The sequence below is a fragment of the Phocoena phocoena genome, chromosome 10, assembly GCF_963924675.1.
Source record: "Phocoena phocoena chromosome 10, mPhoPho1.1, whole genome shotgun sequence".
In the NCBI taxonomy this organism is placed as follows: domain Eukaryota; kingdom Metazoa; phylum Chordata; class Mammalia; order Artiodactyla; family Phocoenidae; genus Phocoena; species Phocoena phocoena.
Window position 1 is genome coordinate 92,843,039 of NC_089228.1, and position 144,179 is coordinate 92,987,217.

The window sequence follows — 144,179 nt, forward strand, 5'->3', positions numbered from 1 at the left end:
AAGCCAGTCTTCGGGATGTGTCTGGCTGTGGTCATTTATGGTCACTAAAGATCTCCCACCATCCTGAACATTCACCACGAAGTGGTCCTGGCAGTCAGTGTGGGCAAGCTTGTAAATCCATGCATTTACTTAAACATCTTCCACACTGTCCTTGAGGAAAATTTCAAATCAGCTGTGAAACAGAAAACAAAACCCATCCGACTAAAGTGTTAACTCCTACCTGACTGCGGCTTGGGGAAGCCTCCCAGGCTGCTCCCTTTCTGATTGCCTGTTGAGAGCTTTCTGTGAAGTTCTCAGGAGCTGACACTTTGTATATTTTACTAACTAGGCTTATGACGGACGGGTTCATCGTATCATTTACCTTGGAAACATTATTAATCGACTCAGTGGCTGCTTTCCTGCTGGCTTTCACCAGGCTTCCCACCACCCCATGAGGTAACCAGAGCAAAAGGGAAGCAAACTATAGATTTTTCAAACCTACAGAGCAGAGAAAGATCCCAATTTTTGAGACATGTTCTTATGAAAAAATGAGTGTATCAGACAGGGAGGTCATATGTCTGAAAATCAAAGGGGTGCATTTTTTCTACTTAACGCTAAGACATTTCTAATGGGAGCCTCTTTTATTTATATTTTTACTTATTTTAGGAAAAGCCTAACTTATTTTAAGAAATTATCTCAGAGTAAAATAAAAGCCTTTTTTTTTTTTTCCCATTTCCCAATCTAAAGTACACTCCATGAGAGACCAGGAAGGTAGTGGGGTCCTCAGCACGCATCTGGGACTGTCTGTAGCCCACATCGTGAAATCAGGGGGTGCTGATGGATAGGAGCTGAAAACACTGAAATGAGGCCTAGTTTCCCTTCACTCTGTTGGAATTACATTGTAAGGAAAGTGTATTGATCCTACATACTTCAGTCTGAAGCAGAACTATAAAAAAAAATCAATCGGGAAAAGTAATAGATTTCCTAGAAAAAGAACACCAGCGAAACTCAAAATGAAAATGCTTTGTGGCAAATAAGGCAAATACTGAATATGTTGACAGAATTCTCAGAGTATTCTGACCATTTCCATCATCTCATAATTCTAAAGGAAGAGTTACTATGGATATAGTTCCTACTGAATACGAGGAACATTTCTTAGCTAACTGTATTGCGTGCATACCCTGTGCTTGGGCATTGCACTAAGTGCCTAGTATACGTAATCTCATTTACTAGTCACCGTAACCCTGCAGGGTAGATACTGTTGTTATTATTATCATTTTAAAATGAGGATGCAGAGCCCTGGGTTAAGTAACTTGCTGTGACTCAGGGCCCCCCCACCCTATACTCTCCTATTAGGTATGGCATAGATTATCTCCCAGAAGCCAAAGGCAAAGTCTAGTCCTTTTTGGGCGTCGGGAACAAAGGCCAAATTCCTTACTCTGGGGTGGGATGGGAAAAAAAAAAAGGGACAGGTGTGAGGCTTTTTTCCCTAATGGTTGAGACATTTTGAAGAAAGATCGATACCTCTAGGGGAGTGGTAAGTGGTTAAGTGGTAAGGAGTCATCAGAATCAATGCTGCTTTAGACCTGGGAAGATGGTGCAAAACAATGGCCCCAGTGTGGAAGCAGAGTGTAGATGCTGGTTTGAGATGGGTGATAAGGGGAAGTTTGAAGATTCCTGACAGGCAGTTGGAGCTGACGTTCAGGAAAAAGAACGTATTCGGATTTTTTGTGATAGACGTTGCACTTTCTCCACATACATCGTCTTCTTTCATCGCACAGCAATCTTTTGAAAACATGATCATCGTCGTTCACGTGTTATAGATGAGGAGACAAGGAGACGGAGGCTCAGCGAGGTGAACTGTCTTTCGAGGCCACGGTGCTAGTGAAGAAAATGAGCTTTGTGGTCAACAGGGCACCGACTTACTTCTTTGCATTTCTGTCTGTCCATTAAACATTTTATTGCCTGTTATAGATTATAGTCACTCGATGCCTGCAGCCTCCAGCAGCATTATTTGTTGCCTTTCATTTGCTATTAGGGTCTTAAATAAAATAACTGGCCATTTTTTGTGCGTTTGTAATGTTGCAGAGATTCTCATTAGGGCATGGGTATTCCAGAGCGGTTAAATAGAAAAAGGACTGATTTAATTTGTGATAAGTAGTTGTGTCTAAAATGGGTACCGTGCTCCACGTTCAAATAAGCCAGAAGGCTTCTGTTGATACTGCAGGAAGACAACAGATAATACGAACACCTCCACATTTAAAACGTGAGTGCATCTGAATTTTATTTTGGAATGTAGATGTGATTGATCATTTGTTCTGCAGGCAAGGCTTTAGTCCAGTTAGGGGGAAAAAATATCAATGCACTAGTATGGATTATTTTCTAGAAGAAGTTCTAGAGACTTAGTAAACTTTCTGAGCTGCCGAGACTTGAAATTCCTTGTTAGCGGAGGTGAAGCAAGGAACCTTTTAGAGACTGTTGTACCCAGCGTCTTCACTGCAGTTGAGTGGCACGTGTGTTGCATGAAGTAACCCAGGAAAGAACTCAGGGGAGGCAAGTGCGTGGTTTTTTGTTTTTTTTTTTAACCTCAGAGGCAGTTATTATATTTATTACACTGGGCAGCAAACAAACCTGCCCCTTAGCTCTGGAGGAAGAGATCTTCTAAGGCTAGAACCTATACAAACATCCTTAAAAAAATAATCCAGGAAGGGGGGGTGGATAAATTAGGAGTATGGAATTAACAGATACAAACCACTATACATAAAATAGATAAACAACAAGGATTTACTGTATAGCACAGGGAATTATACCCAATCTCTTACAATAACCTATAATGGAATATTATCTGCAAAAAAAGCAGAATCACTATGCTGTACACCTGAAACGAACACAAATACTGTAACTTAGCTATACTTCAATTAAAAGAAAAAAGCCTAGAACAAAGAGAGTCAGTGCCTGTACTTACAGGATGTGCAGCGACAAGGAAGACCCACAGGGAGTTGCGTCCCTGAAGATGCCATATACACATTCATTGCTGACTACACAGGTACTAATATCCACTAAGGCGCTGCTTGTTTTGTGATGGGTCAGGGAGTCGCTTGGAGTCGCAGGGTCTTCCAAGTGTGTGTTCTCAATACAGGTGAAAATATGACCCAAGTGAAGGAAGCGGGGAGGGGGAGGGCCCTTCTCAGGAGGGAATTGTAACGTCAGCGGCCAATATTTATAGGTCGTGCGGTGGGCCAGGCCCTGGTCTATGTTCTTTGAAGGTGTGAACTCCCAACAAGCCTACGTGGGCTGAGTACTGGTATTATTCTCACTATAGAGATAGGGAAACGGAGGCACGGCCGGTGGGCGAAGGAGCCAGGATTCCAACTCTGGCAACTAGAATCCCAGTCCTGTGCCCTCAGCCACCTTAAGGGGAGGTCACTTGATGCCTGGAAGCGGTTCATTGCTGGGGCAACTTCCTATGAGGTTCTCCAGCCTGCGTGCTGGGCAATGCATTGTCGCGTGCTGTTCCCTAAGAATCCCATGAAATAGAGCTTATGATTATCTCTATTTTCTTAAAGAGGAAACTGAAGATTAGAAAGTTGAATACCTCCCCTGAAGTCACCAATCACCAAATGCCAAAAGCCACCAGTCTCTCCCAGGTCTCTGTGACATCAAAGTCAACCGTCTGTTGATTGCCCAGCAGTGAGAGCTATGGCGTAAAGCGTGGGCTGTCTCTAAGTGTACAGAATAAGCAAAGCCTGTCTTCTCCTTAGTCTTTGACAAGCTCTTCATCATAGCCTCCCTTCATGGCGTAGGCAAGAAGTCCTGCCTGGAGCGGGGGATTCCCTTCTTCCCAGACCCGAAATTAAATCAAAGAAGCTAAAACCGTCCCTGACATTTCCTGCTGAGTGCTGTCTGCTTGACAGTGTGCCACATTCGGAGGGCAGCGGCAGCCTTCCAGGGAGAGTGTAAAATGTTCTTATTGAATGAATACCTGATTAAGTTAATGGTGCCGAGCCAAGGTGAGGAGGGGTAATTTGGCAGCCAAATTTCTGGCAGCTCATTCAGCGTCCTTAATGTTCCACCAGCTTCGTGCTGGGCTGCCTGTGAGCCCCGGGAGGGGCCGTGGTAATTAACTCAGCGTTTTGATTGAAAACAGCTGCAGGGAGCAAGCCATCCCATTGTCCGTTTTGCCGGTGATTGGAAACGACTCGGGGCATCTTGGGCTCCACTGCGCAGCCTCCCTCTGGAGAAAACAATAGAGGTAGAGTGTAGGTTTCCCACTTGCTCTGCTTTTCAAAATGAACCATTCATCTTTTGAGGGTCAGAACTCAGCCACCCATTCAGCGAGTATGAGTCACACCCCTGGTTTTAAAACAAACATTTATTTCAGAGAGAATTCTTATCGTGGCTGATCTTTATAAGGTCATCTCTGTTTCTATGCTTGATCTAGGCTGGTTTCAGTAAAATTGCTGTCTTTGTAAATCCATATTCCTTCCAGTAAATCCAAAGACGGTCAGCAGCCTTTCCTTGGGATTAATGCAAGGACAGTCCGGACAGAGTTTTGGAGAATGGGATGCGGATTTTTAGAGGTTAAAGATGTGTAGCCCACATCTTTCAAAACATCTCATAGGGTGTGCTTTAACTTCTTGCTGCGGGAATTATCTGGGGTTCATAATCTCACGTGAGAATCTGTGCTAGAAATGGAATCTCTAAGTGCAGATGTTTTTCAGATACACAGTATTTTATGTCTCTCTGTCATGAGTTCCACTTTTGATCCAACACTGTACGATCACATCCAAAAATTTAGAAGAAGATCCAGAAACACTTTGCCTTTTAGTAGCCAACTTCTAAGGGAGACAGAACAGCAACAGACATGGGATGAGAACCGTCAACCGACAAAGAAAGGACAGCAGCCCTAGAGTCCCACAGGGTTATGAAATTCAGTCTGTATCCAGCACAGGGAGTTTACAGTCTAACGAGAAAGAGGCATGAAAATAAGTATAGAATACAATGAACACATTATATAAGTGCTGGTGAGCCTGAGAGAAGGAAGGGCCGTGCAACATTGCAGTGGTCTTGAGTGGCTTTGTCAAGATGTTAGGAATGATTACAAAAGAAAGTCGCAGTCAGGGGGGCTGTTATGGGCAAAGGCACGGAGCCAGCGGCAGTGTTAGCCTAGGTGGGGATTGCAGACAGTTAGAGGATGGTGTGTATGTGATAAGATAAAGCATGGTCTTAAGCAGTGCAGAGGAGAGGGCATGGGGTTCGGGTGGGGAGAACCTAAAATAAGTGACCTGGGGGGCTTCCCTGGCGGTCCACTAGTTAAGACTACATCTTCCAACGCAGAGGGTGTGGGTTTTGTCCCTGGTCAGGGAGCTAAGATCCCACATGCCTTGTGGCCAAAAACATAAAAACAAACAAACAAACAAACCAGAAGCAATATTGTAACAAATTCAATAAAGACTTAAAAAAAAAAAAATGATCCACAGCAAAAAAAAAGAAAAGGAAAAAAAAAAAAGACCTCGAAGATAGGTTAGAGCCATGGTTCTCAAAGTATGGTCCCCAGACAGGCAGCCTCCATGTCATCTGGGAAATCTGGGTAGGAGAACCTCTGGGTTAGAAAACAAGCAGCAAGGGGCATTGTGCAGGGGTGGTGGCTGGAGTGGAGAGTGTTCAGATAGAGCTGAGGGAATCCACATACCCAAAGGCCTTGAGCCAAGTGCGTTTGAGCTGGAACGGGACACAGCTGCACCCATCTGTTTATGGATGATCTAGGGCGCCTTTCATGCTGCGCCGGCAGAGTGGAGGCCTTCCGATAGACTGTACTGCCTGCAGAGCTGAAAATATCTACGGGGCAGCCCTTCACTGAAGTTTACTGACCCCTGATTTAGCAGGTGGGACTGACATTACCTGATGATGGAGCCAAGGGGAGAACACAAGGGCAGCGATATTGGCCAGCCTTCTGTGTTGAGTGGGCAGGGATGGGATAGTTTGAGGGTGGGGTGCTGCCTTCTGTGGATGTTTCTTAACTTTTTTTCAAGTATAGTTGATTTACAATGTTATGTTACTTTGATTCAGCTGTACATATATATACATTCTTTTTCAGATTCTTTTCCCTTATGGTTTATCATAGGATATTGAATATAATTCCGTGTGCTATACAGTAGGACCTTGTTGTTTATCCATTCTATATATAATAGTTTGCATCTGCTCATCCCAAACTCCCAAGCCATCCCTCCCCCACCCCACCCACCTTGGCAACCACAAGTCTGTTCTCCATGTCTGAGTCTGTTTCTGTTTTGTAGATAAGTTCATCTGTGTCACATCTTAGATTCCACAGATAAGTGATATCATATGGTATTTGTCTTTGTTTTTCTGACTGACTTCACTTAGTATGATAATCTGTAGGTCTATCCATGTTGCTGCAAATGGCATTATTTCGTTTTTTTTTAATGGCTAAGTAATATTCCATTGTATATATGTACCAGATCTTGTTTATCCATGCATCTGTTAATGGACGTTTAGGTTGTTTCCATGTTTTGGCTGTTGTAAATAGTACTGCAACGAACATTGGGGTGCATGTATCTTTTCAAGTTCCAGTGTTTCCGGATACATGCCCAGGAGTGGGATTGCTGGCTCATATGGTAGTTCTATTTTTAGTTTTTTGAGGAACCTCCATACTGTTCTCCCTAGTGGCTGCACCAAGTTACATTGCCACCAACAGTGCCGGAGGGTTCCCTTTTCTCCACACCCTCGCCAGATGCTTCTTAACTTCTTATGGTTCCCAGTTCTCATTGTGAAAATGCACACAAGTTTAAGAGCTTAGAGGCACCCCAAAGTCCAGCCATGGAAAGCGGGCTAACTCTAGCAGGTATTTGGGGGGATCCACGCAGCTCCAAGCAGAACTTTGGGGGGAGGGGGCACTGTGAAGTTTAAAAACAAAACTGCAGTTGGTTTGCAAACTTTTAAAATCATGATATGTAATTTAAGTTTTTTTAATTGAGATAAAATATATATAACATAAAATTTACCATTTTAACCATTTTTAAGTCTATATTTCCGTGGCATTAGGTACATTCACATTTTTGTGCAATCATCACCACTATCCAGCTCCAGAACTGTTTCATCGTCCCAGACTAACTGTACACTCTCAACAGTAACTCCCCATTACCCCTGCCCCCAGCCCCTGGTGACCTCTGTTTACTTTCTGTCTCTGTGAATTTGCCTGCTCTAGGTGGACCACACACAAGTGGAATCATATAATATTTGTCGTTTTGTGTCTGGCTTCTTCTACGTAGCATAATGTTTTGTAAAGATTTATCCAGCTTATAGCCCGTATCAGAATTTCATTCCGTGGTAAGGCTGAATTATAGTCTGTTGTATGGATATACCCCATTTTCTTTGTCCCTTTCTCTGTTGAGGAACACAGCTAAACCAGCTTGGACTGTCCCAGGCATGCACACAGTATCCTCTGTGATCTGGAGGAAGTACTTCCTCAAAACTCTGGAGAGGGACTTCCCTGGTGGCGCAGCGGTTAAGAATCTGCCTGCCGGGGCTTCCCTGGTGGCGCAGTGGTTGAGAGTCCGTTTGCTGATGCAGGGGACACGGGTTCAAGCCCTGGTCCAGGAAGATCTCACATGCCGCGGAGCAAGTAAGCACATGCGCCACAGCTGCTGAGCCTGCGCTCTAGAGCCCAAGAGCCAGAACTACTGAGCCCACATGCCGCCATTACTGAAGCCCACGTGCCTAGAGCCCGTGCTCCGGAACAAGAGAAGCCCGCGCACCACAACGACGAGTAGCCCCTGCTCGCCGCAGCTAGAGAAAGCACTGGCAGCAATGAAGACGCAACGCAGCCAAAAATAAATAAATAAAAAATAAATTTGTTTAAAAAAAAAAACCAAACAACTCTGGAGAGCCAGATGATGGAGCCCAGCCCTGTATTTGGTCTGTTGGGATGTTCAGCACCCATGGGGCCTTGGGAGACTTCTAGTAAGTCAGTTCCACACAGCAGACCGAGAATATTGAGACACCAGCAAGTAGCTGATGGGTTGCCCCCATTGCTCCAACACCTAGAACTCTGTATGCAGAAAGGTGACACACTCAGTGCTGCTTACATGTGTGTGCCACTGGGTAATTGCCACAGGGAGACTTTCCCTATGGGGCCCTAAACCAGATCAGATTGTACCAGGCAGTGTTTTCCTCCCTCATTCTGTTCCATTCATCTGCCTGGCCACAGGCCACTGTTTTGGGATGTAGAGATTTGGATTTATCTGGTCCTTGGTGCATGTTACATTCTTTTCCCTGAACCCCGACGAACTTCATTTATTATGCTTATTTTATTACTTGATCTATTTTTTAAGTGTATAATCATCACGTACTATAAGAAGGAGTTTATGAGCCAATTACAAAGTTAGAGAACAGTTCCCACAAGAACTGCCCTCACTTCTCCCACCACTTATAGGTTCTGGGGTGGGGGGAGTCCCCCATACCACCCTCAGATTCATCCATTGACTAGAAAGAAGCACAGAGCTCCCTGAAAGCTGCTGTATTCACGTTCACAGTTTCCTACAGAGAAAGGATACAGATTAAAATCAACCAAGGAAGAGGCATATAGGGCAGAGGTCTGGAGGGGTCCAAACACGGGGCTTCCAGGTGTCCTCTCCTCGTGGGGTCATGGAGGGCGTTACCTTCTCCCAGTCCTGCAGTGTGACAGTACACAGTACTGCCACCCATTGAGGCTCATCCGAGCCCCGGTGTCTAGAGATTTTCTTGGAGCTCAGTCTCATACCACCCACGTGGTTGATCTTTTATCCTCAGCTCCTCCCGGAGGTTGGGTGCGTAACTTTAGTCTTTAATTCCTCCAGAGGTTGGCACTGATATCGCATGGGGCCCAAAGCCCCCCTCATAAATTATATTTTAGACTGGTGGTCAAAGCCCCCAGGCAAACAGACATACTTCTATAGGCAGGACCTCCCAGTAGCCAAAGACAAAGGCCAGACGTCTGTTTGGGTAAGGTTAATCCTGCACTATATACCAGCAGATCTACTGCATAATTCGAGAACTGGAACCCAGGTGTTTGTATCAGATGAATCAAGATTTTCATCTTATTTCTGCCATTTATGAGTCACGTAACCTTAGGGGAGTCCCTGAACACGCTAAGCCTCCGTGTGCTGGTCTTTACAATGGGATGATAACACACTGGCTGTTGCTTGTATGAAAAGCATTGCTATCTATAGTCTACACAAAGAAAGCCCCAGTGGCTTCTGTCCTGCCTGTTTTGCTGGGTCCCAGGAGGTCTCAGGGCCTTTGTAGCCAAGATGGTGGTAGAGTTGTATAGTGTCCCAGAGACTGGAAGACAACCACAGAAGGGACCCCGACATGGAACTCCCAGGAGGCATGACTTGTTAGTTCAAGATTATACAGAACCTTCCACTTTCCTTCCACTCGCCCACATCAAGGGCAACAAATGCTTCAGACTCTCTCAGACTGCCTCAGTTCCAGAAAGGCATTTTTCTGACTTGTTGGAGATTTTCGTGTTCTCTGTTTGTAAACTTGGGCCATCTAATCTCCTGGAACCCCAGCACCCTGGTAGTTGAGAGAATCTGACTAAGCTCCCCCTCCAGCTACCACGGGCCCCTTGCTGTGTGGTGTGTAGCAGAGCTTATGAGAGTGTGTGTGAGAAGACAGCTGGCAGCCTTCCCTGTGGGATGTGGAAAGAAGATTCTGCATTTCCCCACCATGCCTTTGGGGAATTACTCATCTGAGGAAGAGCAGACAGAGTGGAACCAGGAACCATCACACTTAACCCTTACAGAGACACGCCAGGCTCGAGTTTAGCATCTCACCTTTCTGTTGATTCTACTTGTACCTGTGGAGTGGCTTTCATGCTTTTGGGTGTGAATGGGGGCCTGTGCATTGGGAGCCATTATAACTATAATCCCTTCTACCAGCTGAAGAAAGAAAATAAATTCTGAAACATCCATGGCTTTTTCTTTTGTGTAAATCACAGGTGTGAGGAAAAACCCAGATGCTGGAAAGGATTGAGAGTTTGAAGGTATTGTGTTGATTTGATCACAGAACCAGGAGAGATTAGTGATACATCAGTGTGGGTGAAAACAAGGGATTCAGGAAGAAGCATTTGCCGAGTTACAGTTAGGATGGTGAGCGTTTATTGAGTGTGTGCCCGATGCCAGGCACTGTGCCTACTAATTCCTCCCCATTTTATAGGCAGAGATATTACCTATAAGATTACACACTGTGGAGATACTTACTCTCTAAACTGGACACGTGTATAATTTGGAGTAAAATAAAAATTACAAGAAAGAGAAAGATTCCATAGGCAGTAGGAGTGAGGCCAGGGTTGTTGGGTTTTTTTTCTTTTTTAATTTTTATACAATTTGTAAAGGTTACTTTCTATTTACGGTTACCACAAAATATTGGCTCTATTTCCCGTGTTGTACAAGACATCCTTGAGCCTATCTTACACCCAAAAGTTTGTACCTCCCCCTCCTCCACCCCTATATTGCCTCTGTCTCCTTTGCACTGGTAGCCACCAGTTTGTTCTCTATATCTGTGAGCCTGCTTCTTTTATGTTGTATTCACTAGTTTGTTGTATTTTTAGATTCCACGTATAAGCAGTATCATTTTGTATTTCTTTCTCTGTCTTACCTCACTTAGCATAATGCCCCCCCCCCCAGTCTGTCCATGTTGCTGCAAATGGCAAAGTTTCATTCTTTTTCAGGGCCAAGTAGTATTCCATTGTATAAATATACCACATCTTCTTATCCGTTCATCTGTTGATGGACAGTTAGGTTGTTTCCATATCTTGGCTATTGTAAATAACGCTGCTATGAACATTGGGGTGCGTATATCTTTCCAAATGAGCGTTTTGGGGTTTTTTTCAGATATATGCCCAGGAATGGGATTGTTGGATCATACGGTAGTTCTGTTTTTTGAGAAACCTGCATACTGTTTCCCACAATGGCTGCACCAATTTGCATTCCCACCAGCAGTGCAGGAGAGTCCCCTTTTCTCCATGTCCCCGCTGTCCTCGACAACACTTGTTATTTGCAGATGAAGCCAGGCTTTGAACTTGTCCTTTACCTACACCCCAGCCTGTTCTTTCTACCACTCTCTGTGTCCTCCCCCTACTGGTACTAGTAAGAATATTAATTTGTTGCCTTCCTATCAGTAATAACGTTTTATCCTGATATTCCAACGATGCCCACAGCAGTGAGTGCTGAGCAACTTCTGAAGTGAGATTCCTCACTGTTGTGCTAAGAACATTCGATCAAGAGTCACAAATTGACAGATCCTCGTCTCCTAACCCCAATTCTAACCATGTGACTGTGGCCAGTTCTTTGCACCTCGTCACAGCAGTCCCTCTGTCCTTAAAACAATTCGCTCAGGAGCAGGGTGAGAACTGCTGTGGGGTCGTGGAAAGCACCTATGGTTCCCAGCCTCCAGCCAGAGTGGTGGGTAAACAGAGATTCCCGTGTCCCGGGGTAGCTAATCTGGCACACACAGCCCTTGAGAGCAGAAAGGCATTTGCTTACGTACTGAACCAGGGAAGGTCTTGACAGAAAAGCATTTCCGGCTTTTCTTAAAAACTCAAACTCGACGTCGCTTGGACAATTCATTTGGGACCGGTTTCGGTCCAGATGGATATCCCTTCAAGCGATTCTTTTTCCTTGAGCCTTTCCAGGAGTTCCAGCACGGGCAGGCTGCCAGGGGACACTGGCTGCTCAGATGCTGCGGCGACATCCCACGTGAGCCAGGGACAGCCCAGCCCAGCTGTGGGCCTTGCCCCTCTGCCCTCCTCTCTCAGGCCTGACGTCCTGCGGACACAGCAGTGGGCCACATCCCCATGCGGTGGACCCACCCAGAGGACAGATCTCCCTGTTTTTCCAGAGGTGGCAAAACCCACTAGAAACACCCCCCGGTGTCACAATCGTCACGTGGATGAGATACGATAATGGCAGAAGCCAGGAAGCAAGGAAGAGCTTCGCCCAGGCTTGAGGAAGCCTGTCGCTCTAGTATGCTGACATTAGAAGCAGATGAGGGAGCCCGACTTAGGGAGGAGGGAGTTGGGGGGGGGGCTGTGCGTCTTGAAGAGTCCCCTCCAGCATCTTTCCATCGAGGATATGGAGATGTGATCAGAACAGTGACTCCGAGTCAGTTTGTTGCCCTCAGAGCTTCCCTGAGCCAGGGAACACCCAAATGCAACTGTATTCTTACAGGTGGATTTAATTTTTTAAATTATTACATTACATTTAGTCGCTGTATTCATTGCCCCCAAATCTATAGATGAACAGGGCCCCCCAAAACTGTTATTCTTGGTGCTAATAATATAAAGAGAGGGACTCTTTTCTCCTGCCTGTCCTCATTCCACTAATATCTCAGCTGTAGATGGTCATGGCAGATCCCTGCCTTCCCAGCCCTGTGTGGCATGTGTCACTTCACTGACTGAAGGGTCCTGCACCCTGGTGCAGACTTGAACTTGCTTTTGGTGACCCTAGAGGGAGAGAGAGCTTGTTTACACAGCGTGATAGCATCCACCGTTCTCCACCTCTGACTCTGTAGGATTTTCCCTCTGGGGTTTCAGCGCTGCTGTGCCCTGGATCACCACTAGGTGGGCTTATTGAGCCTGGTGCTGTGTGATGTGCTGGGGGGGGTCCCTGCTGGCAAGCCTGTGAAGTATGAAGATCTCTCTCTCACTTCCTTAATCAACTCCGCCTCTAACACGGTATGCCACGCCCCCTGCAGTCCCTGATTAGTGCTAGGTGGAGTGCAGCGGTGCCCTGTACGTTTTCTCCCCCTCTCATCCCTATGATTCTGTCTCTCTTACACATGGGACCATCAGTTTGTGTCTCCAAACTCTGCCTCAACACTTGGGATGACACGGGGATCCCTACCTCATGAGGCAGCCCAGCTCATTTTAACAGTTCTGATGACTTTCTCATTTCTACTGTATACAGTCGTCGCTCAGTATTTGCGAGGGATTGGTTCCAGGAGCCCCCGATGCTCGAGCTCCCTGGTCGACGTTCCATGTAGGTGGTTCTGCCTCCTCAGATTCAGCCAGCTGCAGATGATGTAGTACTGCAGGTATTCATTGAAACAAAAATCCCCGTATAAGTGGACCTGCGCAGTTCAAACCCGTGTTGTTCAAGGGTCAACTGTGTATCAATGTAATTTGGAGGTCAGTTCTGCTCTCCTGCCTTCCACGGAGGGCCCTTTATAGATCTGAGCATTGCACCTCTGCTCCGGCTTTTTTCTGTCCCCCAGGCCACACATCTTCAGCTGCCTCAGCTGTTACTTACCTGTCTTGGGTCCAGACCTCCCACTAACCCCATCGCTCCACCCTGGGCATGCCTGCCGGTGTCCCCTTGCCTCAGGACTTTGTGGCTTTACCGGTGCTGTATGCTCCTGCAGTATTCATTACGTTATTGGGAATACTGTGCTTTTTAAAATGAAGCTTATAGTTATGCCAGCTTTTAGGCACCATACCCAACTGTTGGTTCATATTGAATGGATGGTCAAACAGAAAATTCCTTGGCTCTTTGATGTGAACTATTCTTAAGTCAGATTGCTCCAACCCTGCTATTAGACTAATTGAGCTATTGAAACCAAGGGCAGGGCATGTATATTTATTCTCGTTCATCTTTATTTTTTTGGTTTTGTGCCATCACTTCCAGCTTCTCAGGATATGTTTGAATATTAATTGCAGTAATATATTAGGCATCCCTTTTAGCCTTCTGTTACCTCTAAATATGATAACCAAAACACTAATAAAATGGTGAACAGAATAGAACTGAAAATAGAGTTCTGGCATACCATTTGCCCCATGCTGACACTGAATAATTAAGGTCCACTGTACATACTAGAAACAAGGTAAGTGTTTGATGAATGAATATGTGATCCACTTCCTTTGGGGCATTCTTGTTCAGTCAACCATGAAGGTATCTAATTACGCTATCATCCAACCCACGCTTCTCCATCCCAGAAACCTCAAGGATATCAGAGTTGGGCCTATTTTTAATATTTAACCTAAATGAAGTGCCTTCTACCCTTGCACTACACAGATCTTCCTGTGTAATAATTTAGTAAAGCAAGAGGTTTGCATGTCAAGACTTCAAGAATCCTTGCCATGTCCTAGTGACCTCTCCCATCAGGTCCAGGTGTTCTGTCTTTTAAATGGTCATATGGTTTTTCCAGAACTGACACAAGCTCACCAGGCTGCATTTCCTCCTCTTTAAAACCGAAACCACGTCTCTGCTGTGCATGGACATACATGCCAGACAGTCATGGGTTTCACTCAAACTGAGAAACTCGCAGGATGGAGGGTGCTGGGCAGAGCAACCTAGTTTATTGCCCTGACCTTGGAATGCATTTTTAGGACTGTATGTATCAGATTCTAGGAGTGTCTTCCATTCAGAGCAGTTGGTTGTTATTTACAGGACTCGAAATCAGTGGGGATCATCTCATTTTCCTAACACTTCTGAAGCAATCTGAATCCATGTTAATGGGGGTGGGGCGGGGGGCTCTGGGGATTTTTGAATGATATCAAAGATATAAATATCTTCCTTTATTAAAGTCTGTCTTTTCTCCTGGAGATGATTGAATTATCCATAAAATGTACAATAACAGCCTTTTTGAGGTGTATTTCCTTATAGTTCTTAAGATGGAAAGAGCCAGAAGAAAAGGAGCATCTGTTACTTAGAACTGTATTGGGTCTAGGTGACCCCAAAGTAAACAGCTGAGTTCTCCCTAAATATTAGCTGCTTATCTCCAAGGCTCCATCGATTCTGTTTGCTCACAGCACCTAGTTTGGTTTCCCAGCACCTACTCCATAGAAGAGGCTCCAGACGTTTACTTTACTTAGAAGCTTATGCAGACAAGCTGAGTTTCTCACACCTTGCTGTGTATGTGAATCATCTGGAGGTGTTAAAATGCAGACTCTGAAATCAGGAGGTTTGGGTGGGGCCTGAGGTTCTGCTTTTCTAAAGCTGCCGGGGGAGCTAGTCTGAGGACCACACTTGGAACAGCAAGGTCTTATTGCCACTGAGCTAAATTTTAAGATACTGATGAGAGAGATACAAATGTAGATATAAAGATGCTTAAGATGGATGTATTCGGAACAGCGATTAGCAGGCAAATTGTATGTAGTAAACCCTAAATAAATTTGTCTCGATCCATCTATTAATTCCCTGTTCACTTCCCCTTTCCTAATAATAATGTTGAAACCTATGATCTGCATGTGTGGCTCTTCGGTAACTTCGCAGTTATACAGTGGTGTGTGGCCCCGTGTCTCTTGTTGTGACAGATACATCCGGAGGTGAACTCCGGGACCCAGGTGAACCACTGGTGCGTTTCAGCACTGAAAAGGCAATGAGGGACATGGAGACCGTGTGTCTGCAGCTAGAAAGAGACCCTAAAAGCAGACATCCACTCTCCTTTTTTCTTCTCTTCTTCCTAGTCTCTTTCTTTCTCCCTTCCTTTTCCCTGCTGTACTTTGCACCTTCGCAATTTACCTCTCTGTTCTTTTAATTTATGAACTATCATCCAATGTACCAGGGACATGGTGGCGTCCTGTGGCGCCCTCTCGTGGTTCACTGAAAATACAGCAAGATACAGTCCCTATCCTCACGATGATTTCCCCTGATGAGAGAGACAGACAGTATAGAGAGCTAATGAAACACAGAGAAAGGGACACATGCCCCAGAATTAGAGAGACTCGACTCCTCCAAGCTGCGCTGGTAAATAGGAGACAAGGTCCTCCTAAAGGTAGGAGGAGGGAGTGTTGAAATTTGTGTCAGTTTGGCCCCAGGTCGCTCCAGTTAATCTTTGTATCCTTGATTTATCATTTGTATTATCTGGAAAAGATGTTTATCAATGGACAGCTTTTCAGAAGAGTATATTTGAATTTGTGTGGTAAGGCCGATATGGTCCTAGTTGGTCCATTAGCAGAAGACCAGCTATGGACTCTATACTGAGATCTTTAGGGCCAACTGAGTCAGCCAGTGTCTTTCAAAAAACAACACAGTGTAAATAAACCAAGGCACTGCCGAGAACCAAGTCAGCATTCGTATTCAAATTCACTAAAGCTGAGTTCTTTTTTCAAAAGTACCTTCAGAGGGGTTTTCTAGGTTTGTGTATGGTGCATTCAGTTGTACAGCAGTTTTACATTTGCATTGCTAATGGACCTCTTTCTGAATGCATTTGACATTTTACTTGGCTTTGAAAGGACTTTTATGCCGCTATTTTTTCTTCCCTAGAGCTGCCTTGGGCTAATTAACCTATTGCCTTACTGGCTGGGCTACTATATTCTCATTCCGGATTCTGACATACTACTCTTGCATGAACTTCCCTAATGAAATCCTGTGGGGTTTTATTGGATCGGTGCTGCTGTGGAGCCAGCAGGGGGCGCATGGAACAGTTCACTTTGAGTCCATCTCCTAAATGGCTTTCCTTTGCTAGTCTGTGTGGGAACAGAGTTTATGCAGTTCTTCCTTAGCGTGACTTAAAACCTAGAGATAAAAGATCAGTATCAGTACTTTTTAAGTAGTCAAAAGGGGCAGCTGTTTTCAGTTTTTTTAGTTTAATTTTATTCTATCATTGTTTTGAAAATAGCATTGTCATCTTAATCTATTTGCACATATTGGGTGTAAATTACGTGCCATGCATTTCATAAGAGAAGACTGTACAGAATGGAGTTATCTGGGACTTACAAAGCCCTAGGTCGGGGAGGGTAGTGCTGAAAACTGCTTCCTTAACTGTGTCTGTTTTAACATCAGACTATAGAAAAGCAGGTCTGCGTAGGAGAAATGCTAAAACCCCAGGGCCTGGAATTCCCAGAGCCTGATCCAGGGCTTCCCAGGGTCACAGCGCGTGACATGGCTCACGGCTGCAGCTGCCGCCTGTAAGCCTGGTCCCTGTTGGTTCCATTGATGATCTGCCTCTTGCCAGGTGGGCATCTGTCTGCCGACACAGTCATGGTAACAGAGTTCTGTGGTTCCTGAAAGACTGAGATTAGGTGTCCGTGAAAACTGGCTCCAGGCTCACTACTTGTATGTCCAGGTTGAAACACTCAGGCCTGATTGGTCCAGCAGAGGTTTCCTCTCTAGGGTTGAGGGTGGATTGGCCCTTTATGGAGCGTGTGGAGAGAAAATTCAAAGACCACTTGGAAAGGAAGTAAGAGGCAGAGGTAGAACGAGCATAAAGCCACCCTCGTTAAGGACACCCTCGATGCATCAGCCTGGTTATTGCATTTTTTTAAAACCATAACCATGTTCCTGTTCTAACTGTCAAACAGATTCCTTTTGGCTTTCTGTTACCATGTGAGTAGCTGTACTGGGAGTTGTTTGGAAACTTGTAGAGAACACGATTATTTGGGGCTCCCTCTGCTGAGTTGGCCTGTGCATAGTGTGTGTGCACGTGCGTGCATGCGTGTGTCAGGGAAGAGAGAATTGTAGATCCAGTATGGACCCAGAGTCAGTGGAATCTCTGAGTAGTGCCTTTGGCAGATGAGGACTCAGAGACAAGGTATGAAGTCCGCTGAGGATTTCCGTTCCTAACCTTGTCCTCCCGGTGCCTGGCTCAGAGGGTAGGTCTGGCTGACCTTCACCGGTGTCACCCACCTTGTGGGCATCGTTTGATTGCCCAGCGAGGTAAAGGAGAGCTAAGGCGTAAGAGTGGCATTTCTGGAAGCGAAACTAAGAAACGCATTGTCTACCTTCTGGAAAGAGAAAAAGAGAAGAGGGTATTGAGAGAGGTGTCTTAGGAGACTTGCTAAATCTATAAAAAAGAGGTTTGACTTGCATGTTGTAATGATCTTGCTGATGTCCTAAACAGCGCGGCCGGCCAGCGTTTTACCTGCTCTAATGTGGGGGCGGGCAGGGGCGGGGGTGTGTTTGGAATTCACGTTGACACCAGAAGCTTAGTCTCAATCTCGAGGAGGACGTTCTTTTCCGGTGCTGATGTTCTGATCGCCTCTCTCCTCCCTCTCCTCTTCCCCTTGTCCCGACCCTCTTCCTTTTCCCAGATTCCAGGGCGGCTGCTGGCGGATCGCACCCACAGGGAGATGATTCCTCATGAAGAGCCTGGATCCCCTACAGAAATCAAATGTGACTTTCCGTTTATCAGACTGAAAGCAGAGCCAGCCAGAGAGTGAAACGGTCACCGTGGAGGGGGGACGGCGAAAAATGAAATCCAACCAAGAGCGCAGTAACGAATGCCTGCCTCCCAAGAAGCGCGAGATCCCCGCCACCAGCCGGCCCTCGGAGGACAAGGCCACGGCTGTGCCCAGCGACAACCACCGCGCAGAGGGCGTGGCATGGCTCCCGGGCCACGCGAGCGGCCGGGGCCACGCGGGCGGGCGGCTAGGGCCGGCGGGACCCCCGGCAGAGCTCGGTTTACAGCAGGGAATAGGTTTACACAAAGCGCTGTCCGCGGGGCTGGACTACTCCCCGCCCAGCGCGCCCCGGTCCGTCCCGGCGACCACGACGATGCCCGCGTACCCGCCCCCGCAGTCCGGGGCCCCGGTGTCGCCCGTGCAGTACGCCCACCTGCCGCATACCTTACAGTTCATCGGCTCTTCCCAGTACGGCGGGCCCTACGCCGGCTTCATCCCTTCTCAGCTGATCTCCCCCACGGCCAGCCCCGTCACCAGCGCGGTGGCCTCGGCCGCGGGGGCCGCCACTCCATCCCAGCGCTCCCAGCTGGAGGCCTATTCTACCCTGCTGGCCAACATGGGCGGCCTGAGCCAAGCCTCGGGACACAAGGCTGAGCAGCAGCACTTGGGCAGGACCGCGGGGCTCCTGCCCCCCGGGTCCCCACCACCCACCCAGCAGAACCAGTACATGCACATCTCCAGCTCTCCGCAGAGCGCCGCGCGCCCGGCCTCCCCGCCGGCCATCCCCGTCCACCTGCACCCGCACCAGGCGATGATCCCACACACGCTCACCCTGGGGCCCTCCCCGCAGGTCGTCGTGCAGTACAGCGACTCCGGCAGCCACTTTGTCGCCCGCGAGGCCACCAAGAAAGCCGAGAGCAGCCGGCTGCAGCAGGGCGCGCAGGCCAAGGAGATCCTGAACGGGGAGATGGAGAAGGGCCGCAGGTACGGGGCGCCCACCGCGGCCGACCTGGGCCTGGTGAAGGCGGGCGGCAAGGCCGTTCCCCACCCGTACGAGTCCAGGCACGTGGTGGTCCACCCCAGCCCTGCCGACTACGGCAGCCGCGACTCCTCCGGGGTGCGGGCCTCTGTGATGGTCCTGCCCAACAGTAGCACCCCTGCCGCCGACCTGGAGGTGCAGCAGGTCACCCACCGAGAGGCCTCCCCCTCCGCCCTCAACGACAAAAGCAGCCTGCACCTAGGGAAGCCCGGGCACCGATCCTACGCGCTGTCTCCCCAGCAGGCCCTGGGCCCCGAAGGCGTGAAGGCCGCTGCCGTCGCCACGCTGTCCCCCCACACGGTCATTCAGACCACACACAGTGCTTCGGAGCCCCTCCCGGTTGGACTGCCGGCCACAGCCTTCTACGCAGGGACTCAGCCGCCCGTCATCGGCTACCTGAGCAGCCAGCAGCAAGCGATCACCTACGCCGGCGGCCTGCCCCCGCACCTGGTCCTCCCCGGCACCCAGCCCCTGCTCATCCCTGTGGGCAGTGCTGACATGGAGGGGTCGGGTGCGGCCTCGGCCATCGTCACGTCGTCGCCCCAGTTTGCTGCAGTGCCTCACACGTTCGTCACCACCGCCCTTCCCAAGAGCGAGAACTTCAGCCCCGAGGCCCTGGTCACCCAGGCCGCCTACCCAGCCATGGTGCAGGCGCAGATCCACCTGCCCGTGGTGCAGTCGGTGGCATCCCCTGCAGCCGCGCCCCCTACGCTGCCTCCCTACTTCATGAAAGGCTCCATCATCCAGCTGGCCAACGGGGAGCTGAAGAAGGTGGAGGACTTAAAAACGGAAGACTTCATCCAGAGTGCAGAGATCAGCAACGACCTGAAGATCGACTCCAGCACTGTGGAGAGGATCGAGGACAGCCACAGCCCGGGCGTCGCCGTGATACAGTTTGCTGTCGGGGATCACCGAGCACAGGTAACGTTCATCCGGATCACACAGGTAGGGGGACACCCCGCCGCACCACCTTCATCGCTTCCCAGCACAGTGAATTTCTTCCGAGAGGCAGACCTGTCAGTGGCTGTGGGGATGATGGAGGGTTTTCATTGACACCTGGAAGTTAGACTCGTCACATTTCCCAAGCACGTTCTCTAAGAGAATTAAGCCCTCGTACACCAAAGCACCTGCTGTTTGTAATGAATTAACTTTTCTGTGTCTAGAGTGAGGCTGGTCAGGTACCATTCTTGGGACAATTAAGAAGATCGCCACTCAAGTTATTTTTTTGTTTTGTGGTTTAGATGAGGAACCCTGATTAAGAAAAGTCATCTCCCCCCACTCTTCTTTTGGTCAGGAAAAGACAGTGCTGGTTAAGGTGAGAACGTTAAATGCCCAGAGTGGCCACGCCCCATTACACATCTGTGTTGTAACACGTAGCTTTTGTTATTATTTAGGTATGGTGAGGCCGACAGATGAGAATACAACTGCCATTGAAAAGACAGTTTGTTCTACTCAGATGCCAAGAGGAGGGTTTGTGCTGTGCCATGCAGGGCCACGTGGGGAAGCACCAGGGTCAGGAGGCACTGGGAGTGAGAAAACATGGGCAAGAGCCTTGATTGTGGTTTCAGGGGGAAGGAGTGGGTGAGGCAGGGTAGGCAGACTTAGGATTGGCTAGTTGGAATCACTTCAGCAGGCCCTGGGCACAGGAGCTGTCCCTGGGTGTCTGGTACCTGGCCCTGGGATGATTAGGGCTGGTGGATAGTGGCCCAGAGAGTGAAAGCTCCATAGAGGAGGTGGCTGGGTTGTGGGTGTTTGCTTTGCATATGAAGGACATTCTCCCAGGCAGGTGAGCTGTCAGCTGTCTCTAGTAATGAGCTAACCCAGGGAGGCACAGTCCCTCCAGAGTCAACAAGGCCCCAAGATGGCAAAGCATCAGATATAGAGAATAAAAGGCATGGTTAATATAGTCTGCAAAGTCAGGGCTGTCCCAGGTGGGCTCCTGGACTTCTGATATATAGGAACCCCAAGGACCAGATGTAGCCACGGTGAGTCACGTTAAAACTGGAACTATGATTAGCTCTCTTAATTTCCATGGGTTCCTTCAGTCCACTCTTTTCCAGTTTCTTAAATCACTTGAATGCATTTATTCTGCCCATTTGTATGAAACAGCAGTTTCACTGCCTAGCTTGCTTGGAGTCAATCAGGTTTGGCCCCGAGGCCAGGAACTGCCCTGGTGGATGGTAGAGACTCACTCCCTCTAGGAATGGTTTCACTGAGGCCTTTTTTTTTTTTTTTTTTTTTGGTGGTACGCGGGCCTCTCACTGCTGTGGCCTCTCCTGTTGCGGAGCACAGGCTCCGGACGCGCAGGCTCAGCGGCCATGGCTCACGGGCCCAGCCGCTCTGCGGCATGTGGGATCCTCCCGGACCGGGGCACGAACCCGTGTCCCCTGCATCGGCAGGCAGACTCTCAACCACTGCGCCACCAGGGAAGCCCCTCACTGAGGACTTTGAAACACTCAGATGTGACAGCACCTCCTTCAGGTTGAAATGAGTTGAAAAATGGTCATGGCATAGCTGGTATTTGGGACATTCAAAGAAAATAAACAAACTAGTTAATGGTTTGAATTGTTGTTAGTATATTTAAAAGAAAAAGATCAAGTGAGGTAGGGGAGCCCGATTTTCCAAAGCATCTTCCAGAACTGCTGGTGAATGTCCGGATGTGGGATCATGCACGATATCAGGGGACCTGTGTTGCCAGGAGCTTTTAGCCCCGAAGACTTTTCTTTTTTTATGGTGAGATGTTGCTGTAGCCTTTCGTAAGGCCCAAGAAAGATTTCTCAGAGTTCTAATTTAAAAAAAAATTATATATATAGCAAAAATGAGAATATTTGGAAAAGGGCATCATTATTTAGAACTCACTACCCGTCCGTAGTTTCTGCTCACTCCCACTGTCCTATATGGATTAGGGGTGGATGGATACTAGCTGAAAGAACAAGCTGTCTTTAGCAAAGTTGTCTTTTAACAGACCCCAGGTGAAGCCTGGAAAATAAGAAGGAGAAGTAAACGTGTTTTTTCATGGTCCTTTTAATCCTTAAAGCACTACTGTGAAGAGAGGTAGGCATGGAAATCGGGGTGATTTTGAAAATGCTGCTGTCTCCGGCCTAGCGTCTCTTTCGGTAAAGAGCAGCTCTGAGCTGCGGGCGCATCTCCAAGGCCCCGGCAGCCTCCACAGTCATCAGGAGCTTCACAGACCTCTAGGTTTCACATCGACCCGACCCGGCAGTTCTTAGAGAGGAAGCATCTCTCTGTGTTTGCCTCGCTCGATCCTTTGCAGAGCGAACGCTTAAACGATGGTGAAGTCGGCTTCCACGTGGGAAGTCTCATTTCCTTCCCATCGCCAGACCACCAGTCTTCTCGCTGACAGCCAAGGTGCAAATTAGAAGGCAGCGTGTTTGTCAGGGCCTGCTCACAGGTCTGCGGCTTCGGCTCCAAAGGGTGGCTGGAGTTTCACGCTGTAGAAATACAAGTGCGGGGCCCTGACACCACCAGTGATTTGTCACTTTACCCCGAAGCCTATCAGAAACAGGCTGACGTCATCACAGCTAAAATACTCCACCAGCTGTGTTTACCACAAGTGACAGGAGCAGAGTCAGGAGGGAAGCAGAGGAAGCGAGAAGGGGAGAGGGAAGGGAGACAGAAAACGAAGGCCTGGATTTAATTTACACTCTGAGGGCTGAGGACTTCCCTCCATCCCCAGCGGCACTCGGTGGGGTTTTCTCCCCTGGTCTGTCTGCTCAGTGGATTCGAAATCACTAACACTTGCACCCACAGGGAGATTTAGAAACATGCAAAGTGTTGCACTTAATTAGCAAACTCACAAATTGGATTGGGGAAGTTGTGGAAGGAAGGGGTGGTTTGCTAGAGGACAGATGGCTTTATGACCCCTGGCATAAATCCTGCACGGAAGCAAGACCACAGGGATGCTTGAGTTCGTAACCAACCACGGGCATCCCCGGTGAATGTCGTGTGGCTGGTGGGGAGAAGCCACGAGCTGGAGTCTGGTTGGCTGCAAGGCAAGTGGTCTCACCTCTCAGAGCTGGGGGTTTTCTCATCGCTAAAATGGGCAAATGATTCCTTATACAAGATCATATCTTGGGCCTCTTCTCGTTTTTGTGATCCCTTGCTTTCCTGCCGTGAAGAACAGCTCTTATAAAATTTACTAGCATCCAGTAAGCAAAAACCAAAGGGGGGACATAAAGGGAAACTTCCCTGACTTCATGCTTATAATCAGCACATAGACGTCTTTGGAAGGAAAGCCATCCTGATAGAGCCAAGGGAGTTTTCACTGAGGGCATTGTTTTCAGGAGCCAAATTCCTAATTATTATTGTGTGAAAGACACCTCCAGGGTGGTCTCCAGCTAAAGCTCCAGATGAGGCAGCGTAGGAGAAAAATGCTTTTGCGTGTTCGTCACCATCCATGAGGTTTTGTCCTACCCAGTGCAGTATTTCTTGGCCCAGGCAAAGCGTCCTTGCATCCAAGTTCCCCCACCCCGGTGCCGTGGGAGCAAAAAGGGCATCCCAGCATTGTCTGTTAGCCTGTGCGCACCACATGAAGCCTCTTCGTAGCCACCCGTGGTCTCCTTAGTCCGTGGCGAGTCCCAGAAGGGATCCCTAGGTGATATCATCAACGTGGGAGCCAGTGTGATGCGGCTGGAGGATGGAGCGTGGTCTGCTTGGGTGGGAAGCAGGTTAGCTGGTCAGAAAATGCAGGACCTGGATCCACCACTCTGGAGCTTGTGCAAACCATGTACAGATCAGCGCACACACGCTTCACGGTACAAATTACGTATGAGCCTTCCATTCGGTTTACGCCGTAGTGCAAAGAAAAAAGGTTGTCAGACGAATGAAAGGAAATACGTTCGAAGGAACCAGCACAGTAGGTAGCGTGTAGTAGGCCCTCGCCAATGTTAGTTTCCTTTCCCTGCTTCCACTTGGGTGACTTTGGCCCTGAGAAGAGAAAGGTTAGCTTCTGAAAAATGAATAAAAGGCTTCATTCTCTCCAAAGAGTTTATGGAAGGAGAGACAGTTTAGAAAAGTCTAGAAAGAAGGCTGACCATTTCCAGTGAGCCATTTTACGCTGCCTCTGTCCCTGTGGCATGTTCCCCTGGTGGCCCAGGAGTACCCATCCTGCTGCTTCTCTGAGGAAGGCTCCGTGACCTCATGCTAGCCCGTGTGCCTGTAACACAGTCTGCGTTTTCCTCAGCGTGAGCTGGACTGGAGGGGTCGTTGGGTGGTCCACTCTGCACATCAGTAAGAGGACCGGTGCAGAAACGGGCTCGTGCCCCTTTCTTTTGCAGAGAGGATCTAAGCATCGTGCCCACTGGGGGACCTCCTGCCCGGGATGGCGCCCCCTGGGGGGCCCTGGGCTTCCATCTGGCAAACAGCGTTCTGTCTGAACAGCCACCCAATCCCTCCATCTCATTCTTCCCAGGCTCAACTTTTCTGAAGAGTACACAACATTTTGTCAGAATTGTAGTACATTTTATCTGTGAGCTGCTCTGGGGTGACACTTGTCGTTGACTGCGTTTTACCTAAGTGCCGGCCTCCGTCTGTTATTAGGGCTGTCTGTCGCGTCCCAGATTCAGGAAGGTGACTACTTCCTTTTACCTCCTTGGTGGCGGCTTAGTATTCCGTGCCATTTTCTTCTCCCGACTGTCGTGTGTGTGTGTGTGTGTGTGTGTGTGTGTGCGTGTGTGTGTGCGCGCGCACACCTTTACAGCGTGTTATAATGACGTGATCACTGCATGTCTACTGATGGCCTATTTCTTTCATTCCACTATTTTTTATTTTGACTACCGCGTTCTGTGAGCCATCAGTGGCAGCATTATGCATTTAATGGATTAGTTGGTGCCTAAAAATAGCCAGAGCCCTCATGCAAGCCACGCAGAAGCCTGTGTGGTCCCTTAGCAGCCAAGGCAAACCAACTTGCCAAACATTTTACATGTAGGGCTTGGTGGATATGAACCCTAATGAATTAGAAAATAGGTAGTGGCTTCCCTCAAAGCAAAGCTCATTACCGGGCCTGGGGTCCAGTGATTGGTGAGAATCCATTCAGTTCTAATGCCAGAAAGGCTCCAGCAGAGAAATGGTATCGAACACATTTTTGTTTGTGTGTGTGTGTGTTCCCTCCCCCTCCCCACAAAAGAAGAAAAATGCTCTCCTTTAGCCTGTGTGTGATGTAAGTGCCCCCGGCTTGGGGATCGTACATGTGTTATTTTACTTATTTATTTATTTATTTAAAGGCAAAGAGGAATTTTTTTTTTTTTTTCTTTTTTTGGCTATGTTGGGCCTTCGTTGCTGCGTGCGGGCTTTCTCTAGTTGCGGTGAGCGGGGGCTACTCTTCATTGCAGTGGCTTCTCGTTGCAGAGCACAGGCTCTAGGCGCGTGGGCTCAGCAGTTGTGGCTCACGGGCTCTAGAGCGCAGGTTCAGTAGTTGTGGTGCACGGGCTTAGTTGCTCCGCGGCATGTGGGATCTTCCCGGACCAGGGCTCGAACCCGTGTCCCCTGCATTGGCAGCCAGGTTCTTAACCACTGCGCCACCAGGGAAGCCATTACGTGTTTTACTGAAGCAGATTCTCTAGGACCATTGTTGTTTATAGCTTTTTAAAAAATAGACTTTATTGTTGGAAGTAGTTTCAGGTTTACAAAAAATTGAGCAGGAAGTACAGAGAGTTCCCAGATGCCTGAAGTTTCCCCTGTTATTAAAATCTTGCATTTTTGTGATTTACTTGTGACAATTGATAAGCTAAATTGATACATGGTTATTAACTAAAGTCCATGCTTCACATTAGGGTTTACTCTGTGCTGTACATTCTGTAGGTTTTCATAAATGTGTAATATCACGCATCCAGCCTCCCAGTGTCCTAGAAACTGGTTTCCCCACCCTAAAAATCCTTCCTGCTTCACCTGTCGGTACTCCACCCCACACCCCTGGCAACCACTGATCTGTTTCCATCTCTGTAGTTCTGCCTTTTCCGGAATGTCATGCAGTTGGACTCCTATAGTATGTAGCCTTTTCAGACTGGCTTCTTTCACTTGGCAACATGCGTTTAAGGTGCTGCCGTGTCTTTTTGTGGCTTTGAGAGCTCATTTCTTTTTAGCCCTAAATAACATGCCGTAGTTCTTTCAGGCACACATATTAAGACCCCAGGGGAGGAGGGCAAGTGGGATAGACCCGTGTGCCCCAGACCTGCCCTGGTCACCTGCTGCTTGGGTCCCGTGGAGGCCCTGGGAGCCAAGCGACAATGCGAGAAGAACCTAGCTCATCCGTCACTTGGGGTTTGTGTTTGGAGGCGTCTCTGCGTGGGGATGTGGGTTCAATGAAACAGCTTCCACCAAAGACTGAATCAGGCTTAGTGTGAATGTGATGAAATGTTTTAAATAGAACACTCACCGACGCTCTTACACTCGATTGAAGAGGTGTGACTTTTTATTAATGATCTTTCAACGTCGAAGTAAATGGGGCTCTCCGTCAGCCCCTCCGTCTTTGTTCCAGGGTTCTCTGATTTTCTTGATGTGTGGAATGTGGGTGTGCAAACTGGCCTTCGAGGAAAGCAGACTGGCTTTTCTCTGCAGGTGAAACAGACCAAGAACTTCCCTTGCAGACAAAGTTAGGGATTCCCAGTGTAATCATTTCACCAAGAGCAAGACGTCATCACTGAAACCCAGCTTCTGAGCGATGTCCTTGCTCCCAGATGCGGGCAGAATTTGTACATTTGTGATAGGCTTAAGCAAAAACGTTTTGTAAAACAGATGCCCTTCGCATATGTGAAAACAGGGATTCTCGTGAAGGAAAATGGAGACAAAGTTAAGCAACAGACCTTTTGTTTTCTTTATATCTTGCTTTTGGTGATACGTACATATGTGTGTATATAGACATAGCACCAATCTACCATTGAAAAGTACAACCAAACAGCATAAGTATGCGTACATGCATGCGTTGTTTAGATACAGTAGTCTTTAACTAAGTAGCTAAAGGACTTTTGCTGAATACAGGAAGGTGACATGGAAAAAATAATTATCAGCTCAGAAGTGAGGATGTGTTGCCTCCCTGTCTTGGTTTCTTCATCCTGAATGGAAGCTGGAGGTGATCGTTTTAGAGGAGTTGGTTTAGCGGGGCTGGAGGGAGGGAGGGGAGGGCAGGTTTCTCTCTGGAGCAGTGGTGAGCGACGGGCGTGCCTGCAGCAGCCGGAGGAGGGCGGAAAGAGGGTACAGGAGGATGGGAGGTGATCACCCCTAAAAAAGAGAGGTGCTGGATACAAGACATTCAGAGATGAAAGGCAGAGGGGCCTCAAGCTGACACCAGGACAAAGGCTCTTCATGCTCCCATTTCATCTTCCAGACTGCTTAAAGTGTTTGGAAAAGGATATATTTATGGGATGAAAAAAAATGGACTGTGTCGAGCTGCCAGGAGTTATGTAACATGCTTTGACTTTATATGGTACTGCCCCCATGAGTTTATTTTCATTGGAGTTTAATCTGTCTGAACCCCCACAAGATCATAAAGTGAATTAATGGTTATTAGCCTGGCTGAAAGAGCAAAAAGGACCCTCAAGATTGGAGAGGAAGTAACTGAAGTGTGGTTCAGTGAAATCAGGGCGAGCTCAGCGTCTGACTGACAGGGGAACGTGGAGTGAGGCAGTGGTACCTCAGCCAGGAAAGCTGTCTGTTGGGGGCCGAGCAGCAAGACCCAGGGAAGGCGCAGCCCCTCTCCCTGGGGAGGATTGTAAGCCCAGTTTAGTCCTGGCTGGTGGAAGCAAGGCCAGGCAGAGCCTCTCCAGCGTCTAAACATTGACCTCTGTTGGCCGGTAGTGCCATTGCGGAGTTTTTGACACGTGGAAGGCATAGTCTTTCCGATTTGTACTGAGCACCTATTACATGCCAGGAAGTATTCTGTACCCTGGGGATGGAACAACGAGCAAAGCAGGCAATATCTCAGCCCCCATGGAACATATAGTCTTAAGGGAGTTTATGGGAAGAGGTGAAACAGACAAATATGGAAGTAAACAAAATAATGCATTGAAAGATAATAAGTGCTATGGGAAAAAAGTAAAGCAGCCTATTGGGGGTGGGGAAGATAAGGATGGAGGGTAGGTTTTTTTTTTTTATTTTTTTTTATTTTTTTTTTGGCGGTACGCGAGCCTCTCACTGTTGTGGCCTCTCTCGTTGCGGAGCACAGGCTCCGGTCGTGCAGGCTCAGCGGCCATGGCTCACAGGCCCAGCCGCTCCGCGGCACGTGGGATCTTCCCGGACCGGGGCACGAACCCGTGTCCCCTGCATCGGCAGGCGGACTCTCAACCACTGCGCCACCAGGGAAGCCCGGAGGGTAGTTATTTTAAATAGGTGGTCGGTGACGCTGTCTCTGAGAAGGGGAACGGGAGGACACAGGGCAGAACGGACTCCACGTGGAGGGAATAGCAGATGCACAGACCCAGAGGCACGAGTGTTTTGGAGTGAAAGGACCAACAGGGAGACCAGTGTCACTACAGTGCAGGGAGGAGGGGGTGGGATGCAGACCACGCCAGGCTTATTCACGGAGGCTTTTTCTCCCCGTGAGAGAAGCTGGCTTGGCCAGGACTGTGGAGGTGGAAGCAGTGAGAAATGGTCTCATTCTAGCTGTAGGTGGAAGAGAGAACCAATGGGATTTGCTTATGATTTGGATGTGTGTGGTCTGGGAGAAGGAGTCGAGTAAAGTATGATGCCCCGGCCGTTGACCTGAACCCTGGAACAATGGGGACGCTGCCCCCGGAGGTGGGGAGGAACCCAGGAGGCGCCAGTGGGCAGGGGAATATGAAGAGGTCTGTTTGGAACACGTTAAGTTTGAGTTGCCCGTAGATAGCCAAGTGGACATCACCAGGTAACATGGTTGCCAGTATCCACGTATGCCCTGGTGAAGTCACTTGTTTTGCATACATGTTCTGGCTCCTCACTGAAGGCAAGTACTAGGTCTTGAACAGTAAGTCCCTAACACTTCGCAGGTGCTCGGTGTTAGATTTTGAACTTTATTAAAACCGCAAAACCTCAAGTGTGAATACAATAATATTTCTCAGCACCCAGAGGGAGACCCACGTGGACCTCAAATTCAACTAATTCAGACTCATTTCTGGTTTAAAGTGACATCATGTCACAAAATCCTACCATCAAAATAGTACCCCATTGGCACTGACAGCATGTTTGGAAGCAGATAATGTTCCCCTCCAAGGGAGTTTCAAGAGGACAGACCCACCCATTTTTCTCACTGAAAAATCTGTCGGTATGATTTGTTCATTAACTGTTAATGATCAGTTAATCTTTAAGAATGTTTATGTCCTTCTGACAAACCTAAATACGAAATTGAAATAGATTTATTATGACTTACTTTCGTGTGCTTATTTGAGATATGTGCAACAAGAGTTTAACTTTTACTAATGAAAGGGCAAAAGCTTACTTTAGTTCACATATATGCAGACCAAAAAAAAAAAATGCATTATCTAGATAATTCAGGCTACATAATTAGGGTGGGAAGAATATTCGTGAGGATAAATATTAGCGAGGGTAAATAATTAGGAGAAAAATAACATGTGGCCTGAGCCATCCAGCCCACTGCTTACAATGATCAGATTTATCTGAATCTTTTGCTCCTGATCTGTGTGGACCCAGCTGAGGGGGTGGCATTCTTTTCCCAGGAGGGCAAATCACTTCTGGGAGAAGACAAAGCCAGAATTTAGGAGGAAGGGACCAAAGGCAAGCCTTTGAAGTGACAGAGAAAATTGGCCCGAAGTTCCCTAGGTTAAAATAAATCCCATCATTGGGATTCCCTGGTGGCTCAGTGGTTGAGAGTCCGCCTGCCGATGCAGGGGACGCGGGTTCACGCCCCGGTCCGGGAAGATCCCATGTGCTGCGGAGCGGCTGGGCCCGTGAGCCATGGCCACTGAGCCTGCGCGTCTGGAGCCTGTGCTCCGCAACGGGAGAGGCCACGACAGTGAGGGGCCCGCGTACCCCCCAAAATAAATAAATCCCACTATCATTGGCTCTTTTCAGCACCTCTCATGTGTTCTCTCTCATCACTTTTCTTTCATGAAGTTTTAAGTAGGCTGTTCAAGCTATCGACCATCTCACAGCATTTAATTCTAAGACCTGCCTTCATAGTTCGGGGAATAACGAAGGGCTTTCAAAATGCCCCAAAATATGGTGTATGTAATGGGGAGGATGTGCATCTATTATCACAGCTTACAGAATCATCAGTAAGGTTACTTGTCACAAAGGCTTTGAAGCCATTTCTTCTCAGTGAGTCTGCAGATACTTGGCAACATGTGAAAGTCTTCGAATAGATTTGTATACAGTAGGAGTTATTTTCAGAACATGAATATTGGCTGCTCTGAGGAATGTGTATAATATGGCTCACACAGCGAGAACTTGTTCGTTAGTGGGTGTTGGGCTGTCTGTCAGTGAGACTCTGCCCAAGAGCAGGGGATCATCTAGGAAACGCAGACAAACAGTCGCCACTTGAAGTGGGATTTGTTCCCTCTGCTCAGTGTATGATGATAATGGCTTTAAGAGGTTTGGGACAGGATTTATGGAGCCAGCTCCAGGTTGGTCCTCCCACTTGGAACTTAGTTGGCATCCCCATCCGATACTATTACTTGTAAGTATATTTGTACGTATGTACATGCAAATATATATGTGTGATGTGAATGTAGTTGTGTATCAGCCTCATGACACTTATATAGAGAGACTTCATTTGCATAGTAGATGTAATAAGGCTGATGCTATTTCACAACTTTTTGTATCAGGAAAAAATCCATGACCTCTGGTCATCGGATCCTATTTATTTCAAGTAACATTCTTCACTTTTGGAGCAGTGGAAACGTTAAGGTCATGTCTTCTGATGGTATTACAATACCTTTGTTCACAGGGGCAGAGATCAGGAACATAGGAAAAAAAATGGGTTTGGGGGCCAAAGAGACAGGGATTAAATTCCAACTCCATCAGTATATAGTCATGACGTTAGGCAAGTGATTTAATCTCTCTGAAACTATAGTTCCTTATTTGTAAAATTAGAACAACGGTATTTTTCTCACTTAGTATATTGTATCAAACAAAATGCTTTTTGTAAAGTGGGTACCTGAATGTTTGACATAGTAGAAACTCAAAATTTTTTCATTCTCTTTACGTTATTAAGATAACCCAGAACAATGAAACTTCCCCCTGATAACATGCACATTTATATGGACTCATGCTCACATACACACTATAGTAATAGGCTTCCATATAAATTCATTCTAGTTGTTTTTTCTGAAAACACTTAGGTCTTCTATGGAGCAAATAAAGTATACCATTCAAAAAGTGTATCTAAAACTGGATTAATCATAATTATCCAAAAAAGATAAAGCGGTTAAGTAGAAAAGCCACAATCCGTGTAAATTACATGGAAATTCACTACATTTAAAGTGGGATATTTTAATTATTTATGTTTCTGTATGTGTGCCTGTGTATGAAATTCAACAGAACATTTTCAGTATTCTTGTATTTAGTCAATACAGTCAGCTCTGCATATCTGTGGATTCCACATCTGCGGATTCAACCAACCACAGATTGAAAATATTTATGGGCAAAAAATTCTAGAAAGTTCCAAAAAGCAAAACTTGAATTTCCTCAAACTTGAATAGTTCCCAGGCAACTATTCACATAGCATTTACATTGTCTTGTAAGTAATGTAGATGATTTAATGTATACAGAGGATGTGCGTAGGTTATACGCCAATACTGTGCCATTTTATATAATGGACTTGAGCATCCTTGGATTATGGTATACTTGGGGAGTCCTAGAACAAATCTCCTGTGGATACTGAGGGACAACCATATTATTTTAATTTGCTCACACATCTACCATTTTCATTGTTCTTCATTCCTCCCTACATCTGCAAACTTCCATCTAGATTCATTTTTCCTCTACCTGAAGAACTCTTTAGTATTTTCCTTAATGCAGATCTGTTGATGGTGAATTCTCTCAATTATTATTTATCTGAAAAAATGTCTTTATTTTGCCTTCATTCTTGAAGGATCTTTTTGCTCAGTGTAGAAGTCTTGGTTGGCAGTTCTTCTTCAGTACTTTAAAGATATTCCATTGTCTTCTAGCTTCTATTATTTTTATTGAGAAGTCAACTATAAATTTAACTCTTGCTTATTTGGAGGTAATGTATATTTTGTTCTGGGGGCTTTTAAGATTTTCTTCTCCTGACTTTGATTTACAGCAGTTAAACTATGACCTGCTGAGGTGAGAATTTCCTTTTATTTTTCCTGCTTGGGGTTTCGACCTTCTTGAATCTGTGGTTTATTGTCTCTTATCAGTATCAGAAAATTCTTAGCCATTATCTTCTCTCTCTCCTCCTTGTAGGATTCAAATTATGTGTCTGTTAGGTCTTCTCAATGAGTCTTCTATGTCTCATACCCTTTCCTCTGTATTAGCCATCCTTTTGTCTTTGTGTTTTATTCTGTATAGCTTCTTCTAAATCTCTATAATTAAAAAATCCAGTTCACTAACGCTCTCTTAAACCATGTTTATTCTGTGGTAAAATCCATTCATTGCATTCTTGATTTTAGTGGCTGTATTTTTTTTTTCATTCTAGAATTTCCATGGATCTTTTAAAAAAATAGATTCTAGTTCTCTATCAGAATCCTCAACTTTGTCTTTGATCTCCTTAAATATTGTAAACATAGTCATTTTAAAGTCTACATCTGGTGACTATATTAGAAGCCCCTGTGGGTCTGTTTATAGTATCTGTTGTTTCTGCTGGTTTTTATTCATCTCATCTGCTCATGGACCTCCTCCCCCTTTTTTAATTGAATGTCTTTTATTTGAAAAATTGTGGAAATAATTCAAGACCTTAATTTAATTTTAGGGATGAATGAGATGATTAAAATCTGAGCTTCAGACATTGAGAGGAACTGTCTGCTTCTGCTTCACCTTATTTCTAGAATTCAGTTCTTTGAGGGAGCACCCTCCTGTGACTTACCCTGAATTCCATTCCCTGCCTGCTGAAACCCACCTCCCATGCTCTTGAGATTACCCAAAGCTCACTTTAACTGCCCCACTTTGGAATGTACAGATATCCTTAGGGGGAAATAGCATCAAACACCGGGTTCAAATGTCTGGCCAACACCCTTTCCTGATCCTGACCCAATGACTTTTTTACTGGCATATTTTGTGTCTACTGCCATAAGAAAAACATATTTCTTTTACATTTTGTCCAGAGTTTTTTTTTGTTTAGAGTATTTAGTGGTCCTCATCAGGAAGGTTGGTCCAAATTAACTGGTCTACTACATCTACAAAAGCCATTGAAAACTGACTGTTTAAAACTACTTCATTCTTCTCTTTTTCTTTTTTATATAGCATAAAGTTGAAGATATTAAATTTCTATGAAAATTAAACTGTTCAAACCTCAAGTGCATTTCAACTTGATTTGACGGCAGTAGTAATACTAGCACTGGAAGTTTGCAGATCCCTACACAGACCACCTCCTTGCCTTTGTTCACATAACCCTACTTCCAGGACTGTCTTTTCCTTGCCATCACTCCTCTCTCCTCCAGTCCCATTGTTTTTTAAAACTCAGCACAGTGTGTCCTCATCCCAAAAGACTTCCTTACTCACCTCTTCCATGCCTTTCCTCTGCCCTCCAACCGCTTACTCCCGTACCGAGCAGTAGAGCCCCACTCTGTGGCCACACTCGCCACATTGATCGGCAGTTACTGTGTATGTGCCTCTTTTGCCCATTGGATTGTGAACTCCTTTGTGACCAAGACTGTTGTTTTCAATTTATTGAAATTCATCACAGTGAGTGGCACATAGTAGCCTAGAGAAAACGGCAGGTATTGAAAGGATACTGGGCTTCCCCTGCTTTTGATATTTGTTTTTCAAACAAAAGGGAGACTGATTTGAGTACCTGGGGCTTGCCCATGTGGATGGGCCAAGCCCTTGAGCTGTCTGTATTCGTTTCACCCTCAGATCCTTCCAAATCCTGCCCATCCTTGGGGTCCTGGGAAAGCCCTCCCTGCTTTCTCCAGCCCTCCCTGATTCTGCTCCCCCTAAATTCCGAGAGTACGCATTCATTTATCCAGTAAATATTAAGTTTCAACCATGTGCCAGGTACTCTTTTAGGGGCCAGGGACACAGTGATGAGCACATAAATGCCTGCCTTATGGGGCTTCAATACAATCTAACTCTGATCCGTATTCAGCCCTGTTATACACGAGAATAGCATCTGTCCAGTGAGCTAATAAGACACAAGAATATACCTTGGGCTTGAGTCACGTGCAGCGCCTAGCCCAGCGCCGAACACTAAGTAGGTGTTCCGTCATCCTTGGGGCTCCACTGACTTGTTTTAATGGAGACCAGCTGTAGAGCTCATACACAGTAAAACGATATTTTGAATACTGAATGGACTTCTACCGGCTTCTACCCAACATCTATATATGGTAAGTACAGGTACAGCAGAAAGTTAAGAACCTCATTTGCATCTGTTGGTGGAGGAGGTTTGGGGAACTGAGTCTTATTTTTTTCCATTCACCTATGCGTATGTATGTCTGTGTACGTGTAATGTATGCAATAAAACAAGAATGAAATGTCTTCATTTCTTCCTTCCCTTCCCTCTCCCTGTCTCTCACTGTTCCCACAGGTCAGCGTGGAAGTTTTGGTAGAGTATCCTTTTTTTGTGTTTGGACAGGGCTGGTCATCCTGTTGCCCGGAGAGAACCAGCCAGCTCTTTGATTTGCCGTGTTCTAAACTCTCCGTTGGGGATGTCTGTATCTCGCTCACCCTCAAGAACCTGAAGAATGGCTCTGTTAAAAAGGGCCAGGCCGTGGATCCCGCCAGTGTCCTGCGGAAGCACTCAAAGACCGACGGCCTCGCGGGCAGTAGACACAGGTACGCCGAGCAGGAAAACGGGATCAATCAGGGAAGTGCCCAGATGCTCTCTGAGAATGGCGAACTGAAGTTTCCAGAAAAAATTGGATTGCCTGCCGTGCCCTTGCTCACCAAAATAGAACCCAGCAAGCCCGCGGCCACGAGGAAGAGGAGGTGGTCGGCGCCGGAGAGCCGCAAACTGGAGAAGTCGGAAGACGAGCCACCTTTGACTCTTCCTAAGCCTTCTCTCATTTCTCAGGAGGTTAAGATTTGCATTGAAGGCCGCTCTAACGTAGGCAAGTAGAGGCCGTGTGGGGAAAGGAAATCTGGCCCTCCTTTATCATTTGTATCCAGATTACTGTACTGTAGGCTAAATAACACAGTATTTACATGTTATCCTCTTACTTTAGGGTTCTGTTATAACCTTGTCCTTAGAGTTACAGCGGGGGTTGGGCAGGAGATGGTGCATATGCTTTTTCCACGCGTGTCTCTCAGTGGGGTGGGCAGGCAGGGGCTGGGGCAGGTCCAGCCCGGGCTCTGGGCGGGCGTCCTGGTGGAAATGAACGTGGCCCCACGGTGCCTGCCTTTTCTAGCAGCGAAGATGCACCCACGGGGTGCCGACTTCTCCCGGTTTCGGGACAACGGGCTGCAGGGGGTGCGTGCGTGCGTGCAAGTGAGGGTGCCCGGGTGCCACGGCAGGTGAGGCTCTCTTTCTCTCTGCCTCCCTCTCTCTTGCTCTCAGCACGGGATTGGAGGTCCAGGGGCACGTCCTCATGAGGTTCTCACGTGCAAAATCAGCATCAGGACCCCAGGTTCAGGGCATCCCAGAGAGGCCGTCAAGACAGCAGATGGAAAACTAACCGTGTAAAAGAACATTTTTTTTCCTCCAACATATTTTACAATAAAAGCGACTTTTAATCATAGAGATATATATTCCCCCCATGGGGCCTGACTGCACTGATATTTTTTTAAAGAGCAACTGCCACCCGTGGGATTTCGTTTCTGCTTTACTAGTGCAGTGATGTCTCCAGGGCATCGTGGTGGGCAGGGCAGCCCCCGCTGCCATCGCTCCGCACCCGGGGGGTGGGCAGCGGGGGTGGCGGAGAGTGAAACCCACCCTGGTCTCTGTGCAGTGTTAGGAAAACCAATCAGGTTAATCGCATTGACTTCACTCCCAAGAGGTAGACACAAGAGAGCCGCGGAAGCTCTTCGCATTGGGTTTGCAAATCTTCTGTCTTTTAACTCTAGTACTGTTTGTAGTTCATGACTATGGACAACTCGGGTGCCACTTTTTTCAGATTCCAGTGTGACGTGAGGAATTAGATTTTGAAGATGAGCATATATATTACTATCTCTAAGCACTTAAAATACTGTTCACACTTTATTACCAAGCATCTTGGTCTCTCATTCAACAAGTACTGTATCTCACTTTAAACTCTTTGGGAAGAAAAACTAAGTTGCTTTCTTTTTTTTTTTTTCAACACTGTAACTACATTTCAGCTCTGCAGAGTTTCTCACGGAGCAAGATGTTGAAAGTTTCAATGTGGTTTAATGGGATGAATGTGAATTTTGAACTAGTATGTGACAATGAATGACCACCAAGTACAGCCTGACAGGAGGCACTCTTCACTTTGATGTTTGAGAAGGAATTAAAAGCATATGCAGAGCTGGCAGAGGAACTGAGAGGAAAGGGATGGAAAAAAGAATACTCACTTTTGTCCAGTGTTTTTCTTTTTAAGACGAACTTTTAAAGAACCTTGCGATTTGCACATCTTGAGTTTATAATTTGTGTGATATTCCTGCAGTTTTTATCCAATAACATTGTGGGAAAGGTTTGGGGGACTGAACGAGCATAAATAAATGTAGCAAAATTACTTTCTAACCTGCCTAAACTCTAGGCCATTTTATAAGGTTATGTTCCTTTCAGAATTCATTTTGGTCTTCTTACCGCATCTGTCACATAAAACCAGGTCTTAGCAGGACAACTCTGAGAATTTTCTTCAGATTCATTGAGAGAGTTTTCCATAAAGACGTTTATGTATGTGAGCAAGTTTTTTTTTTTTTTAAAAGAAAACAATTACTTTGTTGTTGTTACTGATGTTATTTTCAGAATGACTTTTATTTTTCCATCTGAAATCAAATCAAGATTTAATGTTTGGTACAAACCCAGAAAGGGTATTTCACAGTTGAAACCTTTTATTCCCAGAGATCTGAAATATTGTTTGTGGGTTTTGAGTGTGCATTTTAAAGTGCTTTAAAAAAAAAAATGTTTTATAAGGAGGGAGAAATTTTTAAATATTCTTACTTGGAATGGCTGCAACTTATCTGAACAAATGCCTGAGTTTTCTTTTACCATTGAGAATAGTACTTTTTCCATTTCACCAATTAAAAAAAAATTCTAATGTCAACCCACATTTTGGCTATCTAGTATTCACATTTAGCTCTCAGCAGGACTAATGATTTTTACAAACCATTTTCTGGGGTGTACCAAAAACATTGGAATAGGTTTAGAATAGCTAGATCCAGTCCTTGACTTTCTTTGATTTTCATTACCCTCTCAGCATGCTAGCAGAGAGCTGGGTGAGTCCGTTCTTGCAGTCATATTGCTTATTTAGTGCTGTATTTTTTTAAATGTCTCTGTTCAGAGAACTTGCTTAATCTTCCATATATTCTGCTCAGGGCACTTGCAATTATTAGGCTTTGTTTTTCTTTTTGTTTTGACGGTAAGAGGAATATGGGGCTGCCATTATAGACTTTGTCCTCATCAGTACCACTAATTACAGCAACTCATGTGGACTCAGAGAAGCAGCCACCACCTTCTGGCTTCTTTCGAGTATCGAGCTAACTGGATCCACACCTCCAACACTAAAATGGGAAAACATGACATGGTTTGGAGCAATAGGAATATCATCGTTTTTGTGCTTCTGTTTCAGGTATAGGAATTATCAAATAATTGGTTCTTTCTAAACATTGTCCCATTTCACTTTCTTGCTTCTTTAGCACGTGCAATACTTTCCGTGCCAATAGAGTCTGATCAGTGTGCTCTAGAGGAAGCTCAGACCCTTTTGGCTTTTTCCTTACTCGGTCCCTCTTTCCTGTTCTGGCCAGAGAAGGGCTGGAAGGAAGGAGCCAGGAAGGGGAGGGCCTCCTGCTGCGCGTTTGCCCCGCTGCGGATGCCGAATCCTGGGGCAGGGAGCTTGCTTTCGGGAGCCCTGTCTGCCACCTTGTTGCAGAAACAGCAAGCCAAGGAGGCGGAAGGGGAGAACGGCACTTCCCCCGTCACCACGAGGAGTAGCGAATGTGCATTGCAGACGGGAGGGAGACAGAGTCCTTTCTGAGGCGCACTCTGGAGCAATAGTGCCAGGATCAACCCATGTTCCACGATCTTTTCCGCGAGTGGGCAGGTCTGTGTCCTTGAGACTTCGAGCCGAGCCTCTGGGCGCGGGCAGGAAGCGTGGCCCGCCGTGTGCGCGCCTTCCAAGCGTCCGGCCGGTGGCTACGGAAGGGGCCACCTGCGAACAATGGTCACCACTCCTTTGTGGCAGCTCTCTCTCCAAATAGAACATCCAGAGGACAGGGGCCTCCTCTTGTTTGCAGACGCTGGCGAGCCCCAAGGCTCCCAGAGCAGCCTTTGTCACTGCGCCTGCGTAGCCGACCTAACAATGACAGGCATAGAAACCCTTCCGTGCCATGCAGCTTACGAGGATCAGCCATGTGCCTCTGTACTGTGTCCACTTTGCAATATTTACTGAACCCGTCTTTCGTTCTTCTTTCTTTCCTGTTTTCCATTTTGAAACTAATAACAGCAGGCCTTTTGCGTTTACAGTGGAACACAATCACCAAGAAATTAGTCAGGGCGAAAAGAAAAAAAAAAATAACAACCAACCAACAAACGTGAACCTCTCTTTGTAGGGATTTCTAAATATATAAAATGACTGTTCCTTCCTTAGAATGTTTTAACGTTAAGAATTATTTCAGTTTGTCTGGGCCACACTGGGGGTGAGGTGGGGATACAGAGATGGATGCCACTTACCTCAAACCTTTTAAAGTGGAAATCCAAAATTGCTTTTTCATTTGGACGTTCAGGATAATTTTCTATGTTGGTCAATTTTTTGTCTTTTCCAACTCACCCAGTTTGTTTTGGGATGATTTTTTTTTTTCATTGCTGTCGTCAATCCCATTTCTCACTCTGAATCGTGACCCTTTGTGTTTTCTGTTAGGTGAGTGTGTTGGGTTTTGTCCCCCACCGGGAAGTGGCAGCACCCCTCCTTCTCCCCTCTAAGGAACTCTGCGGAACCTTTCACACCTCTAACTCAGGGACGGGGCTGGCGTGTGTGTGGTACACTGATGTGTCCAGAAGCAGCACTTTGACTCTTCTGGAGTAGGGATGTACAACTTCAAGGAATGTTTGGATTTCCTGCATCTTGTGGATTTCTCCTTAGATACTGCATAGATTGCCATATAATGCTGCATGTTCAAGATGAACAGTAGCTCCTAGTAATCATAAAATCCACTCTTTGCACATAGTTTGATCTTTACTGAAATACGTTGCCAAAATTTATTTTTGTTGTGTAGCTTTGGAATTTTTGTTTTTTTTTTTTTTAAGGAAACAATTGATAATACCCTTTAACATCTGTGACTACTAAGGAAACCTATTTCATAGAGAGAGAAAAAGAATCTCAAATGCTTTTGAAGACACTAATGCCATGCTATTTCAGATCTGGGTGAAGCAGCAGAGCTCTGTGGACTGAAGGCCAGGCTTTTTGAGCTGTGCTGGTTGTCATGGCCACTGTTTCATGAACTGCAGGCAGCTCAACAAACCATGGTCTGTTTTCTCCTAAAACCCTTTGCACTTCCTATCTCCTAGTCACCCGAGATGATCCCAGGTGAAAAAAGGGCCAGCGGTCTCTGTGGCCCAACAATCCAGCTTCTTCGGGGTGATGTGAAAGCAAAGGGAATTACGCTTTTTGGTTTTTAAAGTGACGTGGAGGCCTTTGCTTCCACCTTGTTTTCAACCCAGAATTTCTGAAATAGAGAATTTTAAGAACACATCCAGTAATAACTATACAGAGAATATACTTTTTTATAAAGCACATGCATATGCCATTGTGTTGGGTTGGTTTCCTCTTTTTTTCCACGGACAGTGTTGTGTTTCTGTTGATAGGGAAACTCCAAACTGTTTGCACACCTCTACTCCGGAGCTGAGATTTCTTTTACATAGATGACCTCGCTTCAAATATGTTACCTTACTGATAGGATCTTTTCTTGTAGCACTATACCTTGTGGGATTTTTTTTTTTTTTTAATGTACACCTAATTTGAGAAGCTGAAGAAAAAAAACTTTGAAGCACTCACTTTGAGGAGTACAGGTAATGTTTTTAAAAATTGCACAAAAGAAAAATGAATGTCGAAATGATTCATTCAGTGTTTGAAAGATATGGATCTGTTGAAACAATGAGTTTCATACTTGTTTGTAAAAAAAAAAAAACATAAAGGTTGAAAGTTACATGTTTTTTTTGTATATAGAAATGTGTCATGTCTAAATGATCAGATTTGTATGGTTATGGCCTGGAAGAATTACTACGTAAAAGGCTCTTCAACTATACCTATGCTTCCTCTATGTTTCTGTTACATAGAACCCTCTTCTGAGGGAGAGTAACTCTGTATTCTGCAATTTGAGAATACTGTTCATTCCTATGCCGAAAGTACTTCTCTGAGCTCCCTTTCTTAAACTCTTAAGCCATTGCAACTCCTTTTTCTTCAGAGATGATGATTGACATTTTCAGCACTTCCTGTTCCAATAAACCCAAAGAATATAATTCTGAACAAGAAGTGTTTGTAACAAGGGATCCTAGCTACCAAGAAAACAGGACTCATTACGAGGACACACACACAGAAACGTTCAGCCTTCTTCCCCCCCGACACCTCAGTTCAATGGGGGGGTGGGGTAAAACAAGGATTTCAGTTGAAATGCCTTGTTTTACTTTGGTTTTGATTTTTTCTTTACTATTAAGAGGCCAAAATAAATGCGGAGCAACTTCTCAGAAGTCGTATTCTGTCCAGAAATCAAGTTAGCCAGCAGAAACTGGACAGCTGGGGGGATACTGAGCAAATCTCCCTCTAATTCTTAAATTCAGAATCTCAGCCCTTCCCTTACCGTTACATGCGACGTTTCTGGTAGCTGACGTTTACCTGTACGATGGCGGGAGGGAACAGCAGCTTCAGTTTTTCATATCCTCATGACTCGCATACAAATGGTTCAGCTGTATTAAAATTAAGTGCTTTTTGGCCAATAGGTAGTATCTATACAGTAACGGTCTCTTAAGAATTCCCGTCACTTTTCTTATCTGAAAGGACTCCAGTCTTCCACTGCAGATAATTGGAGATTTCACCCAAGTTTTCTTTCCCTTTAGTTTGTTCGTTTGCTGTTGGGATGGCCGATGAGCCAGTCTCCTTTTCCATGGCCAGTCTGAAGGCCCCCTTTGGAAGCGCTGTTTACAGTCATCCTTGCCGAGGTAACATTCTGTCCTCCGGAATAGCAAATCTGAGCGGTTACCGAGCTGGGTGTGTAGGTTTCCTCTGCTTCTTACATGAACCACCTACTCGTAAATCATCCGGTCCAGGAGTGGGGTGAATTCTTTAGTCAGTGAACATTAAACTTGATACCTGTGCATTCAGTTCTGTGAATAACTGCCCTTTTGGCCTTTCGGGGAGGTTTCTTCCTCCTCGGCCTTCACTGCTCCCTGTAAACCCAAATCATTGTCAGCTGAAAGGCTCCAGTGGAGCCCAGCCAGTATTCGTGGTGGCCTTCGGTTAAGATGAGAGTCCTAATTTCTAGCCAGTGGGGTCCTGGTCCCAGAGCCATCTCTGAGAGTCACACTGTTGTATTTTTTAGTATCAGCTCACCACCCACCAACCTCCCCATCATACGCCTCCCACCGGCCAAGGGAAAAGAGACACTAGACCTCTGAGGGCACTATCAGACTGACATGGCCAGTACAGAGGAGAACTAGGGAAGGAATGATGTTTTGCACCTTATTGAAAAGAAAATTTTAAGTGCATACATAGTTAAGAGCTTCTATTGTGACAGGAGAACTTTTTTCCATATGCGTGCATACTCTCTGTAATTCCAGTGTAAAATATTGTACTTGCACTAGCTTTTTTAAAACAAATATTAAAAAAAAATGGAAGAATTCATATTCTATTTTCTAATCGTGGTGTGTCTATTTGTAGGATACACTCGAGTCTGTTTATTGAATTTTATGGTCCCTTTCTTTGATGGTGCTTGCAGGTTTTCTAGGTAGAAATTATTTCATTATTATAATAAAACAATGTTTGATTCAAAATTTGAACAAAATTGTTTTAAATAAATTGTCTGTATACCAGTACAAGTTTATTGTTTCAGTATACTCGTACTAATAAAATAACAGTGCCAATTGCAAATGTGTCTTTGCCTTGTGTTAGGTCCTCGGAGAAAGACGAGGCTGAGGATATGGTCGTAATTCCTCCCTCTTACTTAAGCTGCTGTCATCACTGGGTAGGTTTGTGGTGGAGAGGGTGACGTAAGGCATTGCCTTTCCTACTAATTTTGGGGGTGGGGGAGAGGGTTGGTCTTGCTTGAGATGAGATTCTGAGATAAAAGGCATGTTTCAACGTCTGATGTCTTGGCTGGTTCCGTTCACGTTTACTCCTATCTGAGCGTTGCTGTTTGTAAGAGATGAGATAACTTTTGTTTTTCAACAGTATTTGGCATCTTTGTTGGCTCACAGAGCATTATCCATCCATTTCCGTACAGTTTTGCCGTACACTGGTTAGTTGTCTGAAGGTGGACAGTTCATTCGTGTTTCCTGTAGTTCATGCCTGTTAGAAACTCAGAGGTTTGCACGGTGCCCAGTCTCAGACAGATGAGGCTCAGCAGTTGCCCCAGAAACTAGTTCCTCCAGGGCCCAAGCAGGTGAAGCCCTCTGCCCGCATCTGCACGCGTGACTATCCAATCCTTCCAGCCCTAAGGGTCTGCAGAGCTGGAAGAGAGCTCTCGGCATTAAATCCAGAGTTGTCGCTTAGCCCAGGCAGGGACGGGTAACTCCTTAACTGTTGCTGCCTTCTTGCTTCACAGATGGGGACATCTCACCAGGACTCTCCTTTAGGACTTAAGAGTTGAGGTTCCGACGCACTGTGAATGCTAGTGTGTGAGAGAGAGAACGTTGGTGTGTAAACTAGCAGTGATGAGCTGAGCCTTGTAACCCAGACGAGAAGGCTGCCCAAGTCCTCATCCTCCAGAGCATTCTTGGCAGACGCGGGCAAGTCTGGTGAAGCGGTCTGAACCACTGCCTTCCCTGCTCTTTGTTTTAATATTAGATGCTAAAGGTCCTGACAAGTCTGGGGTCCAGTAGCTGTGAGACTTCCTGAAGCAGTCATACTGATTAGAGAAAAGCCTGGCTTCACATGTTGCAACGAGGCGGACCTGGAAACCACCAGAAGCCCACAGGTGGAGCCGCCTAAGATGAATGGCATCTAGTCACTGGCACCCACCCCTGCACAGGAAGCCCTGCAGTCAGCAGGGTCCGAGGGCTGCCCCAGGGCGGGATTCCCCATGCCCATGGCTACTAGAGGCAAGAGACGCACGTGCAGAGGGTAAGGGCCCCTTAGAAGTGAAACCTCTGCTTCAAAATGATCCTGATGAGGTTTTCGGCTTCTGCAGCCAGTCACGTTTTCACTCCCCTAAAAACCAGGTGAGCGAGGGACCTGCCTTCCTGGAAACAAAGAGCAGGTAGGTAGTCTGCAAAGTCTTCCCGCAAGATGGATCAGGCAGGTGGCACATCACCGTGGAGAGGACTGCCCAAAGGGGTGCCGTCGTGTGCTCCACCCTGATGGGAGAAGGTGACCCCCAAAAGCCAAGACCAGGAGCGTGGAGAACGATGCCATTCTGGAAGTTTCCTTATTACTGCTCGTCCATTTTAATGGATTTAAGACTCCTCCACTTCTCTCCCTTATTTTGCAAATAAAGAATCTCTTACAGCTAACACACTAGAGGGCTCAAGCGTCAAACACGTCTTCCACAGGAACGGCATGGGGCTTACACCTCAGACAAGCAGACAGAAGAGGTGGGGTGCCTCCAGCAATGACCCACATCTTGCTTTATGTTCCACATCCTTTAGCCCCTCATCTCAAATGTGTAGCCGTTCGTGTTTCTACAAGTATAAGAAGTATTCTGAATGGACTGAGGAGCAAAAAGCATTACAACGGAGTTCAAGTTGCTGGATCTTTAAAGGTATTCTTCTAAGACTAAACTCCGACCTGTAAGTTCCTGGAGTGCCATGGTTTGGTTGGATTCCTCATACGGTGTCAGTCACCATGGACATCAGACAATTAATTCGCTCTTACACAGTAGGTGTGTGTGGCTCCTTTCTGCTCCAGGGCTGTCGCTTGTCTTTTCAGAGAAAATTTAACTCCCGTATTTGCTGCTTCAGCCTCGTTTAAAAGGAGATAAAGGGGCCGCATACACCTCCCAGTCCTGATATTCAAATAATGCTTCAAAAGAAGTGGCCGGTCATCATTAATTCATCCGTGTTCACCGTTTAGACAAGTGTCACGGTGGACTGCTGTGGGATCCCTGCCAAGGCCACGGGTCCTTTCTCCAAGGAAGTACCACTGTCACCAATGAACAGACCCTTATACAGTAGTGCCCGGTGGTCCTTCCTGGAAACTGTGACAAGGGAACGGTTCTATCTCAGATTTTAAACCAATGCCTTTTAGGAAGGCACTGCTCAAGGTTTTGGTTGCTTTCCAGTGGGACTCTACCTGCCAGCTTTTCAGTGGATAACCTTTCAATAAAAGATCTCATGGAACTTCAAAATAATATTCTTTGAGAGGCCAACCCAATGAGCCAGAACGGAGGAGGAGAGGGAAGAGACGGGGGAGAACAAAGCAAATTTAAACCAGGACGGGGACAGCTTCCTAGAAGCAGCAGCAATAGAGGACCTGCTCCCAAAAGGCACGTGCAAGAAAGGTGGTGGAAACACGTCACCGCACCTTGGGGGCACCTGCCGGAATCAAATTCTTCAGGTTCACCTGTCAACTGCTTTTGTTCTTTGCCAGCAACCGAAAGCTGGAGGGAGGGGATGCCGGTTCCTCTAGCTGTGGTTCCCCCCCGAATCTTCCCCTCCTGCCCTCCCCTCCCCTCCCCAGGTACCTTGACCGCTAAAAGCCAAGCGTGGGAAGAAGGCAGAAAACCCCCCAGCTCCCCCGACCCACTTGGTCCTGCAAATGCAGACTCCAGCACGCAGGCAAGTCTTCATAGCATTATATTAAAGTGAAACCATTTTCTTAAAAAAAAAAAAAAAAAAAGGAAAGAAAAGAAAAAGGCGTGAGTGTTAGTTTTAACAAGGAGGTTACACGTTCTGGGCAGCTAAGCTCCAACCGCTGACCCAGGAAGTGCCTTGCTTCTGGGATCAGCCGGACCCTCTGCCGTCACAGGAGGAGGGGGGTGGGAAAGCAGGCCTGTGCAGACGCTTCCGGCGGCTGGAGGTCGTCTCGTCCTTGATCTCGAGGTTAGCTGAACACGGTGTTGTGCTGCTGGGTCACCCGGATGAACGTCGCCCTTCTGCTGAGCTCTTTGAGTTTGGCAGCCCCTACATAGGTGCAGGTAGACCTCAGTCCTCCGAGTATGTCCAGAATAGTGTTCTTGACATCCCCTTTGTAAGGCACTTCCACGGTCTTGCCCTCAGAGGCTCTGGAAGAAAAAGGGAGGTTTTTTCTTTTAATCTGGTTCTTTTCCCTTAAGAAGCCGGCCAAGAGGATTACCCAGCCGTAGCCCAAGGCACTTGGGCAGCTACACGCCACCCTCCAACGCCACGCCCGCATCGGCCTTGCTGCACGCGCCACGCAGGTCAGGCCAGCATCTCAGAGGAAGGCACTCCTCCTACCCAAGATGCGTGACCTCGCTGCTGGCTGCCCAGAGCCCTTCAGCAACCCTGGAAGAGTCACAGACCCAGACCGTCACCCCGGAGGGCGACGTCCTCCCCAGCAGTGTGTACTACTCCGTCCCCATCGAAAACCAGCCCCGCCTTTCCAGTCTCTGTTCATGTTGTACACACACCTCCAACTGACCCAGAGCCCCAGAATACCTACGGGACAGCGGAACAGACCTCCTGACCACTGCCCACCAGCGTCTCTGCTGCGTGCTCTCCCTGATCAACAACGGAACAAGCCCAGAGCGTCCCTCCCCCACCCCTGCCAGCTCTCCAGTCAGGGTCAGACAGAGCACCTTCATAGGGGACAAGCCGGGGGGGAGGAGGGAAAGGATGGAGAAAAGGGACAAGTCAAGCACCGCGAGGTGACGTGGAAACCTCCACTAGTAAGGTTAGTGGCTCCACTCACACGGCCTGTCTTCCCAGGGCCCTTGTCGGGTGCCCCTGCCCCCAGCTCACCACCCTGCGTCTGCACAAATCACTATGCCTGTTGTCCTGGGCGTGGCGCGGGGCTCCTGAAAGGTGGAACCAGAGCAGAACTAAGGACTTTCTCAGCACCGGAGGCTGCAGGGCTTTGGTTAGCGTCTTCTGAGTTTTCAGGGGGACACTGAGAAATTCAGAAGAGCTGGCACATGGCGCCAACACTAGAACACATCTGTCCTTGCTGAGTCTTAACACTGCTGATTCCACGTCACGTCCCCTTACTGCAAGATGGAGATACAATCCAGACTTACTTTAGGAGGGACATTACAAGAAGGAACTCTCCAATCCATGCAAAACTCCAGCCTCCATCTAAGGGTCAGGCCATCTGGAAATTTTAACGATTAACTAAATACTGAAAAAGTAGCATCTCTTGATCAAAAAGTTATTACCTAGAATTTCAAAAGGGTAGTAATTCTTGAGCATGGCAATCTACACCTGCAAGACTACCCTCGGGTGAAATCTAGCAACTTAAACCATCCACCAGACCAAGGGCTGGCCTAGTTAGTGGCTGGTTTACAGCACCAAGTTCACGAAGCCGGCCACTGGCCACACACACCCAAGATGACTGGCGTCACTGCACTCTGTGACCAGAGACCGACACGCGCACGTGTGCCTGAAATGATGGCCCTTTCATTTTTTAAAAGCGGTTTCCATGGCCTTCCCGAGGCTTACTGGACATCCTCCAGTTCCTCAGCATTGCTTCTTTGCTAAGTGGTGATGGCACCTTTTACAAGTCACTTATCGTTGATGCCCAAGTCTTCTCATCTGTAAAATGAAGGGCTCTGATCTGTCTCCCAAGGACAGCAAGAGAACTAAGTGGGTAATGAGTGGGAAAGAACTAGTAAAGCATAAATAACTCTGCCTTAATTAAATACAACATCAAAGACGGAGAATCATTCTCAGGAAGACATCAGGTGCTGGGAGGGAGGGAGACAGACAGAGACAGATCTAGAAAGAGCGCAGATGCAGCCTACAGGGCTCAGGCTGCCTCTGGATTAAGGTACTTCAGCACTTTGCTTCCTTGGCTAAGATTTGAATCCAATTCTGGAACTGAGTCTTGATACTCCCAAATCTTCTGTTTTCTTTTTTGTTTAAACCCTGCTGAAATCACAGGAGAGGATTTTTTTTTCCCCAGCTCCTTGGCTTCTGTTCACCCCCCGAGTCTGGCCTTCCCTACCTACTTTTCTTAGAACCCAAAACAGATGCAACGGCTAGAGGGCAAAAAATGTCCTCCAGGCAAAGCAACTGACTGTCATGGAATCGCAACGGCTCCACTTCCGGACCAGCACATAGGAGACAGGCATGGGCCCTTGAACGGTGACACTGGTCACTGGCAAAGCATTAAATAAGCTTCTTGGCCAGAGGTCCAGGTCGGATGTGAGACAGTAAACCCCTCCCCTTCTCTCCCACAACACACTGTACAGCCTCCTCCGGCAGTCACCACACAAGAGAGAGGCCTTCGGAGGCGGTGTGGGCGGGGCGTGTCCCTCTTGCTTGGACTGTCTGCAGTTTCCAGAATGAAGGTATAAATGTAGTCCCCTGGTGGTGTGGTATGTGTTCGCATACCACAACATCACTGATACTGAGATTCCCCCCAAAAGAGGATTGAAGTCAGCCTACCAGTACCCAAGAAACAGAGCTTCAGTGGCGGGGGGGAGAACCCACCCCTCCTGCCCTCCCACCCACCTGAAAATCTCAGTGGAGTTGAGATGTGTACCTCTAGGTTGGCTCAAACCTTACACAATCCATCTGAATCCCACACCTTCATTGTAAGCTTTTGGGTGTGGAATAAGTGGTAGGAAATGGAGGTTATCAGCGCATGGCAGGGGGCCTGAGTTTCCATCCTTCTAAGGACATCCTTCTAAGGATGCAGGGCCTCCTGTCCTGTGCACAGCTTGTCATCAGTGCAAACTCTGATGAGAAGCAGTGACAGACTATGGAGCAGGGCGAGACAGTGGGTATGTTCTGTCACAACGTTCTTAAAACACACGTGCACACAATTAAAATGGAAGTGGAGCAGATAAGCAGACGTGAGCATCCCTTCTGCACAGTAACATAATTAAATGCCTAAAAATACTGCCTGTGTCAACTGCTTGAGCCCAGAGGCAGGGAAGAGTCCTGTGGGAGCCACTGCAGGTGACACACAGCACTCTTCCCAAAAGGCTTGACCTCTGTGAGGTGGTCTCGCCCACCCCTGTATCATATGCAGCGGGGGACCCATCCTTCTGCCTGCCACTTCTAGCCTGACTCATCTCAGGCTCCACACCAGCCCTATCAGGACAAGGCTGTGATACCAGGACAAGGCTGTGATACCAGGAGAAGGCCTGGAAGTCTGGAGGGTCCCCTCCAGGGCTGGTTGAACAAGAGTCATACCTACTCACACTTACTCCTAGTTCCATTTCCAACTTATCCCCAAATACTTCCCCTCTGCACTGCCTTTCTGGGGCCCCAAACACTGCAAAGCCTGGTTGGATGAAAATTATAGCTAGTTTCAAAGAGGCAACATATGTTTTCTAATCAAAGATGACACAAACAAATGGAAAGATATACCATGTTCTTGGATTGGAAAAATAAATATTGTCAAAATTACTATACTACCCAAGGTAATTTACGTATTCAGTGCAATCCCTATCAAATTACTAATGGCATTTTTCACAGAACTAGGACAAAAAAAATCTTAAAATTTGTATGGAGACACAAAATAACCAAAGCAGTCTCAAGAAAGAAAAAGTTGGCGGAATCAGGCTCCCTGACTTCATAGTACGGGCACAAAAATAGAAATATAGATCAATGGAACAGGACAGAAAGCCCAGAATAAACCCACACGCCTATGGTCAATTAATCTACGACAACGGAGGCAAGACTATACAATGGAGAAAAGACAGCCTCCTCACTAAGTGGCGCTGGGAACTGGACACCTACATGTAAAAGAATGAAAGTAGAACATTCTTTAGCACCATACACAAAAATAAAATGGATTAAAGACCTAAATGTAAGACCGGATACCATAAAACTCTTAGAGGAAAACACAGGCAGAACACTGACATAAATCACAGCAAGATCCTTTTTGACCCACCTCCTAGAGAAATGGAAATAAAAACAAAAATAAACAAATGGGACCTAAGGAAACGGAAAAGCTTTTGCAAAGCAAAGGAAACCATAAACAAGACGAAAAGACAACCCTCAGGATGGGAGAAAATATGCAAAATATGCGACCAACAAGGGATTAATCTTCAAAATTTACAAACAGCTCGTGCGGCTCAATATTGAAAAAAACAACCCAATCAAAAAATGGGCAGAAGACCTAAACAGACATTTCTCCAAAGAAGACATACAGATGGCCAAGAGGCACATGAAAAGATTCTCGACATTGCTAATTATTAGAGAAATGCAAATCAAAACTACAATGAGATATTACCTCACACCAGTCAGAATGGCCATCATCAAGAAGTCTACAAACAATAAATGCTGGAGAGGGTGTGGAAGAAAGGGAACCCTCCTACACTGTTGGTGGGAATGTACAGCCACTATGGAGTACAGTATGGAGGTTCCTTAAGAAACTAAAAATAGAGCTACCATATGATCAAGCAATCCCACTCCTGGGCATATATCCAGAGGAAAACATGGTTCGAAAGGATACATGCACCCCCAATGTTCATTGCAGCACTGTTTACAATAGCCAAGACATGGAAGCAACCTAAATGTCCATATACTCCATAAAGAAGATGTGGCGTATATATATATATATATATATATATATATATATATATATATATACACAATGGAATATTACTCAGCCATTAAAAAGAATGAAATAATGCCATTTGCAGCAACATGGATGGACCTAGAGATTATCATACTAAGTGAAGTAAGACAGAGAAAGACAAATCATATATCATGCAAATCTAAAAAAAAGAGAATGAACTTATGGTTACCAGGAAGGAAGGGTTGGGGGTAGGGATAGGTGGGGAATTTGGGATTGACATGTACACACTGCTATATTTAAAACACATAACCAACAAAGACCTACTGTATAGCACAGGGAACGATACTCAATATTTTGTAATCTATAAGGAGAAAGAATCTGAAAAAAAATAGATGAATATGTATATATAACTGAATCACTTTGCTGTACACTTGAAACTAACACAACATTGTAAATCAACTGTACTTCAGTTAAAAAAAAAACATTTAAGCCATACAGTTATTTCTTTTTTTTTTTTTTTTCCGGTACGCGGGCCTCTCACTGTTGTGGCCTCTCCCGTTGTGGAGCACAGGCTCCGGCCATGGCTCACGGGCCCAGCCGCTCCGCGGCATGTGGGATCTTCCCGGACCGGGGCACGAACCTGTGTCCCCTGCATCGGCAGGCGGACTCTCAACCACTGCGCCACCAAGGAAGCCCCATACAGTTATTTCTTAATTGAACATCTTAATTAAGAAATACGTATGTGTTCTAGCTCCTTCCTGTGGTACTATAATATACAGACTCATAGTCTTTGAGACCCACTTCCACCCCATTTCTGTAAGGAGCCGGGGAACGCAACCTCACTGGTGACGGCGCTGCCCCCCCCCCCCCGCTCCACCCACCCTCCATACCTGTACTCCGCAACCCCTCCCGCGTGTTTCTTCATCGCTGTCTCTGAGCTCATCCCATAGAACAGCTTGAGCTTCTGTCCATTCCTCTCGATCACCTCTCCAGCACACTCAGTATGGCCCGAAAACATCCCTCCCAGCATGACAAAATCTGCTCCGGCTCCTGCACTCCGAAGTGGGGACGAAAAGAAGCAGCAGAGAAAAGAGCTCAGAGAAAATGGGCTCTGGAAAGATGCAAGTGCTACCAACTCACCCGCCCTCCTCCTGGCTGTGGTCAGAGAAAAGCTCAACCTCCCCACTTGGAAAAAAGGTAAGGGCAGATGGGCACTGGATGCTCCAAGCAACAAGTTAGCCTCCTGAAGCTTGGGTGGTTAATAACAGTGGACAACCCTTAATGGTTATTGGTGACTTCCTATCTATGACCACCTTCCACAGGTCTAACTCTCTGAAAATCAAAGAAGCATTAATAATTGGGCAGCACCTCAGCATGTTGTCCAACCTCATACGTAACACAGTAACTCCTCTACCATGTCCCCATCAGGCATCTGGTCTACCTGAAGCTCTCAGCACGCTCACACAGTGTAGCTATGAAGGGACCTCAGAACAGACAGAACCTCCTGCACTAGAGCTTGGGCATGAAGGAGAGAAACCTGTAAGTATATACGTCATACACATACACACACATGTGTGTATACATCCCGTAAAACTCCACCCGCACCTCTGCTGTGATAAACATTTGACTTCCAGAGTAAACAATACCCCATATTAATCACCAAATGACATGAAACTTCCAGGATAGGTACACAGGAGACTGGGGTGTTGAAACTGCCTTCGTAGGTTATGTTGGATCAGGACCACGGATAGTTGGAACGGGGTGCGGCTAACTCACTGCTGTGTCCTCAGCGTTTATTATAGCACATGGGAGATGGGCACTAACTAGTTGTTAGGAAAGTGAAAGGCCTACGTGGAAGAAACAGGAACAGTCACTATTCCCCACCCTCAGCGAGTCCTATTGAGGGTTTATATTCAGAAGGGGAGGACATCAGCGTACAGATGCTGTGAAGTCATCACGATGAAGGACAAGGAGAAGCAAACACAGGATCCTCTGAAACGTGACCTTGACTGCCTCCATCTGGTCACTTAAATATTTACAAGAGGACTTTGGGGCGTGCATCAGGCGTTCCAGTCCCTTCCGTCCAGCATTACGGAAGGCAGGGGCTACAGGGCTGGCCCCTGGGCCTGGAAATCAGGGAACCAAGGCCCAGGACCTCTCTACTTGGCAGCAAGCTTTGCAGACTCTTCCCTGCAGGGTCCCTAACACGACTGCTGGCTCCTTGACCGCCCCCCTGCCGTGATTATAAGGGGGCAGAGGACAACTGGTGTCTGGCCAGGCCTCCCGAAAACCACAACCCCAGGGGCAGATGTAAACAGCAGGAACACAGAGCACAGATCCCCTCAAACAATGCTTTGAAGTGGCTTCCAGTTATTTTCCTTTCTGAACACTCTCGTGTCCCTTCCTAACCAGCATTTTGCCCCGACCTGGTCCCTCTCCCTCCACAGGCGTGGCTGCATTTCCTGGGGGAGCGCGGGGAGGGAAAGCTGCCGGAGTGGGAGTCCAGACACCACTTGGGCAGGGTGCACCGTGTGCCCTATCACAAGGGAGCCCGAGACAGAACACCCATCAGTATTAAGTACGCGTAGCACAAAAATCAACAGTAGAGATGCCCCTGCCAGCACACATGGCCTCACCTCGGGGTTCCCCAGCTGTGTGGCAGCTCAGAGCACAGCACGCAGAGATGCTGGACCTCCAGTGCCTCCCCAAGAAAACACCTGGCTGGGGCACCGTGGCCCAGCCCTGCGGGGTCACAGCCAGACGCTGCCGCCCCTGGTGCGACACAGACTCCTCGGCCTGTGGTGAGGAACTGCGGCTAGGGCTCCCGTCCCTCCCTCAGGAGTCCCCCATGTTAGGCTCCGAAGACCCCCTCGCTGAAGTTTCGGTATCTCAGACCCGATACAGTCCTCTTCCTCGGGTACCCTGAGCCTTCCCAGTGGTGATTTCTGGGCTATGACTTCACCCACTCCTGGCCCACAGGGCAACACCCCTCCATCTATCCCTGGGCACTCGGCCTGCTCTGCCACCAGCCGGAACCAAACTGATGCCAGGATCTGGGCCAGTCAGGGGCTGAAATCGGTGGAGAGGAAACTCAGGATTGGCCCTGAACTTCCTAACGTGTCTGCCACCTCCTTCCGGCACCCCTGCAAGGGAGCTCCCTCCCCTCCCCCTCTGCGGCCTCTTACCAAAGGCTTTGGCGACATCTCCTGGACACGTGCAGCCTCCATCCTTCAAAAAGGAAAGAGCAAAGAAAGGCTGTCAGTGGGAGCCTGGCCGGCCATCCCCCTCCCCTGGGGGCACTCGATGGCATCTGCTGGTCCAGCCCCTTCCTCCCACCCCTGCCTGCAGCCAAGCACACAACCCTCAGGGCCAAGGCCCGACACTCCCCTCACCACCGCACCTTCTGGTCCCCAGGCCCCGTCAGTCCTGTCTCAGGTCTGCACGCTCACTGCCTGTCCCCCTCCCCACCCCGAGCCCGGGCACCGGCACCCCTCCTGGGATGCAGAAGCAGGAACTGCTGAGCGAGCGGGCAGGGCGCAGGGGCTGGACCTCATCCTCTGCCAGCCCCTGCTCAACACGCCTGGCCACTGGCCAGCCACGTAACCATCATTCAGTGGTCATCTTTCCCCCACTGCCCGGTGTGAAGTGAGGTTTATTTAGCACAGAAGCAGAAGTACTTTATGAGCCAGAGAGGACACTGAATTCGCTCCTTTATACTTCCAGCCACTCCACGTGTCTCTTAGTCACCTTCCTGTAAGGTATCCCGTTACCTCCAAGTCAAACATGCATTCCTGACACCCACTGGACCCACACAGGGCCCTACGCTGGTTCAGTGCCTGGTGGGGTTGCCTGACACCTTGGGCTGCCCGGCAGTTTGGCTGTGGGGCTTATGTTTCAACACCAGGGATCCAGTACAAAGGTACTAGGACACAGACCCATTGTGTTTTCTTACAAGCACAAGAGGCACAAAATAACCAGGCTGCTTACCTCCTATCGGCAATGTGGCCCGTGTGAGGTCCGAGGAGGAAAAGGCCAGAGAGGTGGCCTGGGGTAGCAGCCTGCCCAGCAGGGAGAGGCAAGAAGCAGAGGCACCGGAAGCTGGGGCAGTGCTTGGGGCTGGCGTGACGTGACAGAGCCCAGAATGGGTCTCGGAGGGAAGTGCCTGTCCCCAGGAGGGGGGACACACTTTGGGAAGGACACAGGAGACCCAGGCCACCCGGGCTACCTTGTGTGATGATGGCAGGAAGGTGCGTGCGGCCCTTGAGTTGGAGGGCGTCTCCGTGGAACTGGGACAAACCACTTTACAAATAGCATCTCCAGCTGAGGACGTGGGTCTCTGTGACTCAATCCTTCTTTTCCGATATGCTTTTAGCCCTGTCCCTCCGGGAGCTAGACCTCAAAATACTACTTCCTTGCTTCTTTGCAATTCTGATCAAAAAGCAGGTGTGAAGGCTCAATCTCTGGCTTTTATGAATATTTACTGATGGCAATTATCTCCTCCTTGATCAAGTACATTATTCACCTGTGGCTTCCCTGACCCTGGAGGGCCACAGGTTCATGAGCAATTGTTTGAGGCAGAGTCTCTCCATAGAAGGTACCTGGCCAAGGCCCTTCATGTGAAGGCAGTTAAGGCTCTGTGGATCCTGTTGGTGCTTCAAATCTCCACTATATTTACTTTCTCTTTCAAAGGTGCAACCCCTCCACTTCACTTGACCTGCCATTATTTTTAAAGTGCTTTATCTTTTTATCTAAACCAGTTCTTCACACTAGGGTTTCAAGCTTATAACCTCAAAAGATTAAATAAACTCATGCTCCCAATAAAAAGGTCCCTAACACGATCTGACTTTAAAAAACGTGTACTCGGGGCTTCCCTGGTGGCACAGTGGTTGGGAGTCCGCCTGCCGATGCAGGGGACACGGGTTCATGCCCCGGTCCAGGAAGATCCCTCATGCCGCGGAGCCTGCGTGTCTAGAGCCTGTGCTCCGCAACGGGAGAGGCCACAACAGTGAGAGGCCCTCGTACCGCAAAAAAAAAAGTTACTCACGTCACACACATGCACAAAAGTGTGTCCTTAAGTCTTTTGCTCACTCACTAGCGAGTGATTAGCTCGTGACTAGTAGGGTGGCTCGTGCTGGCTTCTGAAAATGCCACACTCACGTAGTCAGCGATGAGGCCTGACTCAAAGTCTGTGCTCTTGGGGCCCCAAGAAAATGAGGTCTTCTCCTCCCAGGATGGGCCAAAATGTCCACAGTTAATAGGACTTTGTGATGTGCCACAGAGAGGAAGCCATACATAGGGCCTTGTCTGTTCACTGTGCTGTGGTGGGATTTATGAAACAGATAATGCAGAGCAAACGCGCGGGACTGCAATTTAACCCAATGCAACCCAAAGTCACATAACGCTTTACGGCCAAGGAGTCCTCTCCCTACTACCATTTATAGGTAATTTCCAAAAGTGGAAGCATCCTTTCATGTTCTCAGGAGGCAGAGCAGTATGGGGAAACCTCTGCAATCAGACATGCTTACTTTCATACACGAACATGCGTAGCTGCACGGAGTTTTTAAAAAACAACATGCAAAAATTCCAAGGGTTACTTGTTTTCCAAGAGTGTTAACATATTTTAGTAGAAAAGGCATCACAGGACATGAGTGGCAATTCGATCTGTGAACTCTCAGCATGACCTCTTCTTAAAAATACTTGCCCAGCCCTAAAAGAAGGGGCAGTGAAAAGTCCGCATGCAGTGTGCAGAGGGAATTGGAATCAAGCACCGGCTACGAACAAGGGATTGTTACAAACTTCATTTTTCTATTCAAACACCACAAGAACCTGAAGCTGATCTTTTATAGGTGGGGAAAGACAAAGAGGGAGACTCAGAAACGTTGAGTGACTTGCCCAAAGTCACACAGCTATAATAATGGAAGAACGAGACTAGAACGCTACTTAAGAGTAAACTCTGAAAATGTCTAGCAGCATACATATAAAAACATTAGCAGTGGTTATCTTAAGATGGCATTTCTATAGAAGCAAAAATAAAGAAACGGGACCTAATCAAACTTGTAAGCTTTTGCACAGCAAAGGAAACCATAAACAAAACAAAAAGACAACCTACGGACTGGGAAAGGATATTTGCAAATGATGCAGCCAACAAGGGCTTAATTTTCAAAATATACAAACAGCTCATACAACTCCATAACAAAAAAACAAACACCCCAATCAAAATAATGGGCAAAAGACCTAAATAAACATTTCTCCAAAGACATACAGATGGCCAACAGGCACATGAAAAGATGCTCATCATCGCTAATTATTAGAGGAATCCAAATCAAAACTACAGTGAGGGGCTTCCCTGGTGGCGCAGTGGTTGGGAGTCCGCCTGCCGATGCAGGGGACGCGGGTTCGTGCCCCCGTTTGGGAGGATCCCACATGCCGCGGAGCGGCTGGGTCCGTGAGCCATGGCCGCTGAGCCTGCGCGTCCGGAGCCTGTGCTCCGCAATGGGAGAGGCCACAGCAGTGAGAGGCCCGCGTACCACAAAAACAAACAAACAAAAAAAACTACAGTGAGGTATCACCTCACACAGGTCAGAATGGCCACCATCAAAAAGTCTACAAATAACGAATGCTGGAGAGGGTTTGGAGGAAAGGGAACCCTCCTACACTGCTGGTGGGAATGTAAACTGGTGCAGCCACTATAGAAAACACTACGGCAGTTCCTTTAAAAACTAAAAATAGAGTTACCATATGGTCCAGAAATTCCACTCCTGGGCGTACATGCAGACAAAACTCTAATTTGAAAAGATACATTCACCCCTATGTTCACAGCAGCACTATTCACAATAGCCAAGACATGGAAACAACCTAAATGTCCATCGACACATGAATGGATAAAAAAGATATGGTATACATACACAATGGAATACTCCTCAGCCATAAAAAAGAATGAAATAATGCCATTCTCAGCAACATGGATGGACCTAGAGATTATCATACTAAGTGAAGTAAGTCAGAAAGAGAAAGACAAATACCATATGATATCACTTATATGTGGAATCTAAAATATGCCACAAATGAACTTATCTATGAAGCAGACTCACAGATACAGAGAACAGACTTATGGTTGCCAAGAAGGAGGGGGATGAAGAGTTTGGGATTAATTAGCAGATGCAAACTATTATGTATAAGTGGATAAACAAGGTCCTACTGTACAGCACATGAAACTACATTCAACATCCTGTGATAAACCGTAATAGAAAAGAATATGAAAAAGAATATATATATGTATAACTGAATCACACTGCTGTACAGCAGAAATTAACCCAGCATTGTAAATCAACTACACTTTAGTAAAATAATTTTTTTGAAAAAGATGGCATTTCCAGTAATCTTTATTTCCTTTATATTTCTAACTTTTTCTAGGCTAAACCTTTTTGGTTGGGGAATTCTTCAAGCCTCAAAATAAATTATTTGAATGACTTTGTTTAGGCCTTTCCAAATAATGGTCTAACCGTTTCCTAAACAACTACATTAAATCAACAAAATAAGAAATTTGCCCATCAATCTTTCCTTCTTTGCAGAGGGTCAGTGAGTGGATGAGAGCCCTACTGACTGGGTGTAGACAAGGAGGGGGTCAGGGGTAACTTCGAATCAGCTTGACCTCTATCATTCCCTCCTCAAACTAGAGAAGCACGCTCTCTAGGTCTTTATCAAATGCACTGGTTAAAATTTTGGCCTTGAGTAAAGAGACAACAGTGATCCCAGCCAACCTCATCACAGGACCTTTTTTTAGGTCCTGTGAAGCACTACAAAGTCCAAACCATTCTGGGTATCAGTGGACAATGAACTCATCTGGTTGTTCCAATCCCTGCCCTTCCTAAGGGTTCACCAGGTTCTGACTCTGATCCCTTCACTTGAAGACATTCTTGGGGACCCTGCGGGGAAAAGGTGAGCTATAAACACAGGTTAAGCTGAAGTCCCCCAAAGCAGTGTGATGGGAAAGGAGCAGACCCGGGATGCTGGGCCAACCCTGCATTCTTGGTGACTTCAGCTAGCCCTTCACCCTCGGAGTCTCCACACTTTCTAAATGAGGGTGGTCAAGGGAAGGAGTGGAACACGGGAGATGAACAGACCTCGGTTTGAGAGCTGGCTCTGCCCCCCACCAGCAGTGTGATGCTGAACAAGTTACTTTAGGTCTCAAAGCTTCAGTCTCCTCACTGGATGTGACAGTTAATTTTAGGCATCAACTGGGCCATGGAGTGACATTTGGTCAAAAAATTGTCCTGGATGTTTCTGTGAGGGTGTTTTGGGGATGACAGTAACACATGAATCAGCAGACTGAGTAAAGCAGATTGCCCTCCCTAATGTGGGTGGGCCTCACCTAATCACTTGAAGGCTTGAATAGCACAAAAAGGCTGAGATTTCCCCAAGTGAGGGAATGCTTCCTGACTGACTGCCTTAGAACTGGGACCCTGGACACTGACTCCAACAGAAACACTGGCTCTCTCTGGTTCTCAGGCCTTCAGACTCAGACTGGAATCACACCATCAGCTCTCCTAGGTCTCCAGCTTGCCAACCCCCCTGCAGATCTTGAGACTTCTCAGCCCCGTCATGGCATGAACCAATTCCTTATAATAAATCTATGTCTACACACACGCACACACACACCCTATTGGTTCTGTTTGTCTAGAGAACCCAAATACACCTGTCCAATGAAGAGAACAGCTACCTAATACCTAGATTGTTCCAAGGATTAGAGATTATAGGTGTACTGTGCCCAAAAGACAGTAGCTGCTCAGTACATGTCAGCCATTACTTCCTCTAATGCTGTTTCCACCTTTAAAATGCTCTCCTTTGTGTCATGTCCCTAGCAGATGACAAGACAAAATGAACTGGTCACACCTTAATCTTCACCTACCCAGGAGGTGTCCTGGATTTCTCAGTCCTCTGCCTCTCAGAAGCCCACGTGGACCACAGTTCACGTCCAGCCTCTTGGGTGTAACCGACCCCCTGCTGTGGCTTCCTTCTGAACTTCAGTAGCACAGACATGCTAATTCAGCAACGAAAGTGTAAAATGAGACAGCTGGAAGGAAACTGGACAAAGTGGCAGGATCCTAACAGTTGATGGGTTTCCAGTGGGTTTAGGACTCTTGGCAAGTGGGAGAAACCTGCTTGTGAAACTCCATTAGACAAAGGGACAGTGAGAAAAACAGCTGCTTTGAACCCCAAGACACTCAGCTGCTGGTCAGAAGGAATGAACTGACGTCAAGGGTGCAGAACCTATATAAGTCTGTGAACTTCACGGGGTCTGCATTACAGATTGAACTTCTAACCCCATCTAGGAAAGCTCTGGCCATCAATGGAAAAATAAGAACCTTGGAGCATCGGTATCACCAGCCTGGGCTGTCACTATTCCTGAGAAATTGACAGAAGCTGTTCCCTAGGCGCCAGCAGACAGAGCTCTGGCTCTGGTACACGGACCCGACCTGTGTGTACCGACCCTCGACTCTAGAAGCCAGTGGTTCTCAAATTTGGGAGCACATCTGAAGTACCTAGAGGGCTTGTTAAAAGATTCCTGGGCCTCACCTTCAGAGTTTGATTCAGTAGGTCTGAGACGAGGCCCAAGAACTTCTAACAAGTCCTCAGTTGATAATGATACTCCAGGTCTGGGCACACACTTAGAGAACCGCTGACAAAAGCTATAAAATATGGTGGGTAAGGAGATCCCAAGTTGATTTTCAGAGTCACTTGTGGTGCAAGCAGAGCCTCCACCCCTACTCCCCAAATGGTCCTACAAACTAAGCAACTGGGAAATTTCTAGAAAGACACAAGTATGGGATCTCAGAATAAGTTCATAGTAAAACTTCATTAATTTGACCTCCACTGATTCAGAAATGGTGGCCACTCAAGGAAGATGTATACGGTCTAAATTGTTATTAAGACACTTGATGGTGAATGAAGACTTATAACTAATTACATATGGTGCTCTGGAGGGCAAACTATGAAGAGTCTAATTCAACAGGATGGGGTCCAGGAATGTCTACGGTGAAAAGTCTCCCTGGTGAATGTCATGCAGCCGGCCCAAGACGAGGCTACGGTGAGCATTTGAGAACCATATTGGAGGACAGTGCTGTTTGGTGACTCCAGTGAGTTCAGTCACCACACTCCGTAAAGGTAGGATGATGGCTCTATATCAGCCTTTTACACGAGTTGTTCAATAAATAGGTTTTAATTTGTTCACTGGAGCAAAAGCTAAAAGGAAAAGATATTATTTGGAAGGTCTCAGAACTCTGTCAGCAGCCAATAAATCTTTGGTCATTTATTCCGGCTTCTAGCACACAGTAGATGCTCAATAAATACGTGCTGACTGAATGGATGGATGGATGGATGGAAAGTCTGGATAAAGAACTGGAAGGAGCACAGGAAGTGTGCGCTGGACCACGAGTCAAAGAACTAGATCTTCGTTTTGGTTGTAACAAGTCACGTGCGGGGAAGCAATGGCTGCAGGGCTCCAATGCCATAGTAAAACTCAAATGAGATGATGTGCACATAGGGATTTTTAAAGAGTATTATTATACCCTCAAAGCAGGTCCGGAAATCAAATCTCACCAGCTGAAATGCTGAGCCAAAATCAACAAGAGATCATTCCACCAGGATATGAAATTTACTACATCTGGAGTTTTTACAAAATAATCTGTCAGTTACTTAATGTGGGAGCTCGGCTTAGCAACTGGACAAGTGTAAAGGTCTGAAGATTTAATTTACTATATTCAGTGCGAGTTCATTGTTACAGCACCACTAAAAATACACCACCACTTCAGAATTTATATATATATATTAAATATACATAATTTAATTATATATAATATACATGTATGTATGTATCACCCACATAAGTGGAAGCCATAGCTCTGTCCAAGTCCATCCAGTTATATCTGACATGTTCTGTCCTATTCTGAGCATCTCATCTAGAAGGGGAGAGACGTGGTAACTATGTGAATGACGGTCATGTCGATAAAGGTGGAGTAGAATAACAGATAAATTGAGGATTAACTTGACATTCATTCAATCCTTGACATTTAGTGGCTGAGTACTGAGGTGCTGTACTTCCAGAAGCTTCATGATCACTGACTCTGCTTCTGCTCATCTCCTTCCCATACATTTCTCCACCCACAAAAATCTAACTTCTGCCCCCAACATCCTACTCAATCTGCCCTCACTACGGTAACCGGTGACAGCATCTGACACCACTGCAGATGTGATTAGCGAAAATGAGGTCACCCTGGAGTAGAATGGGCCTCTAATCCAAAATGACGGATGTTCTTATAAAAAGGAGAAATTTGGACACAAGGGCAAACATGCACACTGGGAGGACACCACGTAAAAACTGGAGCTCTGGTGCCATAAGCCAAGGAACTATCAGAAGCTTGGGAGGCCTGGAACAGAGCCTTCCCTGGAGGCTTCATGGCCTGCTGACGCCTTAATCTTGGACTTCTAGCCTCCAGGATTGTGAGACAATATATTTCTCTTGTTTGAGCCACCCAGTCTGGGGCACTTTGTAACGGCAGCCCTAGCAAGCTAACACGTGGCCCTCTCACTTTCTCAAAGCTCCCCACGTATCCCCCCGTCATGCTACCCACCACCTCGAGCTGAATCCATAGGGAGTAGGGTCGACTGTCACCAAATGCCGTGACCATGTGCCTGGCTCACTCCCGAGCCCACAGGATGCCAACAAGGTGAAGGGCAGCCAGGGAGCAGGGGCCTTCCTCAGATGCTCCCAGACCCTTCCACCAGCCCCACTTGGACACTTACTGAGATGATGTGCCCCTTCAGGCCGTGGGCCGAGTCTGCGCACTCGATCACAGCACTCAGCTGCGGGTACCCCACTCCCGTCTTGGTGCGGGTGGTACACACGGAACCTGGATGGAGAAAGAGGGAGACCCCAAAGAGAGATGGTTATGAACGAGCAGAACGGGATACAAAACGAGCCTCCATCACCGTCACACAGCCCTGCCCCAATTTCCTGGGGGTGAACTTTCCACAGTGGCGGGAGGGGAGCCATGGGGCTGCCCCACAGCTCAATGGAGATGGCCACCATCTGGCCTCGGATCCCTTCAGGGCTTCATCACCGTCATCGGCTATTATCCAGGACACTCCACCCTACACCTTGTCACTCTCTTCTATGACATCAGCTCCCACTTACTGACCCTCCATCCTTAAACTCCATACTTTCCCACCTTCCTTCACTTTCCATGCAACCACAAGGGACCTTCAGATGCCTCCCATGACCTTGAGCCTCCCTGACCTTCAACCTTTGTCAAATTACTAACTTCTCTAAGCCTCGGTACCTCGCTTGTAAAATGAAAATAAAAGCACTGACCTCATAGGGCTGTGAGGGAGATTAAATGACAAGAGGGATGAAAATTGCCCAGCCTTGCAATAAGCCCCTGAGAAAAGGGAGCCGGCGCTCAGGGCATTCCTGCAGCCTCCCTCTGACTCGGCTCTGTCCTCTCCACGGCCCAGCCTCCTGGCCCCCACCCTCTCGTGGCCCATCTCCCACCCAGTCCGGCCAGGACTCTGAGGTCAGCTTCCATTGCAGAACTCACAGCAGCCACCTCGATGCTTTCATCCCCTAGACCTCTGCCCTCCCCAGTCAACTCCAGTCCTGGTTGACTGCCTGCAGGGTATTAGTCCAGGGAGGTCCACTCCGAGTCACGCCAAGAGCACGGGCCTCTCCAGCACACAGGGCCCCTTGCTCAAGTCTCCCCCTCCCTCCCAGCAGGCGAGCACCCGCCCCAAGACCACCTGGATCAAGCTCCGGACTGTCTGCCCTGCTCTGCCCGCTCTCTCCTCCTGCCCCTACTCAGCAGGCTCCAGCCTCGCTGCCCTTTCAGCTCCTCCCACCTCGGGGATCCTCTGTACAGGGTGTTCTCTCTGTGGAGCATTCCCCTCTGCACCAACCCCCTGGTCCAGCCAACCCTTTCTCATCTTTCAGGCTTCATCTTAAATGTCACTGCCGCAGGGAAGTTGTTCATCACAGCCCTCCTTTCAAAAACAGCATTTAAATCATGATTGGCGTAAGAACCGAGGATCTGTTTTCTCTGCTGGAGGGTAAGCTCCCTGGATACTCAGTGTGGTCAATCCAGCGCTGAGAACAGAGCCCTGAACATAATAAGGGCCCTATAAATAGTCACAGAAAGAATGCGTGAACTCGAGAATGAATGAGTCACCCACGTCCCTGTCTCTACGGCTTCACCACTCACTCACTCAGTCCCTCCTGCAGGTCTGGTGGTGTCGCCTCTGGGGTGCCCTGGGGCCAGTGTAAAAGCTGGGCGTGAACTCCTCCCTCCCACCGGACCCTCGGGCGAGGCTCCCTGTCACCACCAGTGGCTTCTCAGCTTCCCACAGACCTCTCCCGGGGGGAGGGGGGTGTCTTTAGGGACAGGACTGGAGAACCACGGCTACACCCTGAGGCCTGGCTCCAGCAGGGGAACCAGGACTGGGGAGCCACCTTCTCCAGCATCGGGCTGCAGGGCAGAACCGCCTCTTTCTGTCCATCCTCACCACACGGGCCACTCACTACCCTGGGGCCAATGACCTTCTCTCCTGACCAAGGCACCCCTGTCCCAGGCACACACTGTGCGAGGCACAACTGGAGTTGTATAACCTCTGGTTCTGGTTCAGAATTCGCTTTTCTCCTTTCCCACTCATCTGCCAGACCCTCAGCGGAGGGCAGGGGCTCGGCTGCAGCGGCCTGGAGCTCTGTACAGGTGAGGGCCAAGGCGTGGGAGTGGTCCTGATTAAGCCCCAGGTTGAAAGGAGAAACTAGGTACCAGCCCAGAGCAGGGGGTGGGGCGAGGGGTGCATTTTTAATGCTTTTTCCCAAGTGCCAGGAGTTGTTCCATAATGAACCTTTTTTAATCCTGTCATCTAGACAGTACCCAGTGTTTTTATGCTGAAGAATTCGTGAAACGTAAACATCCTCTCCAATAAATTTACAGAAGTGGCTCCAATACATCAGGCTCGAAGAAAGCCTCTTACACCCTTCAGTCACGCCTGTTCTAAACAGACAGCCTGGGAGGCACACAGCGACAGTGGAAGGACGATAAATCTTCGGGGGAAAGAGACTGTATAGATAGAGGGCGTTTGGGAAGGAAACGAGGGCGGCTAAGTGCTCAAGATTACATCAGGAACGGCTCTGAGGGCCGAGAAGACCACTTACACACCTCACATCCTGTACAGCACCCACCCAGCACGATGGCAGCTAGGAGACACTCAAATAGGTGACCGGTGCGTGCTCTGCGTTGGGGGAAAAGAGCCTTCCCGGCCTGTTATCAGCCTATTCGACCCTATTACAAGCCTAATCTATTACAGCCCATTCTAGGCGGGCAGAGCGCCCTGTAAGCAGGAACTGGGCTTTATCCTCTCTGACTTTTCAATAATGACAGACACCCAGTAAAGACCACAGTGAAAGCTCGGGGCCTTTCACAAGCGTACAGGGCTCCCCCTCCCCAAGAGTCTCTTCATGTCCACCCTAGTTCCTCAAGGCTGACAACGGTGCCAGGTCACAACACAACGATGTCTTCTGCATCCTGGCAGTGCTTTCCCAAAGACTCTTCTCATATTGGTTTATTATTTGCTTCCTTTTTAGGTAGTGTCTTCTGGGTAGACGATACCTATAAAAAATCTTTGCTATTTTTTATTCCCAAATGAAAATGTGTATCTCAGGACTTCCCTGGAAGTCCAGTGGTTAGGGCTCCACACTTCCCCTCCAGGGGGCATGGCTTCAGTCCCTGGTCAGGGAACTAAGATCCTGCATCCCGTACAGCACGGCCAAAAATGAATACATAAAATATGGGTTCCTTTAAAAAAAAAAAAAAAAATGTGTATCTCGTTCTTTCCTTCTCTTCAGTTTTAGTGTTTGGTTAATAATGGATGTGCGAGGAGGAATTTTAAAATGGGACAATGAAGACATTAAAGATATGGAAGCTCATGCTACTGTCTGGCCAAAGGGGAAGGCCAGCGTCAAGTGGCCCCAAGAGAAAATGGAACCGCCCATTATAGGATAGAAAGGTTCCTCCTCGTTCCTCAGTTCAAAATGCCGATGGCAATCCTGGGAGAGAAGGCCCAGGAGGATGCTGCAAAACTGAGATGGATATGCACCAGGGGAGGAGCCAGAGATGATAACCGCCTAAGCCACAGGTCAAGTTCGAATGTGACCTCACAGCTGCATGCCTATTTGCAATGTTTGGGGTCCCTCGAACATTCACATAGACTTGCCCCCATGGATTCTCCACCCTTCACCTTCCTCTTCAAGGTGAATGGGATCATTCATGAGACCTCATTCTTTTCCTCCATGTTAATGTTCTGAAACCAAGAGCTCATTCAAACCACATTCAAGTTCATTCAGAACTTCCCCAGAGGTATCAGAAAGCAGCTCAATGATATTTCTATTCGGGAGCCTCTCTCAATGATAACTTCCAAAAGAAATGTGCTTTAAACTTGTGGATGGATCATTCATGGGGTACCTTCTGGGCATCTCCGGTCCCTCCAAGCCCCAGATCCCAATTCTCGCCGCCCCCGCCCCCTGCCCACAGTCCCTGCTGTGCTCCCAGCAAATCTTACCTGGTCCAACGCCCACTTTGATTATATCTGCTCCTGAAAGAATAAGCTCTTCTACCATCTCTCCCGTCACCACGTTCCCTGCCTGGGACAGAAAGAATACAGCTCGAGATCATGAACTACTCCTGGTGGAACAAAGGTAAGTGATGGAGGAACCCCACATAAGGAGAAGCATGTTCTGAAGCCACCAGACAGCCGGGGGACAAAAGAGAAAATGGGAGAAAACAATGGACCAATCCCTGAATAGACTTTCAGTCTGAAATTGGTGGGCTAGAGTTTTCTCCAGGTTTCCTTTCTTCTCTTAACAAGAACACAGAATTGGACACCCAGGGCTACCTCTGGGTGAGCTGATAGCATGATGAACTACAGAATTACATGACTTTAGAACTCCAAGAGACCTTAGACTATCTAGGTCAGGGCTTGTTGAACCTATCAGTGATGGACAAAACAAAATCTTACAGAGAACCTAAATACATAAAATAAGCAATGAAACACTCTCTCTGCTGATTAAAATCTTTATTGTTCACGGTCTGTAAACCCCCTGAGGAACTTCTATGGAACCCAGGATTAGAGAACTACTGGTCATCTCACAGTTGGGAAAATACCTGGGTATCCCACTCTAGGGTCAGTGGTTCCCACCGAGATACGAAAGGGCAGACAAACCCAACAGCACTGGAACGTACATCATTTGCAGAACGACATGAAGCTGTGGTCTCAATAAACACATAAGCCAGGAAGTGGCAGAATCTAAAAACCAGAAGGATGCATCTGGTTTGAAAACAGTATATGTTCTTTCACTGCAGGAGTCTGGGAACACAAAAATAGCCCTTTTTATTATAACTCACTGCCCTGTGGATCCTTCAGCTGGTACACAGGATACCTGGCAAGACGCCTGTTTAAATTTTCACAACTATGCAAAGTCTTATTTTGGGAAATACATCCCTAACTTGTGCGACTGATTCTTTGGCATTGAAGCCCCAGGTGTCTTTTCACTGAATTGATTCCCAGAGGGAATATTTCTTTCTCCACCTAGACAAAGTGACTTTTAACTTTGTATAAAAGGATCTTGGAAAAGGACAATGAGGAGGGCTCAAAGTTACTTTAATTCCAACAGCAACTGATAATGGAAAATGACAGACAGCCCAGAAAAAGGACGGGAACAGATGAGAACATAGTACATGATAAAGATGGCCTTACATGTCATTGAGGAAAGAACAGTATTTCAATAGAGGTGGGGAAAGGGATCTTTTGGAAAAAGATACAGATTATTACTCATACTTTTCACCAAAATAAGCTTCAAATGGATTAATGAGTTAAATTAAAAGTTGTCTCCCAGATTTAGAAGAAAACTTTGAACACTTATAATAAGCATAAAACAAAAATATATAGAGAGAGACCCATCTATATGAAAATTTAAAACCTGTGTACGTATAAACACACACACTCATACATATAATCAACAAAACTAATAAGCAACCTGGTGGAGAAAAATATCTGCAATTATGACAAAGAGTCACTAACATTACAAGCGCTCTTCCAAATCTACAAGAAAAATGCTACCACCTCACAGAATAACTGCCAAAGGATATGAACAAACTAATGAAAGAAATAAAAGTGGCCACAAACATAGGGAAAGTGTTCAACCTCACTAGTAATCAAACTTAAATGAAGATACCAGCGAGATACCACTTTTCACTTAAATTATCAATGATTATAAAGACTAAAACACTGAAGAGAAAACAGATAAACTCATTCTCTGCCGGTAGAATGTCTACTCCAGAACAAGTTTTCCCAGAAAGCAATTTGTCCATGTAGAGAAATGCAAATGTATATCCTTTGATCCAATAACTTCCAGGATTTTCTCTCAAGGCAGTAATCACAAATGAGGTCAAAGATTTAACTACAAAGATGTATTATTTGTAACAGTGCAAACCTGCAAATATAGTCCCCAAAATGGGAAGGTTCGACAATCGATGACCCATCCATGTGATGTTTTCTTTTTTATTTTAATTAATTAATTAGTTTATTTATGGCTGTGTTGGGTCTTCGTTTCTGTGCGAGGGTTTTCTCTAGTTGCGGCAAGCGGGGGCCACTCTTCATCGCGGTGCGCGGGCCTCTCACTATCGCGGCCTCTCTTGTTGCGGAGCACAGGCTCCAGATGCGCAGGCTCAGTAGTTGTGGCTCATGGGCCCAGTTGCTCCGCAGGCATGTGGGATCTACCCAAGACCAGGGCTCGAACCCGTGTCCCCTGCATTGGCAGGCAGATTCTCAACCACTGCACCACCAGGGAAGCCCCATGTGATGTTTTCAAGATTGGTTTGATGCCATGGGGAAATGCTTAAATGCTTTCAGTATAATATTAGGGGAAACAGAAAGAAATAGTAAGATCTCAATTTTGTTAGACAAGCATAGGTGTAGATGAAAACATACACCAAAATGCTGACAAATTTCGTCTAGGTGAAGGAATATTCTGACTGTTATTAATCATTCTTCTTTACAATTTCCTGGATTTGACAGTAGAAATTGTATTACTTTTATAATTGTGATTGGTTTTTTTAGGGTGTTTTTCCTTAAGCAGAGGACCAGCATGAACTCTGAACCTCAAAAAGAACTTAGTAGGGGACTTCCCTGGTTGCTCAGAGTCCTCCTGCCAACGCAGGGGACACCGGTTCGAACCCTGGCCCGGGAAGATCCCGCATGCCGCAGAGCAACTAAGCCCATGTGCCACAACTACTGAGCCTGCGCTCTAGAGCCCGCGAGCCACAACTACTGAAGCCCACGCGCCTACAGCCCGTGCTCCCCAACAAGAGAAGCCACCGCAATGAGAAGTCCACGCACCGCAACTAACAGTAGCCCCCGCTCGCCGCAACTAGAGAAAGCCCGCGCGCAGCAACGAAGACCCAACGCAGCCAAAAATAAATAAATAAATAAATTTTAAAAGAAAAAAAAGAACTTAGGAACCCAAGAAACAAGAGGCCCTCATTCTTCCTCCCTGGTTGACTTGCTAAAAATTCAAAATATATTTTTAAAATAAAATTAAAGTTAATTTAAAAAATAAAAATAAGTTAAAATAAAACACTTAAAAGAAGCTACTCTAAGCTCCCTACAAGGTTTCATTTTCATTGTGGATCCCGCCCCCCCCCCCACCAAACCTGATGCCTCCTACAAACCATTTGATTTTAAAAGGGCCTACTTTACACCAAATAAATTAATTCAAATCAGCTCAGGATGAACATACCAGGCACAACCGTATGAGGTCAAAGTAGGTTTAAAAGCATGGAGGAAGCTAATGCTATTTTAAGAGCCCAGAAGCTCCCCCAGGTGTCCTCGTGTCCCCTGAACCGCCTGCGGGATCCTGAACCAGTGGTCAGACGCAGTCACGGCAGAGAGGGCCGAGCGTGGAAAAACCCAGAGTGATTACAAAAGGCTTCCAGCCTGAGGCCCACACAACAAGAATGCAGATGACCAGGAGAGGATGGAGAGTGTCCACTTGCAGGAACAAAATCTGTCTGTTCAAGTTTGAAACCAAGAAGGGCAAAAATAAGGGCAGAAAGGAAAAGACAAATTCAGAAATGAGAGTGGCCAGGGGAGTGCCATCGGGCTCCGGGGAAAGCCCAGCCCATGGCCCAGGCAGCCTGCGGGCTCCGGGTGGGGGAAGCTGGCAGGGGGTGATTAGCAAGGAGTCAGCTTATCTTGGCTGAAGCAGCTCCTGTGGGCAGCGGATACCAGAGGCTCAGAACATGACATCCGGCTCAGTCATGACCGGGCAGCCAGGACAAAACAGAAGCTACAGACCCTCAGCTGGGCCCCAAAGCAGGCAAATGGAGATTTCCGCTAGGCAACCCCTCTTCCTGGGGAGGCCAAGCACTGTCCAGGCGCCCCTCTGGCTCGTCCGTGTCCAAGACAGGTATGAGGGTCCAGGCAAAAGGCGTGAAAAGGGACAAAACAAACCTTTCAAGTACTTCTGTAGCATTTTTAAAAGTCCTCTGGGCAAGAACCAGCCCCAAGTCCTCCAGCTTTCCTTTAGACCCAGACATCTATGGCAAAATAAGTTCAGAAAGCCCTGGGGTTGAATGATGGCCCTCCCACTCGCCATGAAATTTTAAGAAAATAGCTTCAACTTTGAGTCTGCATATATCCTGCTATAAAGCGGGACTGATCAGACCCACCCATCGTTGTCACTGTAAGGTTTATAAAGGAAGTTCAATAACCATCTCCAGAACTTTTTCATCACCCTCAACTGAAATTTCATACCCATGAAACGATAACTTCTCTACCCACTTTCTACCAGCTCCTCTGAGGCCTTTTGCCAAGAAAAATCCTCTCTGCAGAATGATCTAAGGCAGAGGTCAGCAGGCTGGGTCTGGCCTGGGGGCCAACACCTGATAGAAGGTGCTGGAACATTAATGCCAGAGCCTTCTCCCATGCCCACGAAGGTGTCCCTTTACCTACCCACGCAACCAGGGACTAGGAGATGCTCTCAGGGCAATAACCACCTTGCACAGCACAAGAAACTGAGTTTACCGTATGACTCTCAGAGACAAACATCGGCTGAATCTCTGAGGCCTGTCATAGCTTCTGCCGCAGTTTCAGTTCACACCAGTTCCAGAAAGAGGGTGAAAACAAAATCCAGGTAACTCGGCCTGAGAGGGCCCTTGTGCTTCAAGGAGGTACGTTCAGCTGCCCATGGCTGACACCTGTGAGGAACACTGAAGGGCGTCCGCCTCTCGGGAAGAGGCACAGAGCAGGCAGGGCCTCCACAGGGCTCAGAACCTTGTCTGACCACGACAGCTGGAGAAAGAACCCAGGCAGGTGCCTGAGCCACTGGCCACACATGGAAATGCCAAGGACGTGCCAGTGGCTAGCTGGGGATCGGCCAATGGTGGCTGACTTGACATTCCCCAGGGGAGCAGAGCTAGTCTCATCTGAACAGATTCGGTGTCACGGGCCTATGTCCTCGGGACCAGATCAGAAAGAGCCGCCAGGGACCTCCCTGGCGGTCCAGTGTATAAGATTTCGCCTTCCAATGCAGGGGGTGTGGGTTCGATCCCTGGTCGGGGAACTAAGATCCCACATGCCTTGAGGCCAAAAAACCAAAACATAAAAACAGAAGCAATATTGTAACAAATTCAATAAGGACGTTAAAAGGGGTCCGCATTGGGCTTCCCTGGTGGCGCAGTGGTTGAGAGTCCACCTGCCGATGCAGGGGATACGGGTTCGTGCCCCGGTCTGGGAGGATCCCGCATGCCGCAGGGCGGCTGGGCCTGTGGGCCATAGCCGCTGGGCCTGCGCGTCTGGAGCCTGTGCTCTGCAACGGGAGAGGCCACAGCAGTGAGAGGCCCGTGTACCGCAAAAAAAAAAAAAAAAAAAAAAAAAAAAGGTCCACATCAAAAGAATCTTTAAAAAAAAGAGCAAGCCACCAGCACAAAGGCACTTCCCAGACCCAACGTAGGGATCTCTGCATGCCAATGAGCCTGAGCTGGCAGGTGGCCTGGCTGTAGCATGGTATAAAGGAGAGATGCCAGGCCCTGGGGACAGGCGCTGGACCCCAGGCCCACCTCGCACTGGCTGCGTGACCCTCAAAACTCTCTCGACCCAAGATGAAGTTTCCCATCAATTTAAAGTACAACAGGTGCCTTTATCTTACACAGGACGAGTTATCATTAAAAGAGAAGTGCCTGGTCCACGCTAGTGCCTTTTTTCTACAGTACCTGGAATACACCCAAGAACACATCATTCCCTTTCCTCTCTGAAAGCCACCAGGCAAAGGCCCAGAGGACTTGTCACACTCTTCTCACACCCAGCATCTTTACAGGACCCTTTTCTGCCAATGACATTTTCTAAAAATCCCCGCTTCCCCCCTCTCCACCTGGGGCAGTGCTTGCCTTAGGTGAAAGACAAGAAAAAAGGGTCCACGTAAATCCAGGATGTGCTGGGCACCAGAAGCAACAAGCCGCCGCCCCGGATGCAGACACCCAGGAATCGCCAGCCTCTACCAACAGCACTTCTGAGCTGTGCTTCCGTTCACTGCAGCGTAACCATCACAGCAGCACGCAGCACCCGTGTTATGCGCCTTCCGGTTTCCAAACACCAGAAAATGCATCCTCCCAATGCCTCCCAGAGCCAGGAGAGAAATTACCTTCCTAAAAACCAAGGACACAGGAGTACTAGACGTTTCCGAGTGAATCACAGATCTCAGGGGTCAGTGCAGGCAAAGCACGGCTGAGGAAGAAACACCTACCTCGCCAACCAACGAGGGAAACCAACGCGAACAACGAGAACATATTCCCTGGGCAGCCGGCGGGCGCTGCAGAGGCACCTGCCGTTGGTGGCTGCCCGGGGGTCCCTGGGAACTCTGCGTCAATCTCCCCCTCCCTGCCTCACTCCCCACACCCCAGCAACCCCCAGGCCCTGCACTGGCCACTATGCCCTTTCCCTGCCCCGCCAGTCCACACCCTTCCTGCACCGCCCGTCTCCCTGGGGCCTAGTGGAAGGAGGGAGCTTCGTCACTAAAGTTAACAAGGACAGAGCATGTTAACAGGTCTCCAGAGCCGGGACTTTGAATTCTGACCAACCTGACCTCAAATCCCAGTTCTGCCGCTCAACGTGGGTATGACCTTGTGAAAATCCCACCGTCAAAGAATCAGGAGTTAGGATTCCTCATCTGTGGTGAACTTGGGACAACGGTTCCTACTCTTTACAGAGATGTTGTAAAGAAGAGAAAGAACAAAGGTGAGCCTCCTGAAACACGGGTATTCAGCAAACGGTGTTCCTGTTATCAAAAACACAACAATGCTGGCAGCACCATTATGGGCGGGGGGTGAAATGAATCTTGCTGTTTCCCACCCAGCTCAGACACGGTACAGCTGGTGGACCTTGGGACAATTCTTGACACTTTTTTCTCACATGACCGGAAAGCATAAAAATACTTAAAAATTTTTGGAAATCCTTAACAGATGATTCAACGCCATCAGCAGAAATACTAATTCCTGTCTCCCAACTTCCTTAAAATGATGAAATGTGAGGAGAAATTAAATTAAAAATTTGTAAAAGGAAGACACGGAGAACAGACTTGTGGTTGCCCGGGGGCGGGGGGGGGGGGGAGGAGGGGGAATTGGGGAGGGTTGGAGTGGGAGTTTGGGATTAGCAGATGCAAACTTTATATACAGAATGGAGTAACAACAAGATCCTACTGTACGGCACAGGGAACTATACTCAATACCCTGTGGTAAACCATAATGGAAAATATGAAAAAGAATATATGTATATATAACTGAATCCCTTTGCTGTACAGCAGAAATTAATACATTGTACATCAACTATACTTCAATAAAACAAATTTAAAAAAAGAAAAGAAAGAGAAAACTGGGTTCAAAAAAATTTGTAGAAGGAGAGTTAGGTAAATTATCTAGGGGTCAATCAATAATTGCTATGTTAATTAAGACTAGTAAAGACACACAATTACAATATAGATTTTCCAAAAGCCCAAATTTAACCCTGAAGCTTCTAGTTCATTTTTCTGTAAATCTATGTTTCCCAGCAACAAGAGATATACATTCTAACTAGCGAAGGTGTTAAAAATTAGGAAAATACCCCCCAAAAGGCAGGAAAAGTCAAACATAAAGATGTTAGATAAAACAAGACACCAACTGATTTGCAAATAATTGTTGACTATTCTGAAGTGTTCACATTGTGGATATCAGCTCTTACAGCAGAGTTTTCTACTGGCGAGGAGACTGGGGCAGAGATGACATAAATATGTTAAACAGAAAGCCAGTTACGTTTTCATTTTTAAAAATATACCCTTTGTTAAGCAGTGACACAGACCTTGGTTTAACGGTCTCACATGGTAAGAAACACTTGATATTTAGCAGAGACGAGGACCTTGCGGCATTGATCTGGATTTTATATGTATATTTTTAGAGCAGAGCCAGTTTTCAGATCTTCATAGCCGCTGCCTCTCCTTTTCCTGCTGATTCTCAACTAGTCTGCTAAGAAGGAGGCACCAAAAGCTACGAAGAGAACACAGCTCCCCGGACACCCCACACACGTCTTCTCTGCTTCCCCATCCAGAGGAGGTCGTCCCACCATACCTACCATAATGGTGTGTTCTGGAAATCTGGCCCGGACGAGCTTCACGAATTCCACAAAATGTTCCGAGTATCCATTGGCCACATCCAGGCAAATAAACTTGACCTGCGGCACGGCTTCCAGGATGCTGCTCATCTTTTCCAGATCATTCTTCCCACTGCCCGAACTCACGGCTATATGCTGTACCAAACAAACCAAGAGGCGTAAGACACGAACAGTAACCCTGCCTCCATCCACGCGCCTGTTCTGGGCACAGCACCGTGACCCTCCGAGGTTCACCCTGATCAGACAGACACACAGTGGACTGGCTCAAGAAACACGCAGCAGCAGAGGTAAAGGAGATTGACTTCTTCAGTTACCTGAACTGACTCTGCCGTCTGTCCCACCATTAAACAGCACATATCCTGAGCCCTGGACCTCAGCCACACAATCTCGTGCCTGGCTCTTGTTTCATTTCCTCAAGCTCTCCACGTGGAACTCGGAACCGTGGAGCTGCTGGTGCAAATTCTCCTCCAGGAGGAGAGGAGAGGTAAAGAGAGCCAGGGTGGCTGGTCTGCTCAGGTTCCTCGTGCCAAAGCCGTGGCCATCACCCTGAGCATCTCGCTTAGGCGGCAGGAAGGAGGGAAAGATGTCTAAAACCCCTCTGATAAAACCCCTTCCTGTTTTCCTTTTCACTTCCAATGCAACATTATCGCAACATGCAAATCGTAACCTGCACGGGTTGCCGCCAGTCTTAGCGTCTCCATCCTAGAGGCAAAATGTCCCAAAGTGCGAGAATGAATGAGCCCCGAAAGGATCCTCCCCATCGGCACTGGGACGTGCTTACACCTGAAGCCAGCACAGTCTCCTCCGTGACACCCTCTCCCCCAAGCTCCCCAGCACTGGCGCTCTCCAACCCACCCCGCTGCTCCGCTCAAAATCTGCTCTTTGGATTTTAGTAATTTATGCCTCAACAAAACTAACCCATGGGATTGTGGCCAGAGTCGGCATCTCACCTTTCATGAGATATTTATATTTTATAAATTTATATAATGTTTATATTCTAACTCATATTTCTAAACTATAAGCCACAGACGAGGGACATATCTGAAAATCCTTTGTTATTCCCCCCAAATCACAACAGTGTAGCTACAACTCAGATACTGAATGTAAGCAGACTGGTAACATGATACATATTCACTCCAATTCTCACTCCTCCTGTTTACGGTCTGACCTGTGCCCCAAATCCACACGTTCTTTCCCTCCCACTGAGTTCTGCTTCCATTTTTATTTTCTCCTTCATTTCTGTTACAGTTTAGCAGGTGAAACTCAAGATTGGTTAGTTTCCCTCTGTGCCACTGAGTTTGTACCATGTTCCATTTTGAACGAGCTCTAATTTGGTGGGAGTGGGGCAGTAAGTGAAATGAGGACACTTGGTAATGAAAAAGCCAAGGTTCTGATGAATCATGCACTGCTGGAAACTCATGCTCCCCAAACTTCATCCAGAGAAGAGGGGAAGAAGGTGAAACAGAGATAATCCATTAGAATAAAATATGGCAAAAAGGAAGGACCCACTAGTGAGCCAGAACTATTTTATCTCTGAAACCACCTTCGCCCCAATCAAAATCCACACATAGTCAAGGCACAGAAAAAAAAAAAGAAAAAAAAGAAGCCAGTGTAACTTCAGAAGCAGTACAATAGGAAGTCATTTTCCAATCACAGATGATCTCACCATGTAGGAAAGCATCTAAATGCAGGGATTCCTCTATGGCATTGACGTAGAACCATTGAAGTGTGCCAGGATCAAAGTCTGGTGTGTTCTACCCGGACTTTTGTTATTTTCAAACTGCTTTTTTTTTTTTTTCCAGTAACAGTGTTACTGAGATATAGTCAAAAACAATTCACCTTTGAAAGTGCACAATTCAATGGTTTTAGTATTTTTGGACTTGTGCAACCATCACCACAATCAATTTTAGAACGTATCACCCCAAAAAGAAATTCCCACACCCTTTAGCCCTCACCTCTCATCCCACAGCCTTAGGCAACCACTCATCTACTTTCTGTCTCTGTCTCTACAGGTTTGCTTATTCTGGACATTTCACGTAAACACAATCGTGTACACAGCCTTTTGTGTCTGGCTTTTTCACTTGGTAAAATGTTTAAGATTCATCCACGTTGTAGCACGAATCAATATTTCATTCCCTTTCACTGATGAATATTCCATTGTGTGGATATACCAGATTTCGTTTATTCATCCATCAGTTGATGGACATTCGGGTTGTTTCCACCTTTTGGCTATCATGAATGATACTACTGTGAACATCTGTGTGCAAGGTTTTGTGTGAACATACAGTTCTGTACCTGTTGGGTCTATACTAGGAACAGAATTGCTAAGTAATATGGGAACTCTTATGTTGAACCTTCTGAGGAACTGCCAAACTGTTTTCCACAGCAGCTGCACCATTTTACATCCCCACCAGCAATGTAGGAGGACTCCAATTTCTCCACATCCACGCCAACACTTTTTATTATCTGTCTTTTTGATTAAAGCCATCCTAGAGGGCGTGCTGTTTATTCCGCTCCATTATAATCAGCTCCAATTATAACAACTTGCTATAATTAGGTATCTTTTCTGGTCAAAAGGCATGTTTAGAATGGACCCGTTCCCCGGAAGGAAACACTGCCAGGTCCTCTGTAAGTTCTCATGATAGAACACTTCACTTCTCAAGGGAAAAAAGATATTCCTTGCAGGTAAATCCTAATGTTTTTTTTAAAAAAGAATACAGTACAGGCTTCCTTGGCAAATTCTTGGCAATGATCAACGGCTGGGGGACCACTACTGCCTTCCCCCAGTTTCTCCTTAGGACTCTGTGTGTCTATCTGCTGCCAATTCAAATCCTTTTGACAACCCTCAAGATTTTCTTCTGAGTAAGCATGGACATATATACACTACCAAAAGTAAAATAGATAGCTAGTGGCCGCATAGCACAGGGAGATCAGCTCGGTGCTTTGTGACCACCTAGAGGGGTAGAATAGGGAGGGTGGGAGGGAGACGCAAGAGGGAGGAGATATGGGGATATATGTATACGTATAGCTGAATCACTTTGTTATAAAGCAGAAACTACACACCACTGTAAAGCAATTATACTCCAATAAAGATGTTTAAAAAAATAAAATAAACAAAAATTGAAAAAAAAAATATTTTCTTCCCCCTGCAACAAACGTAATTTATAACCAGGGTGGAGTCATACCTGCAGACATTCTGGGTGATTAGCGGCAAAGAGCTTCCAGTCATCCAGGGTGTAATGCTTGTGAATTGCTGTAAGCATGGAGTGCTAGGAAATAAAACAGCACCATTAGGACGAGAAGTCAAGGGAGTTCCACTCCCCCTTCCTCCATATGGCGAGGGTGATCCACCAATACAAAAGCATCCGGTGTTCCAGCCCTTCAGGCTTAATTTGCTTTGAATATGCTCCTAGGAGGCCCGAACGGATGGAAGTGTAACTAGGGAAATCGCAAAACCGTGTTTTCCACTCTAATCTGATGAGACAACACAGCAGTCAAGATTGAGGAGGCAATGGCAGGAGGCAGGGGGGTGGAATAAGGGAGAATTCTCAGAGCCCTGACTGAGGCCGAGAGCAGCACAGAGCGCTGGTCCCCTGCCCATCAGCAGGGCAGCCTGAGGGCAAAGTTATGCTTCCTCAACTCCAAAGAAGCTCAGCTTCTACCTGAAAGCTTTTCTTTGGGTTCACGATCTAAACATCTCCTGCTAAAAGCTAAACCCATCAGGCAGCTGGTATCCTTGAGGGAGGGAAGTACATAAATCACAATCCTAAGTCTATGACTATCAACCCAGCAAGCGTTCACTGAATACCTACTTTGTGCGAGCGCTTCGCATACATTATTTCACGTGCTTCTCAGGACTTTGTATAGCAATAGTAGTCTCGCGGGCAGAGATGGGGCTTAAGAAACTTAAGGTTAAGAAATGGAGCAATCGCTTGGCCAAAAAGGGGCGAAGGCCAGAATCGAACTCAAATCTGAATGCGGAACCCAGGCTCCTCCTCCTGTATCAGGGCCTCGCTCCTAACTTCTCTCAGTTCCCTCTCCTAAAAGTCTACGACTTTATTAATGCAAGACACTAACTCAGTGGATCTCAGAAATGGAAGACTCGTAGGAGCCGCACAGGATTAGCTACTTCAGTGCATACTGTCTCACTCATGGGGACTCTTTCCTGTGCAGATGGGAAGAGCACAGCAAGTTCTCCGTTCTTCACGGACCGCTCATCTGATATGTGAATTCATCAGGGCTATTTATTGCCCCGATTCCATGCATTTTTACGCAAACACGTAATTCATTAGTAGCAACGGCTGATCACCGCAGAGGGAGGAGAAGATAGGGAGCAAAAAATACAAATTCCTTTTGCAATTAATTTATTAGCCTCTGGCCCAAAGCTCACTGGGGGCTAAGGGCGGACAGACGAGGCAACTGATCCTGGACTCAGACAGACCACCCCCCACTCCATTTTGTGACTTCATAATTTGTTTGAAAATCTCCCTTCTAATCACGGGCTAATAATGAATCCCAGCACCTCCTGAGGTTAGACATGCTGTCCACAGCAAGAAGCTCTTTCAACTAATTGGATTTATCTTTTCACTTGGCAGGCTTTAGCTACGGAAATAGATGCACATACTCTGTGCATCAGAAGCAGACATTTCACGTCTATGATGAATAAACGCAGCGAACCTTGGACACAAATGCAGACACAGATGTGTGAGATGAAGATTTTGCCCACAAATAACTTTGTTTTTATTTTTCTAAAGCCAGGGCACTAGCTACTCCCTTCACAGGCAATGAGACAGCAGCTGGTTCACGGGACCCTGAGCTTGTACTAGTATCTGTTGGTGTAAGTTGGGAGACAAATCCCTTATTCTGGAGTCAGTCTGGGTTTGAAATCTTGGCTCAGTGACTACCTGCTTAAATGCCTTGAGCCAAGTGACCTCTCCTCTCCTTCTCTGCCTCGATTTCCTCATCTGTATAAGGAACCCACCTGTATGAGCTGTGACCACATCGTACACGTTACAATCAGTGCTTGGCATCTAAGTTTTCTCCATAATGATGTAATAAATGCTACAGAACAGACGAAGAGGTTCTGTCTTCATTTTAAAGGTGCTGTCACTCTTCTATTAATACAACACTCATCCAACTGTATAATATGGCACAATGTCCAACTTCTTTTTGTGTCTCTAATTTCCAAAAGGATCACGAGCATTTTCAAGAAAGAAATGGACGCAGGTCTAGACCATCTCCCTGAAGGCAAAGTCCAGACTCCATCCACCTTCTGATGGAAGGGAGAAAAAGAAGTGCCTGTAGCAACAATCAGACTCAGAACCAAATAGTTCGGCCACAGCGAATGACCTGAAGTGTCTCACTTTTCTCCTCTTCCCTGTGTCTGAGTAAGTCCAGGGTGGGCTACTGACCACCTGTCCAGTGTGCTTCTCAGAGGCAAAAAGCCCACCGTCCTACCTGTGACATCACCACTGCCATCTCAAACGTCCCCACGGTGTCCATGTTGGCCACAATGATGGGAATCCCCGAGTAGGTCTGCTTCGAGTTCCGAAATGTGAAGCTTCGCTCGAGATCCACCTGTTGCAAAAGGGAAAAGAAGTCCTTGGCTCATTATGTGATTTGGGTAGAACTTCTAGAGTTTGGAGCAAGTGGAAAGGACACAAAGGAAGTGTATGTCCCTCGGTCCCTGGATTCTCTTAGGGATTGGGCCAGGGGTTCCAAAGACAGGTGAGTCCCTGAGGAAATGGAGGCATGGGTTGTTATCCAGGTGCAAAAACTGAACTGGGGTCCTTACAACCCTCAAGCACCAGTACAAGGCACCGCGTGTTCTGCCATCAAGCCCAGCCTCCAAGTCAAAAGCTCCCCGCTTCAACAGCCTCTCCCACCCCCCTGCCACCTCTGTCCCCAGCCTGGTTCATAATAGCCCGAAGCACCTACATACAAGTCACCTTTCCCCACTTCCAAGCACTGGAGGAACAGCTCCCCTTCTGGGAAAATTCACTCCACTCTTCTCTGCCAACCAAGGCCCTCCCTTTAATTCTCACCTTCCGAGAGAACCAGGCAATCCAAATTCACCCTGCAGTCAGCTGCAACCCATAACTCCCTTAGCCCTTCAACCTTCTCAGCTATTTTATAACTATCAGCATCTTTCAAAGAGCCAGGAGGAAGGACATTGCAGCCATGTCTGTGCACATAACCACTTGTTCCTTTGACTTGCAAACAGCTCCAATTCTACCATAACTCCAACCTCAGGGTATTTATGACCAACTCAAGCGACAGGGAATCCAGAACGAGAGCTAGGCCAGGAAGGCGGGCTCAGCCAAAGCAGTGGGTAGGGCCAGGCGCTGGCCAAGAGCTAGCAGAATCGAAATCACTTCTTCGACCCAGGGCAGATCCCGGGCCTGTATGCGCACAGATGCAGTGGCTCATCCTTCCCCTGCTCTGCTCTTATCCCAAGCCCCCCACCCCACCCCCCGGCAGGCTCAACTTCCCAGGCTGGTTTCTGGCTGGGTTTGGGCAATGGGGTCACTGGTGGGACATGGGAAGACAGGGGGGGAGGTGGCCCTGGGTGTAGTCAGAGTAGTTCTCCCAGACCCCCTCTGCCTTGGCCTGCATGGTCTTGGTGCCAGCTCACAGAGTGATCCCAGGCCTTGGGAACCTCCCCTTTGGGAGTGGGTTGTCTGCTGCCAATCTCTGGGGTCCCTCGGTATTCCATCCGGTGTCTCAGCTGTGTTACAATGCCTTGTATTAAATTTCCTGTTTTAAATATTCAGCAATGTTCGTTTCCTCAGCAGGACCCTGAGGGATACAGCCCCTCCTGGAAAGGGGCACTTCCCCAAGGAGAACTGGCAGGACAAACACAGGTGGAAATGTTAAGCTTCTACAAGAATTTGCACCTACATTAATCCTGGCTGACTGAGGACAGCAGCGGTAATCACTTCCTACCAGTATTTATCTAGAGGCTTCTTCTATTTTTTCATTGGAGGTAACTTTCACCTTGCCATCAACATATCAGAACACCAGGGGGCACCTCAGGTCCTTTTCACACCTCGCGCTCCCCCACCCCAGAAGGCTTCCTGGGCTAACAAGGTCATAAACATGGCGGCGCTGGCCTTAAACAGCAATCAGTGAGGGGAGATGAGATGCTGTCACTGCTGGAGCACTTGTGGAAGGCAGCTCATCCCTTTCCCCACTTCCTTCATTACCATCCTTGGTTCTACTTCAGTGAAGCAAGTTCGATCTGCATCCTGAAAGGTAACTGAGGGGATCTATTAGTTGCACCCTTCTGGGCTGCTAATGGCGTGGACATTTTGGCTTTCAGGCTTAAAACAATCGGAATTCCTTCGTCTCAAATTACTTATACTCCTTCCAAGAAACGTGAGGAGGGCTGCCACGCTCTGCACCCAGCTGAGCTCACAGTGGGTTTTTCTTGGCGCTGCAAAACAGTTCTCCATGGAAAAGGTCAGCCTTGGCAATGAACTCTTCCCCTCACTTCTACTCTCCTGCATACGACGGAGCCTATGCGATCCTTAATTCTAGGAACGAGAAATAAAATATCTTCCCCGACCTTATCCACGCAGACAGAAGGACACAGACACACACACACCCGAGACGACCAGTTGTTCACGGAGAGAAATATTTTAAATATTCTAGCCACCAGAAACAAAACTTGGCACTTAACCTGCCACAGCTGGTCCACGCACCAAATATAGCACCTCCAAACACTCTCTCTGCTAAGCCTGGTTTGAAAGGGCACAGGAAGTAATAAGCCACCCCTCTCCGGCCTCAATAATGCATGTTTCTGCTGTTCTTCAAACATACCTTCGTCATAATCCTGCAGCCCAACATTTGGGGGCCCCAAAATACAAATAGAGGCCCACCTGCCACGTTTCTAAACATCTCAACGTTACGAGCAACATGTAAGAAGCTGCTACACAAATTCTGTTCTATCCTCCTACCTTTACAACACAATTTCATTAATGACCTGGAAAGCACCAGAACATGGTGCCATGGGAGCCAGCCCTGGCCCCTGTCTCCTCCCACGCACATCCTTCTGGGCCCACATGGACACCCCAGTCTGCACAGTAAGCTCCATGCACACATCCATCCCCGCAAACAGCGGCCACCTGGCCACTCTGAGGTTAGAGGAGAGCATACCGGCAGCAAGGCTGGCCCTTGAGAAACACACCTGGGGAAGAGGCCCCCCCGTGCAGGCCTTGGAATCAGCTCGAAATCATGTGGGCAGGAAATCCAGGATCCTGAGTATCTGGAGCATGGCCTAGAGGGAAAGGCCCAGCCCTCAGCCCTGCCCAGTGAGGAGGGGATGGGGGAGCAGAAGTGGAGCCCGGGGCAGGGGCCTCTTTTCCCTAAATCTATGGCTGGTGCTGATTAAAGCAATTCTCTTATTAGAGTATTCATTATCTGTCTCACCTGTAGACTGTAAGTCGAAGCGTAGGGGCAATGCCTTTCATCTCTGTGGTCCCAGTGGCTCAAAAAGGGTGGAATAAATGAATGTCTGGCTGAGGGGTAAGGATGAGATTGTTTTGGCCCCCAGCCTTTCAGGGCAATGCGTGGTAGGCCCCAGCCCGGCCCTCTGAACATGCTTGGTCTCCTGGAAGTTTCACCATCAGGTGTCAGGATTCAGAGAGGAGCATGGAGCCACACACAGTACCAGAGCGCCACGGGGTTCCACAAATGCAAAGGCTCCGGTGGCCAGTCTGTGTGCACACCAGAATCACGGTGGGATGACTCCCAAGATACACACGCTCAGGCCACCCCTAACTTAAGAAATCAGAACCTTTGTGTTGGAGACCACACGTGTATTTTGGAGTGTCTCCCCAGGTGATTCTGATGCATCAAGAGCAGGCCTCATCACACCCTCCAACGTTACAGGGCAAAATTTACAGACGCTGTTACGGTTTGAACTGTCTCCCCAGAAAGGTAGTGAAATACCAACCCTCAGTACCTGTGCACGTGACCTTACTTGGAGATAGGGTCTTTGTGGATAATCAAGGTAAGATGAGGTCGTTAGGGTGGGCCCCGTTCCAGTATGAACTGGTGTTCTTATAAAAAGGGGAAATTTGGACAGAGACACACAGAAAGGGAGAATGTTGATTCCAGAGGAAGACAGAGATCAGAACGCTGCGTCTACAAGCCAAGGAACACCAAGGCTACGTGTAAACAACCCGGAGGCAGGAGAGAGGCTCGCAAGATTCTTCTCCCTCACAGCCCTCAGAAGGAACCGTGAGACAATACATTTCTGTTGTGTAAGTCACTCAGTCTGCAGTACTTTGTTACGGCAGCCCCAGGAATCTAATACAGAGCCCCGGTAATAAAATAACTAGCTCAGAGCTTGGAAGAACCCAGGCCTCCTTTCTCCCAGCCGATAGTCTCTCTACTCTGCCATGGTCTCATTCCCCTCGGGCCAGCCTGCTGTCCACTGAAGCTGGACCAGAACTCACCAGAACCGGTCCACTTGTCACTGGACTACTGGTGAAAAAACGACTAAGGAGTCTTAAGGAGACTGACAGCTCGTCAGGTCATGTCTTTTCTGTCCCAGGACAAGTAAGTGGCCAATTGTCCAGTGCAAATTCCTCCACTGTCTGACTTCCAAAGTTATGGTTAAGTTTGCGGTTTTTAAAAAAAATCTTCCTAGCTTAAGGACTAGGGTGGGACACTGGAATAAGAAATGGGTCCCAAGGAAGAAAATGCCCAGGGAGTCAAGGGACGATGTCCCCTCCCCAGAGTGTCAAAGAAAGACAAAGTTCTTGCCCAACTGACAACCATGTCACTTCCTCTGAAAAGATTACCCAAATGCTCCCACACAGCCCTGTGGCCCTTTATTCTTGTGGCCCAAAGCCTTGTGAAGACACGAGCATGGGCAATGGGTGACTGCCGATCTGTTACAACCACAGGAAGGCAACCTGGGCCATCTCCACCTGCAGCCTTTGCCTCTGGGAGTTGACCTCAAATTCATTTTATGTGACACTTGTGGAAATCCCCTTGCAGAAGCACTAAACCTCCGAGTGGAAGGGCACTCTGCCTTTCTCTCTATTTCCTGCTCACAGCAGCAGGCCCAGCTCTTCGCAAAACTGCTGCAGTGATAAATCTTGTCAGTTGTCATAACTCTCCCTTCCCAGCCAGACTCTGCTTTCACAGGGTATGCTTTACTCTCCTGGCTCCAGTGCTTTCTCTCCTGGCACCGCTCAGATCTGCTCTCTGGTTAGGCTCAAAGTCCGGTCATTTACCATTTAGTTTCAAATTTACACTCAGATATCCTTCTGCCTGGGGGCATACATTTAGGATTCTATCTGGTCGTACAAGGCAAAGTTTTCATCTGCTTACAAGAAATTTCAGGCATCCACAAGCAAACTGAGAACACCTTGAGAGGGGATTAGAGGTCTACCTAGATCCCTGAACATCACTGAAGCAGGCAGCCAGGTGATACCGGGTGGCCAGCAGGCAGCTAAACCATGACGGGAACCAAATGGAAAGGCAACGCCAGTGAACTCAGGTTTCCAGGCAGGGACCTGGCAAACGTGGAAACATGAAAACACTTCTCAAGGACACAGAGACCTCACTGCTATGTGTACATGTAGACCGCAAGGTGTCATGGGAAGCTGGGACATTAACACTTTCAATCAGCCCAAATTATGAAACCAAATGATGCACGACAACATCACACGATTCCCTGGGAAACAGTAATTCGTTTTATTACATAATCCTGAGTTTCACCTTCACAAGTGGTTTCCTGCTTCAGAAAATACACATAATATATCCTTGTTTTAAACATATAACTTTTCTTAAAGTAAGTTTCTCTCTACTAAGTGAATTGTGAATATTCAGACTACTGAGGCCAACAAATTACTAGTCTGCCCAGAATCCCCACATCTCGTCTTGGCCTGGACTCAGGTCCAAGCTACTGCTTAGACTTCAGGAGACCAAGGCCTGCGATCGCAGCTGTTTATTGCTCTTCTGTCTGCCCCCGCTCTTTAGCACCCGGGAGGACACAACAGAGGACAAGAACAGAGTTGAGCAATCCAGGGGGATAAGGGTTAATCATTCCTCGCCTCTTCCAGTCCTGGCTCCAGCTGCCAACCCTCCTGCTTGAGAAGGTGAGTTGGGAGGGCCTGGTCATTGGCTAAAGCAGCACAGGCTTCCTTAATTCAAACAAGCCCTCAGCTGGCAGCACCAGGCACTGCAGTTAGGAGTCAGGCGGGGGCACCGGCAGACAGCCCGGGGCCTCGCAAGGGGATTTATTTATGGTCCGGGGAGCGGGACGGATGGAGCAGTAGGCTGGCTCGGTCTCCTGCTGTTTACTTCTCCAGCCCCCGCTTCCAGACCCAGCAGTCTCCTCCCCTTCGGCTCCAGCTCTCGGCCCGCCACGCAAAGTCACGGTCACCGGGATACACGACTCCGGGGGACTCTGCCTTTGTGTGCAACTAGTTTATCCTTCACAGCTTGACCTTCCTCCTGCCCCCCTCCCTGGCTATGTCCAGTCTGGTCTCCACCTGTTCCTCAAGCTTCGCTCTCATTAAGGCAGGGCCAACAATAACGCCTCCACCCCTACTCCCGCACCCCAGTGCTCCCAGCTTCCCAAACGCTGGGCTGGACTGAAGCGGTCCAGTAAGTTGGTGCCATCAGGCACAGGTCTGCAGCCCCACTCCCAGAAATCCACTGAAACGCAGAACGTAAACCCTGAACTTTTGCCCCGGCGTTTCCCTGTTTTGCAGACGTTTTTAAAAAATTCCATTGCTGTACCTGTTACTAAAGCAGCCAGAGTTCCCCGCACTGAGAGACACTGCCCCAAAATCTCCTCTCCCTTTATACTTCGTCTCTGCTCTGTGTACCACCCCCCCGCCATCCTCTCTAAGTCACTTGGTCCCTTGGTCTTCGCTCCTCTGGGGTCTAGTTCTATTGCGTGCTTCCCCTCGCCCACCCGACCGGACGGATTTAGAATTTTAGGCCGGAGTCGGACCCCTTAAAGACACCTCCAGTCATGGCAGGGAACCAGCTGCCCTTCCCCCTTCTACAGTGCTGAGGAGGGCAAAGGGGGTCAGCGTCCCACAGAAAAGCTGGCAAGGCTGGCACATCCCAGCGCCTTGCACCCACCTCCCCCGCGCCACCCGGGCAAAAGATCCCACCTCGGCTCGGCTCTTGAGGCTGCTTCGCTTGGGTCGGAGCAGGACATCCTTGAAATCCAGCTTGAGGTCGGCATCTATGCGGGGCATGGCGCCGGCGGCGCGCTCGGGCCGGCGCGGCGGGAGCCCGCAGCTCCTCCCTGCGGCACGGGCTGGGGGGCGGGAGCAGCCGGGTCTTGCGGGGGAGTGGGGAAAGGGGGCGGGGCGGCAGGGACGCGGGGCTTGCTGTGCAGCGGCGGGTGCTCGGCCGCGCGCGCACGCCGCGCCCTTAAGGCCTGCGGACACCTGCAGCCGCGATCGGCCCGCCCCGCGCCCTGGGGGCTCCGCCCCGGCCCCGCTCCCCCCCCACCCCCCGGCCGGGGCCCAGGGGACGGGGGAGGGGGAGGACCGACGAGCTGGGGACAGACCAGACGCATGCTAAGAAACCCGCTTGTGTGACATTTTTAACCACCTCCCGCCCCTGTTGACGGCCTTGCTCATCGCGATGACCGAAGTGGCGGGGATTGGGGAGGAGAGGGAATGCACACCGTCTTGTCTGTCACCGACGTCCCCTATAGGGAGACTGGGCATGTGACCGCCTTACCCGAGGAAAAGTCCTCCCCTTGAAAGGCTTCCCTTCTCCTTTCTCTAATTTCAAGCCCCGTGCGCCCATCAGGTGCTGAGTCACACCTCTCACGTGCCAAAAACTAAGAAATCCCTGGGAAGTTGGATCGAATTAGGAAGAGAGAGTGGCCAGGTGAGTCTGTTTAGCAGCAGTGGGCTCGTTGAGGCAATTTTTGAATTCCCTTTGGATTTCAGGGGTTGGTTGGTTTGCCTAAAAGTGTGATGGCTGTAGTCAGCGCAGACTCTGGGATTCGAGGGACCTGAGTCCCTCTGAGAGTTATGGGTGATGTCAGTTTACTTTTTTTTTTTTTTTTTTTTGCAGTACGCGGGCCTCTCACCCTTGTGGCCTCTCCGATTGCGGAGCACAGGCTCCGGACGCGCAGGCTCAGTGGCCATGGCTCACGGGCCCAGCTGCTCCGCGGCATGTGGGATCTTCCCGGACCGGGACACAAACCCATGTCGCCTGCATCAGCAGGCAGACTCTCAACCACTGCACCACCAGGGAAGCTCGTCAGTTTACTTTTAACTCGTTTGTTGACCACACGGAGCCGTCATTATGCATTAGGAACATGCTTAAGTGCTCGGCCTGCACCTGTTCGTTCACTCCACAACAACCCAAATGAAGGAGCTGGTTTGCAGATAAGGCAAATGAAGACCGTATAAAGGAAATAATTTGGCCAAGGTCTCAGTAAAGTTAAATATAAATCTCTCAGTCCTTAAAACTTACTACAACGTTAGCTAAAGCTGCTTTTGTCCTGGGACCTCTCTGCCTGGGTTCAAAACCTGACCCCACCACTTTATAGCTGGATGACCTTGGGGGAGTCACTTAATTTCTCTAAACCTCAGTTTTCTCATAAGTTAAAAGGCGAAGAAAAACGTTTAATGCTAACCTCTCCCAGGTTTTTGGGAGAATTAAATTGTGTGTGTCTCCCATAGTTAATAAATGGTAGCGATTTATTTGGGGTCACACCTTACATTATGTGCTTTATGCTTTATATCCTCAAACTAGATCGCAACCTGCACAAGGCAGGGATCACCTTTCGTTTTCTTCAGTTGTCTGTAGGCTCGACCTGTTCTCAATGAGTTCATATTTGGTACAGCTGACCAGAAAGACACATCAAAATATTCATTTAACACAAATTCTGCAAATGATAAAATTCTTAGCCATCCCACTTGCTCTCATCATCTTTGTCCCACGGGAAGTTCTTGAAGTTCAAGAAGGGAAACGAAGGTTATCTGGGAGAGAATGAAAGTTGCCACAATTAGTTGAGCCGACGAAATATTTATGACCCTTATTGGATCGTTGTGAGGCCGCCAGCTGGGCCGCTTATTTTCAAAGTAGTGAAAGGGAACTTAATTCTGATCTTAAATTCCTAATTAACAAAATAAAGGGCTTCCCTGGTGGCGCAGTGGTTGAGAGTTTACCTGCCTATGCAGGGGACATGGGTTCGTGCCACGGTCCGGGAGGATCCCACGTGTCGCGGAGCGGCTGGGCCCGTGAGCCATGGTCACTGAGCCTGTGCGTCCGGAGCCTGTGCTCCACAATGGGAGAGGCCACAGCAATGAGAGTCCCGCGTACCGCAAAAAAATAAATAAATGAATAAAAGTAAAATATAATTATTCTATGGTATGGTTATTTAAAAATGATCGTCCCAAGAGGGAAAAGAAACTAACCTTATTAAGCATCTACCTAGGGTTAAAGTTACAGGGGTGAATGTGGGCTTTAAAATCCTTATTACCTACGATGTCTTAAAGCATTGGTCCCCAACCTTTTTGGCACCAGGGACTGGTTTCATGGAAAACAATTTTTCCATGGACATAGGTGGAGCGGGGATGGTTCAGGCAGTAATGTGAGTGATGGGAAGCAATGTAAGCGGCAGATGAAGCTTCCCTCTCTTGCCCGCCACTCACCTCCTGCTGTGCGGCCGGGTTCCTAACAGGCCACAGACCGGTACTGGTCTGCTGCCCTGTCTTAAAGGAAAAGTCTCCTTAGGGTGACATTGCTCGTTTACCGGGATGGTACTTCTCCTCTTGGTTTCTTGCCCACTCCCTTTCTATTAGGATAGAGACAGAAGCTCACTTTGCACATTTCCTTTCCTTTCCTTCTGGAATGTTCCATCATACCTGCCCTCTTCCCAGGCACAAAATCATGTTCCAGGGGTCTCAGCTAAGAACTTAGAAGGGTAGAGGGGAAATTATTTTTTCTCTCCTACAATTTGTTAATTTAAGTTACAATCTTACCTAGTCTGTATGCAGTGTTGAAATAGTCACAAGAACATAAGGCTCAACCTATTTATAATTTAAATTTATTAGATTTATGAGTTATTTAAACACATGGGAAGATTTTACTTAAGTCAAACAATTGAAGCACTAAACGGAAAATGAATATATTAAATTTAAATATGCAGTGTAACATGTTTATAGAAATTTAATTACATTTATGAACAGGACTAAACATTTTCAAAGGCTTCTTTATGGTAAAATTTGCTAAACTTAGAATAAGATGATTAGGAACCTAAATTTGAAAACTTAAAGAATTTGAGGTTTTAAAAGTGTGACTTTTTTTTTTTTTTTTGGATTTTAGCAGTCGTATTCATTTCTATTGCTATGTAACAAATTACAAAAAAATTAGCAGTCTTAAAAACACAGTTTCTATAGGTCAGAAGTTTGGGCCTGGCATACTCGGGTTCTTTGCTTCAAGGTTTTATCAGACTGCAATGCAGGTGTTAGCTGGAACTGTGATCTCATCAGAACCTCAAGTGGGGAAAGACCCGCTTTCAAGCTCTCACATTGTTGTGAGAATACATTTCCTGCAGCTGCAGAACTGAGGAATTCAGATTCTTTCTAGAGGCCTCTCTCCGCTCCTGGAGGCTACTTACAGATCCTTGCCATATAGGATTCTCCAACATGTCCACATATTTCCTGAAAGCATGCTTCTTCAGAGCTGGCAATAGAGAGAATTTGAGTTTGCTAGCAAGATGGAGTCCTGTTTAACAAAATGTAATCACCAGAGTAATGTTGCATCACTTTGCCATATTCTGTTGTGTAGAAGCAAGTCATAGGTCCCACCCACACTCAACAGGAGGGAATTATAAAAGGGCATGAGCTCCAGGAGGTGGGGATCGTGGAGGCAACCCTAGGGCCTGTCACACCAGTTTTTCTACTAATTTTTTTTTTTTCTGTTCCAGGATTTCAAACGGCGTTTCATTTAGTAGTCAGCACCAAGAGCGTCCTTAGTCTCTTCCAACCTGTGACAGTTCCTCAGACTTTCCTTATCATTCATGACCTCGACACTTTTGAAGAGAGCTGGTCGTGTATTTTGTCCCACAATTTGGATTTGCCTGATGTTTCCTTAATGTAAGACTTGGGTTATGGGGTGGGGGGCGTGTAGGGGGAGAGGGATGCCACAGAGGTGAAGCGCTCTTCTCATTGTATCATATCAGGGGTTCATAATATTACTGGCGATGTGAACCTTGATGACTTGGGTGAGGTGTGTTTGCCAGGTTTCTCCACTGTAAAGTGACCATTTTGCCCTGTCCATGCTCTATTCACTAGAAGCAAGTTACTAAGCCAGCCCACACTCAAGTGGAGGGGATTTAGCTCCACCTCCTGGAGGGAAGAGTGTCAAAGAATTTGCTGATATATGTTAATACCACCGAGCAATAAATACCACTGAGTAAATAAATTTGGGGAGATATTTTGAGGCTGTACAACTATCCTATTTCTCACTGAAGTTTCTTCAATTAATTTTAGGGTTCATGACTGATAATATTTTATCATTTGCTTTTTCCCTCCTCTACTAATATGAAAGTTATATTCTCTGTTTCTATTTTTTATTCAGTTCCTAGAAATTATAACATGTGTGTTTAGCTTATTAAGTTCATTAATAAACTTAATTTTAAATTATAAAAATCTTTACCCCTGTCCCCCAATAATACAAGGATCTCAGAACACTTTAAGTCCATTCATCCCATTCCTGACTTACATGCTATTTTTGTATGGTATTTTGAGTCTCTCTGTCATTTATTTATTTTTACCCCAATAGATCATTAGATAATATCATTGCTGCTGCTGCTGCTTTTGTTGTTTTTAAATCACCATCTAATTACTTTTACCTATATGTTACCACTTTATCCTTCTTGCAACTCAGTCCTGCTAGGTGGGATGGATCTCTTATTCTGAAGAATATTCTTTAGAAAATTTTTCAGTGAGGTTTTGCTTATGACAAACTCTCAGTTTTTATTTATGTGAACATGTCTTTATTTTGTCCTCATCTGTGAATAATATTTTTCCCAGGTATAGAATTCTAGGTTGGTAGTCATTTTTGTCAGCACACTGAAAATCTTTCTCCAATGCTTTCGGTCTCCACTATTGCTGTAAAGAAGTCAGTTGTAAATCTAACTGTACTTCCTTTAATGGAGGTAGTACTGCATTGAGGCTACAACTTCTCAAGCATCTCCCCCTCTTTCCTTTTTTTGACTCTTCTGCTCAATAGTCAAACAGCCCTCTTTGCACTCAGCTGAGAAGTGGCGAGAGGTTGGGACTTGAGTGTAGATCTTCCTCATGCTAACCCTGAAGATTTAGTCCTCTGGGGTCCCCACTTAGTGTGGGCAGGGTCTTCTAACAGACCCTCTTCCTTGCATGGGACCTGAGACCTGACTGCTCTTTTTCTCCTGACACAGATGCTGAACTGAAGTAGAGGTGAGTGGTGTCAGCAGATGCTCCCAGGGAACACGAGAGGCTGATGCTCAATTAATGTGCTTACCTCTCCAGCTACTGACTTTTGGGCAAAAACTGGCCCATGAGCTTCCAAGTGTGTTCAGTTCTACAATGTTGAACAAGCTTCAAGTTGTTGTTATTTTAAGTCCAGTATTTTTCATTATTTTTAGAGGGAGGGTTGATCTGTACGACCTAATCCATCATTAACCAGCAAATAGAACTTGACAACAGTCACTTAATCACTAAGGTTTATGGATTAACAGTGACTGGACCAGCTGAGTCATTTGTCAGACACAAGTTTGAAGGAAAGTCACATTTGGTAAAGTATGGCTACTGGTCCTTTCCCTTTCTTGAGTCATTACTCTCTACTTGCCCCTACACTACACCTTTGAGGTGCATTGTCTCCTTTGATTAACAAAACACAGCTCTGAAGTACAGCCTTATTTTATTCCCGTTTAACAGATAAAGAAACAAAGTGAAACAGAGCTGTTCAAACTAGGATCTGCCTGACTACAGACTTCCTCTAGGCAAGCCCTCTTACCTATAGTGTCTCCCAAAGGAAAATAAAAGTCTATGCCAAATTGGATAGAGAGACTCCTCTAATTAAAAATATATCTTGGAGATATTACTTCATACCTATTAGGATGGCTATTATTTTAAAAATGGAAAATGCTGGAGAAGAGGTAGAGAAATTGGAACACATGTCTTGCTGGTGGGAATGGTACAGTTTGTGGAAAATAGTTGGGCAGTTCCTCAAAAAGCTAAACACAGAATTACTGTATGATCTGAGCATATACCCCAAAGCACTGAAAGTAGGGACTCAGACACTTGAACATCAATGTCCATAGTAGCATTATTCACAGTAGCCAAAAGATGGAAACACTTCACACGTCCATGGACAGATAAATGGATAAACAAAATGTGGTATATTCATGCAATGAAATAGTATCCAGCCTTTAAAAAGGAAGTAAATTCTGGTACATTCTTTAACATAAATGAACCTCAAATACATTATGCTAAGTGAAATAAGCCCAGTCACAAAAGGACAAATAGTGTAAGATTCCACTTATATGAGGAACCTAGAATAGGCAAATTCATAGACACTGAAAGTAGAATAGAGGTTACTAGGGGCTGAGAGGAGGGGAGACTGGGGAGTTAGTGTTTGATGGGTACAGAGTTTCTGACTGGGGTGATGAAAATTTCCTGGAGATGGAAAGAAGTGATGGTTGTATGACATTATAAATGTTCATAATGTTGCCGAATTGTATATTTTAAAATGGTTAAAGTGGTAAATTTTGTTATGTGTATTTTACCACAGTAAAAAATGTCATGAAAAAATAAATGAAGTAAATCATGTGTATTTTTTTTAAAGTATCTTCTTGATATAATACATTTCATCCCTGCCTCACCACCCCCCCACCATATTCCACCTTAATTCAGTTCTTCTAAAGCAATGTCATTTGGGGGTATACAAGAACATGGTCCTAATCCTATAACCATTTACTGAGAAATGGTCTATGTAGGTTTTCCAAGTTCCCATTTGAATTCAGTTAATGTATACTGTATTCTCAATGGATTTGAAATAGCACACCCAAAAAAAAAAAAAGTCTGCACAAAAGGATATATAGATCACGGAATTAAGGAGAAAGGAAAATCATATGAGGAGAATAATAAAAGCCAGACGTAAAATGATCACATACAAATGCATCACATGTTCCTAAAGCTAAAAAAGACCTCCAAAGTTTGGCCAACCTCCTAGAGTAATGGAAATAAAAACAAAAATTTAAAAAATGGGACCTAATGAAACTTAAAAACTTTTGCACAGCAAAGGAAACCATAAACAAGACAAAAAGACAACCCTCAGAATGGGAGAAAATATTTGCAAATGAAGCAACTGACAAAGGATTAATCTCAAAATATACAAGCAACTCATGCAGCTCAATATCAAAAAAAACAAACAACCCCATCCAAAAATGGGTGGAAGACCTAAATAGACATTTCTCCAAAATAGACATACAGATGACCAACAAACACATGAAAATATGCCCAACATCACTAATCATTAGGGAAATGCAAATCAAAACCACAACGAGGTATCACCTCACACCTGTCAGAATGGCCATCATCAAAAAATCTAGAAACAATAAATGCTGGAGAGGGTGTGGAGAAAAGGGAACCCTCTTGCACTGTTGGTGGGAATGTAAATTGATAGAGCCACTATGGAGAACAGTATGGAGGTTCCTTAAAGAACTAAAAATAGAACTACCATATGACCCAGCAATCCCACTACTGGGCATATACCCTAAGGAAACCATAATTCAAAAAGAGACATGTACCACAATGTTCATTGCAGCTCTATTTACAATAGCCAGGACATGGAAACAACCTAAGTGTCCATCATCGGATGAACGGCTAAAGAAGATGTGGCACATATATACAATGGAACATTACTCAGCCATAAAAAGGAATGAAATTGAGTTATTTGTAATGAGGTGGATGGACCTAGAGTCTGTCATGCAGAGTGAAGTAAGTCAGAAAGAGAAAAACAAATACCATATGCTAACCACATATATGTAATCTAAAAAAATGGTACTGATGAACCTAGTGGCAGGGCAGGAATAAAGACTCAGACGTAGAGAACGAACTTGAGGACACAGTGGGGGAAAGGGAAGCTGGGATGAAGTGAGAGAGTGGCATTGACATATATACACTACCAAATGTAAAATGGATGGCTAGCGGGAAGCGGCTGCATAGTACAGGGAGATCAGCTCGATGCATTGTGACGACCTAGAGAGGTGGGATAGGGAGGGTGGGAGGGAGGCTAAAGAGGGAGGGGATATGGGGATATACGTATAGATATAGCTGATTCACTTTGTTGTACAGCAGAAACTAACACAACATTGTAAAGCAATTATACTCCAATAAAGATGAAAAAAAAAAAAAGACCTCCAAATATGACATTCAGAATTCTAGGACCAAAATAGTGGGAGAAGAATGAAATGTGCTATGTATAAAATAGATAACTAATGAGAACCTACTGTATAGCACAGGGAACTCTACTCAATGCTCTGTGGTGACCTAAATGGGAAGGAAATCCAAAAAAGTGGGGATGCATGTACACATATAGCTGATTCACTTTGCTGTACAGCAGAAACCAACACAACATTGTAAAGCAAATATACTCCAATAAAAATTAATAAAAAAAGAATGAAGCGTGGCTACACGATTCAGTGGCCATAAATATGAAAACAAAGTCCTGGATTCTTCCTGTCCCTGAAGTGAGATTTAAAAGGCATTTCTCTCATGGGTCTTTGTTAAGAGAACATTGTGGATGGAAACATGAGGAATTTCACATGATTTTTTTCTTATGACATTTGTCTGTATAGGTAAACCCACAGCATAATACAGGGAAAGCAATTCTGTAGGTAAAAGATCCTATTATATAACTCAAATATTTCTTGAGTCACTAAGCTGTTTCCATAAATGGGACAAATTATCAACCTGTCCTCAAAGATTTCATCCAGGGACCAGGGTAGGTACTAGTGACTAAGAAAGAGCCAGTGCTATTTACAGGGCTTGCAAACTTGCTTTCTCACCTAAACCTGACCTGTCTGGTTTAACTACCACAGTGTTTTTGTTTTGCTTTTTTTCCCCTTTCTTTTTTGTAATTGCAAGTGCATGCTATTAGCAGATGATATATTTTCCAGTTCAGGGCAGATCCCACCAGTTCCCACCACATTACCCCCAGCCTGATTTACATATTTATTTTGCTTGCCTGACCTCTGCAGACTTTTATTTGTAACTTCGGAATGACTTCACACCTGTTAATTATTGCTGTATAATAAACATACCCCCTGCCTTTTACTGTTATTACTCAGCTGGTTAGGATTACTGTGCTCCATCACCTTGAGCATTTCACTGAGGTTTGTGTGATACAAAAGCCAACTAGTGAATCAATGGCCTTTCTGCATGACATTTGGTTTGAGAATTTTAAGCGTTACAGACCTTAGGATCTTCTCATATGAGACATGCTTTTCTTTTTCTCATTGACGATTACTATAGGAGGTTGAGCCTAAATCAAAGGGTCCAACGTTTTCCCCCTGTGGCCTCTGTCCTCATTAACTATGCATTTGTGATGATGATGACAATCTCATTGCATACCTATTGATTCACTGGATTCGCAGAGTACCGTTCTCCAATGCCTCCAAGAAACTTTAAACAAAAAAGCGATCTAATTTGATTTCTACTTCTAGAATGTGTCTCTGGGGTTTGTAACAGAACCCAGGAGCACCAGAGAGCTATTTTAGGCAGAACCATGCCTTGGAGAGAGAGCAAACAGAATGACAAAGGTCTTAAGTATGTGACACGTGTTTGGTACACTACGTCAAATATTTTAGAATCTTCAAATAAAAGGTGCTGTTAAGTCCCTTGGTGATAACATTCGGCTGAGTTGCAGGAAGACTGGATTATTCCATTAGCTCAATTTTCTTCAATGTTGTGTTCTATGCTATACCCAGACTCTTCTCATTTTTAAAACATTATTTAGTGTTCTTGCTAGCTTTGATGAAAGGAGAAAATCACCTACCCTACTTTCTTTTTTTTTTAATTTTTAAATTTTATTTTATTAATTTTTTTATAAAGCAGGTTCCTATTAGTCATCAATTTTATACACGTCAGTGTATACGTCTCAGTCCCAATCTCCCAATTCAGCACACCACCATCCCCACCCCCCACAGCTTTCCCCCCTTGGTGTCCATACGTTTGTTCACTACATCTGTGTCACAACTTCTGTCCTGCAAACTGGTTCATCTGTACCATTTTTCTAGGTTCCACATACATGCGTTAATATATGATATTTGTTTTTCTCTTTCTGACTTACTTCACTCTGTATGACAGTCTCTAGATCCATCCACATCTCAACAAATGACCCAATTTTGTTCCTTTTTATGGCTGAGTAATATTCCATTGTATATATGTACCACATCTTCTTTATCCATTTGTTGGCCAATGGGCATTTAGGTTGCTTCCATGACCTGGCTATTGTAAATAGTGCTGCAATGAACATTGGGGTGCATGTGTCTTTTTGAATTATGGTGTTCTCTGGGTATATGCCCAGTAGCGGGATTGCTGGATCATATGGTAATTCTAATTTTAATTTCTTAAGGAACCTCCATACTGTTCTCCATAGTGGTTGTATCAATTTACATTCCCACCAACAGTGCAAGAGGGTTCCCTTTTCTCCACACCATCTCCAGCATTTATTGTTTGTAGATTTTCTGATGATGCCCATTCTAACCAGTGTGAGGGGATACCTTGTTGTGGTTTTGATTTGCATTTCTCTAATAATTAGTGATGTTGAGTAGCTTTTCATGTGTCTCTTGGCCATCTGTATGTCTTCTTTGGAGAAATGTCTATTTAGGTCTTCTGCCCATTTTTGGATTGGGTTGTTTGCTTTTTTAATATTGAGCTGCATGAGCTGTTTATATATTTTGGAGATTAATCCTTTGTCCGTTGATTCATTTGCAAATATTTTCTCCCATTCTGAGGGTTGTCTTTTTGTCTTGTTTATGGTTTCCTTTGCTGTGCAAAAGCTTTGAAGTTTCATTAGGTCCCATTTGTTTATTTTTGTTTTTATTTCCATTACTCTACAAGGTGGATCAAAAAAGATCTTGCTGTGATTTATGTCAAAGAGTGTTCTTCCTATGTTTTCCTCTAAGAGTTTTATAGTGTCTGGTCTTACATTTAGGTCTCTAATCCATTTCGAGTTTATTTTTGTGTATGCTGTTAGGGAGTGTTCTAATTTCATTCTTTTACATGTAGCTGACCAGTTTTCCCAGCACCACTTATTGAAGAGACTGTCTTTTCTCCATTGTATATCCTTGCCTCCTTTGTCATAGATTAGTTGACCATAGGTGTGTGGGTTTATCTCTGGGCTTTCTATCCTGTTCCATTGATCTATGTTTCTGTTTTTGTGCCAGTACCATATTGTCTTGATTACTGTACCTTTGTAGTATAGTCTGAAGTCAGTGAGTCTGATTCTTCCAGCTCCGTTTTTTTCCCTCAAGACTGCTTTGGCTATTTGGGTTCTTTTATGTCTCCATACAAATTTTAAGATTCTTTGTTCTAGTTCTGTAAAAAATGCCATTGGAAATTTGATAGGGATTGCATTGGATCTGTAGATTGCTTTGGGTAGTATAGTCATTTTCACAATATTGATTCTTCCAATCCAAGAACATGGTATATCTCTCCATCTGTTGGTATTATCTTTCATTTCTCTCATCAGTGTCTTATAGTTTTCTGCATACAGGTCTTTTGTCTCCCTAGGTAGGTTTATTCCTAGGCATTTTATTCTTTTTGCTGCAATGGTAAATGGGAGTGTTTCCTTAACTTCTCTTTCAGATTTTTCATCATTAGTATATAGGAATGCAAGAGATTTCTGTGAATTAATTGTGTATCCTGCAACTTTACCAAATTCATTGATTAGCTCTAGTAGTTTTCTGGCGGCATCTTTAGGATTCTCTATGTAGCGTATCATGTCATCTGCAAACAGTGCCAGGTTTACTTCTTCTTTTCCAATTTGTATTCCTTTTATTTCTTTTTCTTCTCTGATTGCTGTGGCTAGGACTTCCCAAACTATGTTGAATAATAGTGGTGAGAGTGGACATCCTTGTCTTGCTCCTGATCTTAGAAGAAATGCTTTCAGTTTTTCACCATTGAGAATGATGTTTGCTGTGGGTTTGTTGTATATGGCCTTTATTATGTTGAGGTAAGTTACCTCTATGCCCATTTTCTGGAGAGTTTTTATCATAAATGGGTGTTGAATTTTGTCAAAAGCTGTTTCTGCATCTATTGAGATGATCATATGGTTTGTATTCTTCAGTTTGTTGATATGGTGCATCACATTGACTGATTTGCATATATTGAAGAATCCTTGCATCCCTGGGATAAATCCCACTTGATCATGGTGTATGATCCTTTTAATGTGTTGTTGGGTTCTGTTTGCTAGTATTTTGTTGAGGATTTTTGCATCTATATTCATCAGTGATATTGGTCTGTAATTTTCTTTTTTGGTAGTATCTTTGTCTGATTTTGGTATCAGGGTGATGGTGGCCTCATAGAATGAGTTTGGGAGTATTCCTTCCTCTGCAATTTTTTGGAAGAGTTTGAGAAGGATGGGTGTTAGCTCTTCTCTAAATGTTTGATAGAATTCACCTGTGAAGCCATCTGGTCCTGGACTTTTGTTTGTTGGAAGATTTTTAATCACAGTTTCAATTTCATTACTTGTGATTGGTCTGTTCATACTTTCTATTTCATCCTGGTTCAGTCTTGGAAGGTTATACCTTTTTAAGAATTTGTCCATTTCTTCCAGGTTCTCCATTTTATTGGCATAGAATTGCCTGTAGTAGTCTCTTAGGATGCTTTGTATTTCTGCAGTATCTGTTGTAACTTCTCCTTTTTCATTTCTAATTTTACTGATTTGAGTTCTCTCCCTGTTTTTCTTGATGAGTCTGGTTAATGGTTTACCAATTTTGTTTATCTTCTCAAAGAACTAGCTTTTAGTTTTATTGATCTTTGCTATTGTTTTCTTTGTTTCTATTTATTTTTGCTCTAATCTTGATGATTTCATTCCTTCTGCTAACTTTGGGTTTTATTTGTTCTTCTTTCTCTAGTTCCTTTAGGTGTAAGGTTAGATTGTTTGAGATTTTTCTTGTTTCTTGAGGTAGGCTTTTATAGCTATAAACTTCCCTCTTAGAACTGCTTTTGCTGCATACCACAACAGTTTTGGATCGTTGTGTTTTCATTGTCATTTGTCTCTAGGTATTTTTTGATTTCCTCTTTGATTTCTTCAGTGATCTCTTGGTTATTTAGTAACGTATTGTTTAGCCCCCATGTGTTTGTGTGTTTTATGTTTTTTTCCCTGTCATTGATTTCTAATCTCATAGTGTTGTGGTCAGAAAAGATGCTTCATATGATTTCAATTTTCCTAAATTTACTGAGGCTTGATTTGTGACCCAAGATGTGATCTATCCTGGAGAATGTTCCGTGCGCACTTGAGAAGAAAGTGTAATCTGCTGTTTTTGAATGGAATGTCCTATAAATATCGATTAAATCTATCTGGTCTATTGTGTCATTTAAAGCTTTTGTTTCTTTATTTCATTTCAGATGATCTGTCCATTGGTGTAAGTGAGGTGTTAAAGTCCTCCACTATTATTGTGTTACTGTCGATTTCCTCTTTTATAGCTGTTAGCAGTTGCCTTATGTATTGAGGTGCTCCTATGTTGGGTGCATATATATTTATAATTGTTACTTCTTCTTCTTGGATTGATCCCTTGATCATATGTAGTGTCCTTCCTTGTCTCTTGTAACATTCTTTATTTTAAGGTCTATTTCGTCTGATATGAGTATTGTTACACCAGCTTTCTTTTGATTTCCACTTGCATGGATTATTTTTTTCCATCCCCTAACTTTCAGTCTGTATGTGTCTCTAGGTCTGAAGTGGGTCTCTTGTAGACAGCATATATATGGGTCTTGTTTTTCTATCCATTCAGCAATCCTGTGTCTTTTGGTTGGAGTATTTAATCCATTCACATTTAAGGTAATTATTGATATGTATGTTCCTATGACGATTTCTTAATTGTTTTGGGTTTGTTTTTGTAGGTCCTTTTCTTCTCTTGTGTTTCCCACTTAGAGAAGTTCCTTTACATTTGTTGTAGAGCTGGTTTGGTGTTGATGAATTCTCTTAGCTTTGCTTGTCTGTAAAGCTTTTGATTTCTCCATCGAATCTGAATGAAATCCTTGCAGGGTAGAGTAATCTTGGTTGTAGGTTCTTCCCTTTCATCCCTCTAAGTATATCATGCCACTCCCTTCTTGTAGAGTTTCTGCTGAGAAATCAGCTGTTAACCTTATGGGAGTTCCCTTGTATGTTATTTGTCATTTTTCCCTTGCTGCTTTCAATAATTTTTCTTTGTCTTTAATTTTTGCCAATTTGATTACTATGTGTCTCGGCATGTTTCTCCTTGGGTTTATCCTGTATGGGACTCACTGCACTTCCTGGACTTGGGTGGCTATTTCCTTTCCCTTCTTAGGGAAGTTTTCAATTATAATCTCTTCAAATATTTTCTCTGGTCCTTTCTCTCTCTCTTCTCCTTCTGGGACCCATATAATGTGAATGTTGTTGTGTTTAATGTTGTCCCAGAGGTCTCTTAGGCTGTCTTCATTTCTTTTCATTCTTTTTTCTTTATTCTGTTCCATAGCAGTGAATTCCACCATTCTGTCTTTCAGGTCACTTATCCGTTCTTCTGCTTCAGTTATTCTGCTATTGATTCCTTCTAGTGTAGTTTTCATTTCAGTTATTGTATTGCTCATCTCTGTTCGTTTGTTCTTTAATTCTTCTAGGTCTTTTTTTTTTTTTTTTTTTTTTTTGTGGTACACAGGCCTCTCACTGTTGTGGCCTCTCCCGTTGCGGGGCACAGGCTCCGGACGGGCAGGATCAGTGGCCATGCCTCAAGGGCCCAGCCACTCTGTGGCATGTGGGATCCACGTCCCCTGCATCAGCAGGCGGACTCTCAACCACTGCGCCACCAGGGAAGCCCTCTTCTAGCTCTTTGTTAAACATTTCTTGCATCTTCTCAATCTTTGCCTCCATTCTTTTTCCAAGCCCTGGATTATCTTCACTATCATTATTCTGAATTCTTTTTCTGGAAGGTTGCCTATCTCCACTTCATTTAGTTGTTTTTCTGGGGTTTTATCTTGTTCCTTCATCTGGTACATAGCCCTCTGCCTTTTCATCTTGTCTATCTTTCTGTGAATGTGGTTTTTGTTTCACAGGCTGCAGGACTGTAGTTCTTCTTGCTTCTGCTGTCTGCCCTCTGGTGGATGACCACATACTCTACTTTCTAACATCTGCTATCAGCTGGCTACCAGGACTGCTGCATTCTTGCTTTCAGTGACTAGGTGGCCTGGGACACCAGTAGGAAGAGTTAAGCTTCTCCTACAGCTGAGAAGCCAATAATGATAAGTAATTTGCTTTTTATTCCCTTGAGGTTATGAAAATTTCGAGGAAAAATAAGGAGAGAGAGCAAGCAAGAGGGAGCATTTCAACATTGTGTTCTCGTAGCACTCTCCTCCATCATGCTTTTGATTTATTCTAATTTTTAAAGGGAAGGGGTCCTCTTGTGACAGCAGAGCACAGTAAGAAACCAAGCACTGAACTATTCTGGGCTCCCCAAGAAGCAGATGTTTTTTCTTCCAATACCAGAGGAGGCAAACTCAAATCAAATCTGGTCTCCTGGCTCTTCACATATCCCTTTGAGTATCTAAACAATTAGCTTCTCTAGACTTTCTAAACCAAGACCTTTCTTCCCTGTGTTCTTCTTGTCCTTTCAGGGCTGCAGTTGTTAAATAGGGTTGCAAGAAAAACAGCCCAAAACTCAGGCCAAAAAAAAGCTAAATATCCACACAGTATCTGGCTTCTGCAGATGTTTAATGAGACCACGATGTTCCCTCCTCCTGCGCGAATGAATGAAGACCTCAGCGCTCAGCTCAGGCTGGTGTACGTGCAGAATGTACAAAACAAGGTGACGGCCGCTCTTCTTTTTTTCTACTTGGCTGTTGACCCTTAGCCCATTTTCTTCATGAGCTGCCTTTATTTTTGCTTCTACGGATTCATAAAATCTCTTTTCCCCTACCTATTACTCCTCAAGTACTAAAAATATCCCATTTGTTAAGAATCAGCAAGATCTCCAAAAAATCAAAATCTCTCTTCTCCTGGACATATTGAATTATTGTGTATTATTGTGTGTGTTCATGTAGCTAATGTAATACTGGGCAGAAAGTAGTTTGGCATGGAACAGCCCTGAGCAGTGCTAACTCAAGTTTCTCATTCTTCATCAAAACTGAATTCAATTTATACCGGGGGTAGCCAGGGCAGGCAGGAAATATAAATGAGTTACTGGTTCTGGTATAAGACGTCATTTCTTGGCCACTTCTCTTAAGCTTGGAAAAGAATAGGAATAAGGTTGAGGGGATTCTAGGGTCACTGTCAGCGTTTTTGGACAACTCACGCCTTTGAAGAGAGTGGAAACAGGAAGACAAAAAAAGCATTTACCCACAGATCAAGTGGTTCTTGTGTGGGAACAGTTTTGCTTTCCCTGGGGATATTTGGCAATGTCTAGAGACATTTGTGGTTGTCACAGCTAGGAAGGTGGGATGCTAGTGCATCTAGTAGACAGAGGCCAGGAATGCTGCTGAATACCCTACAATGCATAGGACGGCCACCAGCAAAAAAATTATCCAACGTAAAATTTCAAAAGCGCCAAGGTTTAGACAACCCTGCCCTAGATAGATAAGAATTGTCACCTTCAATTTTTTTTAAGTATCCCTCCAAAACTACTTATTCTCTTGCATATTTTTAATTGAAATCTAAAACTCTTAATTGTAAATTTAGTTGCAAAAGATGTAATTCCTAGCTTATTTCAAGTGAAAACATTGTATCATTTTTAAACATATCAAGTGAAAACTAACAACAGGATTACTTAGTGTTCATCATCATTCAGTTGAAAAATACATGGAAAAACCTCTACTTTTAGAGTTGAAATTTCATATTGCTCCTTTTCGTCCTTCAATTCCTATTTCCATTCCATTATCTCCCTCAGGAATTTATCCTAGTGTAATCCATTTCAAGCTTTATGAAATGAATTGCATTGGGATGAAACACTTTTCCTGATCACCGCATCACACATCTCTGCCACAAAAATCATAGAAATCAAAATTTATACTTTATTATTTCCTGTGATCATAATGATCTAATCATTCACATTTTCTTTTGGGTTGAACTATGACTTTTATTTGACACAATTGATCAAAACAACTTAAATAAATTATGTATATAAATAATTATTAAGCATCAAAAGTAAAATTTCATTAAGAAGTACTTTTTATTAAAACTATCCGTCTGGACATTTCTCCAAAGGAGACATACAGATGTCCAACAGGCACATGAAAAGATGCTCAACATCACTAATTATTAGAGAAATGAAAATCAAAACTACAATGAGATACCACCTCATACCAGTCCGAATGGCCATCATCAAAAAGTCTACAAACAATTAATGCCAGAGAAGGTATGGAGAAAAGGGAACCCTCCTAGACTGTTGGTAGAACTGTAAGTTGGTGCAGCCACTATGGGAAATAGTATGGAAGTTCCTCAAAAAGCTAAAAACAGAGTTGCCGTATGATCCAGCAATCCCACTCCTGGGCATATATCCAGAAAAAAAACTGTAATTCAAAAAGATACACGCGCCCCTATGTTCATAACAGCACTATTCACAATAGCCAAGACACGGAAACAACCTAAATGTCCATCGACAGATGACTGGATAAAAAAGATGTGATACACACACACACACACACACACGATGCAATACTACTCAATCATAAAAAAGAATGAAATAATGCCATTTGCAGCAACATGGATGGACCTAGAGATGATCATACTAAGTGAAGTAAGCCAGAGAGAGAAAGACAAATACCATATGATATCACTTATATGTGAAATCTAAAATATAACACACAAAACAGAAATGGACTCACAGACATAGAGAACAGACTTGTGGTTGCCAAGGTGGGGTGGTGAGGGGGGATGGAGTGGGAGTTTGGGATTAGCAGGTGCAAACTATTGTGTATAGAATGGATATCAACAAGGTCCTACTGTATAGCACAGGGAACTACATTCAATATCCTGTGATAAATCATAATGGAAAAGAATATTTAAATAAAGGATGTTTATATATGTATAACTGAATCACTTTGCTGTACAGCAGAACAGAGCATTGTCAATCAACTATACTTCAGTAAAAAAATAAATTAAAAAAAACTATTCATCTGGAGGGGCCGGATTATATTCAGGTACTTAACACAGTACAAGTGTATCACTTGCTCATACGACTGTTCCATTCAGCAAGAGGCATTGCTCATGGTCATTACTCTGGGACCCAGCCTTTTGGAGGCTTCATCTCAACATGTGTTTCCATGATCACTGGGCAGGAAACAGGAAGAGTGGCAAATAGTGCAAAAGCTCTAAAGTCTCTGCCTGCAAGTGATACACGTCCATGCCATTCACACTTCATTAGCAATGCAAGTCACATGGCCACACCTCACTTCACAGTGGGGTGGGGCAGTACAAACCTTTCACATAGCCGAAAGTAAAGAACTAGAATTCATGTGAAGCCCTACATAGATATAGGACTCCCCTCCCCTATTAATTCTTGTACCTGTTCATGACTACTGTTTATTGCTAGAATGCGACAGAGTTCAGCATCAATTTCATTCCTATTATTGTGTTTGTCTTTGTAGATAGAAGTTATGAGAAACTTTGGTCATGTAAGTAGATGGGAATGAAGGAGTTTTGTTATAGCAACGTCACCCATTTCTTTGATCTCTGTGTTAAATGCTAAAAATCTAACAGTGATCTATCACAAACATTAACTGATAACGATGATCTACCAGCTGATACCTTGATTATGTCCTTCTTTATTTTTCTTGAAAGCACAACTTAGAAACCAAAGTTGCCAAAGGATCTGTACCCTTTTCCAACACTCACACGAATATTTCAAAGAGCACCCGGAGGTTTTCTACCCCAGGACAATGCCACACAGTGAAGATCAGGTTGAGTGGAAGGATGCCTTTCTTTTGGGAAGGAGGGAACCTCAATTGTACAATTGTGCAAGGGCAGGGGTGAAAAGGGAACCTGATCCTCCATCACTGGTGGATGGAAATTGAACACAAGGATGGAAACTGATTCTGTCTTCAAACCATTCCTGTCTACATATGCCTTGGAATGCCGTTGAGTGACCCAGGGGTCCAAGTACCCCAGTGTGAAGTGTGCTGCATTAAAATTCACTTCCCCAAACCATGAGAGTGTAAACTTCCTCCCACTGTTTCATGCACTATCATACTGTATATTTGAAGTTCTTAATTTTTCTTTCGTTCATTCAACACATATTGATCAGAAGGACCAGAAATTTAGGGATGTGTGGTTTAGGGGATCCAGATTCTTATGTGGCCTTTCTCTAACATGCTTTCTAACAAACCATGTAACAATGAGAAGAACACTCCACCTTTTGGGGCCACAAATTTTATCATCTCCAAATTAAGGGTTAGATTATATATTCCCTAAGACCCCTTTTTGCTTTAACATTGAATCCCTTATTCTTTTCCCCTTTGTCTTAGTTCAGGCTGTCATGACAAAATACCACAGCCTGGGTGGCTTAGACAACAAACATTTATTTCTCACAGCTCTGGAGGCTGGAAGTCTAAGATCAAGGTGCTGGGAGATTCAGTTCTTGAAAAGGACTCTCTTCCTGGCTTCTACACAGCCATCTTCTCATTGTAACCTCACATGGCGCAGAGAGAGAGCTCTGGTCTCTTTCTCCTCTTATAAGGGCACTAATACCATCATCAGAGTCCCATCCTCATGACCTCAACTAAATCTAATCACTTCCCAAAGGCCCCACCTCCAAATACCATCACATTGGATGTTAAGGCTTCCAGACATGAATTCTGGGGGGACACATTCAGTCCATAACAGTCCTTAATGATTTTTCACAGTAACTGAAACAGGAAACCCTCCAAAAATGCACATCTATTTCAAAATTCAACGATTTCATTCCTCTCTGCTCCATCACTGGGCACTGGTGATGAATGTCTTAACGATGACTGCAGGGCTGCTTACCATGAGCAGAGTCTGAAAGTCTTAAGTGCAGGAGAAGGGCTTCCATAATCTGCAGACCAGATAATTAGCCTCTAAAGAATCAAAAGTTGAAAGTAACTATTTTAAATCCCCCAGCACCAAAGCAGTGAGTTTTGCACCATCCACTGCTACTTCTGGGTATTGCTGCCACTTCTTTGTACAGCCATCTTCAAATTTTTTGATGGATTCTACGTTGACATGCTGTTGATGTTTGCCAACACCTCAAGTTCACAGTCATTGTAATAAACAAAGTTCAGCTGACTTGAGGAATACTTAATACATTAAAAAAATTTCCACAATTCCTCCAGAGACATAATTATTATTAATTTTTACATTTGTAATTTGTAACTTACATAGGGTCAATAATTTCATGTTGGTCCATTTCTACACTAATTACCATTTATTGTGTATATACTCTATATACACAATGTAGTATGCCTTGTGCATTGCACCTGTAATCTGATTTTTCTTTGTGCAGACCACTGAGCTAGGCAGTGACCTCCCTTGGAGAGCATGACAGGTGGAGAGCATGACAGGTTGAATTATGTCTCCCAAAAATTCATATGTTGAAATCCTAACCTCCAGTATCTCAGAATGTGACCTTATTAGGGAATAAGGTCATTGCAGATGTAATTAGTTAAGAAAAGTTATACTGGAGTAGGGTGGGTACCTAATCCAATAGGCCTGGAGTCCTTGTAAGATGGCCATGTGAAGACAGAGACATAGGGAGAATGCCATGTGAAGATGGAGGATTATAGTGATGTATTTAAGAGCCAAGGAATGTCAGGATGGCTGGCAGAGGAAGAGATGAGGAAGGATTCCTCCTCTCCAGAACTGTGAGACAATACATTTTGCTCTTTCAAGCTACCCAGTTTGTGGTACTCTGTTATGGCAGCTCAGGGAACTAATACAGAAAGCTTCAGTGACTTACCCAACGCAAGTAATGAGTAGATGGCAAGTTAGGGTTTGGATGGAGGTCACCAATTCTGAAGTCCAAGTTTTTAATCAGCACCCCTCACTGTCTCCTTGAGAACAGTTTCTGCTTTACATTATACAAAAGAACTTTCCCACTTTTACATATCCTTCATAATTACCTCTTATTACTCATGTCTGGTAGTAATGTAAAACAGTTTACCGAACTATCACTTTATGGACAGTAGCCCAGAGGGAGTCATACATAGTAAATATAGATGCACATTTTTTAGCACCTTTGAGACAGTTTTTGTGCACAGGGAGACTATTCAGAGATTTACTTTGTTGTTTAAAGTCAATATTTAATGTATTAAAATTACAGATTATAAAATCTAATTTTAACCTTTAAAATTCAGTTGACTCATTATTCTGTTTATAATTCAAATTAAAAAAATTTTTTTTACAGAGGCCTATCAAGAAAAAAAGACCCCAGGGACTTCCCTCGTGGTCCAGTGGTTAAGGCTCTGTGCTTCCAGTGCAGGGGGTACAGGTCTGATTCCTGGTCGGGGAACTAAGATCACACGTGCCACGTGGTGTAGCCAAAAATAATAATAATAATTAAAAAAAAGAAAAAGTTTGATCCTCACTTAAAAAAAAAAGAGAAAAAAGGATCTCAGAATTCTGAAACTTTGCCATTTCTAAAAACTCTATCACAGGAAAGGAGAAAGAGCCCTGGGGACTCGTATGCCTCAGTTCCTTAATCACCCACATTACAGGCTTTCTCTTGCATCTGCATCCCCATGACTACCTTTGAGCTCTTCCAAGGTTGGCCGGTGGTCAGCAGGGGAGAAGGACCGGGGAAGAAGAGAGATATGATGTCGCTCAGTAGATGGGGCCAAAGTGGAACTTTTAGACCAAAGGTAGCAAATTTCAAAAAGGCTGTTTGAAAGGGGTGCTAAAGATCAACAGCTGAGAAAGGTTACTGCATTTGTCCAGCTGGACTTTTAGGATATATAAAAGGGTCACGATCTCTCCCTGGAGGAGGAAAGTGTTAAGGACCTCTCTGTTAGCTGCAATTTTAATATTTAGACTACGAAATGTGGAGTTCGCTAAGAGGGAGGGGGTTCATCTCCTCATCATATTTCCCCCTTCTGTGGATGTACAAGGGCAAACATTTATACCTATATTTTATTAGGCTATGATAGGCTCGTATACTGGTGGCTTCAAACTACCTTCTCCTCTTGGTATTCATGCCCTTGGGTTTTCCCTTCCCCCGAACCTGGGCTAGCCCTGGAAATTGTTTTAACCTATAGAATGCTGCAGAAATGATGCTGTGTCCAACTCCAGATTTAAGCCTAAGGAGATCCAGCAGCTTCCATTTTGTCCTCTTGGGAGTGCTGACCCACCGTTAAGAAGACAAGCTACCCTGCTGGCAAGACCAGGGGGAGAGGTCACGTGAAACAAGAAAGGTCCGGAGAGTTAATGGAGAGAGAGAAGCCCAGCCTTTGCCGCTGAGCCCTGCTCCCGTCTGAGCCACTAGCTGAACGCAGCCGTGTGAGTGACCACTGGCAAGACAGCAGAAGGACGGCCCTGCTGAGCCCAGCCCAAACTGCGGAACCATGAGCAAGTAAAATGGTTCTTGTTTTAAGCCACTAAGTTATGGGGGTGGTTTGTTGCTCAGTGATGGATAGTTGGCACTGTCTATCCACGTAAATGTGCCCTTCCAAGGATTAGAACTGTTCCAAGGATTAGAACTGTTCACCTTTATTGTAAGAGACCATTATGGGTTGAATTGTATCCCCGCAGAAGACATGTTGAAGTCCCAGCTCCCAGAACCTGTGACTTTTTTTCCTTGGAAATAGGGTTGTCGCTGATGTAATCAGGTTAAGGTGAGGTCATTAGGGAGGGCCCTAATCCATTATAGCTGGCCAACTTAGAAGAAGAAGAGAGACACACATAGGGAGGATGCCAGGTGAAGGTGGAGGTAGAGATTGGAGTGATGCATCTACAAGTCAAAGAATGCCAAGTGTTGATGGCTGTCCTCAGACGCTAGGAGTGAAGCATGAGACAGATCCTCCTTCAGAGCCCTCAGAGGGAACCGACCCTGCTGACAACTTGATTTGGGCCTTCTAGCCTCCAGCACTGTGAGAGAATATACTTCTGCTGTCTTCAACCACCCTGTTTGTGGCACTTTGCTATGGCAGCCCTAGCAAACGAATACAGAGAGTCTTGAAGACAACAGACGTGGCGAGAAGAGAGGAAGGAGGGCAGGGCCAGCACACAGGGCCCTGAGCCTGAGCCCCTCCTTCAAGTCTGCACCTGAGGTGCCTAGCTCACCTCACCCTGGCCCCTAGCAGCGTATTCTGAAGTAAAGATGATAAGAATCCTAACTAACATTAGCTCCGAGGTTTTCTAGTTTATTCCAGCTGTCCTGAAGTTACTTCTTCTGTATCTCCATGGAGTTTCTTCCATGTTCACTGTGGATTCCCCTATCAGTCAAAGATGGAACAGGGTCAACCCTTCTCCACCTCGTGGGCTGAAGCCACCACAGGGTGGTGAAAGCTGCCTCCTCTAAGTGACTCCAGGGCTGTCAGGGCCAACTTCGCTGCCGGTAGTTAAGAGGTAGCCAGGGTTTGCTGTCTCTGGCTCTCCATTTGCATCATGGGCCAGACCTGCCATGAGATGTCGCTATTCCCAAGGGTGGTGAAATGAACACATAGTCATCAGGGGTGATGCAGAAAAACTGCCTGGGTGAGAGGCAGTTATTTTTCCCCCTAATGTTCTTTTACAGAGAGTCAGACTTCTGGCAGGAATAAGTATGTTGGGGCACCCACACCCACTCTTTACAAACCCCGGAAGGTAAGTGACCTTTGGTAATGACAGCAATGTGTCCTCCAGGTACTAGAGGAAGAGCTGGACTCTGGATCTCCTCGTGATATTTGCATGTATTTTGAGCCAGTTGAATTGTGGCTCCCTGGCTTATAGATGCATCACTCATGATCATCGGAAGGGCCTCAGGCCATTTAAAACAAATTTACTTAACCTTTGCTTTGAGGTTTCATTTTCTTTCTTTCTACTTTGCCAGAGCTCTGAGGGCGGTACAAATTACATGGTTGCCATTTGCATACATGTTGGAAAACTTGTTCTTTAGAATGAGAACCTTGGGCTGAAACTATGTTAAGAGAAATTTCCTAGCAAGGAAATTCCCTAGTGAGACTATTTCTGGAACAATTTTTTGCTGTAATAATAGGATTGCCTTCTTGCAGGGGAGAGCCTTGGGCCATCCAGAGACTAGAAGTATTACAACTAAGTCATGGGAATATCGCATTGACCAAGGAAGTTTAAAAGACTCAGTTGCCAGGTTGGGGAGGGGGGGCAGGTTTGATAACGTCACCGCTGGGTGCTGTGCGGGATGGCACTGGGTTCCCTGAACGACACCGCGTACAAACAGGGCAAAGCACACGATGAGAAGCTGCTAGATTAGAAAAGCCAGACACAAGCAAGCATTTTCTTAATCTGTTCCTTTGTCCCCTCTGCGCCCACGCATGCTGCCGAGTGCTATGCATTGTCTTGGACAGGGTAGAGGACACAGGGGCCATGGAAAACCCATCTGGCTGTACCTAGAATTTGTGACCGGATGGAGGAAGCAGCCCGCTGAAGTGCGGGCAGCCTTTTCTATCACAGCCTCCTTTTGTGAACTAGAGGTAGGGAGGGGCTGGATGAGGAAATGGCAAAGGTGCCAAGACCCAGGGCTGATGTTCTGTTGGGGAAGTGCCTTTAGCAGCTGCGTCAACCTAAGCTTTTCCCTTTTAAGTCAGCAGTGACCTGATTTATCAATACCAAGCAAAACCTTCTGGAGAACTAAGTAATTGTTACAAATCCAATAAACTAAAGTAAACCCAAAGTTCTCTTAGAAGTTTCAATACTGAGAACGACTTTCACCTTAAAATCATATGTTTAAGTCGATTGCACAAATACACATTTCAAATTGTAGTGAAAAGGCTGTCTTACAGGCAAAATACCAAATATGCAGACACGTTCTTAACATAAGGGTATTGACACTAGTGTTCTGATTCTCTTAAGCATTTCTGTACTTAATTCTGAATTTTTAATTCCCCCCAGGTTGAAAAACACTTATTTGTTTAAGGAAGATGGTCACCCTACCAGTTCACCAACATTCTCTACTGAGGGAGACTTACAGCTGAAGGCTGCCTGGATTCTTATTTGTGACCCTGATGGAACGTGCTTGGTTCTTGCTGTTCCTTTATGACTCCATGACAACAAGAGAGCAGTGGTCTCCCTGGATTTAAATTATGCACCTGACCTAATTCTTCTCTACTCCAGCAGGAGTAGACGGGAGGCTCCAGCTCCCACCTCACTGATAAACTTTAGATGTGTGAATGTTTTCTTCTTGTAACCCTGGAGACCTTCGAACGTGATGGGTTCCCATCACGTTCGAAGGTCTCCAGGCCTCATGGAACCTTCCATTCTTTCATATTTAAAAAAGAGATGACATAACCCTTTCAGATATTGAACATTATAGATAATTAAATTTTGTATTTTTAGATGATTTTCAGTAACTGAAGGTTATTACTTATGAAGCTGGTCAACTGATATTCTCTTTCAGTCAGTCAGTGCTTTTCAATTGTTAATTTTCTACATTCTGTATTCTTCATTGATTTAATAAATGAGCCAACAACAGCAATAACAAGGCTCAATAAAAATGCATTCTAGGGCTTCCCTGGTGGCGCAGTGGTTGAGAGTCCGCCTGCCGATGCAGGGGACGCGGGTTCGTGCCCCGGTCCGGGAAGATCCCACATGCCGCGGAGCGGCTGGGCCCGTGAGCCATGGCCGCTGAGCCTGTGCGTCCGGAGCCTGTGCTCCGCAACGGGAGAGGCCACAGCAGTGAGAGGCCCGCATAGCGCAAAAAAACAAAAACAAACAAACAAACAAAAAATGCATTCTATTCACCTGCTTTTATAGATTAAAAAAAACCCTGTTAATTCTCACTTTTTGCATCTCACTATGGACCCCATGGCTTTCCAGATTTAATGTATATCAGAGGGCACAGTCATTATTCTCTTTTTGAGGCTTAAATCGTGTCAGCTTTGGCAAGTGAGACCTTTTCATACGACCTTTTCAACCTGTCTTGTCGCCTAACGTATGATCTCACTTCTGGCCAACTTTTAAAATCTTTGAACTTGATGGAATCCTGAAAAGTTTTTTATAAACTTCTCGCCTGTTGAGATCATGCCACGCTTACAGATATTACAGTGGTAGCGAATTGAATTTTGGATTTCTCTCATGGCTTTATCTGATTGAAGAGTTCCAGTTTTCAAGGTCATTCTGCTGACAGGACACACCTGGGTTTGAAACCCAGCATTACCACTTGTCAGCCATTCCTGGGCAAGTTTTGCCTCCATTCTGAGCCTATTTGCTCATGTAAACATGCAGATAATATTGATACCCATTTTAAGAGGTTTAATGAGAGGATTAAGTAAGATAATGTATATGTAGTCTTTATCACTGTGCTTGGAACATATAATTTAATAAACGGTACCGTGATGTTATTGTTAATATTATTTTATGTAAAAATGAACTCAGATGAATTAATGAGTAATGTCAAAATGTGTGTTCATGTTAAAGACTAAACATATATCACAACCTAACTGTCCATTAACAGAGGAATGGATGAAGATGTGGTGTATATATACAATGGAATACCACTCAGCCATTAAAAAGAATGAAATAATGCCCTTTGCAGCAACATGGATAGACCTAGAGATTGATACTAAGTGAAGTCAGTCAGACAGAGAAAGGCAAATACCGTATGATATCGCTTATATGTGGAATCTAAAAAAAACGATACAAATGAACTTACTTACAAAACAGAAATAGACTCACAAACACAGAAAACAAACAAGACAGAAATAGACTCACAAACATAGAAAACAAACATAGAAAACAAACAAAACAGAAATAGAGTCACAAACACAGAAAACATAGACTCACAAACATAGAAAACAAACAAACTCACAAACATAGTAGGGGAGGGATAAGTTAGGAGTTTGGGATTAAAATATACACACTACTACATATATAATAGATAACCAACAAGGACCTACTGTATAGCACAGGGAACTATACTCAATATCTTGTAATTACCTATATTGGAAGAGAATATAAAAAAGTATACATATATAAATCATTTTGCTGTACACCTGAAACTAATACATTGTAAATTAACTATATTTCAAAAAAAATTTTTTTAATTAAAATTAAAAAAAAAGACTAAACATAGACTTTCACATACATTTCACTCTTCCCCAACCTCAGGCTCCTGCCACCCCAGCTCCTGAGAAGTGTTTGCCCCCCTTGGAGAAAGTCTAGCATGAAATGTTAGGTGAGCCAACGCAGATTGTGAAAGAATTCACAGAAATATTAGCAAGAGGAGAAAAAGAGTTTCCAAGAGAGGAAAGGGGCCAGACTCATAGAGTGGCTTTGGCACCAAGGGGTGGGCGTTTGAATCTTTTATTGGGCTTCAAAGGGCAAGCTGCAATAGATAAAGAAAGAGGGGGTGGGTTCATATCTGTTTTGGTCCCCAGCTGTATCCAAGCTGGCTGCGCTTCTATAGGATGTGGTTTTTCTGAGAATCTGTAACTTTCTGTCTTCAGTAACTTTCCAGTCCTTGGATGTCTGAAACGGACTTACTAGGGGCCCTGGACAGGCCGTCCCTCGATTTTGAATCACACTAGGTGGGTTTCCCCGAGATGTTACCTCATGTTGAAATTCCACAGCCTCCGTGAGAAGTCAAGAGTTTCAGTGTACCTCTGGTTTTCTGAGGTGAAATTTCTTCGGAGGGGGAAGAGACACGGAAGCCTGGAGGGCCTACGAGCTGGGAGGGGGGTTGGGCGCTGGGGGCAGCCGGAGGGCAGTTTGGAGCTTTAAATAGAGAAGCTTCAGACTTGAGTCGCGTGTTTCCTATTCTCAGTTTCGCCAAGGATCGTCTCTCGTTTCCTCTCGCCTCGTTCTTTGCATTGCATTAGTCAAATGCTGTCTCCTTCAAATTCATAACGTTTCATCCTCCCTTTTGCTGTCTTGGAAACAGCTCCTCATTTCCAGCTCCTCTCTTTGATCTCTCTGCCTTCTTTCAACCTCTTTTTAAAAATAAAAACAACATCAAATGAAAATCCTAAGAAGTCTTCCTTGAAAAACGCAGATTTACAAATATGCATATTTACGAACTTTCTCTTTAGGAATGAAACAGACTCCTCCTTTTTAACTTTTTTTGTCGGTGCACTGTTTTCTCTGTTTCTGATCAAATGCAAGACCACCTCTATTTTCTTTTGTGGCACCTAGTATGTTTTATTGACTGTATTATTTCAGTACATTTATATTAATGTTGAAATTAATTGGGGGCATCTGCCTCGTCTCTGACTGACAGCTTCATGTAGAAGCTTAATATGTACACCTCAACCACACAGCACTCTGCCATAGGATAGAAAGAATTCCACGTTTCAGCTGGTGAGCTACCCATCTTAAGGAATATCTCATATAGTAAATTTCTGGTACAATTAAGCCTAATTTAAGGCCCAACGTATAATAAGCTGAGCTTTGAGAAGACTTAGGATAATTCTGTTTCACATCTGAAAGCATTCTCAGAGATCACCAAAGCCTTAGATTCTTGGGGGCTAATTCATTTAAGAGAGGAAATTAACTCGATAGCCAAAGCAATTTACCATTTTAAAAAGGATATAGAAAATTCCTCTAAAACATGACAGATTGACAAAAATCGATGTGCACACATCTCCATGTCCATTACTGGGGTAGCTAAGGACACCTGCACACAAAGCCTCTGGGCTCTGTGGCGGATCAGCGGCAGTGGATTGGGGTCCCTCTCCTGGAGATGTGCCCAACTTGTTCTCTTGTCATCAAATTGAAGAAGTGGCCTAGTGGAGACGCTCCCTCTAGGTCAACGTGTGATAAATCAATAAATCATTAGCCAATCAAATAGTGTCACTCCTGGCTGAAAAACTGCTAAGCGGAACTCAATTCTTCCGAGCAGACTGGTAAGAAAGGCCGAGTGTTTTCTACAGCCTCTCCGTATTCATTATTTCTTCCCGGTCTTGGATGCCTGAAGCCTCTTTTTAATAACTTAAATCTTCATGTGTCACATCCTGTCTGAATCTCAGGGTTTCTGAAAGAAACTGAGAATAGGATTCAAAAAGCCAGGTTTCCAGTAGTCCTGTATCTTTGCAACCTGTCTTCCCTTTGCTCTGGAGAAAGGACACTGACAGTCAGTGTGCTGTATGCACCACTAGAGGGCACTTTGACACTTGCTTTCAAATCTACAGTTTTTCAGACGCCCCAGATTGCAAATATCTGTATCTGCTGTTGTGTCTACACAACAGTAACGTTTCATAGTTGCTCTAATGAAATGCTCTCCCTGTCCAACAATGACACGCTGCGATTCTTAACAAATATTGGTTGATGACGGGGATAGTTGCAAGAGAGTCTAGTTAATTAAGAGGAAATTGATAAAGGTGTTACACTCCAGTGGTGGGCAGAATTTTAAAGGCAGGGATTAGAAAAAAAACTCAGAAGAGATGCTGCCTATGCTTTGATTGTCTGCCTTAGTAGGAAAGCACCCAGAACAATACCGTGATTTACCAGACAAATAGGGCAGACTAAAGGGTAAGCCCCATCTGACACAGACGTATGGCTGGCAGTCACCAGATAAATTCAGACCCTGCTGAGGAGGAAGGACAGACAAACACTGGGATTATAAATATATCCCAAAGAACTTGGGTTAAATAGGTCTATTGGATACTACAGGTAAGAAAAGAAGGGCAGTAAATTTAAAAGGGTTTAAGGTCAGCAGTGTTCTCCTACCCCCTCCCCCAATAGTCTAGAGATCATCTGAGGCTGGGGCTAAGCAAGCATCAGAAGTAGAGGTGGGTTATGCTTCCTCCTTTTAGACAGAAATGACTAATATTTGAAAGGACAGTGAGTGGAGAGTTGTCACCATACACATACTTACTGAGAAACTTGAACAAACACTCAACACAACAAAAACAAAGAACTGGGACTTGGAAATTTTGGAGAATGACCACAGAGCACTGCATAAAAGAGATACACATCCTTATGGTAGCACGTGATCTTGAACAACCCAGCCTCACCACTCTGACTGCCTGTCTCAATACAATTCTCTCCATCCCTTCCCGTTTCCAGGACACAGACCTCATCCCTGACCTCTTTGACTCTAGGAACAATCTATTCGCTTAGAGTCTTAACTTATATTCCCCTTGACAAAAGTTCCATGTATCATCTGTGACCCTGGGCATTATGGCTAATTTTCAGGTTACCTCCTCTCAATGCACCTGATCTGTATCCCCATTCCCATAGACAGCTTCAGTTGCAATGGTCTCCCTATCTCCAACCCTGTCTGTACTGGCCTTACAGGTGAGAGTTTCGGAAGTCAGGGACACCTGTTTTTTGTATTCTCTCATAAACCTAGCAGAGGGCTTTTACATAAAACCAATATTTCAGATTTGAAGTAGAACTTAATGGTCATCTGGTCTACCCTTCTATTAGACAGTTAATGTTGAATGCTCAATGACTATTAGGATCCTATCAACCTTTAAAATTTCCTTTATGAGATGTTTAAATAAAACTACTGAAAACATTTGTGTATAGGTTTTTGCATAAATACACATTTTCCTTTCTCTGGATAAATATCCAGGAGCACAGTTGCTGGGTCATATGGTAGACATGTGCTTAGTTTTTTAAGACGCTGCCAAGCTGTTTTCCAGAGTACAATTTTACATTCCCACCCGCAATCGACGAGTGATCTAGTTTCTCTGCATCCTCGGCAGCATTTCCTGGAGTCACTGTCTTTTACTGTAGTTATTCTGTTGGGTGTGTAGTGATCTCCCTGTGGTTTTAGTTTGCGTTTCCCTAATGATGTCAAACATATATTCATGTGCTTATTTGCCATCTGTATGTGTTCTTCCGTGAAATGTCTGTCTGTGAATTTTGGACTAGTCTTCTAATTGGGTTGATTTTTTTTTTTAAGGGCCATTTATTTATTTTTGGCTGCATCGGGTCTTTGCTACTGCACACGAGCTTTCTCTAGTCGCAGCGAGCGGGGGCTACTCTTCATCGCGGTGCGCGAGCTTCTCATTGCCGTGGCTTCTGTTGTCGCGGAGCATGGGCTCCAGACGCGCGGGCTTCAGTAGTTGTGGTTCGTGGGCTCTAGAGCGCAGGCTCAGTAGTTGTGGTGCACGGCCTTAGTTGCTCCGCCGCATGTGGGATCTTCCCAGACCAGGGCTCGAACCCATGTCCCCTGCATTGGCAGGCAGATTCTAAACCACTTCGCCACCAGTGGGAAGCCCTGATTTTTTTTAACCATTGAAACTATAGAGGTCTTTATATCATTTAGATATAACTCCTTGTCAAAGATGTGGTTTGCAAATATTTTCTCCCAGTCTCTAGCTTGCCTTTTCATCCCCTTAACAGGGTCTTTCACTGACAAAAGTTTTTAATTTTGATGTTCAATTTATTAATTTTTTTCTTTTATGAATCATGCTCTTGGTGTCAAGTCTAACAAACACACTGCCTAGCCCTAGATCCTGAAGACTTTCTCTGATGCTGTTTATCTAAAAGTTTTATAGTTTGATGTTTTACATTTAAGTCCATGATCCATTTTGAGTTAATTTTTGTATAAGGTGTGAGACTTAGGTCAAGGTTCAATTTGTTTGTTCACGGATGTCCAATTGCTCCAGCACCATTTGTGGAAAAGGTATTTTCATTTTTTGACTGATTATAGACAGTACTGTATTTTTAATTTTGTATTTTTAACTCAGCACTATGTTGAATATAAGTAATAAAACCAGAGATCCTTCTCTTGTTGCCAGTCTCAGGGAGAAATTAGTCTTTCAACATTAGGTATAATGTTAGCTGTAGCTTTTTGTAGCTTTTGGTACTGTCTTTGCTTTTGTTATCAGGGTAAGACTTTTTTCATAACCATGAATTGGAAAGTGATCTTTCCTCTTCTCTTTTCTGGAAGAGATTGTGTAGAATTGGTCCTTTGGTCCTGAGATTCCCTTGCTAGTCTGCCTTCTTTTCTCCACCTTTCAGAGTTTTCTTACCTTTGTCTTATATATAACGTCCAGGGGTTTCAGTCGCATTAGCAGAAGGGATAGTGAAAAGTACTTCTCCATCTTCCCAGAAGAGGAGTTCAGTTTTCCCATGTTTTAAATGAGAACGTTGGTCTATAATGTTCTCTCAAGATCTTTTAAGCTCAGTACATTATGTTATTCATGATATATTAAACCCTCATTTGCTTTTTCTTCGTGTTTACCGGGGCCCTGTAATCATTATGCCATAAACATGTTTTCTAGTTCCAACTTTATAATGTACCTACTCACTGCCACATGCTTTCTGCTCGGATGGGGAGAAACAAAGCAAAGTTCTTGAGATGGTATCACTGTTTCCTTCAATAAAAAGCCCAGCCCATTGTACATTTTATGAGGTGGTGATTGCTTTGGGAGGAACCCTGCTTTAGAATGTGGAAGGTCCAGGAACTTCCAAATGAGGTGGAGAGTCAAAGAGTTGAGAACCCCTTAGAGGGTAAACTATCCTTTACCCAGAAGCACAGGCTTTATTCACTAACGACATTTCTCATAACATTAAAATGCAAATTCAAACACTGCCTGTAAAAACTGACACCAGCATATGTTTTCAGAATTCGTCTTTCCATTTGCAAGCTCACATCCCATACAAGATGGTTTAGTCTGAAACCGGCTCCACTGGCATGTATAGCAGTGTTAAAACTTGTTCAAATGTTAATGCAAGTGATTGCTGTTAATTTCCTGTTTACACTAATACAAAAAATGTGGAACTCGATTCATTCAGCCAGCATTTATTCTCCTCCCAGATAGATCTCCCACCAGTCTCTCATTGCCTCCCTCCTTCTTCTCTTTACCCAGACTCATCCCTACAGAAATGTCCTTCACTCTATTCATTTCTCCCATGCTTCCACTACCTTTGTTCAATTATTTACCAATGGGTTTAAAAAAAATTTTAAACAAATATCATAAAATTTTATATTGATTATCAAACAGCAACATGTAATCTTAGCAGAATAAAAATTATTCCATATTTCAATCTGTTTCTTAGTTGTATTTTTTTTTTTTTTTTTGAGGTACGCGGGCCTCTCACTGCTGTGGCCTCTCCCGCTGCGGAGCACAGGCTCCGGACGCGCAGGCTTAGCAGCCATGGCTCACAGGCCCAGCTGCTCCGCGGCATGTGGGATCTTCCCGGACCGGGGCACGAACCCGTGTCCCCTGCATCGGCAAGTGGACTCTCAACCACTATGCCACCAGGGAAGCCCATTTCTTAGTTGTATTTTTATAGGGATGATTTTTTTCAATATAGTAGTCTAACTTTAAAAATTGAGATATAATTCATATACCATAAAAATTACCATTTTAAAGTGTACAATTCAATGGTTTTTAGGATATTCACAGGTTGTATGAGGTCCATGGAGGTACTGAGGGAGTTGATGAATGAAGAGGGTGCAGGGTGGAATTTGAGGGAGTGGGCAGCCATGTGATGTCCTAAAGGATACAGAAATAAAGGAGAGAGTGTAGAGGTGATAATGAAAGTCCTGGGAGGGTGTGATCCCTCCATGCCAAGATGGAAATGCAGAAGAGCAGAAGGTCCCAGCAGGTGGAGGAAGTCAGTCAAGGAGTCCTTAGCCTAACAGAGTTTAAATCAAACTGGGGAGCAAAGTGCGTTCATGCACAAAGCAACTGGGACCCCTTCCATGTAACTGTGCTGGTGAATCTCAGGGTAGGGACAGAGCCCATCACTCCTCTGCGGGTAAAATTTGCCTCAGGTCTACTCACAGTTGGCACAGTCATGGCCTCTTCTCCTCGGAGCCATTGGTCATACTACCTTTCCATCCTAAATGCCACCCCTAGAACCTCCCATTTTTCATTGCCCGCCTCATGTCCTCTAGGAAATATTTCCCAGTGATCTGCCCACAGTGAGTCTTCTCTTACTGCATCATTAAGGAAATCTCACCATACGGAAGTCATCATATATTTGCCAGCAGTCTGATCACCAGCTGCCAGATAACCTTGACCTTGCAGCCTAACCTGCCTCATCTGTAACTGTCAGCAGCTTTCATTATCAACATTTCTTTCCAAGTGATCATTTAAAGGATCATCATCAGTGTAACAGTCTGCTAGCACTGCTAAAACCAAACACTATAAATGGAGTGGCTTAAACAACAGATACCTACTTTCTCACAATTCTGGAGGTGAATGTCCCAGATCAGGGTGCTGTCAGGGTTGGTTTTTCCTGAGGTCTCTTTCGGTCTTGCAGATGGCCGCCTTCCTGCCGTGTCCTCACATGGCCTTTCTTCTGTGAGTGTGCAGGGGGAGAGAGAGAGAGAGAGGAGAGAGATCTCTGGTATCTCTTCCTCTTCTTATAAGGACATCAGTCCAATCAGGTTAGGATCTCATTCTTATGACCTCATTTAAACTTAACTGCCTCCCTAAAAGCCCTATCTCCAAATACTATCACATTGGGGTTTAGGGTTTCAACATATGCATTTGGGGGGGAACACAATTCAGTCCATAACACCAGGAAAAGACTGGAGATCCCTGCCATAGAAAAAAAAAGATCTAGAACATATACTTGACTTCTATATTTCCATGGACTTAAGGAAGGTAAAAAGTTGTCTCAATGGAATAATTACATGTACACACACAGATAGAATAGGTCATCTTCAAACATTTTTCACATATACCATAGTAATTTTGATAGTAATAGTAATGCTATACAATAGTAATAGTAATGTTATATGATAGTAATAGTAATGCTGTCCAATTCCTTGCATTTTAAAAATATTTAACTAATTCATTCAGTTATTTGGTTGTGCCAGGTCTTTAGTTGTGGCCGGCAGGCTCATTAGTTGCAGCTTGCCGGCTCCTTAGTTGTGGCACGCATGTGGGATCTAGTTCCCTGACCAGGGATCGAACCCAGGCCCCCTGCATTGAGAGTGTGGAGTCTTAACCACTGTGCCACCAGGGAAGTCCCCAATTCCTTATATTTTTAAGACTGTCACCTAAAAGGTTTTATCATAAGTTTTAAGTTATTGCAAAAGATTAAATGTCTGGTTTGATATATGGCAAATATTGAAATTTAAAAATAAAACTGTGATTACTCATTTAATCATCACCATTTAAAATACACAAGTTCTTTTTTTAATGAATGTAAATTTTAAATTTCTCCTTTTTCTCCTTGAACTTGTATCTCAATTCTACTTCCCCACAGAATTATATCCTGTTGTAATAATACATTTTATACTTCAGAGTCATTTACCGATTACCCTATCATATTTTTCTTCAACAAAAAAAATAAAATTAGTTTTAAAAAAATTCCTGTGACTAAAGGTTAAACATTAATCTGGATTGAGTTACTATTACTTTATTATTCCTACACAATTGATCAAAACAACCTATATATTTCATATACTTTGAAAAGGATAACTACATGTAAAAAGTAAACTTTTATTGGAAATTCATCTATTAATGAGATGTGTGCTTCCTCCACTGAGTTTATATACCTATGAATGAATATTACTTCCAGAGCTCTCAGACACAATTAAACATTAATTTGATTCCTATTCTTGCTTTTATAACTAAGTGTAAACACTGGACAACTAGCTCTTATAAATTGTTGGATCAGAATTGGTATACTTTTTTTTTGTTTTTCTTTGCGGTACGCAGGCCTCTCACTGTTGTGGCCTCTCCCGTTGAGGAGCACAGGCTCCAGACACGCAGGCTCAGCGGCCATGGCTCACGGGCCCAGCCGCTCCGCGGCATGTGGGATCTTCCCGGACCGGCGCACGAACCCATGTACCCTACATGGACAGGCGGACTCTCAACCACTGTGCCACCAGGGAAGCCCTACTTTTGTTCTTGCAAATCACTCAGTTCTTTGAACTCAGAATTGCATGCTAAGAATCACATGATGATCCCTGCCCCTGCCCCTCCTCCTCTCCTCCTTTCTCTCTCCCCCCACCACCCCTCTCTCTTTCTCATATGCCAGTTTCTCTCCAAAGCATGTTACATGAATTATTTTATGTAGTCTCCTAGCAACTCTATAAAGTAGGGCCTTTTATTATTCCCATTTTACAAATGAGGAAATTGAGGAGAAGATTGACTCTCCAAGTCACAAGTTTAATAGATGGGAGAGCGTGAATTCCAAGCCAGGCAGAGCCTGCACCCCTAGCCACGACCCGTTACACAGTAGGTGGTGCAAGAAAGTCCAAGTCTGTCTCAGTGCTTGGAGCACATATTTGTCGGCCAGTTCTCTAATGAGAGCGAAAACCCCAGAAATAGGAACATTCTATAAACATTGTTTAAAAGTTCATTCAACGCATCTTCAGTCTCCTGGAGATCTGCTACCCAGCAGCTCCTGAACAAAAGACTCAGCTGCCTGGTCGGTGATCTTTAGAAAGCTAGCTCGAGGAATTGTCACAATGTAAAGGTCCTTTCACAGTATTTTCAGGGATTGTCAGGCAGTGTTTTTCACCCTTTCCATCCCAGCAAAGTACAGACCGGCTCTGACTCTCCGTCCTGGACAGCCTCGTATGTCCTATATCCAGGGCTTCAAATGCCCAAAGAGTTGGTCTAACTCAGCCTCATCGCCCCCTGCTGAGGTCTGGTCTCTGGGCTTCAATTTCTACGCCAGGCACCACTGAAATGCTGTTTGGTTAAGTCAACCCTGTGTTAGGATCTCAGGGTACTGGATGGGTGTCAGCAGCATATTTCTCTGCTTATTTTCTTTGGATTCTAGTAGTTATATCACGGGCAGTGTTGATGTGCTAGGGCTGCCGTTGCCTACTATTCAAGAAATGAGGATTGGAGCTGTTGGCAGAGGTCCTGTGTGCATTAGGGAGGGAGGGGGGTGAAGGGTGTGGTTGGAGTCATGTTTGGAAGTAAGAAGAGCCAATGGAAAAGCTTGGGTCTTGACTGTGCCCGACTGGCCAATGAAATGATCCCGTTTGGGTAACTGGCTGTGCAGGCCTGGAGTCTGGCTAGCAACAGCCCTGTACATCTGGCCACACTTTGGCCTGTCTGTGGCAGCTGATTTTGGGCTTCACGGCTATTAACCAGAGTCAGGAGTAATGTCTTTCATTCTGAGACGTCTAAACCCCCAACCACAGGCCTGTGTTCCTCCAGGGCAGAGGGCAAATGCAATTACATCTGTGACCAATTTACACAGCTGGGAGCTCAGCCTCCTGACAGAAACATTTATTTGAGATTCAAGTCTCCAGGGAGCTGGGGAGCCAGACAGGAAGTGAGGTCCCTCAAGCCTTTGTTGCTTGCTACTCTGAGCCTTGAAAACAAAACACAACAACAGAAAATGTCAACTTTGGCTTTTATAAGCTAAAAATGAGACCACTGTCTCTACAAACCAGGAGGATTTTCGAGGCAGAGAGGAGAATAAGAATATTCAAATATGACCTGGCTGCCATTGAGTAAAGAAGACTCATCCACACCAGTGTGGGCAGGTCTCGTCGAATCCACTGAAGGGCCAAATAGAACAAAAAGGCAAAGGAAGGACATATTTTATCTCTCTCTTCTTGAACTAAGATATACATCCTCTCCTGTCCTTGGACATCAGAGCTCCTGGTTCTCAAGCCTTCAGACTCTGGGACTTATGCCAGTGGCCCCCTTGTTCTCAGGCCTTTGGCCCCAGGCTGAATTAACTATCAGCTTTCCTTGTTCTCCAGTCTGCAAATGGCAGATTGTAGGACTTTTTGGCCTCCATAACCACGTGAACCAATTCCTATAATAAATTTCATCATATATATATATTTATATATGTGTGTGTGTGTATATATATATATATATCCAGAACAACATATATATATCCCATTGGTTCTGTTCTCTTTAGAACATTTACTAATATATCCACCAATGGACATTTGGGTTGTTTTCACTTTTAACTATTATGAACAATGTTGCTTTGAATATTAGTGTATAAATGTTTATGTGGACATACATTTTCATTTTCATTTCTTTTGGGGATATATGTGGGAGTAGAGCTGCTGGGTCATATGATAGTTCTGTTTAACTATTTGAGGAACTGACAGTTTCTCAAAGCAGTCGTACTATTTTATGTTCCAACCAGTAATATATGAGGTTCCAATTTTCTCTACATTCTTGCCAACACTTGTTATTTTCTTTGAATTACAGCCATCTTAGTGGGTGTTAATTGGTATCTAACTATAGTTTTGATTTGCATTTCCTGATTGCAAATTATGTACAGCATCATCTGCTTATTGGCCATTTACATATCTTCTTTGAAGAAATGTCTATTCAGATATTTTGCCCATTTTTTAAATGGGTTGTCTTTTTGTTGTTGAGTTACAATCGTTCTTTATATATTATAGATATGAGTCCCTTATCATATATATGATTTACAAAAAATTTTCTCTCATTCTGTGGGGTTATTTTCACTTTCTTGATGATATCCTCTGGAACACAAAAGTTTCAAAATTTAATTGTGCCCAGTTTGTCTCTTCTTTATTTGCTTATGCTTTTAGTATCATATCCAAGAAACCACTGCCTACCCCAAGGTCACAAAAATTTACACCTATGTTTTCCTCTAAGAGTTTTAGTTTTAGCTATTGCATAGGTTTTGATCTATTCTGATTTGTATATGGTGTTTGATAGGGTCCAAATTCTTGTTTTAAATTTATTTTTGCATGTCTACCCATTGTCCCAGCACCATATGTTGAAAGACTATTCTTTCCCCATTGAAAGGTCTTGGCATCTTGGTTGAAAGGCAATTGACTCTAAACGTGAGAGTTTATTTCTGGACTCTCAAATCTATTTTATTGATCTATATGTCTGTCCTTATGCCAGTACCACACTGCTTTGATTACTGTAGCTTTGTAATAAGTGTTTAAGTTGAGAAGTATGACTCCTCCAACTTTGTTCTTTTTTTCAAGATTATTTTGGTTGTTCTGGATCCCTTCAAATTCAATTTCAATATGAATCTGGGGTTAGCTTGTGAATTTCTGAAAAGAAGTCAGCTGGGATTTTGATAGAGATTGCACTGAACCTATAGATCAATTTGGGTAGTATGGCCATCTTACTAATACTAAGGCTTTTGATCCATGAACCTGCGGTATCTTTCCACATTTTTAGTTCTTATTTAATTTGTTTCAACAATGTGTGTAGTTTTCAGAGTGCAGTGAGTCTAACCTTTTTGGGGGGTTAAATTTATTCCTAAGTATTTTATTATTTTAATGCTATTATAAATGAAATTCGTTCTTAATTTCACTTTTGGTTTGCTCATTGCTCCTGCATAGAAATACAGTTGATTTTTGCATAACCTTGATGAACTCATTTATTAATCCTAATGGTTCTTTAGTGGATTCCTCAGGATTTTCTATAACCACAATTAAGTCATCTGAAAATATAGTTTAATTTCTCCCTCTCTAACCTGGATTCCTTTATTTCATTCTTGCCTAATTGCCCTGGCTAAGGCCTTTTGTATCTCAGCTGTCTAAGGAGCTGAATTTCTGTTATCAGACATCACAGAAGTGCTCCAGCTTCTTTAGCCAGGCAGCTAATGCTTAATATTCAGCTTACCCCCAAATCGAGAGACACATGCTCCCCAGGGTATATTTCAATAGAGCAAAACAAGTCTCTGGCACTAATCAAGCATGTGCTTGGTCAGTTTACTACAGTGTTCCCAGGTAGCGAGTTGGGACACCAGGAAAGAAAGAGAAGAGGAACGGCTTTGGATGTAGAATCCTTTCTGTGAGGGCTAACACCCTTAGCACTGCAGCCAGAGAGGGAAATGGAGGAGCTCGCAGAGGAAGAGATTGGGGCTCACGCAGACAGAACTGCAGCCATGACCTGGACAAACCTCCCGGCTCCTGCCCGCCATCCGCACTGCCCACTGCAGGTCGACACAGAAAAGAAAATCACTGCTCTTTCAAGCTACTAACCAAGTAAGCTCTTTTCTTCTCAGACTTGGAGTCAACAAATCCTGTAGGCCATCCTAATTAATGAGGAAAGCTCCAAGTCAGGCATGTTTTTCTAATGTTTTCAAGCATTCTGTGCTTCTAGCATTTCCCTGATTGGCTGGGCTCTGGAAGGTATCCAGAGAGACCTCTGAGATTGTACATACTTGTGGCGGCTGTTTGCTGTGAGGTGGAAACAGACCCTCCTCCCTCACTGGAGGTAACCTCGCGGCCCCCATGACTTCAGCAACTAGATGAAATAAACATCTTGGTTTGCAGGCAAACTGTGCAGAGCAGGCTTTGTGGGGCAGCCCTGCAAAGGTGGAAGAGCTATTCAAAGGTTGCCAGAGCCCGAGAATAAACTGGCTTTGATGAGGCTTATGGACACAATCCAGTTTTTAGCAAAATCCATGCCCAACCTCCTTGAAGTGCCCCATTGAGAAAACGGCTTGAAAATAGGTTGAATGACACGGGGTGCAACATCGGTAGAATAGATTTAATGAGCCAAAAAATGTGGTTTCAAATGCCCCTCTGAGTGCCACTGCCTGGCTTTGCCAGCGGATGTAAAAATGTGCACTGGGGAAAACTCAGAGAGACACAAAGCAGCACTTATGCAAACTCTAAGCCAGTCAGTTGCATTCATGTTCAAGTCCAGAAAATTTACTCATGTGTAGAAAGATATGTCTGAGCTGAAGGGGGATTGTTTATGGTCCTGACTGCACGGTAGGGTTGGGGGCAGGGTGTGTGCAGAAGGAAATCTCTCGGATCTCCTCCAGAGAGTTTTTGGCTGTGCTTTGCCTTTGGCTCCCAGAAAGGGGGGAGGAGGTTGTTTACGGTACAGTCAGATCCTGATTATTCAGGGGCTGATTATCCATTTCATGGATTCACTGGCCTTGGGCCTCTCCTCCTTTTTAAGGGTTTCCTGACTTTTGGGGATGCTGTTACTCAGCTGATGCCAAATAGTAGAAAGAATGAAAAGAGACTAAAAATATTTTTACCGTATATGAGCAATTCCTATAAAGGATTTGATCAGGAACAGGGAGCAAACTGTGTCATTAAAATAGAAGCTGGGGCTTGTTGGGGGGGATTTCTTTCTCTGTTTTCTGTATGTGGTGTCTTAAGCCCCTGCTGCTGTTGGGACTCCATAGCAGATTTGCTGGGGAAAGTTCTGGAAGGCAATGCTCATGAAGTGAAGATGAGGAGAGGAAGCAGCCAGCTGGGCTCACAGTAAGGAATGTTGACTACAGAGAGTCAAGCAAGGCAATGGACCCTGAAGAAACATTTGAGCTCTGACTGCACTTGGTCTACAGCTGCTTATGTGTCATCAGTAGGATTCAAGCTCCATCAAGCTTTTAGACACCAACTGATCAGCACTTGGTAACGATGACTTGAGGGGGGTCAGTAACAAATGCCCAGAGGCCAGAAGCAAAAGTACAGATCTGTGAGGACATCTGGTGAAGCCAAACCCCAAGAAAGTCATGGAAATGGAAAATGAAGATATTCATTTCCACAGGAGAAGTTGCATTAGCCATTGGGAAGGAAAGGGGGATGACCTTTCATAAAATTAATGGCAGAAGAATCATATGACTTAAAAAATACCTTCCTTTAATAAAGATTTCTTAGAAGGAACTAACTCTTTTATGTTAATATACTGAAGGTTAAGAATTGATTAATGTCACTACTTTGAATTGTAATCTCTTCATTAACCTCTCTCACGTTCCTTTATTAGTGACCATTTATATTTTTTAATTTCTATGATACATTTAATTAAATGATTGCAATTATACTTTAAATCTGTAATTAGGATTTTTAAATAATTCACAGAGCTTTTCAAAGAGTTCTTCCCTGCTCTGCCACTCTTGTCCTTTCCTCTAATCTCACCACTTAATTCAAAATGAAAGTTTTTATTGCAATTGAAACAGAACGGGAATTATACTTCAGTCTTAAGTCTTTAACCTTGCTCTTGATTTTTTTCCTGTTGTTATCAAGTTTAAGAACATTCAGGGCTTTGGGTTCAAATATCTATTATTTTTACTGGTGAGGTTGACAGAAGCTCCCACCAAAGACAAGGTGTGTTATAAACTAGAAACACCGATCCTAAAAGCTTTCTCCACCCCTCACTGCTAGGATGTTGCAGGAAAAAACTAGTTTGACAATAATAATAGTCCTTAAACTTCTTTAGTCCCAGTTGACTTTGAGATTCTAATAAAATTTATGGATTTTCTTCCCAGAAAAGTCCACATGAACACAAAAACACAGATTCCTTAGAGCTATTGTACTCTGGTTAGAGTCTCCTGAAGCAAAACTGGTTCTACAGCTGCATCCATGGGAGATGAGCTTTAAGGAGGATTTAGAAACTTTTTCTTTATAGTCAACATAAAGAAATGAAGGATTGCCAAAAAATTAGGAAGGGAATGCAGTGGGGGAACTCAAAGGAAACAGAGGTGCAAAAAATGAAAATAAGTAAACTCATAGAAAAAATGCAAAGAGAAGATTATGGGAAACCTCTTGTGGTAACACTACATGGGAGTTTATTCTGTCTTAATCTCAGCAGCACCCAGGGAAGGGAGGACCCCAGAGTAAAATGATCTGCAAAATCGCTTTTCGGAAGCAATGCAATGATGCTGACAACAATTTGAAGCAAGCATGTGAGAGGACGGCTGGGAGGAGAAAGTCTGAATTCAAAAGACCCCAGCAGGAAATGCCCTGTGACAGAATCCGACTTGACAGGCAGAGGCATGTACTTCTGCTGTCATCTCAAAACAGAAATCTCAGGCGACATATTTCGTATGCTCTTGAGAATCCACCGTGTGTCAAAGGAAGAGCAGGCATATGGTCAAGCCACAAGGCAAAACCTGCCTTGAGTGGTGGAGATGACTCAGACCTTCGTTCCTATTCCTAATAAAAGAAGGCAGCTCTCTCCTGCCATGGGATGGCTTGGTTAACTACAAGTTGATTGAAGATGCATCGGGAGTGCTGACTGTCTTTAGACAAATTGTACCTTGGGGTCTTGCCACAGAGCTAGCCACTGGTCTAGCAATAATCTATATTTAAGGGGTTTGGCAAAAACACGTCTAATCAAGCAGTTTGAAACTGATGGGTTTGTGTTGAGGAGTCTGTTACTGGATGCTTCCTAAAATAGCATCAAATAAATCAAGGGCTCCTAAGAGTCATGCTTTGCTCTAAGTACAGTGTGTTGCTGTAGTGGTAGAGATAAAATTCACAGAAACATTGTTATGAGTTTTCAATGACAGCATTATTTCACATTTCTGTGCAACTGATATTGTCTTGATCAGGAATAGAAAATGCTATGTGGAGATTATTCAAAATGTCTGGTCAGAAATCTGGCCAAAATAGCCTTATAGATTTATTCCCTGAGACCTCCCTTCGCCCCCAAACACATGGCAATAATATATAAAATAGGCAAACAGTAAAGAACATGTAAATATAAAAACAAAATTAGAAAGACATTGTGCTTCATTACTGCTAGCTACTGTTAACAATCTCTGAAATCTCAGGGGTAAAATACAATAAGAGTTTATTTCTCACTCACATAAAGTTCCAGCAGATGTCCAGGGGCTGCCTTCCATGCAGTGACTCAGGGACCCATGCTCCTTCAATTCTGTAATTCTTCCATCTCTGAAGAGTACCTCACTTCCAGCCGATGACTAAGAGAAACAGAGAGCATGGGACATGATGTGGCAGAGTTTTTTTCTGAGACGGGTCTAGAAATGTCATGTATCACTTCTGCCCACATTCCTCAGCCATAACTTAGTCATATGGGCATTCCAAATTGCAAAGGAGGTTATAAATGTAGGCTAGTTTTGTGCTGTGAAAATAGAAGAAACAGGGGCTTCCCTGGTGGCGCAGTGGTTGAGAGTCCACCTGCCGATGCAGGGGACAGGGGTTCGTGCCCCAGTCTGGGGAGATCCCACATGCCGCGGAGCGGCTGGGCCCATGGCCCATGGCCGCTGAAAAAAAAAAAGAAGAAACAGATTTTAGTAAACACAAAAAAGTCTGCCTACATAGTAAGACATCCTTGTGGTCCAAACACCTCCATGGGGGTACATGTCTCCATAGACCAATGGCAGAACAAAAACACAAAACAATAAGCAGGAAGTAAAGTAATTGGCCACTACACTGTAGGAATGCAAGCATAAAGAGTAGCAAAAAGATTCAGCTCCTGGAAAATGAATAGTGCTAACAGTGATTCCCATAAATTGAGAGGCTGGGATAGGTTCACTGTTGGAGTCTCTGACTCAAGAAAAATATATATTGAAAAATGCTGCTTGATGGAACCATGTATAAAATACTGCTAGGGAGGTAGATGGACATAGACACAGCCTCTTAATCAGAAACTGAGGCAAGCTTCCATTATATCTGTGATTTCACTGTTATCATCAAAGGGCCAGAGAGGTCCATTCAGGCTTTGTAATGAACAGAGGTGACTGTAATGACAGAGGCAATTGCAAACCCTGTAGACAGGGAGGGGTCAGAATAGAAAGAATGATTTGGGAAAAAAGTCAAAGACAAGATTATCCTACAAATCCCAATTCCAAAACATATCAAGGAATATAACACTAAGCAAACAAACAGAAAACAGAATGATGACAAAAACAGCTTCCAAAATTAACAATCAGGAAATAAATTGATTCTGGATAAACTTGTAAAGGACATTCTGAAAAAGACCTAAAAATAGTTATGCCTGGAATACTCAGCGAGATAAGGAAATTATATCCATGAAGTAGAACAGGAGATTATATTTCTAAAAATCAGCCAAGCATAAATAAAACAGGAAGATATAAAAAAGAATCAATTAAAATTTTAGAAATAGAAAATATTAAACAAAAATTATCATTGAAAATTTAAAAATATTGGGAGTTTACAAAAAGTGAAATTACTGCAGTATTAAGGACTGAGGATGCAATTTAAGTGGTAGACACAAATATAATAATTAAAAACCAAGGAAGACTGAAAAGAAATAAGATTTAACTCTAGAGGCTAGGTACACAATAACAGAGTAAACCTAAAGTTAGTAGAAGAAAGGAAATAAGGAGAGGATGTGAGGGGAAGTGATGTTTTTTACCAGCTTGTGATACCATTTAAGCAAAAGGAGTGTATTTCATTCTGTTTTTTTTTTTTTTTTGTGGTACACGGGCCTCTCACTGTTGTGGCCTCTCCCGCTGCGGAGCACAGGCTCCGGACGCGCAGGCTCAGCGGCCATGGCTCACAGGCCTAGCTGCTCTGTGGCATGTGGGATCCTCCCGGATGGGGTCACGAACCCATGTCCCCTGCATCGGCAGGCGGACTCTCAACCATTGCACCACCAGGGAAGCCCCGAGTGTATTTCATTCTTCATTTTGCTGGCTGGAATGTGGAGGTGATGATGAGACCTGGATACACCATCTGAGAGTGTGGGATGGAAGCCATGAATTGAGGATGGTAGGATGAGATGGACTCTGGTTCCTGACACCATGAAGCCTCTGGATCCACCTGGAATGCTTAAACTGTTAGGAGAGAGAAAATACATTCCTATCATGGTTAAGCCACTGTTCTTTCGGCCTTTGTACCTTTCACATGTATAAAGATACATCCAAAGTAATAAAATTATGAAGGTTCAATTCAGCAATATATAAATCTGAGGGAGGATGGATGCACTGTTGTTTATCTTATTGTTATTCTTTAAACTGTATGATTGATGTGAATCTTTAGTGTCCTCAAGGATGGCTTTTGTATGCAGAAATAATGATTTATGTTTAGTTGTTCCTTAAGAATTAATATTCAATTATTAACATAATTTAAAAAATCTAGTGTACCTTAGAAATGTTATCATTTTATTTGTATGTCTAACTGATTTTTCTAATATCTTTTTAGGGGACTTTGTAATACTTGTTTTCTTCTACAAACTTAAAAAACCTTTCCTATAGAGTATACCACTCCAATAGTCCAACATTTATAAATATATTGTGCTTTCTTTCTAAGTACATTGTTAGAATTAACAAACAAAACTGCCTCAAGAACTTAAATAACTCTTCAGAAATATATTAAAGTACTGAAAAACTTGTTTTAAAAAATGTCTTCAATACATACAATGTCAAATTTATATAAATAATTTATCTTCTCCTTCCTCCTCCTATCTTTTTTAGGATAAATTTTCAATCATGTACGAGAAAGAATAGAATATCCATCACTCAGATTCAACAAGAAAAATTAAATTCTTTTGTCCTTTTGTTTATCTGTTTCTTTCCCCCCTTTCTTTATTTGCTAAAATATTTTCAAAACAAATCCCGGAGAGCTTAACCCCCTGTACACTTCAATATAGCTCTCTAAAAATATAGATATTTCCTTAAAGACCTCAATATCATTATCAATCACAACAAAATTTACAAAAACTTTTTTTGTATCACCCAATTCCATGTCCATAACCACAGTTGCCCAAAAATCTCAAAAAACTCTTTTTACACTTGCTTTGGCCTAATCAGGATTCAAGCAAGGTCACACAACACATTTGATTGTTATGTCTCCTGAGTCTCCTACAAACCAGAGTACTCTACCCTCCCTTTTCCTTTCCTAAAGAAACTGGGTCAGTTTTCTTGTAGATTATTTTCTATTCCGGATTTACATGTTTACTTCCTGGTATCATTTAACATGTTTCTTTATCCCCTCATACTTCTTGTAAACGGAAGTTATCTCTAGACTCTTCAGGTTAAACTTTAAAAAAAAAACAAAACACTTTACACAACTCTCAGAACGGGAGAAAATATTTGCAAACAAAGCAACAAACAAGGGATTAATCTCCAAAATATACAAACAGCTCCTGCAGCTCAATATCAAAAACACAAATAACCCAATCGAAAAATGGGGGGAAGATCTAAATAGACATTTCTCCAAAGAAGACATACAGATGGCCAACAAACACATGAAAAGATGCTCAACATCACTAATTATTAGAGAAATGCAAATCAAAACTACAATGAGGTATCACCTCACAACTATCAGAATGGCCATCATCAGAAAGTCTACAAACAATAAATGCTGGAGAGGGCATGGAGAAAAGGGAACCCTCCTACACAGTTGGTGGGAATGTAAATAGCAGTCATTCCCCATTCCTGTACAGCCACTATGGAGAACAGTATGGAGGTTCCTTAAAAAACTAAAATCAGAACTACTGTATGACCCAGCAATCCCACTACTGGGCATATACACTGAGAAAACCATAATTCAAAAAGAGTCATGTACCACAATGTTCATTGCAGCTCTATTTACAATAGCCAGTACATGGAAACAACCTAAGTGTCCGTTAACAGATGAATGGATAAAGAAGACGTGGTACATATATACAATGGAATATTACTCAGCCATAAAAAGGAACAAAATAGTGCCATTTGCATAGATGTGGATAGACCTAGAGACTGTCATACAGAGTGAAATAAGTCAGAAAGAGAAAAACAAATATCGTATAATGTTGCTTACATGTGGAATCTAGAAAAATGGTACAGATGAACTTATTTGCAAAGAGAAATAGAGACACAGATGTAGAGAACAAACTTATGGATACCAAGAGGAGAAGGGGGTATAGGATGAATTGGGAGATTGAGATTGACATATACACACTACTATGTATAAAATAGGTAACTAATGAGAACCTATTGTATAGCACAGGGAACTCTACTCAGTGCTCTGTGGTGACCTAAATGCGAAGGAAGTCTAAAAAAGAGGGGATATATGTATACATATAGCTGATTCACTTTGCTGTACAGCAGAAACTAACACAACATTGTAAAGCAATTTATACTCCAATAAAAATTAATTTAAAAATTGCATAAAGAAGCTTTATGGAGATATTCACACACCATACAATTCACCCACTGAAATGTACAATTCAATTATATCTAGTATATTCACAGGGTTGTGCATCCATCACAACAATCAGTGTAAAATATTTCATCACTCCCAAAAGAAATCCCACACCCATTAGCAGTCATTCCCCATTCCTGCCTCTCACCCCCAGCCCGTTCAGTTTCTATGGATTTGCCGATTCTGGACATTTCATATAAATGGAAACATATAATATGTCACTGTTTGTGAATGGCTTCTTTCACTTAGCATAGTGTTTTCAAGGTTCAAACATATTGTGTCCTGTATCAGTACTTCATTCCTTTGCTTTGCTGAATAATATTCCATCATATGGATATACCACATTTTTATCCATTCATTAGTTGATGAACATTTGGGCTGTTTCTACTTTTCTGGGTACTTTTAATAATATCGCTATGGACATTCTCATACTAGCTCTTGTGTGCACATTCGTTTTCATTTTTCCTGACTATATACCTAGGAGTGGACTTACTGGGTCATATGGTAACTCTGTGTTTAATACTGCCAGACTATTTGCCAAAGCGTCTATACCACTTTACATTCCCACCAGCACTGTTGGCATGGTCAACTTTTTTTCAAGAAAACTGTGTGTATATATCTACAATTTTAATATAAAATTATCATACAAATTGAATGTTACTATACTCCAGCAATATCTAACTTAAAAATATAATAGGAAATCTTCCATATCAGCAACAGAAACCAAGGAACAAACTCAATAAAAGATGAGAAATTCCATTTTGGAGAAAAATTAGAAAACATTATTGAAGAAACTATGGAGAAAAACATCCCATGAATTCAAAATTTTAAATATAGGTTTGTCTTTTACCAAAGATCTGCATCCAGGAAGAGATGAGGCCAGAGCCAGGGACTAACATACCTCAGATCTTACAGCTACTACATTTGAAAAGAGATTTAAAAAAAATACATTGTAAAAAGAGAGTGAGAGTATTTGTTCAACATAATGAATGAGAGTTTGATATTGATCATCTCTTCAAGGGAGTAAAACATTAAGCGTATTTTTGTTACTTGATTGTTTTATCTTTTAGAATACATGATAAAGTGTTACAGATTACTGAAGGGTTTTATCTCCTCACTCAAGTATGTAAAACTTTAATAATGGAGAAATAATTATACCATGTCATGGATGATAAGGCTAAATGTCTTAAAGCTATTCTCTTAAAATTAGTCTCTATATCAGCCAAAATCCCAACAGGATGGTTTTGACAAACTGATACTGAAATGTGTATAGAAAAGTAAGGGACCAAGATACAGATGTTTAGTATATGGCTATTCAATGATGACTCTGTAATACAGGTATAGGTATATACAAATAGTCCAATAAAACAGACTAGAGACCTAGAAACAAAGGTGATCCTATGTGGAAAACGGTATTTGCCAGGGTTAACATTACATATCAGTGAGGAAAAAGTCTGTCTATTCAATAAATGGTTCTGGAAAAATGGGCAATCCGTACAGAAAAAATACTTAGGGCCCCGTCCAACATTAAATATAAAATAGATCCCTGGTGCAGTAAATATCTAATGGTAAACAAGGAAAATTTTAGTTTTATTAAAAAAATAGGGCTTCCCTGGTGGCGCAGTGGTTGAGAGTCCGCCTTCCGATGCGGATTCGTGCCCTGGTCCAGGAGGATCCCACATGCCGTGGAGCGGCTGGGCCCGTGAGCCATGGCTGCTGAGCCTGCGTGTCCGGTGCCTGTGCTCCACAATGGGAGAGGCCACAACAGTGAGAGGCCCACGTACTGCAAAAAAAAAAAAAAAAAAAAAAGAACATTTTTATGTTCTATAAGTATGAAATAATTTTTAAGCAATGTATCAGAAAAGCACAAATAATAGAGAAAAAATAAGTTCAAGTATATTAAAATTAAAATTTCTACACAGTAAAAGACCAAGAGCAAAGATCAAAACAAACTTAGAATGGGAGAAGGTATTTCCAGGAAATACAAGTAAATAACAAGAATTATATAAATAATGTATTTATAACTTAAAAAAAATCAATATGAAAAAGATAAACTATCCAGTCGAAAAATAGGCAAAGGATATAATTAAGCAGTTCACTGAAGGGGACATCCAATTGGCTAATACACATACAGAAAGGAATTTAAGTCTCCCTAATAATCAGGGAAATGTAAATTAGAATAGATGGACAAAAATTAAAAATTCTTTTAATTCTATGTGATGGCACACAGAATGGTTATGGATATGGTTCCTTCACCTAATTATCAAGAGTATTTCATAGGAAGAGTAATTTACCAAAAGACTCCACTCTAGCTTTTGCTACTTTTAACTGGGAGGATGCTTTTGGCACCATCTGACAAATAACGATGTTTCCAATAGTTTCAACAACAAGGAAATCTCTTATCTTACTTAATAGGAAGTTCAGAGGTGCTTGTGTGGGCTTAGTTATTGGTGACTTCAGCAGTTTAAAAATGTCAACAAGGACCTTGTTACTCCCCATCCTTAATGCTGTTCCAGCATCAGCTTCGCCCTCTAGCTGGGCCCCTTTTGTGGGAGGAGGGCTGTCAGCAGTATTTGGGGCTCAAGCTTCATAATTCACATCCACTGGGGGAAAAGGAGGCTCTTCGTCATCATGGAGTAAAGGGCCTTCCCTGTGGTCTGATAAAGCCAAACTGGATCACTTGTCAACTCTGGACCCTGTACCCATCCCAGACTTGAATATAGGAAATGGGTTTGCTGGAATTAACTTAGATGTCTGGAGCTGGGTCAATTCCTAAGCATGTTGCTGTGGATGAGGATTGGATTGGGTGCTATGGAAGTTCATTGCACCTCCTGTGGGCATATGACTCCCAAACACCCCAGATATAGACCTACAAAACCCCAGAAATAGGAACGAAAGGCAATATCAATTTTAAATACAATTACATGACACTTGACATAAGGCTTCATTAAACTGTTTTAGTCATTCCTGAAGGCAGGACAGTGAGGAATCTCCGAGGAGGGTGAGAAATTGAGCTTTGCATGCATCTCGGCTTGAGAAGCAAACCTTGGAGTGGTCGACTCTCACAGTCCCGAACAGCACTCAGGGGCATCATCTTTCCTTTCAAAGGTGATATTGATAGGAGAAACATGCCACTGTACTGCAAGCTTTTTTCGCTTATATGCACTGCTGGAATGTGAGATCCTTAAATTGCCTGGAGTGGGACCACAAGCACACTGCCAGCACAAGTTCTGTCATTGTAACCAGAAGCTGTATTCCTATTCCGATTCTAAACTTGACCCACGCCTTGAGTGTTTGTTCCAGAACTTCAGTGCTCAGTCCATTTCTAACAGCTCACTTCCAGAGTCCTACTCGCACCAAGAGGAGCATCTTGACTTTTTGAGGTGTTGCTGAGAAACACCTTCTCAACCGCTGCAAGTTCAGAAACTTCACTGAATTTTGCACTGCATAAGCAGCGATCCCCTCCCCCCAACATATAGGAAACATTAGACACCCACTCACTCAGAATTTCCAAACTGTTCTCCTTGGAGACTCTTTAGAGCCTTTGCTGGGGCGGGGGGGTGGAATGAGAGGGAGAAAAAAAGCCCAGTGGGAAGACCTCTAGGATTCTAATCTTCCTTCAACTACCTTCTAATCTGCCTTGATCTACTTTATATGTTGAGCTTCAGAAAAAAAAAATCATTTGCACAAAGTTTTAATGAATAAAAACATCAAAAAAAAACCCCCCAAACTGCTGACCTGTTCATATTCCTTTTTGCTGGATGGCAAGGAAGGCCAGAAAGATGACATCAAGATAACCCAATTTATCAGAGTCAGAACAAGGATCAAGTTCTGAGGACTCCTCATCTGCGGCTCAGTCCATCACATCAGTGTTTACTAAGATACATTCTGTGGAACACGAGGCCCATAAAAGGATATTAAAAAATTCTAGGGGCTTCCCTGGTGGCACAGTGGTTGAGAGTCCGCCTGCCGATGCAGGGGACACGGGTTCGTGCCCCGGTCCGGGAAGATCCCACACGCCGCAGAGCGGCTGGGCCCGTGAGCCATGGCTGCTGAGCCTGCGTGTCTGGAGCCTGTGCTCCGCAACGGGAGAGGCCGTGATAGTGAGAGGCCCGCGTACCGCAAAACAAACAAACAAACAAATTCTATGGACCAAGTAGGGGGAAACTTTACATGTTATATCCTCTTGGAGAATTATATCAACATCTTTAAGATTCTGAGTAGTGAAGAAACCTGTTTAATTTGGTATTTTCTAATCTAATAGCAGAACCTGTTATATGAAAGACATCTATTAACATCCTCAGAACTAATGTTCCAAAGAATGTACTTTAAGAAACATTACATTATATCATATAGCCAATAAACAATAAACTTTCAATTTTAGATGTATGAGCTACCTTAAAAACATGCTTTTAACATGGAGTATTTCAACCATATGCAAAACTAGAGAGACTAGTATAATGAATTCCATGTACCTGTCACCTAACTCAGCAATTGTCATTAGTTATCTTTTTTCTTTGTACCACCACCTATTTTCCCAACCACTCACGATTATTTTGAGGCAAATCCTAGACATACGATTTCATCTGAAAACATTTCAGTATGTATCTCTAAAGACAAGGGCTTTCTTTTTTTTTTAAACATAACTTTAATACCATCATATCCTGAAAACTGCAACTATAAACCTAGTATCAGTGTTCTTATTTTCCTGATTGTCCATAAATGTTCTAATTTTAGTTTTTTGTTGTATTTTGTTTTTATAGTTTGAAATAAGATCCAAAAATGTCCATATATTATCACTGGTTAATAATTTAAGCCTATTTTAATGAAAAGATTCTCCCTCTTTATACTTCTGCTCTTGTTTTTTTTTTTTTTTTTTTTTAAACTGGACCCTTTGTCCTGAGTTTCCCCTAGTCCAGATTACATCCTCATGGTGTCTCTTAGCACGTTCCTCTGTCCTCTGTACTTCCTGTAAGATAAACAAATTCTGGTTTGGTTTCTTTGGCAAGACTATTATATAGGTGGGTGGAATACTTCCATTGAGAGACATACAATGTCCCTTTTTTGATGTTATCAGCCATGGGTTGATCATTGCCTAAAAACACTAATTCATCAGGCATTACAAATAGTGATGTTTCTATCATCCCTTCTTCATTTATTAGCTAATTACTTCTGTAAAAATAAACTTCCTCTTGTTAAATACTTGGTTACATTGAGATACAATTCCTATAGAAAGGGCAAGAAAAAGAAGTTTGATTCTTTCTACTGATAAGTTTTCAAAATAGTGCATTGGTTCCCTTGAGCTGGTAAAGAATTATCAGTGTGTTACTGTTCTGTTATTATTATGAACCATTACATTTAGACATATTCTACGTGTTTAAATAAACATATTCTATGTGTTTAAATCCTTTTTAATTATCACACTTATTGATGCTCAGATTTGTCCCCTTTGCCCAATGCTCCTGAGTCCTTTTGACACAATCCACATAGCTTTTGATCGATTTCTGATGTTTTGGTAGGACAAGATGTACAAGGTTCTTCTTGTACATTTCTAGCACCAGACCTGGAATGATTTCTTCCAGGTGCCCTGGTTTTGTTTTGTTTTGTTTGTTTGTTTTAACTGGGAGATGTATTTAGAAAACACAGTATGAATATGATCTTTTAGAGCTTAATATAGATAAAATCTCCTGGGGCTTCAGTTAAATGTTTCATATGACAAAAGAGAAAAACATTTATTTTGAACTTGACCAATTTACCCTCCAAATCTGTTTTCTCATTTGTAAAATGCAGACCATAATCCTCACTCATAGTTTACAGAGTAAACAAGTCAATACATGTGCAGTAGTTAGAATAGTACCAGTGACAGTGAGTACTTAATAAACATTAATTATGATTTGACACCTAGCATTAGTTTTATACTCAGATTTCAATATATGGTGATTTAAGATCAAATTATTATTCTTTAACAACTCACAGTTTCCTTTGACGATCTGACACCCCAAATTCCCCTAAGGTAGCTTGAGCAGTCACATTCCCAGGCAGCCGGGTTCAATTTCGGAAGCCAGAAGAAAGAGCAACCAACTCCAGAGTTATTTTTTGCTTCTTGGAAGGCCATCTGCTGCCATGACCCATTTCACATGGAAATTCATCAGCTGAGTGCAATTTCCCTTCAATCAGTGGCCCAGTAAATAGAATTACGTTGCTAATTTTAAATTTCAAATGGTCAGCACGGGTTAAAAAATGCCCATTCATCAGTCAAGATTCTGCAGTTAATTGTGACAACAGAGGGTCCACCGCATGCCAGGATTTTGACAGAGAAGTGAGAAACAGTTTTGTTTTCCTTCACCTCTTAGGCTGCTGGCACACAGCAAACAGATAGTTCCAAATCTTTCCCTCTACATTTTTTATTTTTTGCCTTGATGCTTCAGTGCATAAGTAAGGGAATTTATCCTCCAAACTTGGTCCTTTCAAGACTGGACTCTTTAAGGGTAATGGGTTTGTTGATCTTTGAATAAACTTTATGAAAAGCCCACATTAAAAATAAACTCGTGACAACAAAGTGTTTTCAAAATAATATGGACTTGTTAGTTACACTAAAGAATATCAATGTGTTGTTGGACTGGATAATGTATCAAAAATTGCTTTGCAGGGATGTTATTAGGACAACTGGTGAAACTGGCATAATACTGTAAATTAAAGTATTACATCAATATTAAATTTCCTGAATTTGATAACTGCTTTGGTCTTAGAAAATACACGCTGAACTAGTAAAGAGTACAGAGACATGATGTCTGCAGAGTACTCTCAAATGGTTCAAAGAAAATTAATGTATGTGTGCGTATGTGTGCGTGTGTGTGTGCGTGTGCGTGCAGAGAGAGTGCATGCACACACAGCACTCAAATGTGACATGTGGTAAAAACTGGTAAAAACTGCTGAATTTGGGTGAAGGGTATGGGGAAGGTCTTGATATCATTCTTAAAATTCGTCTGTAAGTTTAAAATTATTTCAAAATAAAATGTTTTTTTAAATTAATTTGTTAAAAAATTCTATAAACAAAATCAAAAGCCCAGGCCAAGAAGTCTAAGAACATGAGCAGCTACTCAAAAGTCAAATTAATAATCAACCTAGGGCTTCCCTGGTGGCACAGTGGTTGAGAGTCCGCCTGCCGATGCAGGGGACACGGGTTCGTGCCCCGGTCCGGGAAGATCCCACATGCCGCGGAGCGGCTGGGCCCGTGAGCCATGGCCGCTGAGCCTGCGCGTCCGGAGCCTGTGCTCCGCAACGGGAGAGGCCAAAACAGCGAGAGGCCCGCGTGCCGCAAACAAAAACAAAAACAAAAAAACAACCTATAGAGAAGTTGGTTAAGCACGAACATTTGAAGGTAATGATTTGAGCTAAACATTAAGAAAAACCAACAATGCAAGCCTTGATGCACTTCTGATACCAGTACCATATTTACAAATAGCTCACCATACAGTTCTTCCAAGACGATCCCACAGACAACTTAAATTCAACAATCCTGAGACCTAAGATAGCTAAGAAAACGTGAGGGTAGCATCTGTCTTCTGTTGATGAAGAGGCCTGATAGAGATAACAGGGAAAGTGGCTTACAAGCTCTAAGGTCAGCTCTGCAGCTGGAGATCATGTTAAGCAAGGTCCTGCAAGACCTGAAGACCTCGGCTTCTGAGAATAATGAAGCTGCTCTCTCAGACTGTGTGGGAGAGTTCCTGGATAAACAGATGAAGGACATCGCCTTTCTGGAATACCATCTTGGCTGTTGGAAGGAATCAGAAGAGCTAGCCCAGTGGGAAGCCCTGTTTGAAAAGGCCGCTGCAGCCTCAGGTGAAGAGATTTAACTTTTGAAGGCAACACAACAAGTCTTCCCATTACAGTGAGTCCCCAAACCACCTACTTAAGAGCCTTGATATTCTCTATTTGTCAGAAGACTGCTTCCTTTTTATCTAGTATCCCAACCATCATTACTGGGCTTGCAAATAAATCTGCTTTGCATTGTATACATATTTTAAAACAACAACATGATACCACCCAAGCTTTTCCCCAGACGTCCCCCTCTCTAATGTAGCAGAGAGCACCGTCCTCTTCAGTGGTTCATGCATTTAGGCCCATGCAGTTTCCATGGCTGCTGAGTGAACCCTGTGAAGGCTGTGCTGGGCTGCACTCCACAGGCCAGGAAGCCTTGTAGTTGCCCAGCCTCGAGACCGAAGAAAGAGCTGGGAAAGAGTGACAGAGACATCTTTGGTTTATTGGATAGGGGGATCTTACACATTTGCAGCAAAAGGTCCTGGAGCAACACCTCACTGTAGACAGCAAACGGGACACAGCAACAACCAGCACTACTCAGGGGAGAAGTTGGCCGCCATTTATAGGGGGAATTGACGTCAGGTTAGCTCATCAGTTACCAGGGAAACCAGCTAGGGCGGGGGCAAGCACGTAGGCAGTTCCTGATTAAGCCCTATAATTAAGGGAATTGGACAGTCATGTGAGTGAAGCAGGGCCTAGTCGAGCAGGGGATGTATAGAGAATAGCCATCTTGAATGGCCTGACCATACAGGCTGGAAAGTCTTCCTTCTCTGATTCCTCCAGGCAGAGCTGGTTATTTCCTCTTCTAACTTAGGGAGTAACCATATTATAGAACACTTCATTTTGTATGTTTGTTGGTATGGCTAAACTTCTCAGAAGGCTGAGTTCCTAGAAGGAACATAATGTGACTTACTCATCTTTTTATTACCCCAACAACTCTGGCATATTGTAGGCTCATGAGAAGAAGGAAAGAAAAGAAAGAAAGAAAGAGAGCGAGCGAGACAGAGGAAGGAAGGAAGGAAGGAAGGAAGGAAGGAAGGAAGGAAGGAAGGAAGGAAGGGAGAAAGAAAGAAAAAGAAAGGGGGAGAGAGAGAGAGGGAGGGAGGGAGAGAGAGAGAGGGAGGGAGGGAGGGAGAAAAGGAAGAAAGAAAGAGTGAGCAGATAAGATCTGAGATTGACCTGGATGAAATGAAAAAAAAAAATCAATATAATTAGTATTTCTTTATCTGATATATCTGAAGTCTGAACCAAAAGTGCTAATACAGGCACAATTATTTACCAACAGATGAATCTCCATGTCTTAGTTATATGATATAAAAGTTCTCAGAAGGAAAATACTACTGAAATACATCTGAAACATGCATGTACTAAGTATCATTTCTGCCATTGAGGCCATTTTTTCCTACCTGTTCCTGGTGAGAATGAAGTTCAGAGTGAGGAGGTTACATGCCTCAAACAACCAGACCCAGGAGAGTGGAGTCCTCTTGGAGTTCAGTTCTATGAAGAGGCCTCATGAAAGATGGTGCTGTGTCATGATTCCCGCTTCAGAGAGTATAAATATATCCACCCAGGCTGAAGATCAGTTGAGCAAGTTACCTAGCCTTTCCAGGCCTCATTTTCCCTCCTTGTAAAATAACCATAACAATACCTACCGGTACTGGTTAGGGTTGAGTTGCAGAGAAAAAATCTGTGCTAGCTAATCTACACAGGAAGAAATAGTAAGTGATTTACAGATTCATTGAGAGGCCAGAAGGAGCAGATTCACAAAAGCTGCACTTCAGATACAAATCAAAGTGAGCTCCTGCCTCTTCTCAGGTCAGGAAGCCATGAGCTCCTGAGGATACCACCCTTGTGACTCAGGAGCCCTTACAATTAGGAAGCCACTGTGGTTAGAAGGCTGCTCGCTACAGCTAGTACCAGTAAAATGAATGCCCCATGCCATGCCTCATAACACCGCGTAGCTATGACTGGACACGGGAGCCTCTGATGATGATGGGGGAAAACTACATGCCCCCACTATCCTACGACCAGGCGAAACAGCAGGAGCAAAGCCTCCTCATTTCCACCCTCCAAATCTCATCCAACTTGGGAAACCGAAATCTCCAGACAATAACCTCAGATACAAGGCAGTCTGGGAAATGTAGTTTTTAGCTTTCCAGACTCTAAAGTAGTGAAAAGCATACCAGAAGGAAGTTGGAGTGAATGTTGAATGCCAATATTAGTATTTACTGCCTTTTAGAGCTGGGAGGATTAAACGAGATAATGTATATCAAGTACATAGCTCAGTGTCCGTCACACAGTAGTACTCAATAAATGGTATTCATATTAAATCTGCACAACTTGGATACTCATCTTTGTGCTACAAAGCTGTACTATTACAGGTTTCAAAATTAA

The 144,179-nt window shown here is 44.6% G+C and overlaps 2 protein-coding genes across 3 annotated transcripts; one reads left to right on the plus strand and one right to left on the minus strand.

The window, feature by feature from the left end:
• The first annotated feature begins 18,170 nt into the window (after positions 1-18,170).
• ATXN1 (ataxin 1) lies at positions 18,171-35,322 on the plus strand. Its single transcript, XM_065886177.1, has 2 exons — positions 18,171-20,060; positions 34,792-35,322. Exons 1-2 carry the CDS (start codon positions 18,171-18,173, stop codon positions 35,320-35,322), a joined length of 2,421 nt encoding a protein of 806 aa, XP_065742249.1.
• A 10,143-nt stretch (positions 35,323-45,465) lies between these two features.
• GMPR (guanosine monophosphate reductase) lies at positions 45,466-86,220 on the minus strand. 2 transcript variants are annotated; one of them, XM_065885280.1, is made up of 9 exons: positions 86,068-86,220; positions 79,382-79,501; positions 77,110-77,193; positions 73,886-74,059; positions 65,792-65,873; positions 61,979-62,085; positions 53,362-53,404; positions 51,067-51,226; positions 45,466-45,749 (listed from the first exon to the last, which is right to left on the minus strand). In XM_065885280.1, the coding sequence occupies exons 1-9, from the start codon at positions 86,152-86,154 to the stop codon at positions 45,569-45,571; spliced, it is 1,038 nt and encodes a 345-aa protein (XP_065741352.1). In that variant the 5' UTR covers positions 86,155-86,220; the 3' UTR covers positions 45,466-45,568. The 2 variants fall into 2 exon arrangements, with proteins under 2 accessions (XP_065741352.1, XP_065741353.1); XM_065885281.1 differs by lacking the exon at positions 77,110-77,193 and having other exon boundaries at positions 45,569-45,749; positions 86,068-86,154.
• Positions 86,221-144,179: the final 57,959 nt, after the last annotated feature.

What these genes read in the sequence shown, in the direction of transcription:
- ATXN1 (XM_065886177.1), top strand. Translation starts at nt 18,171, where the DNA reads ATGAAATCCAACCAAGAGCGCAGTAACGAATGCCTGCCTCCCAAGAAG. An exon ending in TCGGGGATCACCGAGCACAG is followed by an intron (nt 20,061 to 34,791) that starts GTAACGTTCATC and finishes CTGTTCCCACAG; the next exon opens with GTCAGCGTGGAAGTTTTGGT.
- GMPR (XM_065885280.1), bottom strand. Translation starts at nt 86,154, where the DNA reads ATGCCCCGCATAGATGCCGACCTCAAGCTGGATTTCAAGGATGTCCTG. An exon ending in ATCACCCAGAATGTCTGCAG is followed by an intron (nt 74,060 to 77,109) that starts GTATGACTCCAC and finishes TGTTTGGTACAG; the next exon opens with CATATAGCCGTGAGTTCGGG. An exon ending in CAAAGTGGGCGTTGGACCAG is followed by an intron (nt 62,086 to 65,791) that starts GTAAGATTTGCT and finishes TTCTCCATCCAG; the next exon opens with GTTCCGTGTGTACCACCCGC.